A 144,179-nucleotide genomic window follows, 5' to 3' on the forward strand; every position below is an offset into this window, starting at 1 on the left:
TCTTCATTTTATTTTGGTGTGAAAGGCTTTGCCCCAAACACAGCAACAAACAACCTACATAAGGTTCAACTGACAGTATTACAAAAAAGTTAATTATATTGTGTTCCATCTAATATTATTTTATAATAAAAATGTCTAAGATGACTACTACATTTAACACAACCCCATCATTTGTTTAAACGTTCAAGCTAGAAATCATTCTAGAAGATTTTGTGTCATTGTATTGTGTCATTTTGGAGCAAAACTCTTCAGTTCCAACTGTCCATGTCAGCAATGATAAAGATCCCACTTGGTGATTAGTGTTTTTCTTTTCACATGCAGTTTGTGCTTATTATATTGACCACACATGTATAATCTATATAGGCAAAAGTGAAATATACAGAGCAGTCAACAGCCATCAGCTACCATCAGGGGGCCTCCTTCACAAGTAGTGAGTCGTCATTTTTGTTTTTCCAGTAGAAAGAGTTTGTAAGTTCCATTACATTTCAGAAGGAAATATTTCACTATTCACTTCACTAAACCCTAAAACAAAACAGACATTTAGCTCTTCCATTGATTTTTGGGTAATACTTTGGGTAGGCGTTATCTACAGACATAAATAAGAAGAAGTGTTGAAGAAGTGATGCCATCAAAAAAAGTTTGAGTCAAATGTTGATGTTTCTCCTGCAACATCAACACTAAATGCCATATTGAGCGTGAGAGACAATCTTGTCTGAGTTTATGGTAGCCAGAGCCCATCTACTGGCCAACTACGGTAATGGCATGCTTCGTCACTGATGTAGCCCCAAAACAATATATAGCCTACAGTGTAGTACAGTATTATTATGTATAGTACTTAGTCATAAACACCACTGTGGATCAATCAGTGTATTTACAACATCCAGAAGTTATTTTTAGGACAGGATCATAGGTCAAGGATTTATTAGACCAAAACCTGGATAATTTAAAGCTTTTATAGATACACAGGGAAGCATTTCGATCCCCCGGGGAAAACCCAAAACCAATAAAGTCTTTTTATCCTTGTGAGCGTTTGATGTAAAAAAAAAAATGTAACTTATTATGTAACTGGAGTCTTCCTGGTTCAATAGTTTATCTGATACCTACAATCCAAAATTTACTTAATGTTTGACATAAGAAAAAGTCTCAGATAAGCTGTCAGCACTTGACTTTTAAACCTAGTTTTATGTTGTTGTTTTTTGTTTAATGTGAATAAAACATTAAAACCGTTGTGATATGACAATGTATCATATGATAAATGGAAAAACCGGCCTTCACTGTAACATCAAATATCTAAGGAATTGATAAAATAACTACGATGTGCTGACATTGAGTTAGAAATGTTTAGATGCAGGTTTTAATTAACTGATGGTACCTCCGGTATCTCTAATCAAAATTAATAATATTGATAAACTAACCATAAAAATATTAAATGACGCACTTGGAAGTGCCCCTCAGCGATAACTAGAGCATGTTAGAGAGACTTTCATTTCATGAAAGGGAGTGTCGTTCTAGGAATAGTTACTCTCCAACCATTGTACTTTGCCCTATTCTATGTTATGCAGTGTTGCACTGAATGGATTGTTCCTGAATGGGTTAAGTTGTTCGGATGTTGACATGAACAGGACAGGCAGCTGTCACATAAAGAAACATGATCTTGTGCCCTGATGGTAAAGCATCATTGCAATGCACAGCAGAGTGGGAAACACACACTCTGCTGTGAGGGTTAGTTTATGTTTTTGACTGTAGGATCCTCTTGTCGTTGCATGACACAGTACAGTCTTGTTGGAAAACAGACACCCCCCATGTCAACCAAATCCCCGGCAACAGCTGTGTGCATACAGTTTGTGTGTGTGTGTGTGTGTGTGTGTGTGTGTGTGTGTGTGTGTGTGTGTGTGTGTGTGTGTGTGTGTGTGTGTGTGTGTGTGTGTGTGTGTGTGTGTGTGTGTGTGTGTGTGTGTACCTTGGGCTATTGCCGCACTGAACATTCTTGGGGAACAGCTGTGGAATATTTGACCACTGGCTGCATCAAGATTGTTTAACAGCAGATCTCTTCATTGACAAGTTTCTCATTTGCTGAGTTGCTGATGAATGGGCGCTCATGAAGCTTTATGGATGCCTAATAGGTCCCACTCCTTTATTATAACAAAAACTCATAAACGCTGAGACAGGCAACCTATTATGACTCATTTATGATTTTAAAGCAATTATTTCAAGTTATAAGCATACTTTTCTTGAGTTATTGCTGAACTCTTTCACTCAGCTAGAAAGATGTATGATACCAAGGTCTATTCTAAGAGAGGGAACATAGTGTTACCAATCGTGATCAGTTGGCTGTGACCCAAAAGAATGCCTTTTGAGTAAATCAGGACACAGCGAACTAAAGCATCTAAGGAATGTTTACTGAGTGTGTTGAATCAGTATGGGTTGTATCTAATGGGATGTGACCATTTGAAGCTAAATATACCACTGGGGTCAGTCCTGGTACGGCATATGAGTCATTTAGAGGATTCAGCGCTATTCAACTGTATCACGCTCACAATGTGAATGTATGAGATTATGCATACCGAAACATAAGAGCATTACTCGGCCACACTCCAATGGGATTTTGGGGAAACAGATGCCAATTAGACCATGGCGACTTCCCCTCAATGTAAATTTACATGCAGGCATGAAATATCTAAATCACCACATGTTGCTGATCCCACACAGAGGATCCGCAACATGTCTGAGACTATTTTAGGTCAGCGTCTGCTTCTTAGGTACACTGAGAAAAACAGCCACAATGTATACAAATCTATCCGTTTCACAACTGATATTTGGAGTGCTTTAAGTGTTAACATCAGGAACCACATAATGCTGATACTGGTGATCAAGAACGTACAACCAAACTGTAGAGAGTACATACTTTTCACCTGGTATATGTTGTACCTGAAGTGGAAGAATTGCCCTATACCTCAGACATAATATTTACTAACACATTCCATTGTGATTTGACTTTATATTTAATCATGTACAGTATGTAAAAATACCAAAATCTCATACGATAAGATTAAGAGAGCAGACAGACAGGAAATTCATCTGTAAAAAAATGTGTCTTTGAATACTATTTAACTCCCTAAATTCACAGTGTACAGAGTTACAAACCAGCTAAATACAGTATTGTTTTATGCTATTCGGACAAATACAGATAAGGAAGCTCCCTATGGAGAGATTATTCTGCCTTTGTTGTGAGACATAAAAAAAGTAAGTATAGGCTAATGTTTGAGGATTGTTTGAGTTGAGAGGTGACAGGAAAAAAGTCTCAAAGCGGATCAAACTGGGGATGTTGCGATCACAGTATGGGCATTTTAACCACTAGGCCCCAGATTAAAACAAAATCTCATCAGTTTTCTTTTTCTTATCAATTTAATCTGATCTTTCTGATCAAATCTACAGTCACATAATGTAGATTTAAAGCAGCTAAAGTGAGCTAAACAACACAATGCCAGACAGAAAACAACAACCTAAGCAGAGTTTTTCAGACAGTGGCAAAGAGAGGGACTTATCGAGGAGAAAATGGGAGAGTTTGCTTGTTTGTTCAGGGAAGAGGAACTTCCTGTTTTGGAGCTCAAAGTTGGTTGAAGTGGATACAATGCAGTGGTAGTCTCAGACTGTCTGAGGGTCAGGGGCAAAGGAAATAAACAAAAAAGGCACCAGTTGCATGCAGAAAGTTTTTTAGCACGTAGGCGGTCTATATGGCATCATATGTTCTCAATTTGAGGGCCACCCTTCATCATCACAACTGTCCTTGGTAAAATAAAAAATAAAAACTTCTAAAATTGCTTTCATCTTCCTGCCAATGCACTTGATACAAAATTGGGATGTGCATTACATACACACATGTTGCAGCTTTGTCAGACAAATGTTAAAAAACAAGTTCTCAAACACATATTTTAAACACACACACACACACACACACATATATATATATATATATATATATATATATATATATATATATATATATATATATATATATATATATAGAGAGAGAGAGAGAGAGAGAGAGAGAGAGAGAGAGATCATGTCAGCAATAGGCCAACACGCATTTTTACTTGTCATTGTAGGAAATCCAGGTGTAAATAATGAAATTAATGATGGCTGAATTCCATTTAGCTGCTTTGATTTTCTTCCTGGTATTGTGCATGCTGGCCCACTCTCACTCTCACTGGAACACTTGAATAGAACAGAGCCATTGTTAGTGTAATTAGTAACACATGTGCATTTCCTACTATAAAAGTGTGTGCTGTGAGAAAGGCCTATTTATAAACAAAGGTACAAGCTGAATATTTGCCTACATGAGATTTACTGTGTTATTTAGAATAACTACAATTTCCAAAAGCACTCAGTCGATTGACGACAAAAAGGTGACGCTCCGAGCTTTGCTGGAAACCAGTGATTTTCATGTACGTATGGTGGCAACAGTGAAGTGGTTCACTGGAGTCTCTCCTATTCCAGCACCATGGACAGAGTTCTGCCACTGAGCAGCCTGTGGTTTCTCAGTTGACACAGTAAAGAGTGTTTATTTCTTTACCTAACATTAGTTAATCATTAATCAGCATTTGCGTGTTCATCATATAATCTTTATCTCTTTCTGTTTTACAGCATAGTATGCTATTGTTTATTGTTGCTGTTGGTGCCACTCTGCGACTAGGATGTAGAAATGCCTCAAGTTAAAATGAATCACCATATCATCAACCTCCAATGGGCGCATGTAATTTCCGATGATTGACCTTAGACTGGCCTGTTACTTCCTGCCATTTCTCCTCTCTGTTTTTTTGGACCAACATGAATGTTGAAAATGTTTCCTGTTTTGCTGTGTAGGACACAGACAACCATTGAAATCCATTGAGTTCAGTAAGAAGAGTAATGTAGAGACAAGAATGAAACAGATAGTGTGCAAGTGAACATTATGACAACAATGCCAAATCAGGGTTTTACAGAACCCCCACTAAAACTTTTAACCTACATTATTAAAGTATATTATAAAAAAAGATCAAATATAATAAAAGTAAAGGACAGGATTTTCTTTTTTTTTCAAGTCAGAACTCTGGAGAAGCGACAAAGAAGCTTTAAAGCAGAGTTCGATGAAAGACTGATACCACTGTGGGAAGCTACAGTAGCAGCTGCTAGCTTAGCATAAAGACTAGAAGCAAAGGGAAACAGCTAGCCTGGCTCCATGCAAATCAGTTTAAATACTTGTGTAAAGGTGAGATGTCACAGCTGACTGAAGTATGAGCATTGCATAACTGTGTCAGACAGTGTCCACTATTCTACTGTGGATGCAGACAGCCTATATGCGATACTGTCTGGAAGGCATACTGTGGTTGTGTTAGATCCAAAAGATGGCTTTTCTCCAGAAAAAAAAGTTGAAGAAGTATGACAGTAATGAAATGAAATGCAACCAAGCAGGAACATCTACTATAGAAATTAGAGCCACATTAACACTTGAGTCTTATCATGCATCATCGTTATTTAATCAGACTGAGAGAGCAGGTCAGTTCGCTACAGCTTTATTCATTAGATAACAGATAAATCAGCTCTCGTTTTCTTCAGCTCTAGTCCTCATCTGAATTCTTTCAGAGGCACTCATGGATGGTATGTGCAGCGCAAAACGCTGCATTCTTTCAACAGATCCTTATGATAACGCAGGCTGTGCTGCCTTTGAGTAGCAAGGGAAGTTATTATTAATGCGAGCCTTGAATTCCTGGGCCATTCATCCGTCTCAGGCCTCCTTTTGAACTCAGAAATGTGTTTGCTTGTCACAGAATAGAATCACACATGCCGCCTAAAAGTTATTTTTTTCTTCAAAGTATCCTTCACGTTTAGTTTCTTATCAGTCATTTACAAAGTGCGCCTTCATACAGCAAACAAAGAAGCTCATGAATTAGAAAATAAGACAAAAACAAGATGACATTTTCTTTTTGTTTTTTAGTCTTCATTTATTTTTATTATTAAGACTTTGACAGATATTGAGAATGATACAGGCTCAATTCTAATTGCTTTACACTTTTGCACACAATCATCTTAAATACAGAAATATAATAATATACAATATTATTATTATTAGTAGTATATAATATATATATAATAAACCTTTTTAACATCACAAAATCACTCATAACAAAAGTAATTCTACAATTGTAAAATGAAAACATTTATTTGACATTTTACAAAAGAATGAGTAAAAACATGCAATGTATGTGAGACATTCCTGAACATGTATGTACAGTATACAAATCCATTTTCCTCTGGTACATCCTTCTATATCAGTGCTGGCCTGGCCTGTCTGTATAGTGACACACAGACAACCTTACAGAGCAGACGGCCAGAGTCAAACATGACTGCAGGCACAGCGTTCTCTTAACACGATAGTAGCTCCTCTCAGTGCTGATCTTCCACATCATTTTCCATGATGTGTTTGCAGAACTCTGTCACGTTTTCCACCCTCTATTCCCGGGTACAAACAGACATCTTAGCGGCGCTTCAGGCCTTCCTGCGTCCGACAACATCTTTCAGCAGCCCTTTGTTCCCCCTATCTATCAAAGGAGTGTCATTTGTTCAGGTGCTCGCTGCTCTCTTTCTCTCACTCTCGCCGCCTCAGCTGGCACATTGTTCAGCGAGTGCTCTTCCTCTGAGAGGACTCATCTCTGTCTGAATCAGCTGAATCCTGAGCTCTCTTGGAACTGCTGGCTGCAGCTCTGAGGGCCAAAAAGTCAGTCTCATAATCAAAACTATGATCAAAATGTCAGTGACTTTGAAATCCAGGCTCACCCTGAAATTGCAGTTTATCACTTTAAATGTTTTATTGATATTGCTGCGGTTAGAGAACACCCCGCTTAAATAAAAGCATCCAACACTATTTCTTGTTTATGCTCTCAGTTACCTAAAGCATCTTATCTTTACAAGCTCACTAAATGTTTTATGTTACAAGAAAACAGTGAACCACATCAGCAGATATCATTTCTGTAAAGGTTTCAAAATGTCATGGTTTAAACATGAGGCCTTGCTGGCCTCACACGAAGCCCCCTGTCTCGGTCTGTCATTCTCTTTCTCCAATTTTTCTAGCCGATGACAGCATTTGTTTGTTATTTCTAGGAAACTAGAATTCTCAACATGGCTTTTCATTGCTTTTACACTCCCACGCACTTTACTCCTTCAGCCCTCAGAGCCAATCAGAAACAAGTATTTGTGCACCAGCCTAAGATTGTTGTGCTCCCTCAGGCCTCAGCTGTATTGTCTTGGTGCTCACACCCCCTAACAATCAGGACTTACAGAACACAGTATAAACACATTTAGGCTAATAATAGCACTGCAGTGAAATGACTCCTTGTCCTCCACAAAGGGCACTAATACATGCCTTTACTAACTAAGCAATTAGGATGGAGGCTACCAGATCTGGGTTAAAACATTCACAACTCTCCACTAATGCTTGAAGGCTGTGTGGGATGCTCGCGCCCCGACTCACCTGTGATGGCAGAAGTTGGTACAGGTTTGATCGTCACGGTTGGCACAGCTGCAGCGGCCAGTGGACCTTCTGCGTCGGGACAAAGCGCTGCCTAGCCCATAAACTATTGTTTTACTGCAGATAGAAAGGTACACTTAGTGCCAATATACATGAAATAAACATTCTGCAGACTTTGCTCTTTGATACCTTTCTGCACCACTGCCCATTTAATTATACAATGATAATGACAGTCTATGTTTATTTTGTAGATATTGGCCTCAAAGTAAGTATGCAGCATTTGTGTGTGTGTGTGTGTGTGTGTTTGTGTGTGTGTGTGTGTTAGTAGTTATAGTTTAATTCATTACCTTTTTTCCAACTTCAAATTATGTTCCTAAAGCAAAACTTTGTCAACATCTGTTTTGTCTAACAAAAGAAATGTCTCATCTAGTGGACTGAAATGCAATTGATCTTATTATTCTAGTACCAAAAGGTTAAATTATCATGTGCAATTTATATAACAAAAGATCGATACTTGGCGTCAGTGTCGATACAGTATTACCACAGAAAATAGAATGATACTATGCTGCATTGGTTTTTTACCCCACCCCTAGTGTGTGTGTGTGTGTGTGTGTGTGTGTGTGTGTCTCGTTTGTGTCCCTAGGTGGCTTGTCCTCATGCTCACCTGGGCGTGTTGATCCAGATGATATCTATGTGGCAGAAGTAGTGGCATTCAGAGTCCAACAGGTTGCTGCAGGCGCAGCGCTTGGTCCTCACTCTCTGTGCTGGGACCCAGTCACCAGCCTCCACTTCTGGCTGTTTCATCACCGGAAGACTTAAACCTAGTGCGAGACCAAGAGCCACTCAGTAACAGTGATCCAAATGCAGCATCAACTCCAAACTCTCAGTGGCCTCTGCCTTTACTCTTTTCCGCTTTAACTGTTTCTCAAAACACAAAACAGATAGAGTAGGTGTACATCACCAGTCTACTATGTATATCATTTGCAAGTGAGAACATAACAACAGCTCATCAATGATTCTTTCTTTCTGCAAAACTCATTATTCACATTGCATTTGTTAACAGTGAGCAAACTTATTATACGGCAATGTATAAATTCCTTTAATTCCTTTATGCTATGCCTGCATGAAATATGGAAAACACTGCCTACTACTACTACTTGTACTTGAGGTATCACCGTAATAAATCACAAACTGTATGTCAACATTTAGCAACTGCAAAAAAAATCTCATTGACGTGAAATTAGAAGCTTTTGTGTGATAAATGGATCATTTTATGTTTCCTGTGCTTGCCAAAACATGTATGTGCACCAACATATAGTGATGACCATTGTGAACAGTGTGATTGAGATTAAAGTGTTGCAACCCAGTATGTGAGTCTACACTGCTGACAAAAACAAAATAGCATGGCAAGTTTTTTTTCTCTCTCTTCTAGCATAACTGAGAAAGGTGAATTTCATGCATATCCCACCAAAACAATACATAATATATATATATATATATATATATATATATATATATATATATATATATATATATATATATATATATATATATATATATAAAATAGATAAAATTGTCAAAAAAGTAATTAAAAAAAGTAGACTCACCATCCTCTATGGAAGCCCAAAGAGTAATGAGAAGAAGAACGCTGGTGTGAGTAGACATAGTTGATAGCAGATGGATGAAGCTCTGCAGAGAGATTATCCATACAGTAACAGCTGTGTTTCTAACGTGCTGTTGCTGCTGCTGCTGCTTGTCTGCAGGTGTCTGAGCTCTGTCACTCTCTTATACCTCACATGATGTCATGACAAAAGCTCCACCCACGGCTGCTTGCTACAGAGCCACAGACCCCAGGGTGTTCCAACCTGTGACACATTCCAGGATTATCTGATGCTTTGTAGCCTCTCTGTGACACCGATGTCACCTGCTGAGTGACATTTATGTCTGCTGCTTGCATTTGAATGAGTCTCTTTCCTCTCCCTATACATGAGATTTGAGCAGGAGGAAGAGAGGGATGGAGGAAGAGATACGGTCAGAGGGATTACCTAATATGCTAGAGTAGAGAGATGGAGGCTGGTGGATCCTGACATGAATATGCTCTAAAAAGTGATGGAAGTGGACCGAGGCAAAGGATCCCAACAGTGATCCCTGGGAACACACGTGGGAAGCGATAAGAGAGAGATGCAATGATATGCTGGGATACAATGGAGACATTTTAAATTGGGTTTTCCCTAAACCAGTTTCTCTATTGGAACACAAATACATCAATGAAAGGTTAGTACTGATATCCAGACCCAAATATGTAAATCAAAGGAACATTTTCGTTTTCAACAATTTAACTTGTGAAACTACTAATACAAAGACTGCCACTAGTCAGTCTGACCTTTGAATGTATTCTGAAACAGTATCAACATGTATATGGATGAACAAACCTTTAAAAAAACTGTTGGACTTTCCAGGGACTATTATTTATTTATTTATTTTCTTACATTATTAAGTAAGTTACATGCAGTAACTCATAAATCTATTGCACAATTTGGACTTAATACTGAAAGTGGAAATTATCAATGTGTTTTTAATAACAATGAATCAAATGACTAGTTAAAATCAATGTGACAATCTGCAGATTCAGAAAATAATCCCCTCAGCTTCATAAGAAGTTTCAGCTCATTGTTTATCCGTCTGGTCTGCAGCGTTACAATTTTGATTTACTCTCACCGCTCTCACATACTTGTTTTTGGCCGCAGCAGACAGCTGTTTTCAGCAAAAAATCTCTAAAAACCCACTGTAAACTATCTGCTCAGCACCAAACAGCAGATACAGTTAGAGACTAGCTGGTGAACATAGTGGAGTTTTTATCAGCTAAAGAAACAGATAATTTCCTCAGGAGTTGGTGGAGACCAAAAACAGAGCTAAAAGAGAGTGAATATTGGATTTACATTCATCATACGACCAGAACTTCACCAAATGAATGACGCTATTGCTCAGTAACGGCTGGATGTGTAAATTAGCAACTGTTTGCTAACAAATTTGACACATCAATTTAAAAGGCGTTTCTGCTGTAACCAGTGGCAAAAAAAAAAAAAACAGTCATTGTAGTGACTCTCACAAAAGAAGTTACATTTGACTAAATTGATGTCTCCATGATGGGCGGTGAAGGCCCGCACACAGATAAGCGTGCAGCTCTAACTAGGAACACTGCCTACAGGCAGCATTGTTTCATGTCATGTCCCACCCACATGGTGCCCCAGTGTGCAGGTCAGCCATACAGATAGCCAAATAGCAGCCTTTACTCATGTAAATACAGTAAATGCATGTTCAGATTAGTGGCGTGAATATTATCTTCACTTCATTAATTTCCCTAAAGATGACAGATGTCACTTTTCTCATCGGCAATTAGACTAAAGAATATGAATATTAGGAGTAAATCTGGCATTATTTTTTAAATGTTTTGTCCAGTGGAGATAACACGAGCATGAAGCAGGCTGTGTGTTTGGTAAGAATATAGATTGTAAGATGGATGTGTAGCCTAAACACAGTTTCTTTTGTTCAGTAATACAAGGGCTGAAAAAATCCAGTTAATTTGTCACAAACCCTTCTATTGATAGTGTTTACTAAAAGTCTTATAATGCACTTTCCATGAAACCTGACACCTGAACATATAGAACACAGAAGAGAGCAGACTGTACTTTTCCTATGTGCACAGGGCATGTCCAGTGCACAAAAACATGTGCCAATGAAAACGTGTTGCAAAACAGAGAAGAGGACAAATTAAAGCAACACCAAAGAACCTTTCCTCTTCAGTCCCCCTACAGGTTGGAAGCGGAATTGTCCATTACCGTTCTCATTCGAACTCCAGATCCGCTACCCGATCTGGCAAACTCACGTAGTGCGGTTTTAGCAGATAGAGGGCTGCAAAGCGAATGCAGAAGTGCCGTTCACCCTATTACGAGTTGATGAACCACTGAAACGATTTTGGAAACATTATTTTAAGGTACAAAATAATCTTTGATGTTGCTTTAAAAATTAAAATGGTTTTGCTATTCAAAATACTTTCACATACTGTTTTGTGCTTACACTTTAAGCTTAAGTTCACAAATCACCTCAGTCTGTTCCTACATCTTTCTTCCAAGACTCCCAGAAGAAGACTGAGATACTATTGAGTTGTTCAGGATATTCTAGTGTCTAATGTATAATCTGCCAGACTTCCTGTGTGGAGGGAGACAACAACAACAACATTTTCCACTCACGTAAAGACTTGTGCAATTTGTGACATGGCGATGACATTGCCAAAGTGCATCACAATGGATAGATTTTTCAACACATTCTTGCACCAGAGGTTCAGTTCCCTCAGGAGCACAGATGTGTCCCTCTCCACAGGCATCACATCACATTAGGCAGTCCTGAAAAATGGATAGCCAGTATAAGTGAGAGTCAGAGAGTCTCTTTTCATTCAGCCACACCCGGATGTGTTTTGCCAGCTTTTGTCCTAGAAGCAGGTGTTTTTTTAAATTAGCAACCTTACCTCCTCAGTTAACTCCTTAAAATACAATCTCCCTCCAACCCCTCCGGCTCTGTGTGGTCAGCATGTACAGGGCTTTAAAAGAGGAAGAATGATCATTCATTTCAAACTATTTTGTATATAGGTGTCTAAAAATACAAGCGCCTCCCCATTGCCTGTTTTGTAACATTTTCTATGGAATGTCAAGACACAGCAGCAATCATGTTCTGGCTTTTTGTCAACACACTCGCTGGCTGTGCCTGAGTCAGTTTTACGCAATTCACGTCTGGCTGTGCTGTTAAACATTGTTGAATGGAAAACACTGCAAGGATAGGAGTGATACATTTATGTGAATATTGTTTTATATTCCTAGAGCTGGATGTGCCAGACTGGAGTGCTTTAAATAGTTTAGACACTTATATGATATATTGATGGAGGGTTTCATCTTCGTAGAATCAAAAGCAGCCTCTGGAAGAGATACATGTGTCCTTATATTAAAAAATGGGCATTTTCAGGAAACAGAGAATTAATCTACATTTAAACCATCCATAGTTCCTGAAGTTGATAGACAGGTTGTTCAAGTTCAAGTTGGTTCAGAGTAGATAAGAATAATTTCTTTGGAAAGGTGTGTGTCACCTCTTGACCCCAATCGAAAGTAAAAGCAATACAACCAGAATGTCAAATGACACCAATGGGTGTTGGTGATTTAGTAAGGACATCTAGTGGTACTACTAAAGGCATACATCTGTCTTGTTGCTCCCACAATAGAGAAAAGCTTAGTAGTTTAATTATGACAGTGTGAGTTTATCCTTGCTATTCAACCCTGGCCACATACTGGCAGGTGATGAAATAAAGGAAAACCTAACACCTAAAGAAATGAGTGGGGAAGCATCATACAAGCAGATGCTTTGATGGCCCTGGGGGCACAAGGGTCAGAGAATAGGTTGGTGAGTATGAGAAAAAGGATGTGAATCATATACCATGGCAGTAAGAGTCACTAAATAGAATCCCTACTAAACACCCATGGGACATTTTGGAGTGGCATGTTAGACAGTAGCGCTCTCACCCCATCATCAAAACACCAAATTGGGGAATATCTTTTGGAAGAATGCTGTACAATCAACTGGAGAATTCATGCCGCGATAAAGCAATTCGGGCAAAGAAACAGGTCATCCACCTGTAGTGGCATCTTTGTCCCAATATTCTTTTTGTTATGTCTCCACAGAGATTTGGAATGCAATTCATATTTTAAAGAAAAATCAGCATTTTAAAGGACACATTTAACATTTTGACACAAAACGTCTTGTTTTTAAGAGGAGGGAAAAAGGAAAACACAACTTTCCTAAAGGGAGAACACACATTTGAAAGGGCCGTAGCTCACCACGTTATCACATGGGGGCTGCAAAGTACAACCAAACCAAGACCATGAAATACCACAAAACTGTTCCACATACAACAAACAGCCACATGCAACCACGAGCTGCATCACAAAATAACACCAAAAGATCTATCTCAAGTAGCACAAAGTAGTTTATTCTTTGTGACTGCATACAGCCTCAGTCACACACCCAGTAACACCTTCTTGTGTTCTACCCAAAGCAAGTTAACAACCCCTCATACAGTCGTAGATGTTTATCATGTAGTTTTGATGTTTTCTTTGTCCACGTTCCAACTTCACTATTCTCTTGTTGAAAACCAATCCAAGGTGGTTAATAACCATTTGTCCTAAACCTCTCGCACTATAACAAAAAACAAAGTACAAACTCCATTTGAGCAAAAGCATGATACTGTACACATGGCACAATGGAAGAAAGGCACAACCTCAAGGGAGTCTGGTGCATTTTTTATTTCTTCAATGACTAGAAATTTTGCTGTGTGTGAAATCTGCAGGGCACTTAATCCTCAGGTACCAGCCAAACGCAATCCCTATTCTTTGCCATCAATTCAAGTCACATGAACATCATGAAAAAGACACAGATGTAACAAAAAACATCCTTTTTCCAATAAAAAAAAAGTTAAAAAAAAAAGATCATTGTCATCAAATAACAATAAATAAGGAGCACTCTTCCCTGTACAGAGATATATTCTAATCTAAAATCTTTTGTAATAAAAAATAGAACTTCAGTGCATTTCCTTTGACACGCTTCTGCTTCTCCTTCAATACCGCTACGACTCGACTCTCTCTGTTACCCTGGCTTTAACGCAATGGCCTTTAGAACAGAAACAATCAAAACACCAAATATTAACCCTCCTGAACAACACAAAAAAGCAGATATAAAATTTCACAGCCTTCTCTTTGTCTATCTGTAACTGTACATCTCGAAACACAAACCTGGACAGAAAAGGCACAAGTAACTACAATTTGCGTAATACTGGACAAAAAAAATGGAATTATTTTTGATTAAAGATTTTGGTCATTTACAAATTTATTCATATTCTTTTTACATATATTTAAACAGACATTAAGATTACCAGTATCAATAGAGATACAGGAAGGATATATTTATATTTATATATATATATATATAATTTATATATATAGGTAGACATTATTTTCACAAAGAAAAAAGTGCATTTTTATAACAAACCTGAATATTGCCAAAGAACAAACATTTAAGTTAACAATAGTATTGAAAACTGTATAAAAACGAAGCATAATAAAAAAACAAGACTAGTGTAGCAACCAATAAAGCAAAATGGGATGCATGATGCATCAAGGTGTAGACACCGTTAAGTGCCGTCTGTTCTGGCGTCTTCTTTAGCTCCTCCCTCCACCAGATCACCAACAGACGCTGGCTCCTCCCCCTCTGACTGCTGTCCAATGACATGCGAGGCTACGGGGGCTGCTAGACTGAGGGGTGCTCTTGAACTGTATCTGACGCAGTGTTTGGTGGTCTCAGTAGCAGGACTGTGGGTTTCAGCGGAGCTATGTGAGCTGCCATATTGCTTTGAGTCCGTGGTCTCCAACTTAGTTAGTGCAGTGCTGAGAACGCACCGCCCTGACTGGCTGGTTCCTGCTGTCTGGTGCTGTGACCAGTGGTCTCCAGGAGTCCTAAGCCCTTGGGTTCTGGGGGTCCCGCCCCAGTATGATTCAAATCTGGCCAGTGATGGCCCTTCCAAGGGGGGAGACGTTGGGGACGAGGGGGTGGTAGGTTGGGACCTAGGTCTGGCCTGTACCATTTGGATCCCTCCGATGGGGATCATCAGATAGGGGACCTTGGCTTGCTGGGAGTGCATGGGAAGATGGCTGAAGATGTTGTCTGCTGTTTGGTGGCCAGGATAACCCTCACAAGTGGAAAGACGGAAAGCAGGTGGAAACAAGCTGGCTTCTGGCCATGTTGACCCATCTGCTGCTGTACCCCTTTTCACCTGTAGAGGGAGCAAAGACTTCATCATTAGGCTACATTTTATGGACTTTCTCTGTCAGTACACAGGGTACTGTACACAGAGATCTTCCTAGGAGGAAAGTGCAGGAAATACATTGTGGTTGCTGTTGCGCAGTTAAAATGTCTATGCGTAGTTCTGTGCAGAAAGACTCACCGGGTTGACATGACTACCCTTTGTACCAGGGCTCTCCCACGGCAGGTATCCAGGAGTCCTGTGCAGGAGCCCGTGTGGTGAGGGAGGGGTCCGAGCTTGTGATGACCGGTAGCAGCTGGGCGAAATGGGACAAAGAGGAGAAAGGGGTCTGATGGGAGATGGTCCTCTCTCAGGGGAGGGTGAGACGTGTCTGGGCGAGGACAGCTCCGTCCTGGGGGAGAGGCTGTGGATGGGTGAGGACAGCTCCAGACGTGGGGAAAGGCTGCGGCTGGGGGAACAGCTCTCACTGCTGGGGGAGAAGGCTCTTGGGGATGCCTTCCAGCCTCGGCGGGAGAACAGCGCTCTCCTGCTGCCTGGAGATGCGACTCGTCTGCTGGGCCAAACTCCCCTTGGGGAGGGCTCCTGGCCTAGGCTGGGACTGGGGCCCGGGGGCTCAGGGTCAGGAGTGCCCTGCTGAGAGTGCCTACTACAGCTGGAATGCCCTGCTGTCGATGGGTGGGTGTCTGACGAACAAGAGGACGGTGGATCGTCATGGGATGCGGACTCCTCTTCCTCGTCATCGTCGTCGTTATCGTCATCGTCCTCAGACTCATCCACATCGGAAAACTGATGTTCCTCCTGTTCCTCTGAGCCACACACGCGTTCATCGCTTTCTGCTGTTTGCACAGACAAGGACAACACATATACATCCTTTAAATTATATCCCTTTACATACATGTTGTACTCTTTAAAACTCCTGTACTGAATGTACAAAGTGGTGACAAAAATCCTTACACTAGGGGACAGGAAAAACACAAAAGTACACTTTTCAGGAACAAGCACAAAGGGTTAGGACAGCGTACTGTATCTTTCTGACAAACATCACCCACCACCCATCAAACCAATGTTATAAATAGACTGAGGATGAAAAGACCGGATTTAATTGAATAGCACCATGTCTCTATTCACAAACTATCTCAACAGCCTTGTGAATGGAAAGACGGTTTAAATGGCGCGTCCTTGGCTGCGATGAGTGTAGTCTGTCATCAAGAAAGAGACGGAGAGGGGTGGGGGCTAGCAGAGGAAGGTTAGGGAGGAGATCGTGAGGTGGCTGGCTTTGAGGAAGACAGAAGTGTCGGAATGCGTATTGTCATACGCCGGCAACACATATTTCAGAACAAGGTATTCTTGCCAAACTGGAGCACATCAGGAGACTGTGGAATGCTCTGTATTCTTCATTTATTTATCTTCTACATTTTCATATTTCTTATACAAGCCAGAGAGAGCAGAATAGAACATGGTGTTGCATAAGCTGTCAGTGCTGAGCAGCTATAATTCTTCAGAGGCAGAAGTTCATCCAGCTGTGTACCAATATTTCTCTACAGTGGATAGGAAATATGTGAGGTGCCTCCCCATCCCCTCTTAAGTACCTGTTTCCTCGCTCTCTGGCTCGTCCAGTGATGACTCGGATACTCCCATTGCCTGGCATTTTTTCCCATGAGCCTTTGACTTCATGTGTTTAGTAAGGTTCCCTAGGAAGGAACAAGAAAAGCACATAAAAATGGTCCACGACTCACACGGAGCAAGGGAAGTGCAAATTAAAGTAGATTGCTATGATATAATGGAAAGAATAGCAACATGAATCATGTTTGTAGTGACTTAGTAAATTCTCTTCTTACCTTTGGTTTTGAAGGCAAAGTTGCAGTGTTTGCAAATGTACGGACGGAGATCGGTGTGCGTTCGGATGTGCTTTTTCAGCATACTGGGCTTCTTACAGCGGATGCCACACTCTCCACATATGTACTTGCCCCGGCCGCGACCTCTCACATAAACATACTCTTCATTGGACTTGTACCTAGGAGAGAGAGTGAGAAAGAAACAGAAAATAAATAAATAATAATAATAATAATAAAACATATGGTCACCACAAAATCACAAATTATACAATTACTTTCTATATACATGTAGATCACTGATTTCACTGTGTGGTACCATTTAGGAACTGAATGCACAAATACCTGGCTTCTTCATTGACCACCCGTGGTGAAATTTATATTTCATTTTATTTCATTTTAAATCTGTATTCATTGATTTTTTGTTGTTGGCCACTTTAGGGCAACGGAACAAGCTGGAAACACAGCATTAACATATCTTCATCTTGTAAAGTTCTTATGGTGAACTTTTTAGCAAACAGTTGCCTATTTATTTACACATCCAGCAGTTATGGAGCAACATTAGGATTCATTTGGAGTCGTGTTTCTGGCCACCTGGCAAATTTGAGTCTAATATTATTCTCCTTTTACCTTTATTTTGGTCTCCACCAACTCCTTAGAAAATATTTGGCTTTTTTAGCTAGCTGCTAACTTTGCATTTCTGACATTTGGTGCTGGGCAGGTAGCATACCGTGGTTTTATATAGCTTTTTTCCTGAAAACAGCTGCTGCTGGAAACAAGGCTGATGACGAAAAACCAAAACAAGTGTTCTGTAGAGCTGAGGGGGAGTGCACAGTTGGGTGTTAATTCTCTGTGGCTTCGTCACTACAAGCGACCCATTTCACATTACTGCCATTTGACTTGTTCTCAGACAGAAATATTGATTAGTGCAGCTTTAATAGTAATGATGAATGTGGATGTGGGTTTGTGTATGGCACAAATACATGCAAACACAAAATACACACACACACACACACACACACACACACACAAACAAGGGAAACTGAGAAACAAGGCTTTCTTTATGGAGGCGGGTTGGGGAAGCCCCACCAAAACCCCAGCAGCACTGAGTCCCTTGGCCGTTACCTCCACTACACCCTGGGCACACAAAGAATAGCAGCTATTCTGCTGCGATCGGGTGGCCCTGCCAACAACAGCAGCAGCTAAAGAGAGGGAAGGGAAGCCTGGCTATGGCCAACAACCTAAAATAGACACTATATATAAAAATCAAGCAACACATTTAGGTCTAGTCTATAAAAACACTGTTTATACGCAATCTTGTTGTTTACCAAAAGGCTTTTTGTGGACACAGTGGACCACAGACATTTTACATCTGAATGAATTGTCCTCTATGAAAAACTCCATCTGCTTTCACTACTCATGAAAAGACGTACAATGCACTCTGAATTGTAAACATCAAATGTGTGTTGACTGTGTTGTGTTAATTTGAAGATATGCACATCTACAACAACCCAGGCTGTGAATGCTCCCTGTTGTATAACAAAAGCAGCCCCAGCAAATCATAACAAATAGTTACACAACTGTGAAACAGTGGCATTATGTTGTATTCATTCAGGATCTGGTTACTGTTTACTGGCATGCATTTCTTGCCACTGCTAAAAATATCCACCCACATCTCCGGAAAATCAAGGCAGAACTTGCACTTCACACATCAAATCAGCAGCACGTCTCTCGGTAAACTCAACCGACAATCTGCCCCTGCTTGTGCTGTAGCGTTACGGCCGTCACGGCAGATTGGTAGATTGGAGAATACCACTTTCAACCAAGTGGTGTGACTGATTGATAAGACCATTGAATTTCAAAGCAGCGACAACAGAATAACACTAACATGCAATAGTGCAGGTCCTGAAACATACTTCAATCACTATTTGGCTCACAGGAATTTGCTATGACCATTTACCATTGTGGTTAAAGTGTCATGACAAATCTGCCATGTTAACCACTTACACCATGGAAATCAATCTGCATGTTTTAACAGAATCCAGGAGACAGTTCAGCTTGTGCTCACTAAGAGGGATTAAAGCTGATGTTTCACGGACCTTTGCTGCAACCAACAAGGAGCAGCTATGCTTGCTTAATTGCTAAGACATGAAGAGAAAGCTTCCTTGGTGCAATATCTGTTTCTTTAGCAGTGTGATACTAATAAACTCTAGAGACCCCTGCCCTCCTCTTTCTTAAAGGGATCTCTGAAATTGGATCAGGATGAAATCGTGCAAGTCACTGGAACGTTAACAAAGCCGCATGATGCATATTCATTAAAAAAAGTGTTGTTTGTTCTCCAGGATAAAATGAGTGGCACACACTCATGATTTCAAAGGGTTGATAAAAGGGAGATGGGGATAATGAGTCCTAACGGAGTCAGGGTACAAAACATTGTGCTGTGTTCAAGAGTGAAGAGCTGTGCTCATTTGCATGCACAGAGAAAACATAGGGGTGCAGGTACACAGAGAGAGGACACAGACGAGGTTGGGGGAGAATGAAGTGAAAATAATTCACAGGTAAGTAAAACCGGAGGAGTTGCCGAAGTGACACAGGAGGCACGAACAGAAGGAAGAGAGTTGGTGTGAAACAGAGGACGTGAACAAGGGAGAAAGCGGTAGGCTGTTAATGGATGTAAATGCTCTTTCTGAATATGTGTAATGCGTGGCTGCAAATGATAAAGACTGGTAATTAGTGCCTTATCTACTGTTAGGCAGACGACTCCTTCGCACTCAGTCTGTGTGCACATTAACACAAAACACAGCCCTTAAATGTGCATGAGATGACACACACATAAACACGCACGCATATATAAGCAAAGGCCATTCCTAAAAATCTCTTATGTCTCCTTTTATCACTAAAATATTTTACATTCCCATCAAAAGGAAAACCAGTGTGTTCTGAAATTCTCGCTAATTGGGAACATTTTACCTCGATTCACTACTTCATCTTTTACTGCTCTCCCATTTATTCTAATCTATTTCTACTGTTGCTTAAATGTGAACAGATGTGGGGAAACTTTCAGCTCTAAACACAGTAATCCTGGGAAAGATGAGAGCGTCTGCTCTGGAAAAAAATCTGACATTTATAGAAAGCACAAATATGTGAATATGTGAATGCAGTAAAGTGTAAAAATGCAGGTTTGAAGACAAACACCATCATGACAGATTACTTGCAGATGGCTTCACACTGTTCCTCTATGTCTTCTCAGTAACTTATGTAACCGTAAAAACAGGTATTAATGAGTCTCACAAAGTGAAGTTGGAGACAACCTTTTCCCCATCTTCCCCGTTATCTCTCCATTTCTAAAACACAGACCCGAATGCCAGCAGTAAGAGGAAAAAGCTTGGCTGCAGGTACAAATGAAGTCCCTGCAGGTTTCACTGGTTTCACTCCCATCTGTTACTGTAATTCTCTGTGCACTCTTGTCAGCTCTCCATAGTTGTTGTTCTGCTTTCATCAGGCATTGGTTTGTGACAAAAGAACACATTACTTGTGTTATGAGGCCTTGCAATTATTCACAAACATTGAATTTTGAATTAAAAGATGTGGACTTGTTTAAACGGTTTTACTTCAGTTTCTTTGTTAAACCATTTGCATCCAAACTGTTGTTTTAGTATTTCTGTTTTAGTGTTTCTTAGGGCTGCTCCCTCTTAGTCGATTAGTCGACTAATCGGTCGTTTTGGTCTTAGTCAACTTAGATTTCTTTAGTCGATTAGTCATGTTTTATGCTTTTTTCATGCTGAATGACTTATTTCCAAGAAACGTACGACCACATCTCTGGTAAACACAAGAATTAAAGTGCCGCTTTTGCATGACTCTTTGTGGAGAAACTCAGATTTACAGATCTGTCGATTAAATCAACTAATCGATTAGTCGATACAATTGAATGAGTGTTAGTCACTAAGAATTTCTTCAATCGAGCACAGCCCTAGTATTTCTGTCTTTCGTGTGTTAATCATGAAAGCTGAGTGACCTTGCAAAGAGCACAGGAGGACAGAGCGCATAATGTGGAGGAGATGCCGGGCATGACCCGGCAGAAAAGCTACTGACTGCATGAACCAAATAACTAACTTGACTCCCAACTCCTTTAAAAAGACACTGTCGTGAACAACCTTCAGTCACTTTCTGTACCTATGCTGAAGTGCTGTAAACTGACTCTACTTGCTGCAAGTAAACAAACTTTTAAGAGAACTCCAGTGATTTTGTCCATTCTTTGATAAATTATTATCGTAACAGCACTTCAACAGCCTCGCTCTTGTAGTTCTTACCCGCCTTCAAAGATGCGAACACGAGAGGGATCGCTCTGTTTGGAGGTGGAGGGTTCTTCCTCTTCTCCCATCTCTTTATTCTCCTCCTTGTCATGCTGCTGCTGATCCTTTACTTTAGTGAGGGTGCTGGGTGGGGTGGCATGTAGCTACACTCAAGACACACATTGACAAATTCAAAACAACTTAAAATTAAATGTTAACAGTTTTACTGTTAAAAGAGTATTCCACCCAGTTACACTCCCCAAAACCTGTAAAATCATGAGTGTCCAGTCAAGCACATTAATGGGGGTTATATGTAAAACCAACAGATTAGCTAAAAAGATAATTGTATTATATTCTATAGAAGATTAAGGTCTCTTTAACAGAGGGGCTTTAAATTATAGTACAGTAAGTGTATATTGTGATTATGTTTACCTCTGACACACGCGGGGTCATGCTACTGGCAGGGACCAATTTGCTTTTGGCGTGGGCTGTAGCCATGGCCATGGTGTACGTCTCTGAGCTGTGCTTCTGTTTGGAGCACAGCAGAGACAACGCCACCTTAGTGCTGAGGCCCGGCAAGTTGGGGTTGTGAGCACTGATGCTCCAGGTAGAATAAACTGAGCTGCAGGGGTCCCTCAGGGTAGACGGGTTGGGTTTAACATAGTTCAGGTAGCACCAGTTGACTGAGGTGGAGGTGTGGAGGCTGGGGTACGAAGGGGTGGCTGGCCTTTCAACCCCCTTTTCTACAACTTGCACCTCCTCCTTTCTTTTACTTGTCTTTTCAGTAGACTCCTCCTCTTCCTCCTTTTCCTCTCTAGTATGTTTCCTTGGTATTTGCTCCTGCTTGCCCTCCGCTTTCACAGTCGTCACCTCTCCCCCCTCTGGCTGATTCTTCTCCCCCTCTTCCAGTTTTCTCCCAGTGGCTTTACTTTCTTCTTCCTGTCTTACCTTCTGTTCTATATCCTCCTCTTTCTCTCCTGTCTTATGATGCTCCCCTTCCTCCTCCTCTTTTACCCTTTTCTGGTGACGCTGGGCCTCTGTGCTGAGCTCCAGACTGGCTGCAGGAGAAAGCATGCGTTTACTTCCTCCAGCCCCCAGTGGACCGTATCCCTCCCCAGATCCTGAGGCCAGCTCCGTGGGTAGAGACAGGGGAAGGAGGCTATTGATGTCTGGGGAGGGGACCTTCAAGTAGGACCTTTGCAGCTTGTCCCGCTCCACCTGGCCCATGATGACCATAGCTGTGCAAGAAATGGGTTCCTGTGAGCGAGTGGAGGCCAGGATCTGGGACAGGGTGGTATACATTGCACTGGCATAGGTAGGAATATGGGTCTGGACCCGCACTGGCACCACAAGGGACACTACTGGTGTAAGCTGTGCCAGGCATGTGGCAATGACAGGCCGTGGGTGGTGGTAAGAGATTCTTACAAGGGACTGATATGTAAGGGCAGAAGACATGGAAGAGATGGAGGGTCTGCTCTCTGTAGTGGGAGGGGAAGGAACATGCGCAGTAAGTCTTGGAGGAAAAGGCAAGTACAGAGCCTGACTAGCTCTAGTCGTAGAAGAGAACTGGAGAGGAACTAGAGCAGGAAGCTGATGTATTGGTATACCGAAACGTTCTGCCATGTGGATCTGCGCTGGGTGTATCTGTATAGGTGAAGGTACTGTCTGTGAATGTAAGAAGGTTCTATGGATGGTTTGGGTGGACAGTACTTCAGAGATTGCTGTGGTGACGGGGAGTAGCTGGGATAGTGATCCTGGGGAAAACGTTTGCTGCAAAGGGAGCACATCCTGAGAGGGTGGAAATACTTGTGGCTGTAACAGCTGCAAGGCTTTCCCTGTGGCTTCCAGGCTGAATCGGGAGCTTGCCTCTGTTGAGTAGAGAGGAGGATGGATGGAGCGGGAAGGCCCAGGCTTTGGACTCTGTGCTCTGGACAGCTGACTCATGTTGCCGCCCTCCTCCTGTTCAGGTTCACCTAAGGTGGCATGCTTCACAAGGAGACACTTTCTCCTTTCTTTCCAGGAGGATGCAGACTGCTGAGGGGTCAGTGACCCATAGTCAAATGACTTACTTCTGGTCTCTGAGACCTGCTCTGTTTGTTGGGGGCTGGCTGGGGTCTGCTCTGAGGCTGAGCGCCTCATCTCCTTGTGGCTTTGGTGGTAGGAAGGGAATGGCACCATTAACATCTGGGAGCTTTGGCTACTGGGGGCCCAGACAGCAGGCTCTGATCTTGCTGTGTCCTCAAAAGAAGCAGAAAGGCTTGAAGTGTGGGAGATGTTGCTCTCTTGACTGGGGCTGCGAGGCAGAGACACAGACTCAAAGCTCGACTCTCCAGAGGACTGGGCAGCTTCTGCCAGGCGGAGTCTCTTCTTCTTTGGTGGCAGCTTCTCTGCAGGAAGCTGGGCCAGACTCTGGCTACGCTGAGGCCACTGGAATTCCTCCACTCTCTCTGCCTCCTAGGACAGATAAATTGTTTATTTATCTAACAGAACATGTAAGATGAAGCGATATTGAATGCTCACCTGCTCATAATGTTTCTTAGGATGTTGAAATTAAAAAACACCCTTAAATCAATGCATGTTTCACATTTACTTGAGGGAGATGAAATTGTGTAAAATGTACAAAAACATATAGCCAAATACTACTTTAAACCTACATTGTGTAATTGTTTCAGTTGATTTTTAGCAAAAAAAACTTTGTTCTTTCACAAATATGTGCTCATTCATGTGTAATTACTTCCACCAACCAATCAAAGTATTCTCGTAAGCGTAGAATCTGACCTTTAGAATCATTCAGAATACATACTAGCGAGTCCCTCGAATGACAGCAGCCATGTAGCGCCTCCATCTTTAAAATACATTAGCCAAAGAGTGACTTACCTCCACCTTTCACGCTTTTAAACTCAGTGGCACCATGACGAATGCCAGGGGGAGATTACTCGCCAGGGAAGCGAAAAAGAGAATTAAAGTGCCCATATTATGAAAAAAATCTTTTCTGGGATTTGGGGTGTTATTTTGTGTCTCTGGTGCTTCCACATGCATACAAACTTGAAAAAAAAAACATCCATGCTGTTTTGAGTGAGATACGGGTTTCTGAATGTATCCTGCCTTCAATCTCCAGGTGAGCTGTTCAAAATCTGCAGGGTTTTCTATGTCAGTAGCCGAGACGAGGAAAGCGCTAGCATGCTAGCTCGTTCTCAATGGCAAAACACTGCTACAACACACACTAGTTCACCATAATCTACAAAAGAACTACTTACATGTCCCTGTTCTGCAGGTATTCCACGCAAAGTTAGAAGTGCAGTCATTTAGAAGAAGTCTCCCAGCTAATCCTGCCTTGTACTAACTGAAGTTGTAGAAACAAACAGCTAGCTGATGTGATCCTTACCTAGCTACTGCGCATGTGCGCCTCCCAACAAAGATGGGATAGAAGTGCGATGCCTCACTCGGTAGCTAAAACAGAGACCTGAACACACAGGGTGAAAAGAGGATCTGCAGCAATGTGCAGTACAACAAAAATATGGTGTTTTTTGAAAATTAAACCATGTAAACCTATTCTGGTACAACCTCAAAATACAATTATGAACCTGAAATGAGCATAATATGCGCACTTTAAAACGACAACGCGACAGGCAAAGCAACAAGACCAATTGGAGTGGCTAGAACAGCTGCGTGTAAACAATGGAGATATTAAGAGCTAATTTCGGGTTTGGCCACCGTAGGAGTTGAAATGCGCTCGGAATGGGAAGGGCTAGAAAGTAATATTCAGTTGGTTGTCATATACAATTTCACCACTAGATGGGAGAAATTCTTACACAATGTAGCTTTAAATAATCACGTACCTTTGATGAGGATGCCGTCACTGGCAGCGACACAGATGGCATGTCAGCATCAGGCTCCACAGTAACAAGGATCTCTGGCACTTGGATATTTGGCTGGCGGATGAGGCGAGATGTCGAGGGTGATGGTTTTGGCTCGTGTTGTTGTGTTTGCTGACCCTCTCTGAGGTCTGGTTCCTGACTCTCCATGGATATACTCTCCTGCTTCTCAAAAGAGCTTGTGTGTTGGATGACAGACACACCCTTCCTGTCCTGCTGCTGTTGTTTTGGCTCAGTCTGTAAAGAAACACCTAGAAACAAACAAAAGAAAGAAAAAGAAGAAGCTAGCTATTAATATATTTTCCTTAGTTATTCAGGTTTGTCAGATGTTAAAAGAAGATAAAAAGGTATGACAGATAAGAAACATATTGCTAATGTTTTTTATAATCTGATCTGCCGCTGCAGGTAAAACATAAACAAACCTGAGTGGGCCTGGCTGTGCTCTGGTCTGCTTGGCACAGGAATGAGGTTTGCAGAGCTGCCTGACATGGCTACAGATCCAGGGCTGGGAGGATCCTCTTCCAGACTTTCCTCTTTTCTCCTCTTCCTCACCGCCATGGCCAGTGCTCGAAATTTATAGTGCATCATCATCTGGGGGCGATCCTTACTGCATGTTTTACTTGCATCCCCGCTCTCTTGGTCCAGGGTTTGCTGTCCTGTGCAGATACCTTTGTGAGCCTCGTAACCATCACTGTTTTGGAAGTGGGCCCCGCATGCTTCACATTCAAACAGGCTCTGACTCTTTTGCTGTTGTTGCTGCTGTGGCTGCCTGGCTTGTTCAGCACCTCTGGCTGAGGAGGAGGAAGTGGGGCCTGCCTCCTCCAGCATTAGCTCAGCTCCCAGTGGAACTTCTATGGCAGGCTGGCGCCTAAGCATACGCTGGGCATGACCAACCCTCATCTCTGCTACCAACGCTTGCTGCTCATCGAATGACTGGCAGAGACGGTAACCTCTGGGAGACATGGTGCCAGAGGTGGAGGGCTCTCCTTGGCTGGTAGAGGATGGCATTGAGTGGCTTCTAAGAAGAGGCACCGCTGACAGCTCCTGGGCACCTGATGGATCTGCCTCAGGATTGTGGAGTTGCTTCAAACCACTAGGGCCAGGGGCTTCTCCTTTGGGATCGAATGTGTAGGGATCTTTAGGAGTGGTAAATTTGGGTGACTCCATGCTGCTCTTCCTGGACAGAGAGGAGCGCCTGGGCTTCACACTGTCAATCTCACTGGTGTCCACTACCGCTTCATTGATAGTGATGAGCTTGGTAATGTGTTCTATTACTTGGGTTTTGGGTACAGTGAAAGGAATGTTCTTCTCCTCTGTTCCTGAGGATGAGGAAAGTGAAGAATGAGGCTGCTGCTGATGGGGACTGCGCTGCTGCCCTCCCATCCTTCCATATTTCCCTAGAATAATTTCTGCGTAGGTTTTGGCACTGGCACTGGGAGGGCTAACTTGGGACAGGTCAGTGCTGCCTGACCCTGAGAAGTATCCAGACTCTGTGCTGCCCTTACTGCCAGGGCCTAGAGAGGAAGATGAGGTGGAGAGAGAGGAAGGAGGGTCATCTGGAGAAGCCAACGGGCCACGTTTCCTTTCACTAAGCCTCAGTGCCAGCCTTTGCTTGACAGCCTGGGAGTCTTCCGGCTTCTGGCTCTCCTCTGAGCCTCCCAACGGCTCCTTACCACCTTTTCTTTGCTGGCCCAACATCACCTTAGCGGAGGATTTTCTGTGTTGGCCCGTCTCTTCTTCAGACTCAGTGCTTTCTCCCTCTGTGTGTTCCTCAGGGTCTTCTCCAACACCACTGCCCTCTGGTCCACTCAAACTAGGCTCATCACGACTGGACGCCAGGCCTGCTTTAATGCGATGGGCATGGGACTTGCGGTGCTTGTACAGGTTGCTCTTGGTCTTAAAAGAAAAGCCACAGGGGGCACAAGGGTAGGGTCTTTCTCCTGTATGAGAGCGGATGTGTTTCTGAAGAACACTTGGCTTGGCACATGGACGGCCACAGTAAGTGCACACATATTTCCCTGGTTTTGGGGGTTTCTTCTCCCCTTTTCTGGGTGAGCTGACCCCTTCTAGGCCATCTTGGCTCGACTGAGATGGGACCCCATGACCATGCTCACCCCGGGTGGAGGACGTAGATGGAAGGGATGAGGTTGATGAGGAAGCTGGAGAGAAGAAGCTGCCTCCCGAGGGACCTGGGGTGTCTGAATGCTGCCATGCTACCGCTTGCTGCTGCTGTAACCGAAGCAGAAGGTCAGTGCGTTTGGGTTGGCGACTTTGCAGGCGGCCCAAGGCTCTGTGTACAGGGCGAGGATTAGGAGGCTGCTGGGGCTGCTGAGGTGGACAAGATCCCAGAGAGGATTCAGCTGTCACATGCTGCTGCTCTTGCCTTCCAGAGCGCTCCCCATCAGCCGGACGGCTGGGCTCAGCCTCCATAGAGTGGGGAGGAGGCCTCACAGACACACAAGGAGGGGCTCTGGGAGCCTCATGGGGCTAACCGCATGGCAGCAGAGAGGTCAGATGCAGGGGAACATCGACAGACTGAGTTGTAAATCACAACGAAGGGCCTTTTTCAGTGTGGGCCAAGAGTTATTCAAGAGGACCAAATGAGGCATCATTAAAAGATGCCCTGGAGCTGCATGGTTGCAGGTAAACATGGATCATCTCTCCGTACAAAGCAGTTCTGCTTCTGTCCAGCCTCAGCCATTCTAACAGCCCTCCCAAGGTCTTCTCTGCATCTTCTGGGTTGGTTGTCAAGAGTGTTAGCCGTTTAGCTTCTGAATAGGTCTAAAGAAAGACAGAAAAAGACAAGGAAGGACTGAGTTACAAAAATATAAGCATATTATTAGATTTTGTCGCAAAAAGCTACAGCATGACAAAGTGCTGTTCCCTATTTCTTCTCTTCACTTGTGATAAACAGCACAGCAAAACACAGGAGGACCTTGTGAAGATGACTTAGGCTTCTTGACATCCTAAGGTGTTTCCCAAAACCCTGCCATGCAGTCTGAAAAATTGAGTTATGTTGGTAGAGCAGAAGGCCAAATCATCACTGTCCTATTATCAAACTCACTATTAAAAATCTCCCCCACATATCATACTATGACAAATAGGGTTACATTTCCGGGTGTAGTGTTGAGTGGGGTTAATGTTGTAGTGAGAATATTAGCAATGTATTTGCATCATCACACATGTTATTGCTCTCATCTGTCCTTGCTTCAACACTTAATAAGCAGAACGTGTGCAGTGATTCAGGAGACAAAGGCACACCTACTGTGAATCTATTAAATGTGAGGTCAATATGTACTGTTATTGGCATGGTGGCGATCTGAGCACACAGACATCTCGCATGTGCATGTTTAAACACGTCCTTAAAATTTAGACTCCTTTTGATTTGAGACTTCTACTCAAAACAGACACATCGGATTCATATCTGACCCACGACCGGCCCGCTCTGCAGGAGTCAGAGCAGCTCAGAGCCAGATGGGCACCATCCACAGCACAGGCACCAACAGAAGAGACCACAGTGTCAGGGCAAGGAGTCAAAACAAATGTTGGAAATATAGCCTATGCTTATCTGATCTGGCACTAAAGCTGAAGGGGGTAAATGGAAGGGGTGCTGTTTTCCAGTGGATAAAGGGACTCAGCAGCAACTGGGTTTCAGTCTAGGCCCATCACACTCTGCGGTTACACTGCCACCAGGGTGCAGTGTTTATGAGGGGCCAAGAGTGGCTGCTTGTTATGAAGCCTGTTGTGAAAGGGTACTGTGAAAACTGTTATCAAGATAGATCTATTGTAATATTTCCCACTCACACACTACTGGAGAGCTGTGTTTATGAGGACCAATATAGCTGATCATCGAGACTTGCGGGTACGAGGAAATCGCCTCTTTTATCAAGATGTATGTTCTGTAATATTCCCCACTTACTACAAATCCTGCACTCTGTCTCAACTCGAGACACGGGATTCTTGTATCGCAGCCAATCAAAACACATTCTGGGAATTAGATGGGGACAATCATAACATTTTCACTGAGCAGCCGTGCCCAACTGGAGACAGTTCCAGCACAGGCTCATCCAGAGTATCAATCACCGCTCAAGACATTGACACTACTTGCGACCCCCCCCCTGATTCTGTCAGACTCGGCAGATCAGCGCTTACTGAAGGAGGACGCCGTGTGTGTTCACCTTACAGCTGTAGATCTCTTTGATGGTGTAGACAGAGTGCACCACCTCTTACAGCAAAGGCATACCAGGAGAGAAGATATCAAGGGATTGGAACTGATACAGAGCACCTCTGAAAGGAGATAAGCGATAGAAAATGTATTATGTTCTATAATATTAGAGCTATGCATATGAAGTAGGAGTTAGAAAGAGTGCACAATGACGTGAGAAGAGTTGGGGAAGAGAGAAAATAATCAGGGATCCAGTGGCTAAATAAACAGGCCCAGCAGAAGACTGCAGCTCAAGGTGCAAGTGGTGGCAAAGCAGCACTGACAGATTTTTTTTTAATGAGCCACACTTTTGCTCTCTCCATATGTCTAAAAAAACACACTGCGAAGTCAGCCTTCATTAGAGCTAGTTTACAGTGGGATAAAGAGAGAAAGAGAATCAGTCTTCCTCTTGACAGATTATCGGCTCCATCTCCACGTTCCCCCACATGTGCTGAGCGCCGATCGTCTGTTTAGTGTGCGTTTCTCCAAGCAGACCAATGCTTTGATTACAGCAGACTTTTACCATCAACACACAGCAATTAGGCAGCATAACTTCTAAATACATTATATTTCACTTTTCTGTGTTTTCATTTGCTGTCATCTGCTTGCTTTCTTCAGCTGTACAGGAAGACTTTTGTATCTGGTGGCAGCCTTGAACTGTTGAGCCAGAGAGACACTCTAGAATTACATGTAGATGAGCTAGATCAGGAGGGAATGGAGTTTGCAAAGGTGTTATACATCAGATCCTGACTGAAGAGAGTTCCATTTTAGATAGAAAAAATAGATGACAATAAAAAAGTAAGAGAGAGAGAGAGAGGGCAACCAAGTTAGTAAAGATGGGTAAAAAGTGAATGGGGCTGGAAGTGAAGTAGAAGGTTGATGCTGTGCATGGAACATAGCAGGATTGAGTAGGAAAGCACAAAGAGCAAGACAAATTGTCTTCCTCAAGCCCCCTGTAATAAAGGTCTTTGCTCATGTAGTCGGTTATCAGAGTGTAAGTTTAATGATCTTTGGCATAGCTGTTGATGCAGCCCTTAAACAGGGCGATTAGAAGGTTTTAAGGTTGGGGAGAGCATTGCTTACATTATTCATGGCAGTCTAGACTGCCAGCTCTGAGCGGGGAAACACACAGTCAGGGGCTTGCCAGAAAGAAGGAAAGCCAGAGTCTAGCCTACATCAAGCCAAAACACACACACACACACACACACACACACACACACACACACACACACACACACACACACACACACACAAACACACACACACACACACACACACACACACACACACACACTACAGAGCACATACAGTGTACAGTACTATTCACCCAAGAGCCACTAACACACAGCAGCCCTGAATCTACTCTGACACATCTTACCAGCCAATCAGCTGCAGTGCCCTGAGGTGACCTACCCTTAGTCGATCCTCCTGCTGTTAGACGAGGGGTTTTCCTTTCTCATCATCCTCATTCCACAGAGATGACTTGTTATCAACGGCGCCTATTACATGCAGCACTATGGGCTTATACAGTACAGACACTAATAGAAATCCGTTGACAATGATAAGACCTCAAGTAAAGCACACAGGTTATGTAAATTTGTCTAGCCTTATTGATGAGGGTGGGGTAACGGCGTTCTTTACTCTGCTCTATTTTTAGGCTGAGGTAGGAGCAGGAAGCCACTGATGCAGCTGTTAAACAGTTTTATGTTGTTTTGATTCGAGGTGTCAGATCAAAACCACAAAGCTAATATTAGTAGCAGTTTGCAACGACAAACCGTGAACACTGGAGCATTTCACCCCCCCTGGTTTTTCCACCTCCAGTCTGGCATGACATATTGTATGATGCTGCACAGAGTAGTCTGGTGGCGTATGCCAAGATTTGTTGTGTGAACTAGTTTCTGGTGTCTGTGCCTAAAATGTGATTAACGACCGGTCCACAGAGAACACAAGAGAATGAGTGAGGAAAGTGTGTGTGTGTGTGTGTGTGAGTGTGTGTACATGCAAAGGGGCTTTGTCAGCAGAAACAGGCACTGATGCAGGTACCTGAGACGTACACATATGCTGTCACACACACTGCCTCCTTCCATCATCTCTGCTGTGTCTAATAAGTCCAGCAGTTCTACTTCTAATACTGTAAATCCCATATAACAAAGATTTAGCTCAACTCCTGCTCAATACGTAGCGAAGGAGCTCTGCAGCAGTTTTACAGTTAAAACTTCATTATCATGCAGAGGAGAGTATGGCCGGGCAGAGTTTGTGTTCATTTCCTCATCAATACCCAGACGCATTTATGCAGCTGGTAATGACGGATACAAATATGGGCTAAACATTAAATTACCTGGTGCCCTGAGAACAGATAAAACCTCTTAAGTGCTTTCTAAAAAATCTGCTGTCATACCCCTCCAAACAAAACACACACACATACACCTCTCTCTCTCTCTCTTCCCATTCCCTCTTACTGGCGGTAGCCTGGTGCAGGTTCCCATGGAAACCAGCCTACTCTGAGCAATGGCAGATGGAGAGGGAGCTGGAGGTCTAAATTTATCTCCCAGCATCCTTTCTGACTAAAGACGCACACTGGCAGCAGGAAGTGAGGAGGGGAAATGCTTGGCCTCGGCGTGCACTGGCCAGCTGGCATGACCCTTGACATCTAACCCCCTTTGAGTGATGACGGGTTGACATGACAGCAGATACACACATACAGTAACGTCTGCAGCAGTTTAAACCGCAAGGGTCATGATCTCAATGAAGCAATACAACATGTGATACTGCAGGAGGCTCTGCAGCATACCCTATGTACTATTTAATGTGTATAAGGCAAATGGAAAGTTAAACCACAGTCCACCGACACCAAAAACAGAGCTGTCGATCAAACCACAAATCCTAGACGGTCACACTCACCATTTACAAAACCCCAGGAAGAAACCGTTTGGTTTGATAGTAAATTACTGGAAAAGAAAGAAACCCAGACAGAACCAGACGCCAGATAGGGCGTAAAGCCTCAGAGGCCAACACTCACACTCACCCGGGGATATCACTGCTGTCAGTTAAAGCCTCTCGCTAAGGAGGACGCCGCCTGAAAAAACAACACATACCAGAGCTCTCACTCACTCTCTCAGCTCTGTGCGGGATGCAGCGGGATCGTTGCACCTTTGAGGCGAGAGGGTGTAGAGAAGGATTTCACAGGGCTTTGATAAGACTGGCAGTTCACAACCGTCGCAGTGTTCACTTTGATTAAACACAAGCCAGTGAACTGCAGGTCAATACCGGCCTTCAAACAAACATGAGTGGCAACAGCAGAGCCGGGTAATGCACACCTCGAAGGCAGAAGATTGCGCTGAGAGTTTTAATAATACCTCTGGCAGCAGAAAAAAATCTGGTCCTTTTGGTGACATAATCAGCTGTAAAAGCAAACTGACCACAACTTGGACTAAATTGCAGGTTACCGGGTTTTCCATCATTTTATTTGCGGTCAAGACATTCTCGGATGGAAATCATCTTTTCATAGTCACTTAGTTCGTCAATTTAAATTATACAGTCCAACATTTGTCTGAGAGGGCTTTACCTCTGTTCGAAGAGGAGCTCTATCCTTAGCCCCTGGATTCGGATAAGGAACAAATTCCACAAAATTCCCTGAAATTCAGGAGAAGAAAAAAGAGAAACCTCAGGCAAGATCGACAGATTAGGGATCCCTCTTCCAGAACAGGCAGTGAGTAGGAATCTTGTACCACAAGGGATACTCTTTCCAACTTTAAATAAGTCTGTGAATTTGAATCATTGTATCATAATGTCCATACAATTCAGTGACACTCTTTGACATGCGAAAAACAACTCAGGTAAGTTGTCCTTAAACTGAGTTTTTGACATTCAAAAACTTTAACTTACAAAATACTCCTCAGGGTGCTAAGGTGCTAGATTATAAGGTACCAAATGACAAATTTGAAATAAAAAACGATCAAATGTAAACACCCTTGGAACAGCTGCAATAACTTAATAACTCATTTGCCAGATAGCTGACAAGTAAAGTAATGAAAGAGAGAGGGGAGACTGGGGAGAGAGCGGAAGACAGAGATGGATTTAAATAAGATAGGAATACAGAGTGAGAAAGACAGAGAGTGAGAGGTGGGCAGAGAGAGAGAGAGAGAGAGAGAGAGAGAGAGAGAGAGAGAGAGAGAGAGAGAGAGAGAGAGAGAGACAGTTTAGATTACCTGACAGAGCAGTCTGGTCTTCCCCCTTAGAGACGCTTCACAGGCACTGTGAGACAAGCAGGGAGAGCCAAAGAGTGAGAGCGGATATGACTGTTTGAGTGGGTGTGTTGCAGAGAGAGAGAGAGAGAGAGACAGAGAGAGAGAGAGAGAGAGAGAGAGAGAGAGAGAGAGAGAGAGAGGCTGGGGGTGAGGCAAAAAAGAGTGATGGAGAGAGGGAGAAGGAACGACAGTAAATGAATGTTTCTACTGTACAAATGTAAAGGGAGGAGTAGCAAGATGCGGTAGCAAGAAGAAACTAAAAGCGACTCATATTCTCATAGCATGAGTAACCTCTCCACAAAAATCAGACCATCCTCTGTGAAACCACAGCGATGGCAAATGTCACATTTCGTATTGCAACCAAACGAACCAAGAAAACAAAAAAAAACAGGTTCAGGACAGGAGCTGCTGTTGAACTCGCACACAATCAGCTGCTGGTGGCGTCACACCGGATAGGATTACAAACAGGTCCTACATGGGTTTTCCCATCACACAGAACCCTGAGGGCTACTCCTTGCAGTTATCGCTTTCTTATCAGCAAAGTTATCTTATTGTAGTGGCGGGTGAAGAAAAAAGCAGCAGGGACAAACCGCCTGTCTACAAGAACAAGTTTCATTTACGTTAATCTTCCACTCCCAGCCACTGTGCTGCATCTGTAAATGAATTCCAGAGAGGGATCCATTCAAGCAAGCCCCCGCATTACGCAGAACTTGGGCTAGGCCTATCAGCGGTGCAACACAAGAGAGAGAGAGAGAAAGAGAGAATAAAGAATGAATGGAGGTCCTGCTGTTCTATAGAGCTTTGCCTCACTGGCAGAGCACAGGAAGTGTGAGTCACACGCTCTAAAATAAACACACTCACACAGCAACGAGCCGGCGCACAGAACAAGTGGATGGCTGGGCTGCTGATCAGAAGTCAGGCAGAGGGAATATGGATCCACAGGCCAGCAACACGTGGTGGTCTGGTGGGACTCGCAGCCAGATGACGGGATGTTTCTCTCCTACTCTAATTGATCAATTATATTTATTTTATTTCAGTTTGTATTTTCAACCTCATCTAACCATACACCTGCTCATTTGCTTTCTTTATCAATTCGCCCCTCTGCTCTTCTCCTGTGCTGTTGTTCACATGTCCCCCCTATTCTTTTTCCACTGCTCTGTGTTTCCGCTCTGATTTCATTTGGTCCCAGTCAATAGGAGTGCTGTTCAGGACTTGGTGATTACCCCTGGCTCTGTGCGGCTGCTTGCTGACTGCTGTAGGGGACTGTGCTGAACTGATGCTGGGCTCCTCTCACAGGCTGCTGGCTTTGCGGGCCGAAGCACTGTATTGTGTCTGCCTGAATGTGCTCATTGTCATCCTTTACAGCACACACCTTCTATACTGTACTTCCCTGCGAGGGACCTTCACCCATCCGTCATCCCTTTGTCCTCTGTTCTTCAGACTGAGCGGTTCTGACGGGAAGGTTGGGGGCAGAGGCCCGGGAACAAAACTGCCACTGTGGCGATGATTGACAGGAAAGTTGCTCTACACAGACGCAACGATTAGCGAAGCCGGGGACCGGGCTACAGACACACACAGTCTGGTTAGGAACTAGAGAGAGCTGGCAGGCATTAAGTTGAACAGCCGTGCAAGTGCCAACAGAGAAGATAATCATTTTGAAGACTGGGATCAAAATGGGAAGTGCAACGATCATGAAGGTGTGAAAGCAAGCTTTCGTGATGCAAATGGTACCCATATGCTACCCACTGGACCCAAGCATGTCAGGCTCGCATTATGTAAAGCTGTTCTCATTTTCACCTAATGGAAACAAGGTCTCCCCTGTGGTATCTACATGTCATAATTTCACATATATGACACCTGCCTATACAATATAATGCAGAGGCAAGCAACACCTAAAATGTACACATCATGCTTTATAAGAAACTCCATGTTGTTTTGGAGCAGCCACAGACTATAATTTAGACCAAATGAATGGTTTGCGGATTTACATATACAGATGACATATTTTTGGACTTTCACCCTATAAACTGCAGACACAGGCAGTAAAACAGGCAAATATGGGAGTATGCAGAGAGGGTGCTCTCTGTTCTGAGGGCAGATTATTTCAGATGTGTGGTCTTCCAGTAAACTGACCCCTGTCTGTGCATAAGACTGTGGTATTATGATAGAAACAAAACCTATTTCAAGAGGGAGCCCACCTAGTTTATAAAAGCCACTATTGCTCAGTATTGCTCTACCTGTTTGCATTTATTTAAAAAATAAAAAAAAAGTGGGCTGAGTCTTCTGGAAACAGCATGCCAAAACACTAAATCCAAGTCATTACTTGGTTAAATGTAGCTGTATCATCACTTCATTCTCTCTTTTAGATATTTGGATTAGGCATTCAAATATACATATGTATTTTCACACAAACATACACAGGCATAATACAGCTAGTGGAGAGCGGTCTTAGACATGCAACCAACCGGCCTGCTAATGCAGTTGAGCATGCTAATCTTTTGTTAATGCCAATCGATATGTATCCTCAGCAGATGTGATATCTGATCCTGTAAAACACTGAAAGACTGACCACCCTCTGTTTCACTCAGCATATCTCTTTCTTTTTTTAGCTTGATGGGTTTCTCTGCCTCTCCTTTCTCTATTTATCTCTATTTCTCCGAGACACAGAAATGTACAATCCCCTCTTTGCAGCCACTCTCCCCTCATTTAGTTCTCAATTTCAGCCTTGCAACACACTCTCATTATATTTTCCTTTTCCATGGTGCTGAAGCATTAATAAGCGTCACTGTCTTTATATGCAGCAAAGTAAACTTCATGTATATTATGCGGAAGGCTACCAGGAAATCATGTCTCCAGGGTTGCTGTGGGTAGTCATTATGGAAAGTAGCCTGGCCCTGAGTAAAGTCCCTGATTGGTAAGTGATACCATATATAGAGCTGATATATCATTAGCAATTTGCGACGGCAGTGTAAACCCAACTATTTATACAGTATTAGTGTTTTCTGAGTCTTAAGCATTAGTTTTGATTCGCTGCCTCAAAGGCAAAATGGTCTTCTGACATGAAACAAACACATTAGGGACAGCAGCAGTGAACAAACAGACTCCGGGGCCTCATAGGGAGTTACTGTAACAGAGTTGAAACAGATACACAGTGTCTGTCAAAGAAACCTCATCTGCCTTTGAGCTCGACACCAAACATCACAACGCAGCACGAGTGGTGTGCAAATGAAGTAAAAGAGTGACAAAGCATGGGGTGGGAGGTGGAGGGAGCAGGAGCAGATAAATATAGAAAGAGGAACTGACATTTTCAAAAGCTGTCCTCCCTGCACCCACAAGTTTCAGTGATGCGTGGACGTCAAGATCACAGTGCAAATTCTCCCACGCAGCTTACTGTACCCGTCGTTCACAGTCGGCTGCGTTGTATTTGCTCTCTTAAGTCATGGTGCAACTGAAAAGAATGGGCTGTGCCTGTGATGGGGCGATCTGCAGTTAAGGTGATTGGAGAGGGAACAAATATGAAGCTCAACCTCAACCTTTTTTTGGTAGGTTAAGGTTAAACATGTTTTGTTATTATCCAATGCAAACATCATATAATGTGTATTTTTCTGAACTACAGAATTAGAAATCTTCCTCTACTGTACATGCCGGTAAGCTGTGCATGTGTGCCGTCATTCTTCATTTGAAGACAGCAGTCATTTCAGTGCAGTCATTTTTGTTTTCACTGAAGTTATCTATTTCTCTATGAAGTCACCCATGTGGATTCCTCTCCAGTGATGGGAAACCCTGTGCTAGTTCCTCTTTCTGCAGCTGCTGTACTGCATCCTGTGTGAAGCTGCAGCAGGTACAGCAAGCACTGCTGTTAACACTGTGCATGACCCGGCGCCGTGCCTTATCTGCACATCTCGGTAACCTGTAACTATGTGCATTCGAGCTGTTAAGTTGGAGCTGCTGGTGCTTTCAGCGCTGCCTGCACAAACACAGACACGGGGAAGAGTCAACAGGTGGAAGCTCAGCCTGAGTGTGTTCAAACACGAGGACCGGGCCGCAGAATGTATCAACACGGCCTCCGTCCCTGCCGATCTCTAGGCCTGGCAGAGGGACGCCCTTCTGATCAGGGAGTTTACTCAAAGCCAGGCCAGTCCAAGTAATTGCTACCCACAGTGACAAACAACTCCATTCAACCTAAGTGTCGGTTTACAGTTTACTTTCCCTCCTCCGCTGCTTGCCCCTGTAGCCCATTCTGCCCGGTGCCACGCTGCATTAGTGGCCTGTCAACAGAGGCTCTCCTGGTGCATCAATGCCTTGTCATCTGCCCTTCAAGCCCAATGCACATATACAAATGCAATGTGCCATAACCCGTCTGTTTATGTGTTTGTTTCTCTGAGAGTGGAGGTGTGTGTTTGGGAGAGAGAGGGAAAGAGTGCGAGACAGAGAATAACAAGATAGAGGAGAAACCAGTGTGTGCAAATGCGTAGGACAGAGACAGAGACAGAGAAAGAGCTCTTGAACATGGTCATTTCGTCTTCTCAATACATGGCTCCGACCTACAGTAGTGACTCTATCTGCCAACTGAGAAAGGCTGTCAAATGTGTACGCGGTGTGCAGCCTCCATATCTTGAGACTGCAGCTCCAGGGCTGAGTGAGACAGCTTATCAATCATACACGACAATCAAGTGCAGCTAAAACAGTCTCTTAGCAAATCTGTGTGTGTTTGTGTGAATGTGTGGAACTGATATGCTGAATGTACAGAATACAAGTTAACTATAAACTACACTGAAGGTTGCTTACTGCATGCATATCATGTAGGTTTTTGTGTTTCTCTAAAATAATTGTGGACATCAATACAAAAAAGGGATCTGGTTCTTGATTTTTTTGGTTGCTGTACTTTCATATCTGATCCTCCCAACCCCCTGATGTTCCCAATATTTCTTCTAAATATACCCTTAAAGGGTTGGCTCTACTGCACCAGAACATATTTTCTAACTCTTTAGTGGTGTCTGTCTGGTCCTGCAAATATTTTTGGCTTAATTTTGAGATATCCATCTAAGTCCATCAATATTAACATTATTATCTCTTTACAAAAACAAGGACCTGGAAAATACCTTAGAAGCACCTACTAGAAAATAAACAGTCCCTATGAATACTACTGTGTTTAATGAATTATCCATATAATGAAATTGTTCTTTTTGAAAGAGAAAAGTTGCTGTAGATTCTTTTTCTAAAAGCAACCTTTCAATGCTGTGAGCCCCACAACAAAACGTACCTCCATTGTATTGGTGGAGGTGGAAATCTCTGAGACAGATATCTCAAAACCAAAATACTAGCAAAACTTTGTTCATGGAAAGACACCAACACATTCAGCATTATTTGGGTGAACAAACCCTTTAAGTAGCTTCAAAGTTACATACAAGTGCATTTCTACAGTTTGCGGGTGTCACATATGTATTCTTCGAGCTTGTTTCTCACTGAACATGTTAAATCATCATGTTGCTTTCACTGCATTAATTGTATCTTCACAGTAACAGCTGTCAACAGCAGAGTGCTAAAGATACAGAGCCTTACTGTACTGTAAACACAAGGTTGAGAAGGATTAAGGTGTCGACATGAGTGTCAATACCTGCACGCTGCTTAGTAACAAAGCGGCAGGGACAAAAAAACATACACTGGGGTTCAATTTCTTTACTGTTCCTGTAAAAAGAAGTTATTTGCTATGGAAAAAAAAGCTCCAATACTAAAAAAAATTAGGGGACACCTTCATAAGTAAGTCAAACATGGCCCTCCCTATTGAAAAAACCAACTGGCCCACTTTGCGTTAGCAGACAGACAGAAATGTGTCACTGGCTGTACTCATTGTTGCTGGGAGGTGCAGTCTAGTCTGGGGGGGGGGGGAGGGAGACCCCCCCCGGGTTCTCGGTTGCACAGGAAGCCCAACCACCCCCCCCCACAAAAAACCTCTCTGAAAACACACCGCTTCTGAATAAGTTCAAATACAGTACATGACATACACATCATGGATGAACACTTTTTTTCTCTCCCCCTGTCCAACCAGACCGTTCAAATTGCTCTGGAAGATAAGCGAGCCCCGAAGGTCACACGATCCGCGTTAGGGGAATTAGCAGGGCATTACTTTAGCTGTCATCACCTCATAAAGATCTGGTAAGAGGAGGAGAAACCTGACTCGCCACCTCTTTCTCTCTTCCCCCCCTCTCTCCCCACCAACCTGCTCGTCCTCAGAGCTGCATCCTCCTGCCTGTGTGAACCGGATCATTTGAATACAAAGCAGAGAAACAAAGACATCCTTAAAATAGAGATGCTGTGGCTTTCAAAGAAGCACACTGCAGAGACACAGCCAGAAAACAGAGAGAGATAGAAAGAGACAGCGAGATGAGCAGGCTTATGGCAAGAAAGTGAGACACTGTATCGATGTAGGATAGGTGGCTGGATACATTGATTTCCTGTTAGTTCTTGCCCGGTTACGTACGGCTGACTTGTCATCCAATACAGGTTGAAGCGCTGTCTCTGAACATGCCCTTAGCCAGGCTTCACTGGCTTTTCTGTATGGATACACACACACTGGCTCATTATGTTACCTCAGAGAATGTTTCCCCACTGAGGATATTTACTGTAAGAGCTTTCTGTCATGCCAGGTTACAGGTACAACATTTTCTCACCGAAGAACTGCAGATTGGGTGTCAAGCAGTTGCATGATAAAGCAAATCACTTCAATTATCAGTACTGATTGGGTACTACCTGTTTAAACCTGCTGTAAAACAAGCAATATACAGTAATTGACAGCTGGAACCACATGCCTATTATAGTAATTTAATATTACGCTAACCTGAAATGACCTCATTTTACCACAATCTTATAGAGGCATTTATGAGCTGCTTACCATCCAGGATTATCTTCTCTTAAAAGAAACTTTAAAAAAGGGGATGGGATTTCAATAGTTTCCATGCTTTGAATTGACTGCCTCTGTGGTCAGCGTGGTCCAGTTCACCCTGCTCCAGATGATTCAGCTGTGCACCTCTTTTATGTTTCTCTTTCAAAAGCCAACACAATTCTCCAAATTGGAGAAAGAATTGGAGAGGACTTTGACAGGAATGTGACGTATACATATATGAAAAGTATTATTATTACTTTCCATTTTAACCACAAACCTTTCAAACACACTGCACAGTTGTACAGCTTGCGGTTTAATGGGAGTAACTCTATTTCTATACAGTATCATGTAGTCATGTGTTCAAACTGATATATTGCTTTGCTGATTTGCCCGCCAACTGAGGATAACTGAATCCACACTGATGTTCGCCAAAGTAATAATATTTTGAGGTCGGAGCACAATTTTATTTCAAGCCATTAAAAAAATAAATATGTGGACGCGAATAAAACAAAAAAGTGTTTCATGTTTCTTGATTTCCTCCAGGTTAAAATTCCTCTATATTCCCTTCACAATAAACAGTCTTGTCTCTGAAACACTGACTTTACGTTCACACTGTAAGTGATAATCAACAAGTCACTAGAAGTTGATTCATTTCCTAGAGAGCTGGAGTGAAGTGAAAGCTGGATGACATGCATGTTTAACAAGCTTGTCAGCTGACATTTTGTGGTCAGCAGCTGTAGATTCAGACAGGTTCAGTTAGGCAGTTTCTCCTGACAGGCACAATCAAAGTTTCCATGACGAAAACAGTTGAATCCAAATAAATGATTGAAACTTATTTAACTCTTTTTCATTAAATGTGTAATTATTAAGAGTTAATTAGTGGCTTTAATCATGCTATTTTAACTTAAATATGATGAAGCCTTATAAAAAGGAATAAACATTAAACAGTATGATTTCCCTTTTTAAAGTCATTACATTGATGGAATTTTCAAATTCCATGAGTAAAGAGATGAATAAATCAAACAGCTACAGCTACTTCAGCAAAGCCTAAAGCTGACAGACTAACAGCATAACTTTCTGGAAGAATAGAAATGTGTTTATAGTACATTTAAATAGCAGATGAGACAATCATAAGCCTTAACCCACAAAACTTAAACAAATGGCAAGATGTGCCCTCCAGTGAGAGTGGAAATCTAATCTAAAGACAAATCTAATCTGGGGACGGCAAGTAGGATAACTTTCATCGTTGAAGCAGTCTGACTACAAATTGAACAAATTTCAAACAGTGCATACCATCAAAGTTAACCGGCATCTGAACAAATGCAACAAAGTGAAGGAGGTACAGTGAAGAGTGAGCTTACCAGCTGAAGTGTATCAGGACTGTTTCAGATTCAGTGAGAACCCTCCTGGGTTTTACACACAAATGCACACGCTACCAAATACACAAACTGTCACAAACACAACAAAATCACATTAGGCAGGTCTTGGCAGACCTGGTATTGTCAGCCCACAGTGTTCACTCTGCTCATTGTTGTTTTGGCAAGACTCAACAGGCATTTGGTTGGAAGAGATGCCATTTCACTTGGCTGTAAGAAGGATGATTGACAGGTCTGGCCTTCCCTCAGACATCAACATAAGTCTCAGTTTGAGGTTCAGTTGGTGTCGTTGGTTTCTATAATATAATATGGATGATATGAGAAAAACGCTACAAACTTGCTAGCGTTGAGTCGCTACAACAGAAAGTATGTTACTAGATCAATGCTAAATAAAGTCAATGAATGTTACGAGTAGCAATATTTAGTGACCAAGAAGTATAATGAGTTACTGAAGTATTATTATTTCCATACAGCCTCCAAGAGGCTGTAATCATGTAAAGCAGTTCTTTAAGCTAAACGCTAATGTCAGCATGCTAACATGCGCACAGTGTAAAATGCTAACATGGTAATATTTAGCGGGTAATATTGACCATGTTCCCCATCTTAGTTTAGCCTGTTAGCATGTTAACATTTGCTAATTAGAAGTAAATACAAAGTCCAGCTATTGGTAATAAACCAAAGTATTGGACAAATTGAAGTTTTGACCTGAACGAGGCGCTAGATGAAAAGTCATCCGCAGCAAATTTTAGGGCAATTCATCCCATACAGTAGTTGTCAAGATAGTTCACTCAAAATTAAACATGTCAACCTCATGGTGGCACTAGATGAAAAGTCAAGGGATCACTAAAGTCAGTAGGTTTTATCATTTTGGAACAAGTCTCAAAATATCATGGCAATCCACCCAATAGATATATTTTAGTATGGCCTTAAGTCGTGGACCAACTGAAAGAACCACGTTGCCATCCACAGAGCCAGCCCGCTAGCATGAAATTACTGACATTAGATAGAGGATAGAAATAAATACACATAATAAATATCACCCTCAGACTAAAGGCCTAGTCTAGAGGGATAACATTTTTGAAAATCTTTATAAAGACTTGTTTGATGACACAGACTAGAGTAGTAAAGACTTGGCAGAATACAACGAAACACAATGTTCACCATGAAAAACTGCACTGAGGATAATCTGATAACACTGTAGTTACACAGAAAAGCAATAAACAGTGCATTACACAGCTTGATGGAATGAAACACTGATACTCTCTGCAAAGCAAACTACATCTTCTGAGTTATTGCAGCTGCACTTGAGCAACAAAAGAAGTGTGAAAATGTCACCCTCTTCCCAATCCTTCCAGCCACTCCAAAGCCATCGAGTGTGCCATCCAACCTATGACTTGTGTATCTGTAATGCTGATAACAACATGACCAATCATGCAAGCCAAAACACACAACCATGACCAATGAAAGAAAGACTGTTGTAGGCTTAGCAACAGGGACAGCTCGTTCTCACATGACCGGAGACACCATCCATCTCACAGGCGGACAAAGAAACATTATGCTTTTACGCTGATAAAAAAAACTCCCAGGGATTTTAGCTCAAGAAGTTAACTCAAAATTTACAATCTTGTTACACCGCTTGTCATAAATACAATTTTGAAATTGTGTAATCGCACAGAGCATATTTCTTTTCTTTTTTACACCTGCAACAATGTATGTGTGTCTCATCTCTTTTCGCTCAGCGACAAATTGATTTCTCCACTCTACACCCTCCACTCCCCCTCCTCTCTCTCCAAAACTCTCACTAGGGTTTCTCCTGAGCTCTCTCTTCTGTGTAATTTAGGCACTCCCACAGTAATGGACACCCTACTCAGGGGCAGAGAGTGGGAACCCAGCCCCGCTGCTCCAGCTACTGTGCTCTCAAAGACTCCTGATCAGCTTATCAGATAGCTACATACACACTACTCCAGCTTTAGTAGTGAGACGAAGAAAGAGAAAGGGAGTCCTGGAGAACAAGGAAGAAGAGGAGTCGAGGGAGCTGAACCTCAGCTGGTCACATGCTTTCAAGCCGTGCAGCTCCTGGTCTCCTTGTGGGCGCGGGTGTCAGAGTGAAATATGTCGTTCACCCTGGGGCCAGAGATGCACCAGAAGCACCAGGTGCCCAACCTCCTTCTCCCTCCCCCTAGCTTCTTCACTGGCCCGGCAAGCTGTCAATCAGATGACTTCGGGGCAAGACAGGGTCTCTAAGAGGGCGAGCGCAGTGCCATTAAGCATATTACAGTTGCAGAGTGTTGATGAAAAGTCAAAGTCTGCAGTGACTAAGCTGGGGTTGCTCCCTAGAACTGTGCTGACGGTGCAAAGCAGGGAAGAAAGGGGAGGAGGTGGGGGACTACCTGGGTGCAAACACTGGGACTGCTGACTGTTTGAGGTTGTTGAGGACGAGGATTACATAATAGAAATCACTGTAACATCGCCAACGTAGGAAGAGCTTCCTACAGCATTCTCTGTCCTTTTCCTCAAAACATATGCCACCAAGCATTTCAAAGTCAAAGCTTTTGTCTAAGTTATGGCTGTAAATCCTTATTCATATAAAATGTATAATATCCAATTAATTTAACTTTACTGTTATGTGCCTCCTGTCCAGTATGTGCCAGAATATGCTGCAGATCCAAGATAAGAGGGTACAGTATAGAAAATGGATTGATGGATATGCGGGACTTTAATGTGTTAGCCTCAACTATTTGCCTTCATTTCGCTTTTTTCCTCAGCTTCCCCCACAAGCCATCCCTCCTTGCTCCCCCCGAAAAGTGTTGAGAACCTTGGCTTTAGCATCCAGCAGCAGAGGATACACATGTAGCCCTGTGACGAGCGGCACTCGTTTTTTTTCCACATCTGTTTATTTTCACAATTACCCCGGTGCGAATCTGTGTCCGTAGCTCTGTGTGACAGACCATCTACAATATCAAACAAACCGTTTTCCAAGCCTTCCATTCACAAGTTCCTTTAACAGAGCGATTCATGCTGAGCAGCACCATCACCTGACCATTAGTCTTCATCTGTTAATCCACCGTGATAGAGTGACAAATGTGACACGGGATTACTTCACTGAGGCTGCAGTGCATTGTGGAGCTTGATCCTGCCTGAGGTGATTCACCTGCTGTCATGCCTTTAATTTGACTATGAGGCTGATGGATGAACTCTGTCTCATCAAGGATTATTAGGGTTTTGAGACAGACATCTAAATAAGCAAATACAGGTTAATCTTAGACTAACATTAAGATCAGTAGTACAGTAGACTGCGGTTGCTCAGCTGGACCTATGCTTAGCGATTTCGCTGCATTTTGAGATCTCAGCAATTACACGAGTGGGTATAATGTTATCATAAATTATAGAATCAATGACCAGAGCTACAAAAATGAAACAAAGTTGTAACAAATTGCAGTTTTCTGTTTACTAATAATCATATGTACTTAATATATTTTTGCTGACTGTTTTTGAATGCTATGCAGTTTAAAATGTTTGGATCTATTATACAGCTGGTTTCTGTTCACCTCTGACCAAAATACCAAAATGAATTACCAAGTTTAAAATGAATGCAGACTTGATATTCACAACGATGAATGACACAACTCAAGCATGTTTCAACACTCTGCTAACATATCATATTGTAAATGCTGAGAATAGTTACCAATATTAACATTTCTAAAACAGAGCAGCATGCTTAGCAGAATGGTTAGTTGTAATGTAAAGTATAAGTGATTTGTAGTAAATGAGCTAAACATGGAAAAAGTACTGAAACAATCCTTTAATTGAGCCTCTGTTTATTTGTATCTGCCGGGACAGTACAGTATGTTCACTTGATGCGACATACAGTAGAGCCAATAGGGCTGCAACAACGATTATTTTTAGTGTTGATTAATCTGACGATGATTCGTTTGGTCTATGAAATGTCAAAAACGTAACATAACATGTCTGACCAAAAGTCCTATTATTTATATGGCAAAGAGAAGCAACAAATCCTGCCATTTGAGAAGCTTGAAACAGGGAATATGTAGCATCCCTTTTGCTTGAAAAAAGACTTAAACAATCCCAATGAATTTTCAAAATACTAATTATTTGTCTGTCGATTGACTGATTGATTAATCGACTAATTGTTTCAGCTCTAGACTCAAGTTACTCACAGACTAATTTGATTCAAAAGATCACAAGAATAAGCCTTTGGCATTGGCTGACTGCATTATATTCCCTGTCTTTACTCTCTTCCTGTCACTGTTGCTGTCTCGATAAGAAAATGTATTATCAAATGGGGAAACCCCCACATGTTTGCTGAATTTAATTAGCCATGTGCCATGTTTCTCAGAATCATTCCCCAATCCCCAGTAGTATTTAGCCATAGAACCAGTGTGCTTTGCAAAGTTTAGGCCTACACTTTCTTTTTCTGATTGGTTTCACAAAATCAAACTGCTTTTTCCCCCATCTTATACAGGATAATAGCCGGCTATAAAAGACCCTTCCACCACTTTGGCACAGTACAAATGTACCGTAGTGTAGAGAGATAGGTTTGGCAGTGCTAGACTAGAATATGACAGGCAATCTGATTTTATTGAAGTACAGTGGTAGCCTGTGTTCTGTCTAGACCAAGCTAGGAAAGTTGTCTGTAGGAATGCTCATGCAAATATTGTCCTTCAATTAGGTGAAACAGACGCCCTCGCTTAGGTGCTGCAATATGGAAGCATCAGCAAAAACCTCGTACACATAAACAGTCACAGAATATACATAGACATGCAGAGACATACCTACACAGTGTACACAAACACGTCTTGTGTAAATACACTTTTTTTTGCAGTGTGACATCAAATGGAAGACAACTGCGAAACCTGTACCCTTTTAAAGTTAGTTTTAACCTCAAACAGGATGTCAGCACAGCATCAGTAGCTTCGCAAAACCTCAACAAAAATGAAAAATCTTACCCCATTGCAACACACACAATCCAAAATCTGTAGAGTTGTGTGCCCTTTAATGGGGTGAGGAGAAAATGACCTTCCCAAGTGATGGCAGTGGACCACAATGCTGCATAATTAACACCATCTAAAATCAGGTGTTCTTTATATGACCTTACCTGACAATTTCAGCGCACAGTTTGCCTACAGGGACTATGTGGTAAATAACAAATGCACATGCGTGTGTGCCACTGCACAGCACACATACAGGCCAACTTGTTTCATATATTTCATATGTTAGATTATGGATCTTGGCATAGAGTATCAAAAGGAGCATGCCTCAGAGCTCCCTGCAAGCCAACACATCTCATTGCATGAAGGCACGCCAGGTACGAGAGCGTTCCTCAAGGCTGAACATGGCACAACGCAGACTGACAGCACTGTGAGAGAGACAAAACACATCTGGATTCTACTGAAGGCTGTTCCATAGATTTCACAGAGCTTTATAAAGAGTGCTGCTAAAGGAGGGGGTCCAGGGGTTAGTTCAACCGCTCTGCTTCAGTGACAGTGACATGGCCAGGGAGGATTGTGCTGGAGCATCGCCTGCTGCCTTGATTTGCTCGGCAGATCCGCAGCTGAGTTGGAAGGATTTTCCTCCCAAAGACCTCCCCCTCCTCCCTTACAGAGCAGAAATCCCCTCCAATCCTCACTCGCACTTACTGCAGGGACGCTGTACACACTGAGACAAAGGACTCCAGAGGAGGAGGAAAGGAGAGAAAAAGTAACAACAGAGGAGGAGAGCGAATGTAAAGAGAGGAGAGGAAAAGAAACAAGAGGAGAAGAGAGGAGAGAAAAGGACAGCAGGGGAAAAGAAATGAGAGGAGAGAAGCAGAAGAAACGAGAAGAGAAACAAGAGCAGAAGAGAGGAGAGAAAAGGAGAGGACTGGAAAAGAAACAAGAAGAAAGGAGACAGACAAAAGGATATAGGAGAGGAAAAGGAACTAGAGGAGAGGAGAGGAGAGGAGAGGAGAGGAGGAGGAGAGGAGAGGAGAGGAGAGGAGAGGAGAGGAGAGGAGAGGACTCTAAAGAGGTAAAATAAAAAATGAAGCCAGTATAGGACATAAAGAAAAGTTTACTTTACTGTCTCTCTTCTTCTCCTTCATCCTCTCAGACACACACATATATACACTCACCTAAAGGATTATTAGGAACACCCTACTAATACCGTGTTTCACCCCCTTTCGCCTTCAGAACTGCCTTAATTCTTCGTGGCATTGATTCAACAAGGTGCTGGAAGCATTCTCTAGAAATGTTGGCCCATATTGATAGGATAGCATCTTACAGTTGATGGAGATTTATGGGATGTACATCCAGGGCACGAAGCTCCCTTTCCACCACATCCCAAAGATGTTCTATTGGGTTGAGATCTGGTGACTGTGGGGGCCATTTTAGTACAGTGGACTCATTGTCATGTTCAAGGAACCAATTTGAAATGATTCAAGCTTTGTGACATGGTGCATTATCCTGCTGGAAGTAGCCATCAGAGGATGGGTACATGGTGGTCATAAAGGGATGGACATGGTCAGAAACAATGCTCAGGTAGGCTGTGGCATTTAAACGATGCCCAATTGGAACTAAGGGGCCTAAAGTGTGCCAAGAAAACATCCCCCACACGATTACAGCACCACCACCAGCCTGCCCAGTGGTAACAAGGCATAACGGATCCATGTTCTCTTTCTGTGTACGCCAAATTCTGACTATACCATCTGAATGTCTCAACAGAAATCGAGACTCATCAGACCAGGCAACATTTTTCCAGTCTTCAACTGTCCAATTTTGGGGAGCTCGTGCAAATTGTAGCCTTATTTTCCTATTTTTAGTGGAGATGAGTGGTACCCGGTGGGGTCTTCTGCTGGTGTAGCCCATCCACCTCTAGGTTGTTTGTGTTGTGGCTTCACAAATGCTTTGCTGCATACCTCGGTTGTAACAAGTGGTTATTTGAGTCAAAGTTGATCTTCTATCAGCTGGAATCAGTCGGCCCATTCTCCTCTGACCTCTAGCATCAACAAGGCATTTTCGCCCAGAGGACTGCCGAAAACTGGATGTTTTTCCTTTTACAGACTATTCTTTGTAATCCCTAGAAATGGTTGTGCGTGAAAATCCCAGTAATTGAGCAGAATGGGAAATACTCAGACCAGCCCGTCAGGCACCAACAACCATGCCATGCTCAAAGTTGCTTAGATCACCTTTCTTTCCCATTCTGACATTCAGTTTGGATTTCAGGATATTGTCTAGACCTGGACGAAACCCATAAATGCATTGAAGCAGCTGCCATGTGATTGGTTGATTAGATAATTGCATTAACGAGAAATCTTACAGGTGTTCCTAATAATCCTTTAGGTGAGTGTATATATATATTATATCAATATGGCATCTGATAAGCAACAGCAGCCAAAGAGAAACACATTTTGAAGGAAGTGAAGCAGAGATTAACCACAAATTATCTTTGGAGGTGTAAGTGCTTCTCATAGTGAGACCCAATTGGGGTAAAAAAAAAAGGGGAGAAAAGTGGGAAAAAAAAAAAAAAAAAAAAAGAGTTTATTAAAAAAAAAAAAAAAGGGTTTTAAAAAAAGACACCGCGGGGGGGGTGTGGGGTGGGGGGGGGGGGGGGGGGGGGGGGGGGGGGCCATGGGTATCATGGGACCCAGAGAGAGATTTGGAAGAGGCTGAGATATCTAGTTGTGAAATATGATTCCTCGCCTGCATCAACGATCAATGCGCACACTGGGGCATGCATCTATAGCTAATCCGTCAAGGCAACACAGAACCCTTACTAGAGAGCTACATGCATGACCTCCTGAGGGCGAGGTTTAATTTCTTCATTCAAATATAAATATCCAGTAATTGAGAAGCTACTACGTGTGTTATCACTTCTCCGGGCAGTCCCAAGCAGTCCCAAGAGGCTTGTGTAACGCTTGGGCCCTCCAAAGCGTTACACAAGCCTTACCAATGAGATCCTGGCCGAGGCCTTCACAGACATACCTGTAGTAAGCAGCGCAGAAGCTTACAATCACTATTGCACAACACTGGCCACTGTGGAAAGTGAACACCTGCACAAAAATGCCCTCAATGTTGATACAAGAAGAAAACTGATTAGGCCTATAAGATATACAGAAGAGAACAATAGAAAATGCAAATCTAGTCAGAGTGACACATTATGGCCAAGTAAAAAGTTGAAGTGATGTAATAAACGTGTGGCCTATTTTGAGGGCAGGATTACCCCTTGACATTCCAGTTTGCTACCAACTGTGCCAAAGTAGCTAATGATTAACTCTTATGAAGAGGAGTGTTTGAATGAGAAACCTCTCTGCTGTGCGTCCTCTCCCTGTCAAAACCTGTGCCGCCTGTACATCACCGTCCACATATATCATTACATGACCTGGGCCAGGCAGGCACACAAACACACCTATACAGTCCAGACTATTGCTCTCTGGCAAACACAAGGAAATTCTATCTGCATTTAAAGGGGCAGCCAACACAATGACCTGGGCAAGAGGTTGAGTCGAGGCCAGACACTGACAGACATCTGCACCACCGAACACACACACACACACACACACACACACACACACACACACACACACACACACACACTGACCAAATGACAAAAAAGCAAAACCACTGATTACAGGGACCACAGGACTAAAAAACATCTATTCAGAATACATTAAAATGCAACTGATTGCATGCAATAAAAATATTAGGCTAGTAGGGCATTTGTGAAGTTGCCAGACTGGCACTCCTGGCCTCCATTTTGCATTGTGTGTGTGTGTGTGTGTGTGTGTGTGTGTGTGTGTGTGTGTGTGTGTGTGTGTGTGTGTGTGTGTGTGTGTGTGTGCATGTGTTTGTACAAGTGTGTATCTAAAAGTCTTGTTCCTGGTTCACTCCGGTCTCCCAGCACTACAGTGGGTCTATTCTTCTTGGGTGCTTCAGAGAACAGAATTAATGACCATCAGCAGGGACGTGAAAAGGTTGTGTCCACCAGCCACCAGGATTTTACAACCTTCACTCGGTGTGTGTGTGTGTGTGTGTGTGTGTGTGTCTGTGTGTGTTTATTTTTTCTTGTAGGAGACTGATAATGCCATCTTTCTTGCATGCTCACGCAGAGAAAACAAAACTTTAAACATGCTTACACATGCCATTTAATACTTTGTGTAATCTGTAGGGTTGGGTATCGTTTGGTTTTTTCCCGATACTGGTGCTAAAACAATACTTTTAAAACGGTGCCGGTGCCGGTGCCGGTGCCTGAACCGAAATACATTTAATAATATATTTATAATGTATATAATATAAAATATAAAAAAGGAGCACAAAACGACAGTTGCCGACATTAAAGAATGGATTGTTTATTGCTAAGGCCATATGGTCAAAATTAAATGATTGATTAATAATGTAATAACAATAACTTACAATGACTTATTTCACCAGTAAATTGCTGGTAAACGACAAAAACAAGTACCAGATGGGAAAAAGGTATTTTACAATAACTTTGAATGCCCCACAAGTCTGGCGAGTTTCAAGTAAACGCACCGTCTGTGATGTTTTTCCAACAACAGCAGCTGCAGTGCGGACTGTTACGTCCCGGTGTTGGAATCCTCTACAGGGAAATACAGTCACACTTTACACCGCTTAACATAAACTGTCAGCATTTTAACCATTGTGTTTAATCCAGCTACTAGCTAATGGTAACGTAGCGTCCCGTGCAGCGTTGCTTCTGAAAAAACATAAAGTCAGGCCATAAACGGTACTAATGAGACCGAAAATTCGGTCTCGTTAGTACCGTTTATGGCGTTTCGGTACCCAACCCTAGTAATCTGTCAAGCCAATAGTCATGCGTGAAGCAGAACAGTCTGCAAACTGACACACTTGTTCACTTTTTCTTCAGGGTCACACTATCCGTGTAACACCTAAGAATTTCACATCAAGGGTTCAGACTAAACTGTCACTTTTACTTGTGAAAAAAAAAATACTATAGATCATTGCCTGATCCTTTGCTCCAGTGTGGCCGTGGTTATCAGACTTTGTTATCTGCATGAGGTGTGTCTGAAGGTCTGAGCGGGAACTCCACGCGTCCGCCTCGCTGCCGATGGCATCTCATGCATTTAGATCAACACGTCGCCACCTGCATGGCTGACTCAGTGTGAGAGATGGAGAAGTGGAGTGGGTATGCAACGTGAGTGAAAGTAGGGATTCTGTATGAGGTGTTGAGTGCTTCTGTGTTAATTGGCAGAAAACTGCCTTTTTCCATGTAGTGTGTTGCTTGTGCCAGGAAGAGACACACACACACAAACCTGCCTGACTAACTTACTGAGGTCTTCACTAATCAGTGTTAGTGCTGAGAGAGATGTTTGGCTTTTATTGAACCTGAACAATCTCATTGCACATCTACAGCTATACGATTCTGAATACCAGAGCTTTTTGTAATGAATTGGCACTGCTAAGTATGAACACAGGTTGTACAGCTATACAGATACTCACATTCACTTCCAGCTTCAAAAAGTAGTAATTATTCTTTACAAGCCACCTTCTAAGATTTCAGCCAAGTTACAATGGTATAAAAACATCAAAGTAGCGCTGACTAGCTTTCATCCCCGTCCATATTTAAACCATAAATGGCAGTAATCCCCAAAGCCCAGATTCTTTTCAATGAATAAAATGCTTCACAATGTCAAACAATCTTGGAAATGTGCAAGGAAATGGAGCAACGCTCTCCTTGGGTGCCTGCTGAGCTAGCACCTTTCTTCAGCAAGCACCACAAGTGATCTTGATACAAGCCATAGTGGAGTACTGTAAGGCTACCACTTTGTGCTGATTCAATAAGAAATAATTGCATATTGGCCTCTCTCCACTCATCTACCTTCACCACCATGGTCTGACACTTTACTGTATTTCTGTGCTGTTACAGTAGAGAGCCAGAGCTCGGGGAAGGACACTGCAGCATTGCTGCTATTGTTATTGTTTACCATCCACATTCCTTTGGACTGGATGTGGAGTTGCATTGAGGAGATATTGAACCTCCACTGATATAAAACTGCATTTCTCAGCAGCACCCGGCTTTAGGGCAGACATCTGCGTAATGACTGTGGTCTTGATCTGCAGAAAGCATCACTCTTCAAGTGCTATACTTTCCTCACTTCCTGTCAAACTGGCATTAGAGACACAAAAAGTTAAATGACTTTGCTTCATGACAAACTTCTTAGTTTCCTGATTTCTTCACCTGATGTAATATCTACAGTATATGTGATATGTAATATATGTTATATCAATATACTCACAGTCATGCTTAGGGACTCAAGCTACTGACAGTTAAGAGCAGTTGATAATTAGATAGATGGATCGACAGATAAATAGATAGATAGATAGATAGATAGATAGATAGATAGATAGATAGATAGATAGATAGATAGATAGATAGATAGATAGATGAAAGGTTAAAACTACTGCTAAATACTCAATGTGACTTCCATACTCTGTTGGGCATGTAGCTACAGCAGATGGGGAATGGGTTGTGAGGACACTTTTAGCATAATAAACATGTCAGACAATACTCACACAGTCACTCATTGTGCCTGGATGCAAAAGTCATACTGCAATATTATTGCCATTATACGTAACTATGACTGTAAAGGTGAACACTGTGTGGGAAGTCTGACTATAAAAAGTCAAAATAAGAGAGGGACTTAACGTTGGTTAACTTCACACATCTATCATATTACAGCTGAGTACAAAAGCATGATGTCATCCCTTCAAAAATTGGCAAATGTAGGTCTATAGCCCATTACAAATAAAGTAGGCCTACAAAGTTTAAAGGCCTGATTCGGGAATCTGTGTGACAGTCCGCACTGTTGCTCTCCTCAACCGGTATATGCTATTAAGGACAAACGGGTTGAATGAAGGTATGATGCATACGCTGTCAGCTGTGTGCGCAGCGCCTCCGCCGCTACTTCACACACACACACACACACACACACACACACACACACACACACACACACACACACACACACACACACACACACACACACACACACACACACACACACACACACACACTAGTTTAGAGTCTCCAAAATCCCTCTGAACTGACTGCTGCTGCTGTGGTCCGCTGCATGCATAACACATTACGAGGCAACTCAACTTCATGACACACTCTTACTGTAAAACAAGGGTAAGATCCTCCGCGCAACTTCACGCCATATCACTCCTCAACTTGACAACCGCAGCAACACAACGGAAACTAAGCAATAAACAGGCAATAATATTACGGTTAATATTTACCAGCTTGCTACAGTACGGGCGCTGCAGCCATTTATCCCGTAGCGAAAGGGCCAGAAGTCTGCATTTCCTGGAATGCGATGCTGGATAGAGCTGCTCTCCGTGCCCGTGTTTCTGGGAAGGGAGAGCCGGATGGGCTCGGGGTGCTTCCCACTGTTGTGTCAGACCGGACAGCGATGCCACATTCAGCTGATCGCCACAGCAAAACAACATCTCGCCCTACGCAAAACACACTCGGCGGCTCCGCACCACCCCGCACGGCAGATCCGATGGGCGCCGCCCCCCTCTCAGCCTCCACCAGTGGGCTGGCACGTCGAGCCCGCTGCGTGAATAATCATTAGGTGGCAGAGGCAGCCATTGGTTGAAAGGAGCCGTTTCCTGGTTACTGCTATTCATTCTAACCATAGACTTTAACAGTCTATGATTCTAACTAACCAGGCAACCTCATGCTCTGAGCTGGTTTACTTCAGATTTCTTTCTGATTCTGCAGCAATATTTCATCCCCACCGACTCATACTGCCACATAAACGATCCTGCTACACCACAATAATGAATAGCCTACCTAAAGAGATGCTGACATTGCATCACACACAAGAGATAGGCTATTTAATGGAGGTCAGGATCTGGGGCCACAAATCAATGAACTGCTCCTGGATGACTGTGTGAACCGTTGAAGGGTCACAGGTGGTGTTTTGCAAACAGCTGAGTGAACTTCCTTCTGATCTGATGACTCTTTTAGTGACTGACCTGATCTCTTCATACCTGAGGGACAGAAGAGTCGGGGAGTGATGCCAGTCAGATCCAGTAAAGGCCACAGAGAGAAGCAGTCCTGGTAAATGTGCTGCATGCATTGGTATCCTTGAGATCAAATGGTGCTCTAAAGGCCAGTGGACATCAGAGCTGAAAGGTGGTGGGGATTGGCATCCGATCACTGTCACGGTGCACAGGTAATAAATAATAATTAGAAATAAAAGTCATAGAAGGACAATAGTGATATGTTTCATGATGTCTAGTGGAGGGGGAATTGTTGTAGAATACAGTTATTGTACAGTTAGCCCCACTCTTTTCTGTCTCATATTTTCAGAGCTGTCTACATCCAGCACGCTAACTCTTTGTTCCCGGTGTTGAGAGCAGCTCCGCAGCAAAGAGGAAAGGGAAGGAAAGTAGAGGAAAGGTGGGAGGGAGGGAAGGTGGGGAGAGGTGTCTAAAAAAGAGGAGAGGAGAACAAAGAAAGACAGTAGAGGGAAGTGAGAGACAGAGCAGGAGACGATCGGAGGGAGTGCAGGGACTTGCTGTGGTGTGAGTTCTCCGTACTGCTACAATATGACTCTGACAGGCTTATGTAACCAGACTGGCCTGGCATTTGGCTCACAGCAGACGCCGGCTGCACTGACTGTTATATAACTGCATTAGCTGCTCCTCTGAGCTGAGGGGGAGCATGCGCACAGGAGAGCCCTACACACACTTAAACACACTCAGACTTTCCAGCTTAGTGACTGCATTGCACTGTGGCCAGAGTAAGAGAATGGAAGCGATCGAACAAAATGAGAGTAAAACGCTGAAAGTGCAACAATTTATTAGAAACAAGCAGATCTATTAGTTCCCACATTTTGCTTGCTGGAGAAAAACTACACAATGAGTGTGACGGGCATCAGCATCTTCACTTCCCTTCATCCAGCAACAGGTTTCCCATCCTGATAAGCCTAATCGGGGTTTAATGTTGGGTAAATGTTTCCAGTGCACATGCAGTATGCCAGCAGGGCTCAAACTCAATTAGCTCCCCTGCATGCAGCACATCATTTAATGGGCATGGATCCCACTCTTAAAACCCAATTACACCTTAGACAGGCATTTCCAGTCATTCTGTCAAAGAGGTGGTCAGGGATGCACACTCACAAAACAATGCTTATCCAAATCAACATCAGGAACCAAGCTAAAACAGTGCAATTATCTGTGTGTTTCACCGTAGAAAGTGACCTTCTTTTTAACAAGTGAATGCAAAATGCAGCTTAAAGCTGACATTTGCAGACTAATGTGGGAAAAGGGAAGCAAAGATTAAGGTCAGGGATGACACTGCAAGCGATAGCCATTGTTTCAGTCAATCTGCAATTAAAAATCCCAGGATGTCTAACCAAGTATGGCTGCAGAGCTACACTAAGTGGTTCATAATCAGCACATTACAGCCTCTGATCTCTTATTACAGAGACAAATTGCATCTGATGATAACAGAGGAAATGAAGGTGGGATTTATGACACTGGAGCCAATGGCCAAAGACAGAGAGCGTCTTAAATCTGTCCTAGGAGGAAAAAAACGAGTTCACATTTGTACACCTGATGATAACAGGGGAAATAAAAGTGAGGTTTATGACACTTAGCTAATTTGTTCTCAGATGCTGTTGGCTGTGTTCAGAGGCTGTTAAATTTCAGATGGAACTAATGGAAGAGTATAGTGCAAAGAGTTCTTTAGTCTTGTGAAACTCTGTCTGGTGCTTCTATAAATGCTTCAATCACTGACAGAGAAATGAAAAAGCAAGAGGTGAGTTTACAAGAGTGAGGGCAGTTCTTTAAAGAGTAAAGCGTGATTGTGTTATGATTGGCCAGAGCAATAAAAACTAAAACAATTAAGATCAACACGCCAGAGATTTGGTCTGTTTCTGTTAGAGGAGGGACATCATCGGTTTACAACAGTGTCTGTGCATTTGACGATGATGATCGCGCAAGACTCGACAGACCTGTTCGTCTGACCCATGAGGTGAAGCCATGTGTCAGGCCAGTGTGCAGTGCACTGCTACAAAGAGATGCACGCCAGAACTTCCACTCTGCAAAATATTCATGCAACGTGCAGTGTTCCAGCTTCAGGACAAGTCCAGTGCAGGAACTCTGAGACGGACAGCGAGCTTACACAAAAAAATTTACTACTTTCAGCGCTGAAACAAGAGTGTTTTCATGACGTTTGTTGCTTTAGTTTTTGCACATTTGCGCCAATGCTTTTTTTTTTTTTCTCAATCTCCAGCCAAATTGCAAATACAATTCTTTAGTTGTCGGGAGAGTCTTCGTTTCCTCCACTACATGCAAAGGAAATGAGAATTCATTCTCGCAACTTAACTGTGACACAATCCATTAACTCAGGATTGTCAGGATAGGCTGAGCGAGGGGGGTGGCGCTGTGGGAGGGTGGAAGTCGACAGGAGGTAGTGTGTCCTGAACAGTTCCAGAAAGTGCCAACTGGTGTGAGTGACTGTAGCAGCCAAAACCAACAGGCCTTGTCTGCCAGCCAGGCGAGAAGGAAATAACACAGCAGAGGCTGCAAGCAATGGCACACACTCCTCTGTCTCTGTACCAGAACAAGGGTCACGTCAGACACATTTACTGATGCAATTTACAGTAAGGCAAGAGGGGCAAAAATCTGGTCAGAGTTATAATTATTTAATGGATACACATATATTTAAATTTGGACCTCTGTCACAGGAAGCTAACTGGCAGAGAAAACACTCCGTTAAGGGGCAAGAAATTAAAGGCTGGTGTGTGTGTGTCTGTGTGTGTGTGTGTGAGAGTTAAGGAGTGAGAGAGAATCCATCAGACATAAAGTATGTGCAGAAGCACAGGGTATGATTTGCTTGTTCTGAAATGTCATTTAGACATGATGCTTCACCCAGAGTACAGAACATGATGTGATGTGTCTGTCAGCCCCTCCTTTGTACCCAGCTCTGATACACACTATCGGCACCCTGGTGACACATTAGAGATAGGGAGATGTTACGTAACATCCATGGGGCACCTGAATCCCCCTAAATGTTCATGTTTGTATCATGTTTATTACCTTACCAGGTATTATTGGACCAAAGTAAATCAAAGGTAATCAAGTGTGTTTATCAAATATTTTCTCCATCTATAAAGCGTACTGATGAGGATAATTTTACTTATGTATCTGACATTTTTCATGGGGCACAAATGCAAGGCTTCTATTGAGGCTCCATCAAGACAAAGAGTGAGTTATAGCATTTCCATCTTTATTAAAAAGTGTGTATACATTAATTACAATATTAATTCATGTCATAGGCCTATGCCTTATTTGCATGTAATTACTGACTCAGCACAATGCAAGGCAAGGCGTAATAAGCATACGTCAGCATTAGTGTTAATTTTTTTTTAAACGAAGACTACAAAAAGGCACTTAATAGTGTTTCAAAATATTACATGTTATGACCTGTTCTGCCTAAATAATACAGTAGTGCGATAATGGTGAAATGAACAAACATTTGACATGTTTGAAGAAAATTAATTTAAAAAAATAAAAAGATTCACAACACTTTAAAAAACTCCATTCATAATACTCATATGCCGCCAGAGAAACTCATGCGTGGGAACTGAAATGTTTGAAAAGGAAATAACAGCCAAACGATAACTGTTCCAGGATTGTACCAACAATTTTTCACAAGTACAAAACATACTAGACTTATTTTAAGTTATTCCATTCCTATTGAAATTGAGGTAACTACTGCATAATGCATAAAATGATTGTACAACCATCACAACCATCAACATACTATGAAATCAATACCATTAAACAGCAATTGATCATTTCTGAAATGCAGTTATTGTTTCTTACACTGTAACAATTGAAAAATTCCTTTTTCCCCCCCTCAACTCAATAACACGCTCTCCAACATTCTGGAAATAATGGCATTTGTGATATTGAAGGGTTCACGCCATCACCTCCTGAAGCGTACCACTGCACATCGCATGATGCTGACTGCTATTGATCAATACATGTCTCCCTGCTGCAAACAGACTGCTATACAGGTACAGGCCAGGTACAGCTTGTGGCTGTACAAGGCCAACAGTCAGACATGGAAAGTAGCACCAGAGACAAATTACTCTATGTTGGAGTAGAAGAGGAAGAGCTGCGATTAGACTTTTGGTCTATTAAAACTCTCTGGCATAAGGAGTAATGATGTGGAATTTGCATACAGCCCTGCAGCAAAAGGGAAGCCCTGTTATGATCTGTAGGGCGTGTCATATTAGTCTTATCTAACTCTCACACTCAACTCACTCTGGGGCTCAGAAGGAGGGTTCCCCTCGTTGCCCCCAGCACTTAAAGAGACCAGCTAATCAGGGATTCCAGACCTGGGCAATCAGAGAAGTCAGATCTCACAGGCCCTTAAAAGGGAATCAGTTTCTGAAATGTCTGAGGTATTGAGAAAGTGCCTTGTTGTTGATTCTTTGTGATAGGTCAGACTGCATGTGGAAGGTAGGACGCTGCCAAAGAAGGTGAGTCATTGGCAAAGAAAATAACTTCAAATATCTGTAGTGACTGCCACACTAAATAATCGTACTGAGAGAAGTAAAACAACACATCACAATAACAGCAGAGGCAATTACTTGAAAGAGGAATACAAAAAAAAATGTCCTTTATAACATCCTTACAGTTCTTCATAGCATAGCATCCTTCACACTGCCTAATACACTGGGCAAGAAAACAAAACAACCAAATACAGCTAGAAGACAAGGCGTACTCAGTTGAAATCCCTGTCAGGGAAGATGAGAGGGGCGATGAGGGTCCAGAGGTAGAGCCCCAGGCCCAGCCAGCTGGAGCTCATCTTCACCCACACAGCTGGCATACTGCTCTGCATGGCCTGGGTAGTAGTGTCTGGCCTGAGAAAGGGCACACAGGGAAAAGTACAAGTTAGTCAAATCAACTCAACGTAACACGAGTACTGACAAAAACAGCACTGTAGGGGAGCAGCGATTACATTTTTTTTTCTTTTCCTAAACGGAGCTGATTGAGAAAGTGGCATTCAAACTGTGTTAAAGGAAGGGCTAACTTTCAAGTGAAGTAATGTGCCCTCTGGTGGACGTACTGGAGGCCTACAATGCCTGTGCAACAACTGCTGAAAGCTACAGATTTCAGAACATTTGGGCATCTCAGAAGCATCAAACAGATGTGTGTTTGTCTCAAAATTGATAATTTTGTCATTGACATATTGGAAGAATTGTGTGTTTAAATATATATGCACTTTTTTCCTTGTAAAAACAATGTGTAGACTAATACAAAAGTAATCCCTCTCAATCGTCACTTGTGACCCACTAGAAGTGTGTGGCGATGTTTGTATCTGCAGAGACTCTGCCCTCTGCCTGTATTTTCTCTTTTGTTTATTTTAGTGAGTGCGGGACGTTAGTCGGCGTCAACAAAGAGCCTTAGGGCCCATGTGAGCTTGTAACGCCCAGCGTAATAACAGTTTGCAGGCTGTGCAGCGCAACATTTCCAACCGCCGCATGGCCCATTGCATCTCATATCGATGCACAAGTCTAGCTGACACAGACAGGAAAACAGACAGGATGAAGCTCTGCATTCCCTCATAATCCAACAATGCGGCACCTTCCCGCGGATGTGTTTATTTGTGCTTTAGAACATAACCGCCGTGCAACAATCCGAAATGCTCGTTTTATTCCTCCGATTCACTGCTTTGTACAGCGCTCCCTGAGTGGCCAACTTTGAACCCTACATATATACTCATATCACTACTTATTCTACCTTTAAATGCTGTCAGTTTGGTAATAAAAAGGCTTATTTGCATTTGTTTCTGTGTGACACACTGTATCTACCCATATGTTTATATTTCATATTTTCACAGGAAAACTTCTTTAAGCAAATTCAACCGCAATCTTATCTGTTCATCACCAGTGATCCTCCAGTTACAAGACCACAAAACTTTTTTCACAGCAGACATTTAAAAAAAAGCAAATTTTGTCAACGATGGAACATTTCAATTAAGTGTCCTGATAAGCATGCACATTACCAGGACCCTGGAACCAGCTGAACTAAGTGGAATGCAGTCATTTTTTCATATTATTATACATAGCTGTGCACATAAGGTCTGCTGTAAAAAGAGCTAGTCTCTAACCTTTAAGTCTCTTGCATTACATGTTTAACTCTGTAGGCGAGAGAGACTTACTGGTACCAGTTGGTGAGAGTCATCATGATGTACAGAGAGGCCAGACAGAGGTGGAAGTGGAAAAAGGAGTAGCTGTAAGAGACTTTCTCCTCCTCATTGTCCACGGCTCTGCGTATGCCGCCCTCTCCCACCACACCCTCTCCACCTGAACCTCCGCCCTCCTCTGTCTGCATCAGCTTGTTTACCTGGGTGTTACTGGACGAACGGATACTAGAGAAGAGACAGAGAGAGAGACAGTTTTACAAAAATATAAATAATACAAAACTGAACATAAAACTGAATTTGGGATGGTTTTAAACCCACCTGGCATAGAGAGTGCAGAAGAGGAAAATTATCAAACCAACAATGCCCTGAGCGTCCCACCACTGCACCTGTCCTGGGGCACCGTCAGCAGATGGTTCAGTAGTGGTGACGTTTGACACTAGACTCAACAGGCTGGGGTTACACTTGCGATCTAAGACATCGGAGCAAACACACATTAGACAAGACGATTGATTAGTTTGATGAAATACAAACTACCCAAAGCCTTTTTTCCCCCCCTATACCATGACATATCAACTTGTGCAGCTAGAACATACTACAGCACTGTGGAGATTCTGGCAATGCGAGACTACAACATAATTGAACCGCAAAAGAGATAGTTCTCCAGAACGACACATATTATGAGCATTTTTTAAAAGAAAGGTTGAATTAAATTATATGTGGGTTGTCGAGATGCATTTTGGAAATGGATCTCAAATGCCTACGTATGCTTAAAACTAACCCTACAGTTACCGAAAGCTTGCCAGTTGTTGCCGTTCACTTGGGAAAGGCAGATCACAAGACATGAGACAGGGAAGGTGTGCTAACTATTAGGAAAAAGCAGCTCTTTGTTCTTATAGCATGCCAGGGAAACTCACCAGTATGATCAAAATGCTGCAGCAGATAATCAGCAGATTTGTGTATTAAAAACAAACAAACGAGTATAATCACAACTGAGCATGTAACAAAAAGCTACCGAAAAGAGTTGCAACTGTATTTCAAGAGGAGACTCACTTGGATTGTTGGTCATTGCAGACCAAGTGACATACATGGTGTAGAGGGAGATGAGTGAAGCCTGGAGCAAACCAGAGTGTGGCTGAGCTTCCTATAACAAACAGGACAAACATACCCTAAATGTGTTTTCAAATGTATCTGCATTAGTATGGATGGACATGGCTTTAGACTGGTCCACACGGTACCTGTATCTTGGGCAAGATCGAGACAACAGAGATGATGATGCACAAGATAAGGTTGAGGCTGATGAAGACCTTGTGCTCTGTGCAGTCGTCAGGCTGTGTGTAGTAAACGTAGAAAAGCACCACAGCGGTGATAGCCAGAGCGTAGTGGAGGACGGTGAAAGACAGCAGGCCTGGAAATTACATGGACATACGTACATTTACACAAATGGATTAAAACAACAATATAATATAAAAGTGTGCTACTGACTTAGACAGCAGAGCAGATCTCTCTTATCTATTCAAATATTATGTCAAGTGTATAATTTATCATTTGACAAACATATAGAATATCATGGCAAGAAACACCTCTTTTAAGTGAATGCTGTACCTGCAAACCAGCATTTGTTGTCACCATTTTCAGCATTTTCTACCCACACCTTGTTCCAGGAATGGGCAAAGTCGATGAGAAGAATAAGTTGGATTAGGATGAAGATGAAGGATCCCACTACTCCGAAATAAAACCACACTGTGAATTGGAAAGGAAACACAGCTGATACAGCTTCCTAGATATTTCTTCTACTGTATGCCTGAGCTACTGATAAATCACAAAGTCAGTGTCTGCTCCAGAAAGAGATACAATTTACTGTTTATAGTAATTCAACAGGTCATGTAAGTACCAGTATGAAAGGTTCCATCAGGGATGAAGAAAGCACCCACTGTTATCCCAATCAGGATCAGAAATTTAAAGAACCAGAACCTGAAAATCCACAAACTCGCCATCAGTACAGCAGACAGACATAAGTAGCACATCCCAACATCCCTCAACACATGTATTCCATAGAAACCCAATAAAGCACTTACCCATTTTGAATAGCTGCACGTGGGTCTTTGCTGCTACGGACATGAATCATGATGGCGAAGAACAGAAAGAAGAAGCAAGTCATGGCGAAGCACATGCGATACACAGACTTGTAGCCCACAATGACATCACAATTAACCTGGTTTTCATAACCAGGTATAGCACTTCCTCCTTGGCAAAATCCGGGGATCTGCAAAACAGCAGAAGGTCAGAAGACGTGTAATTAAGCTTATCCAGAAAGTATTTACTAGAGAGAATATCAATACTTCATCTGAAGTAACAGCATGTAGCGACACATTTTAATGCAATACAACCCTGAACGCTGTCAAGCAATCACATTAAAAGGAACAGTGATCTTACTTTACGGAGGTGTGTCTCCATCCCAGGAAGGATCATGATGACCGACACCAATGTCCCTAGCAGCAAAAAGAAGGAGAAAACCAGCCGTGTGATGGTGGAGTTATTGGAGGAGGGACAGCAGCCACACAGAAGGCATGGTGCTGAGCCACACAGACAGGAGGCCTGTAATAGAGGATGACAAAGGAGTGGGAGGAAATCAGGAGTTAAAGCTTTGGGCAGGATCACTTTTCAAAATCAGATATAAGTCAAATGAATGTAGGCAACTGCTTTTGGCAGAATACCAAGTTTTGTTACATTAGAGGAAATACTGGGCTGGTAAAACACACACACACACACACACACACACACACACACACACACACACACACACACACATCTGACTTAGCTAGCTAGCTATCTAGCTAGCTAGTATCCCAGTTTGTCAAGAAAATCTAGCTGGGGCGTAACTGCCCCTTGGTTTTTGTGATGTCCACAGTTAGCTAGCTAGTCCAAAAATACTCTTTATTTCACTTAAACATATTGACAGTGACTTAGCTAGCTAGCTAGCCTATTTAAGTTTTTAAGTGTTGTATCGGCCAGACCAGGAGCTGTTGTCCTAGAAGAGAACTGGCCATAGCATATGACCTAGTTACATTTGTAGGTGTCAATACCTCGGTCTCTAGCTAGCTAGCTAGCAAACTAACCTATCTTGGTTAAATGTTAACTTTAGTGAAAATGGCCTGTTCTCAGCGGTTCTGACACTTCCTCGATCCCCCAATGGCTGTGTTCATTCGCTACGTTATCTTGCTAAGCTAGCTAAGTTCCTTGAAATTTGAAGCGTTATGTTATATACTGTCTATGGTTATGTCTAGTACAGCTAGCTAGCTAACAGTTAGTATTTGACGTAAAGTCATTAACGTTAATAAGCGCGGACAGTGGTAGACTGTCACGTACTAGCTAGCTAGTGCTTAACGTAACGTTAATTCCTTGGCTAACGTTAGGACAACGAGAGTGAGATAACGCCTTCCGTTAGTATCTAAGATAATATAGCTACGTATTGAAATTAGATACTTACACAGCTGGCTAAAGAGCACAATGCCAGACAAGCCCCCATCTTCACATTAAAATGTTGAAATAATTGGTGGTGTACGGTAGCCTTTTGCTTATACACCAAAACAAACAGTTGGGAGTTGTTCCTTCTTCTCGTTCTTCTTTTCGGCAGCTTGCATACTTACTGTTGCACAATACTGCCATCTTCTGGAGTTAGTTAGCTAGCTCCTATGGTGTCCAGCATGCCAGCTTTCCCTCCTCTTCAGTCCTGTTCTTATTAGAAGGTTGAACAAGCACCTTGTGTCTTGTCCACTTCCACCACACTCCAGTATGTTCTTTACTTCTGCTCCTGTTATCCCAAATCTTTCTCATTTTGGAAATGTGCAACGTTCTACAGTTTCTGCTACCTTACAATGATCACAAAAACCAGGTGGATGCTTCCCCATAATGTGATGTGTGCTGTTTAGGTTACTGCCTGTCCAATTCTCACTCTCCTTGTTACTTGCTCTTTGTTTTGTTCATCTACTTCTTAACATAGCCTACCTATTCCTTTTTGGATTGAGTGTAAATGTCTCCCTTTTGTTGTGTTAGTCCAATGATTTTGCTACTGCTGATTTACCTTTCTCCGCACGCGTTTCCCTCTTTTGATAATTTAATATTGAATTATTTTTTTGACTGCCTATTTTGCCAACCTGTATGCTCTCTCATTTTTAACGATACCTGAATGCGCTGGGACCCAAATGAACATTATATTCCCCCTGTCTAACTATTCTCAAATTTGTAAAGACGTCATAAAAAAGATCCTGATGACCTCTAGCTAACAGTACCTGACTTTTTGCTTGCAAAGGCCGACACAGAATCACTAAGCTGCTACGTTTCTGCAAATAACCTGTTTACTCCATTCTATTGCCATCAACATAGCAAACAACTCAATTGTACATTCAAGAAATCAGATGTTCTTTTGCTAAATCCCACTTTAAAGCTAGTCACAGCAACTATACCTGTTGCTTCTGTTAGTGGGTCTTTTGATCCATCCGTACAAATGTGAACACAGTCTTTATACTTATTGTCACTATAATATTCTTATTCTTGTGTGTAAATGCAAGTAATTCCTGCTTTTCAAAATAAAAGTATTCACGATTACCTCAAATTACAAGCTTTATAAAGACCTAGTATGCTGGGCCCTCCAAGAGATGTGAGGAGGATGAAAACTAAAATGATGCTACACTTTTAGGAATGATTAAACATCCTTGTGTTATTAATGTGTTAAACATTGTTGTATGTCTTGTGCCACTGTTTATTTCTGCCAATCCAAAATAGTACTGTGTCTGCAGAGCCCAGCGGATAACAGGACAGAAAAGGTGGGGACTTTGAAACCTACCCTCTGTCCTCTTGCTCAGCATCTCAGAACCTGAGTGTTTTTGGATAGCAAGAAAGAGTCTGTCAGGTGCGGACAGAAGCTTCTTCAAAGACCCTGCTGTTCGTATTGCACCAGCACAGCAGGGATTTCAACAGTGATTGGGTTATTAATAGACCCTTTAATATCTAATCTGGAACAAGAAATATGTCAGTGCCAGACACTCAATTCATTATCTAGCAAGTTGGTTTTGTCTCCACAGTCCACACTACACTTTTCTTATTATTCAGACACAGCTGAGTGGTTCTTGAAAAGAAAAGTATATCAAAACTTTTCACTTTACTGCACCCAAAGTACTAATACGTAAGAGTATTTTTTTGTCCTGCCAGCTCAAGTAGTATGACTTAAAAGACAAATGTATGTTGCTGACACTTTTGCCTTCCACATTATGTGGATTACAGACATACAGTGTGCATTTTAAAATTGTGCAATGTTGATTCCTCTATCCAACACGAGTTTGCATCATTCAGCCACCATTTTAATTTACCTCCATTCAATTTAATGAGCTCCTTAAACTACATTTTACATTTCAACAGATTAATCAACAGTCAATAATAATTTTACAGTACAATTTAAATACGGTGCTTAGTGTAGGCCTGACAAACAAGCCATAGCCTACTGTAAATGTTTAGAACATTTACACCTACAACCTTTTCACTACTAGGCCTGCACAGGAGAAGCAACAGACACTGAGCAAGTATAAACAGGGAACATTTTGGGACACTTTGGTCTCTGTGTGATTTAATGTAGCCTGCCCCAACATGCTACCTTGTAACCTATAGACTGTTAATATTAAAGTCTGTGCTTGTAACACACTGGCTAACTATTAGCTGCCTTGGGAAAGTTTCCCCTTGCTGAAGCTCCAGGAAGTAGGTTAAGGTAAGCCAATCAGAGGCAGAGTAGGACGGGACATTTCTTCGCCATCCTAGGAAAGGCAAGTTCTCCATCCAGCTAGAATCCATCAGAATCCATGCCATATACAGATTACAGAAAATGATTAAACAAATAAATTGTAACTGTTGCCATAACTACACATTAGCCTACACTACGATAAAGTCGATGTAACCTCTTTCCTGCCTACAGTCCAGCACATTACATGCAACGAGGGACGTTGCCTGCCAGACCGACCCACCGAGACATGCTGGTACACAATTGTCTTTGCAGACTCTTAGGCCTCACTACAGAACTACAGGTTTGTAGCCTGACATATTGCCATCATTTTTGATAAAGTTTAACTTGAGCAGTTAGCCTGAAGTAGCTACGCGCTAATGTAACATTGCTATGTGTATTGTGTCTAGTTTCATAAATAAAAAAAAATACCAATCTGTTACAGATGTCCAGGCTAATGTGTCTTGCAAAGACTCTGGTGTTGGCACATCCACAACAATAAAGAGACCGTCGAAGAGACCTCGTTTGGCCATTGAGGAGGAGGAGAAAGAGGAAGATTTATTTGAGGGCATCTATCCAATAGTGGATTCAGAAAAGCTGGATCCAGCCGGTGACCCTGCAGAGTCGGTCACAGCTTTAACAGAGTCTACAGACATGCCGTGAGTTACTCAAATATCCAAATATAAGTGTGTGTGTAATAGTTGCCAGTTTATTATCTGGAACAAATTCAGTCTAATTCAGCAGTCCTGCAATTAAAAACTATTGGAGGTTATAATGTTCAGTTATTGTTGAAACTTTATTTTAGGTGTTGATTCAACTTTACGATCACATTGAAGGATGAAGTATGTGGTGCTGCTGAATTGTACTGTATTACACTGATTGAGGTGTTTCTGTTATTTTGTCCACTCCATTAATATCAATAAGAGCTGGCTAAATAACAAACACCTCTCTGTATAATGCAATATGGTTCAAGATCTCCAAAAACTACCAATATTACCTTAATGGTAAGATTTAGCTAGGTGTGTGTGTATAGATGGATAGATAGATAATGTAGATAGATGGATGGATTGCCGTAGAGAGCCTAAGTCATGTCATAGCTCATAACATGTTGCTCTATTTTTTTCCATTACAGTGGTGAAGCAGCCAGTCCCACCCATAAGATCAAGAAATACATAGTGTACGAGACTTGCATTATGGAGCTGTTTGAGGTGTGTCCTGTGTGCCAGCGGGCATGTGATGTTCGAACCCGAAGGATTGGTACATTCCTATCAGTGGAACAGCTGTGCCCCCATTGTCAGTACTCCCGACACTGGAATAGCCAAACTTGAAAAGGTGAATGAAGAACACTCCTGAGTCGTTGAATATAGCATGTAATGTTGTTGAATCCGTGGCAGCTGATTCGGATGAAATTATAGGAAATTCTACTGCATAAACCTTTTTTTGTAATTTTTTTTTTTTAATCAATCCTCAGATCTTCAAAGCAATGCAAATGCAGATTTTCCAGTATGATACCTTTTGTCGGCATGCAAAAATGTTCATCGAGCCAGCTGTTGTGAACAAGTGGAAAACGTCACAGGATGTGATTCTACAGCGGCTCAGTGAAGAGGACAAAGTGATAGTTGGTGGTGACATGAAGGCTGTGTCACCAGGTACTTCCATAGTAATGAGATTGTGAAGTTTGGACAGGTTTTTGATTCTGTATCAAGGATGCCATTAAAAACAAATGCCACACACTACAATCAATAAGTAGCATAATAACCATACAATGAGTAATGCAAAGATTGTAACAATGCATTCACAGGGCACTCTGCTAAGTTTGGTAACTACACTATGATGGACCTCAAGACCAACACTGTCGTTGATATCCAGTTGGTTCAGGTGAGTAGGATGAAAATCAATTTTAACAAGCGTAAGGGTTAAAATTGGTGCCATTATTAGGAATTAATGGACAACGTGGAGGCCAGAACCGTCTGACGCGCAGTGGACGGTTGCCTCTGCCAGATAGAATATTTTTCTTTTAATGTAGTGCATTAATTAGGAACAGTAAACAGACAGTTTCAACGGAACTACTTAGTAAGTGTCCTATATCACTTTTTATACCGTGGTCTGGGTGAATACTCAATTCTGACTGGCTGCAGGGTGTCCATAAAAAAAGTGTCGGGTGTAAACCCTTACGTAATAGACACCCTGCATCCAATCAAAATTCGAGAATTCAACCAGATCATGGTATACATTTTTATTTATATATATATATATATATATATATATATAGTTATTTATTTATTTTTTTGGAAAGAGCAATGGGGTAGGTGGAGGCTACAACATGGAAAAAGAAGGTCTGAAGAGGAGCCTGACATTGTTGGAGGCACGTGGTGTGACTCTGGATTGCATTGTCACCAACCGCAACCGTCATCCACAAATACAGAAATTCCTGAGGGAAAGCAACATCACCCATTTTTATAACGTCTCGCACATCGAGAAAGGTATATTCCCTTATGTTCATGTGCAAATGAGAGGGGAAACGCACAAAAGCATGTGTTGACTGTATGGGTGAGCAGTGTTACCTGTCTAATACACACACAGCTGTTGTTAAATCCAATGCATTGGGCACATATGCACAATATTCTTTATGATTGCACATATTGTATGAGTAACATGGGAAGCATGTTGCATACTTACAGTTGCAGTGTGAGACATGTAGACATTGTATGTAAACATAAACGACTAATTAACACATTGATTTTGATATGCGGCACTGCAACAAATCCCTCAGCTTGAAGTCCTACTTTTGGTTAATTTATTAAAAGTAAATGTATTTAATCTGCATTTATAGACATTTCAAAACAACTGGAGGCATTCGCCAAGATGAAGGATGGTGAAAAACTAATGAAGTGGATGCAGAGTATCCAAAACCACATATACTGGACTGCAGCATCATCGACCACTGGACCTGAGAGAGTGGCGAAATGGACCTCCATCCTGAACCACGTGCTGGATATCCACACACATGAGGACCCGGTTTTCCCCAGGTGCCTCCATCCCCAGCGCCAAACCAGGGACAAAAAGAAATGGATGGAAGCAGGTGTGTTGGTCATATACAGACCAAAACTTTATCACAACTCTTCTTTTAATTACTAATAACAAATATTCTATAAAAGATTTGTAATTTTGCCTACTCATTTAATTCATAAAATAATATGTAAAAAATCATGTAAAATAAACATTGTTTTCCTCCTTTTTTAGGAACTCCTGCCTTCTACAAGCTAGAGAAGGTGATGACAAATAAGAGGATCTTGAAGGATGTCTCCCACCCCCAGACTTCATCTTTGGAGGATTTCCATCGGGCCATTCAACGTTTTGCTCCTAAAAGCATTGAGTTTCCATTTCTTGGATTGCTGTGCAGGTATATTAAACTTGAGTTACTCAGAACTTGTGAAAATGTATGCAGTCCCTGCCATATTATTTACATTTTAGATTTTCTCTTTACTGCATTTCAAGACTCTACCTGGCTGGCCTTTATTACAATGAAAATGCTGACCAGATGGCAGAATGCAGTGCAAAACCAGTGAAGACAAAGCCAACGTTCCGTAAGTGTTCCATTTATTATCACGTTATTTTTCACCCAAAAACCTATGTAATGTACATGTTGTATTTACTATTTCACTTTAGTTTTGTGACACTTTTAACACACAATAGAAACAGAAAAAATAAACAAATAAACCTGAGAGAAAATATAAATTCTTTAAAAGTGTAACGTCATGAGAAAATTTAAACAACCCTTTTCAGTCCTTGTTTTGTGACCCACCTAAAAAAATAAAGTACATAAACCCAATCTTTGTGTTTGTGGAATATTGCACAGGATATGTGGATGACTTGATGGACCTCATCTTTGAGAAAGTCTTTGTGGACCCGTCACCTTACCTGGATGAGGTTTTGAAGATTTCCATCCCAGAGGACCTGTGTGCACAAAATGATCCGCCAGATACGGAGGTCATCGTCAGTTTCCATGTTCAATGAAGCGGCAGTCTGACCCATACTGAGCTGCTTTGGGATCAGAAACTCCCTGTGGATATGAAGAACCAGGCTGGACAATATATTCAGTGATGTAAACATCTATCTATAGGTTCAGTGAATCCTTGAGACTCCCCTTTTCTATTTTTTTTTTTATGCATGAGTTATCATGTTATTATCATGTTGTGACAAAACAGTACAACACTGCATAGTGCAACTACTGATGAATGTGATAACACTACATACTTTGCATTGTCTGTAAAATGCCTCATGTGAGTTCATGTTAAATATGCAGATTATGTGAGTTCATGTTTAATGTTAAACAAAATGCTCTAAAACACATATGTTCTGAATTCGGGATATTATTCAACTATAACTTGGGGAAGTTAATTGTGTTGTGACCATTGTAATTTAAAGCCCACCGAAGTAATGTAAAGCAGGACAGCATACAATCATACATTTTATTTTCATGAACAACATTGGTTGTAATACAGTTTGATTACACTATACTATTTTTTAAATAATAAAAACATTCTGTATATTGGGCTTTAATAAGGGGATTTAAGGCAAAACTATTGGTTGGTTTTGCAATACTCATGTAATCATGCAGCTGTTATACATCGAGGCACAGTGAAAAGCTCATTTTGCTCTACCTTTTAAACTAATACTTACCAGCCAGGTTCCTTTTAATGTACCATTTACTGAATTGCAGATCTATAATCACACATTGGGCTAATGTGGATGTCTTAATTTACGGTTACGTGACGTTAGGTAATCTTGTCAGGATTGTTTTGCTCTCACTGCCACGAGGTTGCCTGCCAGCTTTGTGTCTGTTTTTCTTTACTGTCTATGGTTTTTTTTCTGGCCTGGTGTTCCTTCCTGGCGCTTACAGTTCCAACGACTTCTGTGATTGGTGGATTTGGGCCAATGAATGCAAAGAGCTCTGGTGACGGTTGGGGTTAGGAGGTTTTTGCGCGAAGGTGCAGATGTTGGCGGTCTGAACAGAGAAGAAGTCAAGAAGAAGGTCTGCTCTTCAACCTGAGAGGCACTAGACGGTGAGAACAATGCGAATGTTTAACAAGGCTTTCAGACCATTCAAAGAAAGAGTTAAAGGTCAATTTGGACACTGTTATCAGCATTATGAAGTCTGAAGGTATTTTCTTTTTACAATTTCAAAGGTAGTAATTAGCGGACTTTTTTTTGCAATGGCCGGTGTGCAGTAACGTTAAATCAAACGTTAATGTCAAATTCAAAAGGATTTTAAAATGAATTCAAACGCTGTAACGTTACCAGAGGGATAATTTGTTCCAACTTCTTACCATACACTAACGTTATAAGCCGATTAATTAATGTACAATAACGTTACACTAAGTTTGGCTGACTGTGTAACGTTATATCTGTTTTGAGTCGACATTATCATGTAATTATATAAGTTTAGCTAGTTAGCTAGCTAACTTTATTGGTCTAGTCAGTAACTGATTTTTTCCTCCTCTTTATCGTCACTATAATATGTTATTACTTAGTGGCTTTGATCGCCTTAGTATTTTAAGTGTGTATGTTTAATAAGATAATGCACAGCATTTATATTGCCCCGCCCCCGCCATTTTTATAAAAACATGTTGCAGAAATGTATGTGTGCACTCTCCAGCAGTGGGCCCCACAATCATCAGTTTTTACCCCACATGTGATTAACTCACATCATGGTCTTGCCATGCTGGAGACCCTTCCACTGTGTGACTATCACTTGCTAATATTGTACTTAAAGTTTAAACATCAGTGAGGTGGAGAACTTCTTCTGCCTGACAAGTCATGTCATGCAACTGGTAACCTGACAGATTATAAAACGATATTCAATTCAATTTTATTTATAGTATCAAATTGAAATCACTGAGAGAAGATGACTAATTGCATCCATGTGTCACCAAATTAAACAACATAAGTATGCCAGAAACAATGTGTGTTTTGGTACTATCAGCCAAAGCAGCAGGGAAACTGTTTTTATAAAAAAAAAGGCAGTGAATTTAACCAAAAGTGAAATTAAAGCTGAGCCAGTTGAATAATTAGACACGTAATGCTTGATAATAATCTTGTTATTCATGTTTTCTTCTAGTTGTATCAAAGAAGCAAGAATTTCTGCTGAAATGGAAATCTGTGGAGGTAAGTGTAAACTATGCAAATTGTTATGTAGATGAGTGTCCTTGGTATTAGGGCTGCACAATTAATCAAATTTTAATCACGATCACGATTTTGGCTTCCCACGATCAAATTTGCGTGATCGAGCGATATTTAAAATGCGTCATTCCCTTCATAGAACAGTTTTTGCAAAGCCAATCTAGCGCTCCATAAACCACTGTCTGATCACATGTCTCCATGAGCCAATCAGAGCTGTTCCCTGCCTGCTCCGCGCAACTTAGTTTCTAGATGTAGACAATCACAGAGGACAGAGTAACGTGAGGAAAATTCCACAACAGGTAGCAGTCGGTCATCATAAACTGGTCACAATGTTTACCAGTTTACCAGTAAACGCAACGTTTTGTCCCATCTGTGTTGTTTTTCAGACAACAGCAGTGACCAGTGCTAGTTTGTGTCTTTTAGCTCATAGCTTTAGCAGCAGACTGTTGGACGTCCCGCTGTTGGAATCCTACAGTGAAATACAGACACACTACACTGTTTAGCAGTCAGCATTTTAGCCGTGCTTAATCCAGTTACTACTGTCGCTAACGGTAGGCTAACGTTAGCTGCTGTGTAACGTGTTATAAGTGTTTACTAGCGTGACATTCAGCGATGTTTATGTTGCCTCTAACGTGGGTTTTGGAGCATCAGAGCGCAACGCAGACATGTAAGTGGCAGTGTATGAGCCACAGAAATCCGCGTAGCCATTTCGTCTGGTAGATACCAGGCACCACATGCGCCGTTAACGTGAACAGAAAATTGCGTTGCCTGTATCTTTCACGGCAAACATGCATGTGTGGAAAGCGGTCGCACAACAGCTGAAATGGCATACTCCTTCACAGTATCCTTCAATAAAGGAGGAATGTAGCACAATATGGATGTATTAGTAGGAATGTAGCACAATATGGATGTAAAAGCAGTTATAATTATATAATTATGTGACAATAAAATTAGTTTTGGCTAAAATCAACAAATAATCGTGATAATTAATCGTGATCTCAATATTGATCAAAATAATCGTGATTATCATTTGGGCCATAATCGTGCAGCCCTACTTGGTATGCAATAGTACATTAAAAAAAGGTAAATTAAAAACCTTTTTACACCTTAATTTTAATGTAAGACTGAAGACTAAAACAAAAAATGTTAGTATAACCGCTAAACCAAGAAAGCTTCTCACCAGAAGTCAACTACAGTCATGGAGAGGGTCACAGTAGCTTAAAGGTCCCATGACATGGTGCTCTTTGGATGCTTTTCTATAGACCTTAGTGGTCCCCTAATACTGTATCTGAAGTCTCTTTCCCGAAATTCAGCCTTGGTGCAGAATTACAGCCACTAGAGCCAGTCCCACAATGAGCTTTCCTTAGTATGTGCCATTTCTGTGTCTGTAGCTATTGAGGAGGAGAGAGGGAGGGGCAAGGTGGAGGGTGGGGGTGTGGCCTTGACCAACTGCCACTTTGCTCATTTGAAAGCCATGATGTCTCTCTCTCATGGGTGGGCCAAATTCTCAGAGAAAGGGGAGGTAACCTTGCTTGTTATGCTTGTTATGACCTCAAAAGGAGCAAGATTCCAGAACGGCTCATCTGAGCTTTCATTTTCTCAAAGGCAGAGCAGGATACCCAGGGCTCGGTTTACACCTATCACCATTTCAAGCCAATTGGGGACCTTAGGCAGGCTGGGGGAATGCATATTAATGTTAAAAAACCTCATAAAGTGACATTTTCATGCCATGGGACCTTTAATTGAAGGAGTGAATGTAGATATAACATAACGTTTCCTCTTAGTAACATTTGCTAAGGTAAGTTACCTTTTGTCAGTCTTGTTTCTATATAGTTTGAGTGCAATTTTATCTGCAGTTGATTTTGACCAATGAGGTCGAGGAAGTGCTCGAAACTTCGCAAAAATAGAGCCAGGGCGAGCAGTTTTTTTAAACAAGCAACACGCTGCTTAGCCTGTTCGCTAACGCACGGAGCAGGCTAGGACATCCTTATTGAGAAACACAATCTGACATTCGCTCCTGCAGTTAGGAAGATGTGCAAAACACCGCTACTACAATACAGTACATAAAAACAGTCTTTGTTTTGCCACATCTTGTTTTGATTTCCCCCTCATTGGAAACGCAGAATGCTGCCACACAGCTGGGATTATTGTTCTCCTCTGACCTCTCCGACAAAGCAGTGACCCCTAAAAAGGCAGAAGGAGGCTGGCTCGGCCTCCTTTAATTACCCTCCGTCAGACAATGAATCTCAATGGAAGCATTATCTATGGATGGAAGTGAAGTATAGTAGATCAATTGGTTGATCCAAAGAATTACTTGACAAAGTTATCTGTTAATTGTTTGTTATTCATTAACTAAAACTATCTGAAATTGGTAGGGCTGGGTATGAATTTGATACTTTTCATCGACCAAATTACCTCCTTAGTATTAAGTATCAAAAAATGGCTTGTCATTCAATACCTCATCTCATCAGCGTCCGTGAGCCAAAAAGCATGCAGCATGCTTCTTACCAAGATTTAATAATGCTGCTGATTGGCTGTCTAACGTTACACGTTGTAGAGGCACGCAGGAAAAAAGCTCTACGTTACGCACAGAGGCGGGGATCACGTAGTAGGACCGGAAAAAAAATAAAAAGATTATTGCTGTAATGTGTAATGTTGTAATTTATTTTTGTTGAAATAGATTTTTACAAAATTGATATGGAAAAAAGTTATCGTCCAGGAACTGGTATCGAAGTTGCGGTATTGGTACTGGTATCGATATGTTTTGAACAATACCCAACCCTACATATTGGTATTGAACTAAAATATTGCTGTGTTGTGACCATGACCTCTGACCTCACATCATCACACATCTGCAGACATCCAAGTGAAGGAGCTGAACAAGCGTACTTCTGGTCAAGCATTTGAGGTCATCCTGAGCCCCTCAACCCCAGATGCCAAGAGTGAATTTCCGTTAACCCCGCTCAAGAAAAAGGAAACATCACTGGATGAGATTAAAAGGAAACTGGAAGCGGCAGAAGAGAGACGCAAGGTATTGTCAGAAATAACATATTACTAACACAAGTGAGCAAACTACCACTGTGAATACCACTGACTCAGCTGTAAAGCCTTGCACATGAGTTTAGGATTCAGGTTTTTTTTACTGCAAATGTTCTCTTTTGTCGTTATGTCAGAGCTACGAGGCTGAGGTGCTGAAACACTTGGCTGAGAAACGAGAGCACGAGAAGGAAGTCATCCAGAAGGCCATAGAAGAAGAATGCAACTTTAGCAAGCTGGCGAAAGAGAAACTCAATCAAAAGATGGAGGCAAACAAAGAGAACCGCACTGCAAGGATGGCAGCTCTCAATGAGAAATTCAAGGAGAAGGTAAGCTCCTAACTGCACATGGAACTATATCATGTTTAATGTTAAAATGATGAAAACTACAGTGTTGTGATGCTTCTGCTTTTAAACACTTAACAGGACAAGAAGCTTGAGGAAGTGAGGAAGAACAAGGAGACAATGAAAGAAGTGGAGAATTAATTTGTTCATGATCTGGAAAGATAAGCTTTATTTTTTAAACTGGCATTTTCATGGTATTGTTTGTTGTGTTCGTTCTGATTGTGCTGTTAAATAAAAAGTTGGTTACACAATGTTAGATTGGGTGTGGATATAGTACAGTCTGATTTCTCTTCGCTTGTCTTGTAGATTTCTTATCGGCAGCTGATTAGACTAGTTTTTTGGTACAAGCTATATTTTTTCATTAAGAGGCATTCTGTTGTAATAAATTGGTCCTTATACTTCATACTGTTAAAATGCATCATACAATACTGTTCTGTACTGTTGGTAACGTTGCATGTGTGAATATACTGTACGATACCAAGTTTCAACCATTAAAGTCTATATTCACAATTTAATCTTTTTCTGTCGCGATGTGTGTCGGGTGTTGAACACATTTGTGCCTCATGAATCTTGAAGATCAAATGATTTTTTTCCTGTATCACAAGTTGGACATTTACATAACTGGAATCAAAGGAGGGCTACAGAGCATAGTATCCTATCCTAACACTTTGACACTGCTGACACCTAGTGGCAGTCAGGTAATCTTAGTGATACTTTTGTGTTAAAAGCAGTACTTCTCAAGGGGTCCGAAGATAAATCTGAGAGGTCATCAGTTAAAAGAAAGAAAAGAAATACATTGTGAAATAATGATAGGCCTATACATTTGAGAAGGAAACAAAATCACAGGTTAAACTGCTCACAACTCATGTCCTACAGTGAAGCCATAGGCCAAAAAGGGTACAATTATGGATTTTTTAAAGTGAAGTGAGATGTGCTTGATTATCTTTACCGTACCTTCTTTGTGTCTATTTGTACAGATATAGCCGCACTCAATACACAGAATTAGTAATGACGTGCTTTTCGCATTATATGGATTACTCCATCTTCCTTCACAACCCAAGTAGCTTCTAATTATTAATCACACAAAAACATTTTTTATAAGAAAGACGTTTTTTAAGAGACAATGTTTGAATGAAAGGTGCTGCCGGACTCCATTGCCGTTGTCATGTTTGGCGTTGACAGTTGAGCTAAGCTTTCATTTGGACAAAAAGGGCTGAAAATCATAGTACATCATAAAAAAAGAAAAGAATGTATTCTATCTCTGTGCTGGCAGTATCATAAACAATGTAGCCCAAGCCAACAAAACAGTGCATACTGATTCTTGTGAAGTACTAAATAATTGTAATGTAAAAAGAAAAAATCTTTAAATAAACCAGGGAAAAGATCACTCGTTAGTTTACCTGCTCATAACATTCATACATATGAAACTAATAAGTGGGTCACAAGTAGACATTACTTGTGAGCAGTGATACAATAATGCACAAGAAGCTAAATGGACCCAGTACTGACTGTTACAAGTTGTCAGAGTTATTACATTGTCACATATTCTTGGACTGAACATATCTCCGGAGGGTCTTAAATGCGCAGATGACATGGTGGCCCAAACTCAAGAATTCTTTAGCTCGTTTACAGCTAGATACATTAATCTGTCGCACGTGTTGAGTACACACAATGATTTGAGTCTTTGGGGATTAACAAGAGATGACATTTTGCAAATACTCTATGAATGAATCCTTAACCCAGTTCATTCCACAGACGCCATGGACTTCAGACAGATGTGAGGCACCTGCATGCCACATGAACTGCAAAGTTTTGTGTAAGTCAGAAATCTTGGTAATAAAGGTGTCTTTACACTTGCTTGCATCTTGCACAGACTTGCAGTCAGTGTCCAGCCTGCCACCCATGTTGTAAATGTCTCTCAGTGACTACTCAGTGCCAAGTGGCATTTGTTCATTGTTGAGTACACAGCCGTTGTGTGTGTGGGTGTAGGTGCTCAGCGATTTTTCTAAAAGCTGCACAACCTGTTTGATTACTGTCATTTCTAGACTGTAAAGTAAGTTGGATATTAGAAAAATATGTATTTAATTAGCTAATACATTTGACTAGGCACTAATATGATATTGTCTGTTTATATTGTCATTATGGTCTCAGGATTTAGATGTGGTTGAACTCCAGCGTCATTTAAAAGATACTGATAATTGAGCTAGGCTCATTAAGTGCAATGTAAAATGCTCGGAAATGTTTGGACATAGATAGTAAGTCACACACAGCTGCACTCATGGATCAGTGTTTTTCCTCAGCTAACATCAATAAGAAATACAAATTGACCAACTGACAAAAGATTGTTTTACAAGTTTCTTGGCGATTGAATACTTTGTGCTCACAGTATAACAATGTTCGTAGAAGCGTATCCTATAATCTACACATACAGTAGTTGGATGTGGAGGTTGGACTGAGTCTGTATTGCTATGCACACACACAAACACAAACACACAGTTCTGCACAATCCCGTCTTTGTCATGTGTTGGGAAGAAACTGCTGGACTCGTCAGCCCAGAAAGCTGCTTGTCCCATAGTGCGGTGTTCCTTTAGCAACAACACAGGAGACAATGGCTGGCTCGACTCCAAGATCTCTTTCTTAGCCTGTGCTGGATTTTTGGAATCTTGCTCATGATCATGACTTTTCCTGGCTTCACCCAGGTATTATCGGCATCAATTTAGCTCTATTCCATAATAAGAATCATGCTCTGAGCTTTCATTGAAACTCGCTCTCTGAAGTTGGCCCTGCCTCAGGTTAAGACCGATCATCCTAGAGGGGATGAATGCATTTATACGGTCTATGATAAATACCCAGGAGGCCAAAACATATTCAATGTTATCGTAGACGTACCCTGAATCCATCTCTCTTGGTGGGAATATACACTACAGGGTGGTTTGAATCAGGGAACAATGCAGATCTTTCAAGAAACACTGAGTCTAACAAAGGAAACTTTGTAACTGAACGCTACACAAGGGAAAGGCAGAGGCCATAAAACTGATTTGACCACACAAGTTAAGCATGCATGCTTGTTTTGATAACTAAATGAGATCCAGTCGGTCATCACTGTAATTTGGATGTTAACTTAGAAGCCAAAACACTGACAGAGCAAAGTTGTTGAACATGATAGCATGCTTCTTTGTTTCAATACCAAGCATGAGGTACTATCTGACCCTTATTTGAGTATAGGGACTTTCAATTTGTATAGTTCATTTAAGTCAATAAGTAAGTGTTCAATTCACAATTCATTTTCTACAGGCTTTACATCCCAGTTACTTCTCAAGGGTTTTTGTATAAATGATGCAGGTAAAGGAATACTTATATGCAACATTTGGAATCCCCTTCAACCTTTGAAATCCATTTGACATTTTTGTTTTCATAGACACACTGTCATCTATGCAGGTGAGACATGCAATGGTGGAATGTAACTAAGTAGCCTACATTTGTGCTACAAGTGCTGTACTTAGGCACACTTTTGACATGGGCTACTTTACTTGAGTATTTCTATTTAATGCTACTCTATACTTCTACTCCACATTTCAGGGGAAAATATTGTATTCTTTATTCCACTACTTTTATTTGACACTTTGTTGACACTCAGTTACTATTTACATTACAAAATGTTTGATTTTCTTATATGATATGATTCAGTACTATAGTAGTACTAATAGTACTCTTACATGTATTTGTCAATGATAAAAACAGAACAATATAATGTTCTGTAATATGCCATTTTGCATTATGAGTAGGTAGCCTACTACTTTTACTTACATTGAGTATATTTTGCTGATCATACATTTTGAATTCAGGACTTTTACTTCTATTTAGGCGTTTCAGACTTTGTTATTTCTACTTTAAGTAAAGGATCTGAGTACTTCTTCCACATGGACATATGTGCAAAGATGGAAGCAGGAATGTGTCATGTTTGAGTCTAGAATAACACCTAATGGCATTAATCGATTCAAGAAAAAGCAGCAGGCCTATATAAAGTAAACTTATTTAAATATGTATTCAAAAATAAGGCTATCGTATAGTAGGCTATTAATATAGTTGAGTATGACTAGAAACATTACATGACTTCTAAAAAGGTCGGCTATAGCTATACATGTTTGATAATTCAAGTCAACTATAAGATAACCAACGGGTCCTTATCGTAGACTGTATATAAAGCGGTCTTATTGTACATCCATGATATAAAGAGGTCCTATATGAGAGAAATGCCTCATGGGAGTGCCATACATTCAGATGACAGTGGAAGAATTCCAGTGAAGAGCGGGGGTGGGCTGATCGGCCACGCGGCAGCTGCCATTGGTCAAAACAATGTGCGCGACCGCAGGAAAGAGCAGCACCGCGTTTTCTGATTGGCTAGAAGACCCGCTCGTCAAGCAGCCATGTATCCTCCCAGCAGCTACGCGGTGAGAGCCGCCAGGCGCTGCTCCCGTCACGGTCATCCTTTCTCCGTTCACCCCTTCAAACAATGTTATCCAAACCATTCTTCGACTGCTAAACTCAAGGATTTGGATTGATTCTACCAGCTACAGGTATGTCCGCTTTATTAGTTTGATTAATTTCATTTCTAAAAACCATGCATTTTTTTTCCCGGTGAAATGTTAAAGTGGCATGGCGTGAAATACGTTCAGATTTTCCTCGAACGCCAGTCCGTTTTCATGAATGTGCGGCGATATTTTCTTAATTCAACACTAAACAGCACACGGCACCGGTTTGTGATGCACACGGCGAATCGAAGCAGCCCTCCAGGCTCGGAGGAAAGGTGAATTCAAATTAATTTCCGACACTGGATCTCAAATTTCAACAGACATGTCTATCAGGTGCGGATTTGTTTGTGGGAATTCGCTGCAACAGGCCCATATAGGCCTGGGCTTTAATACATACAATATGAAACATCCTTCGTTATTATTGTCGAGCATTTGTCTTCACCCATAAATATTTGAAAGGATGGCAACCCTTGCTAGAAGCGGAGGGTGTGGACGTCAAAACTGGTTATGTTACGTAATCTCTTCCCATTCCATCCACGCCTTTCCTCCTGAATCTCGGCCTGTGTTCATCCCACACAGCGTGATCTCTGTAAAGGCTACTGTCTCTGCCTTCCCAACATCTCTGGGAAGTGTAGTGCTTGAACCCAGAAAGATCTGAAGTGGGCACAATCCAATCAATATGTGCAGGCTAACTGATTTTAACCCTGGTCCCAGTATATGTGCATACTGCTCTCATATTGGTTATAGCCCTGAAGACAATCAGTAGCCTACAGCGTGTACAGTTCATATTACTAAACAGAAAATTATATTTGTACAACATTATATTTGTACAACAAACACAATTTTCTGTTTCCAAATCATCCACAGGTCAGGTCCGAGTCATTTTGCAGTTCATTTTGCAGTGCTATGATAATTTTGCAACTCTTTGAGTGAAAATGGTGTTGGAAGCACAAGTCGGACCTTTTGTCAACTGTCTTCTACCATTTATAATATGATAAATTCAACATATCTTGTTGTGTTTCTTAAAAGGAATTAGCCATTAAAAAAAAAAAAAAAAAGAATATATATATATATATATATATATATATATATATATATATATATATATATATTGGGCCTATACATTTTTATAGCATTACCACCCACTCTCTTTTGTATTAAGAAATGTTTTCAAATCCTTCCTAAACCTCTTAAACATAGACGCTGTTTGAAATATTGACTCTGTGTTGAGTGCTACAGTCTTCAGGAAGTAATTTCCCATTTGAAATCAGATCATAGGCAGAATTTATGACTATAAGGGCAGCTAAGGTCAGAGCTTTATTGCACCTGAGTGTCCTGTAGTGTGCAACAGTCTTTCAAAGAGATGCATCATGTTGTAAAGCAGCTAAAGGCTTGGGGACACAATCAGAGACACAGACGGTCAGTCGAAAAAAACAGAAACGAAGCACCACAACTACTGTCACCTCAATATCGACCCCTGCTCCCAGTCACACATGACCACATGCATCAAATGCCCCTGCACATTTCAGGGAAAGGCTGTATGTGTGAAAGGGGGTTACTGTGAAAGGTATATCCTACAATTTGAGAAGAATCCATGATGTATGAATAATCAAAACATCAGGGTAATTCACTCATTCAAATGAAAACAGTCAAAGATTCACTTATCAGCATTTTTGGTTATTAACAATGGACCAAAATGACTCCTGTGAATGGGGTCGCCGTCAGTGTCAAACAAACAGGATTATCACTCAACACGGCAATTAATCTCTATAAGAGCCTTTTTAGTCTATGGTTTATTGTTCTGGTTTTCTGGCCCATACCTCCACTCTCATCAAGCTTTCCAGCTTTTCAGCAATAAGCCCACTGTACACCACCTGCCCAGCACCAACCATCCAACCAAAAGACATACGGTTTCTAACCACAGCCATAACAACTTAAAAAGGTGGTGATGTCGGGCATCCCGTTCCCATCCATTTGACCAGAAGTTTTTATTAAGCTTGATTTAGGGTTGCAACTAATGATTATTTTTTATGATCAGTTAATGTATTGATTACGTTTTTGGATTAATCATTTGGTCTATAAAATGTAAGAAAACTGCACAAATGCCTGCTACAATTTCCCAGAGCCACAGGTGACTCCTTCAAATTATGTTTTGTTTGAACAACCGTACAAAGCAAAAGATATTCCGTTTAGAACTTACAAAATCCGGAATCCGACGTTTTTTGCGTGATAATTGAGTAAATGATTCATTGACTGTTTATTATTTCCATTTTTATTTCTGTTCATTGACCAAACTACTAATGCACTCCTCTTTGCTTTGTGATAGTATTGCAGGAACACACACACACACACACACACACACACACACACACACACACACACACACACACACACACACACACACACACACACACACACACACACAGTAACTACAAGTGCAGATGCACACAAACAGACCTGGAGACGACAGTAGCTCAAAGCCAGACAGATAGAGACTAACTGACTGTTCGCTCATTGTTTCCACCCCTCTGGCTTCCAGTTTGCCATGGCGACGGTGGTGATGGAGCAGATCGGTCGCCTGTTTATCAACGCGCAGCAGCTGCGTCAGATCCCTCAGCTGCTGGAGTCGGCCTTCCCCACGCTGCCTTGCACTGTGAAGATATCCGACGTTCCCTGGGTTTTCCGCGAGCGTCATATCCTCACCGGCTACAGACAGCCAGACCAAAGCTGGCGCTACTACTTCCTCACCCTCTTCCAAAGGCACAATGAGTCCCTCAATGTGTGGACCCACCTGCTGGCCGCCCTCATCATCTTGGTGAAGTGGCAGGAGATCTCGGAGACGGTGGATTTTTTGCGAGACCCTCACGCCCAGCCCCTCTTCATTGTCCTCCTGGCAGCCTTCACCTACCTCTCCTTCAGCGCTCTCGCTCATCTGCTCTCTGCCAAGTCCGAGCTCTCCTTCTACAGCTTCTACTTCCTCGACTATGTTGGGGTGGCTGTCTACCAGTATGGCAGTGCCCTGGCACACTACTACTACGCCATAGAGAAAGAGTGGCACACTAGAGTGCAAGGGCTCTTTTACCTATCTAAGCTTTTGTCCTACCAGAGGGGGGCCCGCCGGCCCCCCCCCCGGGGGGGGGTGGGGCGGGGGGGGGGGGCCGCCGGCCCCCCCCCGGGGTGGGCGGGGGGGGGGGGGTTGGTGGGGGGTTGGGGTCGGGGCGGGGGGGGGGGGGCCCCCGCTCCCCCGCCGGGGGGGGGGGGGGTCAGACCCAGTTGTGACGTACCATTTCTACCACATGGTCTTTTTTCTTATCAGCGCCTATTTCTTCTGCTGCCCTCACCCAGAGAGTTTGTTCCCTGGGAGGTGTGACTTCATCGGGCAGGGCCACCAGATCTTTCACATATTCGTTGTGGTGTGCACCCTGATGCAGATCGAAGCGCTGAAAATAGACTTCACAGAGCGCCGTCCCTTCTACGAGCGCCTTCACGGCGATCTCGCGCACGATGCCGTTGCACTCTTCATCTTCACTGCCTGCTGCAGTGCTCTCACTGCTTTTTATGTGCGCAATCGTGTCCGTGCCTCTCTGCACGAGAAGGAGGAGTAAGAGTTGACATGAGTGTGTGTTAAAAAAATAAATAAAAAGTCATTTATTTTACTCTGTAGTGACCATTCATTTAAAAATAATGTTTTTGTCAATGAAAGTTATCAGTTTGTGATAGTGACTTATTTCTTCTTAATGTGATCTGCCAAACTACAGTGATCTTAAAAAAAAAAAAAAAAAAGTGATTAAGGGTGTGTTTTTGTTACTTACAATGAAGAAAAGGGAAGCTCATCATTTGTCTGTAGCACTACAGGTAGTACTTAAACACGGCAAAGACTCTGCTTTTTTTCTTAGTCTGGTTTTAGTCATTGTCTAAAAGAATGTGGTTTTACTTCACCCTACACGAAATACGCTCTCTGTCAAGGTGAGCAGAAAAATGAGTTTCTTAAGATGCCTTTTACCCAATTGTATTTAGAATAATCTGTCTTAATCAAATTGTAGCATTTCAAATCATGCAATCATTTGTTTTTGTTTTTACAATTTACAGTCTCATGACACTTTGTATATTTCAGTCAGATACCAATTCAAGTTAAGTTGCTGGTCTTGATATCGTTTCTGACACTTGATTCTGCCCCTCTCTTTAGGGTGTCAAGGCATTTACACTGTGCCAAACTAATGTTTGAACATATTCTGGGAAGGTTAAGAACCCAATTTGAAAACCAAATATTGTACCTCCTTATTTAAAAAGGAGTTTTTTTTGGAGGGGGGTGTTAACATTCTGGTGAATTATGTTGAAAATGAGGCTGGCACTCATTATTGGTAGAGCTATGGATGGAAGATTACGGATGTCTCTTTGTTGATGCATCTGTTCAGAGCATGTTTTGTGTCCGTTGTCCGGCTGCCTATCAGACTTTAAATGGCTATGAATACATAATTTTCATACTGCTGCACTGTTACACCGAAGAGTCCCGAACCCCATTTTTCTTTTTCTTAGTTTGATGACTTTTGTTATAAAAAATATCACAGATATGGCTCACTGATGTTGCTTAGATTTTTTTTTTTTACCTCACAAAGTCTTTAAATGTCAGAAATGATCCATATTCATTATAGCACTCTCTCTTTATGATGGTGTTTAATGTGCCAATGAATCTGTTATTGCTTCAGTGACGGTACTACTGAGAGATGAATTCAGAGACAGACTGTCAGAAGTTGATTAAAAATGATGTCTTGACCTGACTGCGAATATTGTACCGGTGAGACTGAACCTCAACACCCCTAAATATGAACCTTTCAACTGTGGACTTACTGACCTGGTCTCATCATGCACTGCCTGAAATCCTCACTGTATATACTGTAGCTGACAACACTGGCTATGTTTACATGCATGGAGCAAGGTGTCTGTGCTGTTAATGTGGTTATTCTGGTTTGGTGTTGACTCTTGGAAATGTCATAAATTCCAATTAGGCCTAACCTGGAGGAACCTGTTCAAGACCCCTCCCTTGTTGTGCATGGTTATGAATCGGTTGAGGCTCTCACGCACAATGCTAATTTTGTACATGTAATACTTCATCAAAAGTCTTCGTTAAAGGCTAATGAGATCCAATTGTCCAATGAGGCATGTGAGTCTCACCAGCCCTGTTTGTGGCCGTTAAATGAGCCAAAAAATATAAATAATTTATTGCACATGTATTGGAGTAAACCTGGATTTGTTCAATCAGGAAGATAGTACACAGAAAGTATTTTTTGCTGAATAGACTGTATGTCGCAACATGGATACTCTGTCACAGATTATCTAAGTTGCATGCCAATTAAACCTGACTAAGATCTTAACTGGAATATGGCCAGCACTCTTTACTGTATAAGTGAATTTGTGTGTAAACGTAGCCTCTGATGCCACCCAAGGTTTACCTTCATCCCTTTTATGAAAGCAGGGTGAAAAGGACCAGGATGTCTTCTGCCTCTTAAAAAAAAAAAAAAAAAAAAAATATGTGTGACTGGCTGTACTTATATTCTGTTGTATTTAAGAAAATAAAGTGTTACGGTAACTTCAAATTCTCCTTTTTTATTTTCCACAGGGACCATGTGAGCAAATAAAACCATAATGATTTGACTCTCATTAGCAACTGCAAACCTAATTTCAAAATTTGACCACTGCTGGATGTTTAAAGTTTAAATGGCACTGAATTCATAGCATTGACATCTTTTTTTTTTTTAAGATTTGTTTGGTGGCATTTTAGAGAGAGAGAGAGAGAGAGAGAGAGAGAGAGAGAACATATTTTAAGGTGAAAAAAATCTGTATGAATTTATGTGGTTTGAAATGACCTGTAAAAAAGGTATACAAAATTTTAAGATTTAAAGCTACATTGGGTAAAGAATATGACAACCCCCCATTCTGAGCGTGTTCTAACTCTTGCGGTGGCCGAACCCGAAATTAGCTCTTAGTATCTCCATCGTTTACACGCAGCTGTTCTAGCTGTCTGTGTTACAACTGCATGACGTGAGTTGTCTGCCAGGGAAATCACGACTTTATGCACAACCATGCTATAGTTAGCCAAGCAACTATGAAACTTCAAATTTACACAAATAGGCAGAATTACCTTTTGAGAAGAACGCAGGCTACTTCGGTGTCCCTTTTTAAAATCCTTGCTCCTTTTATGAGCTCTTTCCATCTTGGAAAAGCCACTCCAATATTAACTTTGGTCTTGTCGCTTTGCCTGTCACGTCATTTTAATTCTCTTTTTAACTTCCTTGGCGACTCCGTTACATGTCCTAGAGAATAGGTGTGATTCTCCACTTTCAACAGGCTTTCAAATCTGCCGGCAGTCGCGAGTAATCTTCTCCCCCCTCCCTGGCATTTGGCACGGTGCCACGGAGTGTTAAAGCGCAAAAGGCAGAGGTATGTCCCTCTTTGGCTAATGTATTTTAAAGATGGAGGTGCTACGTGGCAGCTGTCATGGATTCTGAATGGCAGATTCTACGCATACGAGAATACGTTGATTAGTTGTTGGAAGTAATTACACATGAATGCGTACATGTTTGTGAAAGAATAAAGGGGTTTCAACTCAAAAAATTACACAATGTAGGTTTAAGTATTCTGGTGGTGGTTTTACAAGCAGGTTTTCAGTGTCTTGTAGGATTTTAATTATTATGGCCTTTCTTTGCTTCCATAGATCGCAAATAGCTTCACTGTGATTGTATTTCACATTTGTTCATTCAGGTCCATGCAGCAAATGAATTGACATTTAAAATCTTGGTGAGACTGAGGGTTTATGAAGGCTAATTTTAAGCGTATGTCATTGTAAATCTTACATTTTAAGTTTTACTTCCCAACACACAAAAGACTCGTCAAGATACAAGATTGGTTTATGTCTTAACTGGAGAACGTAGATCTTGTTGGCCTGTCTTTTCACTTTGCAGACAATACAACTGTTCTGAATGCAGATATATATTTTTTTTAACCTGTACCCTCACCAGTAATGTTATATGGTCACCAAAATGTACAACAGGCAGTTAATTTTATTCTCATACCCAGCTGACAGAGTAATGGCCCTGGGAAGGTTATGAGGTGGAAAATATAAATAATAGACAGTAAAGGCAGGTCTACTCTAAAATCGACCTGTTTTTCAGACATGTCTTATATTAGTCTTTTAATCATTCTTTTTAAACCACCAGAGGGCAGCCTTGTTGTTCGGTAGGACACTTGCAGTTTGACCGCAAAGAAAAACCTATAGCATATTGAGAGGATTGTCTCATCTCAGTTAAAACTGACTCTGAAGAGGTATTTTAAGGTAAAAAAAGTATTCTATAAAACACAAAAGATGTACAGTATTTATATTGTTTTGTCTGAAGGGTTTTGCTAGAGTAACTGACTGCTGTTAATTACAAGAGCCTTAATAACGAAGAAGCCGTTAGTCACATAAAGATATTATAGAGACATTTTTGGTAAAGTCATCCTTCTGATTGTTGAACAAAAACAACCTGTTTATAACATCCTGTAAATCTGTAAGGAAATGGCTTCAGATGTCTAATAAGTTCAACAGTAGCAGTAATGAGCATACATTATTCATTGAATTACAGTGGATAAACAAATGGTAATATTTAAATTAGATGGCTTATATGTTTCAAACTTGACCCTGTTGGCCTGTTTACTGCTGCACGTAGAAACATGTATTATGTATCTGGTTTGTAAAATGCAAACCAGATGGCTATTCTTCTCTGTACGGTTGAACATAAGTCAAATATAGATAAGCACTTTTTTTTTTTTTTTCTTGGGCAAAGAACCCCAAATTGTATCTAGAAAGAATAAAAATGTAGCATAATTTGGAGTTCTTCTGGGCGTGCTCAATAACTAATTTATTTTAATCCCATTAAAAAAAAAAAAAAAAAAAAAATGTTTACAAGAATGAATCTTTCCATTAGGGGGCACAAATGATCTGCAGCCCAAATATATATATATATAAACTGTATCACAGCACTTTAAATTGAACTTGCAGGTAAATCAAGACAGTTCTTCTTTATAAATGCATGCCATTGATAGTGATGCCCTGCTGTTGTAACATGTCAGAATATTCATTACAAGCCTTCTGTGGCCTGAATTACTAAACAACATGCCATTTCCTTTGTTGAATTAAACCTTCAGTGAAAATGAACAAAAGTTAATCATTGTTGTAAACATTTGCTTAATAGACTAAGAATAATATTACATGATTAAATCTAATGTTATTCATGCAGATGGTCCTCTAGGAACAATAGTTAGTGCGGCATCCTGCTCACGCTGCAGCCTTGTGGGTGGCACGCATATTGTTTATGTATGCACAGCGCATGCATGTTCTGTATTTGTGGATGGGGTGGCTTGGGTGTTAATGCTTACTTTTTATTTACATGTATTTAATTTTTTTGTTCCTACATTAGTCTAAGAGTGTGTGTGTGTGTGTGTGTGTGTGTGTGTGTTTACATAGAATTGTTCCGTTTGTTGATATTTGTCAGGAGCATTCATATAAGGTAACCGTCTCATCAAGCTTTGCCTTCTGCCTCTCTCACTCACTCACTCGCACGCACGCACGCAAGCACGCACGCACGCACGCACGCACGCACGCACGCACGCACGCCGCACGCACAGGCACACACACGTGAGTTAGTGGAAGCACCAAATACAATATCTCTTATGTGCATTTTCCCGTGATTGAGAAGAATCATTGAAATTAAAGGCAGAAATGGGGTCCTGATGTACCTATACCCTGGATGTGATTAATTTGCGGTATTACACTCTCAGACGGTCCTAAATCAAATGGCAGAGATAGTGATGATTGCCTTACAGCCTGCTTCCTGTCCTCTAACTATCAATTGCTTCCCCAGACTCCATCAATTTTCATATGCCTCATTCTTGAGCAGCTCACCGTCCCTCCGCTCTCAGCTTCGCTCCTCTCCCTCTGTCTTGGTCACTCTCTCTACAAGTTGTGCTGCAAAGCTATTGCTCCTCCCCACTTTTTATTTTATTTTATTTAAACGCTTCATTTGCCTTTTACGATTTGTATCAAGGTTGCTGTGGTAATATTGGGTGGCCTTGGTCCCTATCGTGTTTTGTAATTAAAGGGTTGACTTGCTAGAGGGAACAGCTTTGTTCAGAGTTATTACATCACCTCCCCTTTTTGCCAGGTGACAGACAGCCAACTTCTGTTTCCATTTATCATTTTTTTTCTGTTTGATGAACCTCTTCTGTGCTGCCAGGTATTTTGTTTCCACATCCTTTGTTATTGTGGCATTTTCATATGGTCTCTGGCTTTTGTTATTACGTCTAGAAAAGCTTTGGGACAATCACTGTGTTATGAGGGATGTAATCACATGAGGAACTGAACAAAGCTGTATCAGACTGTAAATAAGAAATTAATCAAAATGGAAAATGTAATACCTGTCCTCCAGTCCCTGTAATGTACCCATAACTAATAATGTTACAGAGTCGGTGCATGTGAATGTATAAACAAAAGGACTTACATATTTCTTCCCCAAAAACCTAATTTTCTACGTGATACAGTAGATGTAATTCTCATTACAACAATGGTCTATTTGAAGTGTATTGAAAAGACTGAAATGTTTTAGTTCTTTAGCTCTAAAATGTTTATTTGGTTGACTAAACAAAAGCCAGATGCTGTCTAGTGTCTATACACCCGATTCACCTAACATCATGTAGGGTTTTGAAAAAAACTGTTACTCTGGTGACGACTTAAAAAGATAGTTTTGGAAAATGTGTTTTCTTCGCAAGAGTTTGATGATTTGTGGTCGATACCACTCTCATACCTGTCCAGTAAATATGAAGCTGAAGCCAGAGATAGTTGACTTAGCTTAGCTTAGCATAGCATAAAGACTGGAAACGGAGGTGAACAGCTTGACTGGTTCTTATGTAAACAAAATACACCCAACAGCATCTCTAAAGCTCACAAATCAACACATTACATATGATTTGTTTAATTTGTACAAAAACCGAAGTGTAAAATAACACCTGCATTGTTTATGTTGGGCAAGAAGTCACAGTCAAGAAATAGTGCATAACCTGCAACTTTTCTTTTTTACACTCTGATTTTTGTACAGATTAAACAGTCCAAACGCTTATAGCACGAGGTGCTCATAGGCAGAATTTTTTTAAACTTTGGACAGAGCCAAGCTAGCTTTCCCCCTGTTTCCAGTCTCTGTGCTAAGCTAACAGTTTCCAAGCTCTAGTTTTACATTTAACAGACAGATATAAGTGGTTTCGGATTTTTCAAACATTCCATGGCAGCTTCACAACTTTTTTAAAATTTTCTTCTTCTTCTAATTTACAGATTTGCATTTCTAAGCAAAGAAACCTGACCTTTTGTAGTTTTTGGATGTCTATAATTGGGTTGAAATTAGAAACACGTTGTATGTTATAGGCTATTCAATACTTGTCACTCAACTCTCTGCTAGCTTTCTGCATTGTGTTGATTGCCATTGTTTTCCGGAGTCGCATTTAGCAACTAAAATGGGTAGGCCTACTTAACAGTGTTTGGTTTATTCTGCCTGTCCCACAGCAGTGTTTCTGTTTCAGTCATCATACTGTGTATTGTTAAGCAGATGAACACACTGCAATAGACCGATAACGGCTAAAAGAAACAGAAGCATGTAATATAGATAACAGGATAGATGAATCAGACATTTTGTGAGGCTCCAGCATATCAGTAGTTAAGTTAATGAGGCACTGGCTCATTGTATAGTCTGTTAATTAATGCTACTTACAAAGTATCATGAGATAATCAGCGTCCGTCTTTATAATCTCACAAACATTGCATTGTCCTTGCTGGCATTGATATATACTGTAGCTCTACAAACGTAATAGATTCAGTCTGTTCCAACAGAGACACTTCTTACCTCCTCTTCATCTTTGCTGTAGCCTCGATGCTACTTGTTTCACCAATCAGCTCGCCGTTGATCGGGCCTATTCATCATGAGCTGGTTGTAGAGATACTGGCGGAGGTGAGGAGGAAGCACGTATGCCCTATCTGAAGGGCTCTCTCTCTCTCGCCAAAGTCTGTAGCCGCTCAAGGATAATGAATTCCCTCCTTCTGCCCCTTAACCTCTCTGTATACAGCAGGGTTACAGACTCCCAACACATTAGACAACCACAAAGTGGGAAACTTTAAGCAGCTTGGACATTGTGTTTTACTCCCAGCAGGCTTGTGGTAGTGCAGCTTGGGGGGTAGATATACATGTTTTGTGGATGTTGTTGTTTGAATAACCTTTTGCTCACTTCAAGTGGAGACATGCCAGCCAGTACTCCATTCTTCTGCAGCACTATTTCTTCACAATAATAACCTAAACCTTTTTCTGTCTTTTAAAGATTATTTTTGGGCATTTCCGCCTTTAATGGATAGGAAAGCTGAGATATGAAAGGGGAGAGAGCGGGGGGGGGAAGACCATGCAGGAAACAGTCACAGGTCGGACTCGAACCCTGGACCTTCTGCGTCGAGGAATAAACTTCTACATATGTGCGCCCGCCCCACCAACTGAGCGAACCGGCCATGCTAAACCTTTCTTTTAAATGTCTTTTGAAAGCTATAGTATGAACCGATCAATACTGTGTTCACACAGGAAAATAATAGGCTCGTTCGAGATGAGCCAGGTGTGCGCAGAATCTATCACCGGCGATCGCCGCCCAATGCATGCCGTTTAGATTTGTGTCTGACTTGATGCCGACTTGCTCTGACGTCATGCACACGTGGGCAACGATAATCTCATGAGATCAAGGCGGCCGCAGTTTTTAAGAGCCAGGCGCCGCAGTTGCTCTCCACCGACTGCAAGACCCAGGCGGAGATACTCTGTCATGATTAAAACAACTGGAGACTGTTTACAAGCTGATATATGGGTCTGATAACATTTTATTAAATTGGAATCGGACCACAGTGTTTCTGTGACTTCCTGTTCAGCCTGAAGGCTGCTGGAAACGGCTGGAAACTGTCCGACTTGACAGCGGATTTTTGTCACCGCCCCCGGCTGCTGCCGCCTGCTCTCGTCCGCTTTACAGGCGAGGCGCAGTTCATCTCGAACGAGCCTATTGGTACTCGCTTGAGTTTTGAGTGTGTCGATGTAACTCTCCCACAGTGCATTACACAAAAGAAGCAGCTGATGCTGCTCATAACTGGGGAAAAAAGGAATATTTTGTTTATTGTAGGAAACAATGAAAAAGATGTCTGTAGGGTACATATGCAACTGGTTAGCTTAGCATAAAGACTGGAAGCGGCTAGTCTGTCTCTTTACAAAGGTAACAAAATCTGCCTCCCAGCAACCCTAAAACTCACTAATTAACACATTACACCTTGTTTGTGTCTGCATGTGCAAAACCGTAGTGTAAAAACATGTTGTGGTTTTACGGTAACATTAACTTTCTGGAGTCTCTGCTGGTTGCCTGGTAACTGTTTAGTGCTAAAAATCAGGCACATAAACCCCCTGTAAAAAACAACAACTGTCCTTTGTGCACATATTTTAAATTTATTTTACACTCAACACAATTCACTCATTTATGAGCATTAGAGGTGCTGGTAGATGGATTTTGTTACCCTTGGTGAGAGACCAAGGGTAACATCGTAGTGCTAAGCTAAGCTACGCTAAGCTAACCACCTGCTGTCTCTAGCGTCAATTTACCCTACAGAGAGAGATCAATCTTCTCATCTAACTCTCAGCAAGGAAGTGAATAAGAATAAGAATTTCCAAAATGTAAAACAAAAAAATATCTGTTACGCTTTTGGTAGGCTATACATTTTGTTTTTTTGGAAGTACCATTCTAAAGTTACAGCTTGATGGACATGGCACAAGTATTGTATAATTTCTTGTTCGTATAAAACAGTTAAGTACATTGATTTCTTGTGTCCTATCTAACAGTATACTGATTATATTGCACATACTGTATACAGTCAGTATGTAGTACGGAATTGGGACAGAGGATTTGCATAATCTATATGGCTGATTCAAATATTGAAAAAAATATAGTATTGATGGTTATGTGCTTGTCAAAATGTCAAGCCCCTGATCCTCTTACCCAGTGTATCTTTTCCTTTATTCACTTATTCACATTGTGCCTCACAGAAGAGTCTTTATGTTCCAATTCTGAAAATCCATCACCTGGTGAAGAGTCCCCTCCTCCTCCTCCTCCTCCGCCACAGTATGAGTTTTCTCAAAAGACTCCAGATGGCTCGGGATCCTTTTGTTGAGACCTATCTATATACTTCCTCTGCTCATCTCTGTTCCTTGATACACACTATTCAATTACCCATGCACCTGCAGCGCTGGTTTCGATTTTCAGACAGAAGTGTTTGAACAAGCTTTTCATGCTCGTTGCTATAGAAAAGGAGAAGCCAATTTTAGTCTCCTTACAGTCACCAGTTTTAATATCTTTACAATATTCAGTATTGGAAGTCAACGTTAAAGAGTTGTTTTTTGATGGAGCGATTAAAATAACTTCTTTCTCCAAGTGAATGATGAAAGTCCTTAGCAATATAGAACAATGCTCTTACAGTAGATATACAGAGTTATCTATTTTCCGTTTTCAGTTGTAACTGAGTGTAATTCTTGGATTACGCAATTGGATAGGCTGTTATTGTTGTGTGACTTTTTCAGGGATTACATCCGCATTGAGGATTAGTACAGAAATTGTTAAATTGAATTTTGGGGAGGTACAGTGATGATAAAGAGAAATGGTGCTACTATATATGGTATATTGGCTCAACGTTGCTGAATAGACTTGCTCTTCTTCAAAGAGCAAAAGACCTGAGAGCCGTTTGAAACTGGCAACCCTCTCTGATCCCTTTTCTACAGTCTAAAACGGCTTATGCAGCAACAGTTGAGCATCCGGTGGGAGGCTGATTTTGTGTGAGACGTGCACCAAATGTGGAGGAAAGGCTGTCGCAGCAAAATAAAAAAAGTACGGGTAATTGTGTGTGTAGTGGCTACAATAATGATATAAAAAGTAATGATGATAACAAGTGAAGCTCATCACCAAACAGATTTTTTTTTTTTTATGATCAACTTTTTATTAGCACCTTCAGACATACAAAACAAATTCCACAATGTGTGACAAGTAATATCAGATGATGCACAGAACAGAGAAACACAAATTGAACAACAACAAAAATATATATATATATATATAGATCTCTATATGGTCTGATGAAGGATTTACGGTGTAAACGCATCGTTTTTAAAAAAAATATTTATTTTAGTTTTCATAAAAGGGTCACACATTCAATAGCCAGTTAACTTTGTTGTTTGTCAGCTATACAAAAAGATTATCAAGAGTTCAAAGAAGGGTCGGTAGTGATAAACAAAAAGGTTTGCACCTAATAAGAACATTTGGTAAATATTCACTGGCCAATATTGTCCATATGTCTTAATTGGATGCCAAACTTATATAATACTATAGCCTATACTATTTTAATACTAAAAATAATACTTCAACTCTTTCAAGCGTAAGACATTGCTTAGTTCTCTAAGCCACACCTCAAAGATGTTCAGAGTCCTTTTTCCACTTTTGCAGTATAGCTGAATAATGAAACCACCTGTGATTGGCATTTATAGGCCTTATTCAATGTGCCGCCCAAAATGCCTATCAGTAGATCTGACTCCATTGTGGCAGCATAAGCCTCTGACAAAAATGTAAACATATTCTTTCAAAATGTCTTTTCTTTAACCTCTGGATCGTTTTCTTTTTTTAGGGAAATAAACACATTGAATCTCTGATAAAGCCTTTGTATGCTACCTGCCCAGCACAGAGACAAAGTTAGACTAGATGTTAAACATAGTGGAGCATTAAGCAGTTAAAGAGCCAGCTATTTCCCACAGGAGAACAAATCAGAGCTTAAGGAGAATGAATATTGGACTTGCATAGCCAGAAACGTGACTTGAAATAATTGGTAATTTTATGGAAACTACATATGCTAGCCACCCTCAGGCAGGACAGCAGGGGGTGAGTCATTTTGTAGTAATTGCCTATCATTTATCTGCAGCCACTTACCTTCACCATATTCATATTGCAATCCAGGGTAATTTTGTAGCAATTACAAAGCCTTACTTGAGGCTTTTTTGTTTATTTTTTACCACTGCGATATGAAGTCATTACTTGTCTCAAGAGAAAAATCAGTATCAGAGAGTTAAATGTGATCTCTCTCTGAAATAAACATAAACAGTCAGTGAGGGGGAGCCACAGGTGGCATTGTACACATCCATATTGGCTTCTTCATTCAAAACAATAACTGGCCCACAATAATCCAAACCTCTGAGTCCCTGTGTGCATGTATCACATCCTTTTTCTTATCTGTTGAGGATGTGTGTTGGGAGTATTAACAAAAGGACTGTGAAGATATATAAAAAAAATAAAAGAACCCCCCCTGTGCCCATCAATCTGAAACAATGCATATAATGTGATGAGTGTATCTTGACAAAATCTAAATAGAAGTGTCTGAGGAAAAACAAGGAATAGGTGGAGGCAATCGCTGTGGCGTGGAGCTCCCGGCTCTGTGAATCGACACAGGCTGATAGATGGCACTCGGGCTGACAGTGCCGGCACAGTAACTAAATCACAAAGAGGAGGGTCAGGGCTGATAAAAACTCTGGGACTGTCACACTGTTTCTGATTAAGGTTCTCCTCCAGCCTCTCCAATGAGAAGGAGCAGTACTTTTAAACTTGGTTAGAGAGAGTTTTAGAAATGCTGGAGGGAGGTGAAGAACTTCCTTCTCATCCCAATTATCCTGATAGTTCTGCGGGAGTACGGCAGTGTCTAGCCTGATGCAGGGCTGAACTGGGACAAAAAGATCCTCCCTGTCATTTTTGGCCCAGGCGGCCCACACCCACCGTGATTGGTCAGACACATTCCCTGCAGACAGTCCTCTTAAAATATGCTCGTATTCTATGATATGAGTTGCCTAGTGTTCTGCGTTCATGTGATAGTTTTGGATCCTTTAACAGGGGTCTCAAGACTTATCTGTTGATCTTACACTTAAATAATTAATTCATTCTTAGAGTTATGATTTTTTATATATATACTTTTATTGTATTTAAATGTTATTTATATTTCATATTGTATTGCCATTATGGTTATTATTACTATTTTGCTTAATATTGGCTTAGCAACTTTTAAAAACAGTTTACTGTTAATTTTACCTATTGTAAGATTCATATATAGTATAGGATCGTGAAACAAGGACAGAATAGGCTAGCTAAACACTACAATAGTTAAAATGGTACTGGCATTCCACAAAGCACCTTTGGCTTTGCAAATGCTACTGAATAACATTAGCTAATTAAGCAATTCAAGGAACACTGATGCTTGTATCAACACTAATTTTATGTGTAAGTGTAAGCTTAAGCAGTTAGGTTAACTGACAGCCACTAACTTAACTACAGCCAAACTGCTTGTTGTTGTTATGACGTGAGACGCGCACACACACACACACACACACACACACACACACACACACACACACACACACACACACACACACACACACACACACACACACACACACACACACACACACACACACACACACACAAACAAACAAACAAACAAACAAACAGCCTCCCTTCCTGAGAGTCCCTGTTAATTTGCCTAGGCCTATTCCTTACCACATCGTCAACTACTCTCTCTTCCATAATTTCCTCACTCACTCCCATGGCCGTGTCATGGTCACTCTACTCCTCCTCGGCTTCTTCCCTGTCATGATGTTGTTTCTGCTTCTTTGTATAGCCAGCCACCTCTCCTCCTTCCTATACTCTACAGGAGGTAATGCTGATGTTGAAGCAGCTACTACAGCCCCAAACACGTCAGAAATGTCACATTTTGAGGCATCCGCCTGTATATTCTTAATCTTTTTCTCTGCACCTCACTTGCGCTTTGGTAGTCGTTTGTCCATTTTAACGTGGAAACTTCCAGCATAAGCATAACTATTACAGCTCGTGTCTCAGGGCTGGAATCCCACTATGGCCACGCCAAGACCCGCCCTTCAATAGCATTTATTGGCCAGGCGTCCATGCTTATGCAAGATAACGTAACCCCATTTGTTCAGATCCTATCCCCTGACCAATCAGCTAACCTAACCTTAACCACTTGAGGTCAAATGCCTAACCCCAACCAATGGAGCTGCTTCGTAGGGCGGGTCTTGGCGTGGCCATAGTGGGATTCGTACAACCCGGTCTCACGCCAGGTCGTGTAATAGTCACGTTATTTTGATTCATAATTTCGTGTACAGGTTACGATTTTTACGTTTTTTTCGTGTATATGCAACGACTTTTGAACGTGTACAGGTCACGCTTTTCGAACCTGCTCTGGGGGACGCGACTACGGGGAAATGAGGCGCCACACGCCGCAAAAACAGCGGCCGGGCCGCTACTCGCGATCGAGAAATGCGGCGCCACGCGCGGGCAAAAAAACGGCACGGGCCGCCACTTTCGCGATCGCGGAAACGGAGCGCCACACGCCCGGCAAAACAACGGCACGGGCCGCCACTCGCGATCGGGGACGAGGCGCACACGCCGGCCAAAAAAAACGGCACGGGCCGCCACTCGCGATCGGGAAATGCGCGCGCCCGCGGGGCCAAAACAACGGCACGGGCCGCCACTCCGCGGCGCCCCACTCGGCGGAACCGGCGAGTAAAACGCCACAATAAAACGCCACAATAACGAGACGGTTGGGGTTAGGAAAAAAAAAGAACGGGGTAAGGAAACGTCAACGCGGGACAAAGGTACTGCTACACGCGGGGCGCGATCCCCGCTCTCCGGCGTGAAAGTCCTGTGTTTTATGACCCATCCACCACCACGACCAACCTCCCCTAAGCGGACTTTCGCCTTATCAACTACTCGCTACTCGCTTTCGTTATGGAATCACGAAATATGCTTCCCATTAAAATGCATTGCTTTCAATTTCGTAATCGCCACACGAAAAAAACGGCATTTACGTAACCTGTCCACGACTTAATAGATTACAATAACGTGACTATAACGACCTGGCATGAGACTGGGCTGGATTCGTAATTTCGCGGCCGGGAGTGGGGTAGCGGGTTCCTGGATTTGATTGGGTCAGGCCAGTGCCAATAAAGAAAATTAACCAATGGGCTGCTGTCAGTTCTTTATGGGCTGGCGCCCCCCCCCAAAAGTGCGTTGGCCCACCGGGACAATGCCCAGTATGCCAGATGGCCAGTCCCGCCCTGTCCCGATGGGCATTTAATGTGTCTCCCATACAATCTGTGTTAATCTTGTTAATTTTGTGCTTAATTTGTAAGCTTTAATTTGGACAGTTATCTAAAGCAGCAGTTTTATGCAGTTCATGTTTTTTAGACATAACTTTTAGGAGCCCCTGCTGCCGAGGGACTAATTATTAATTAGACATGATAAAAATATGCCAGAAACATTCATTCATATTTGTTTTTGGGGGGGCTGTGGAAAACAAAATGTTGTACTTGCTGAAACATTAGCTTATTGAGGCCTGGCTGCATTCTATTTCCAGTCAATTTGAAGATTAATTATAGTGCTATTAAGAATGTATTGCAGCACTTTAAAGTCCAAAATAAATCAGGCTGTAGATTTTTATGAAAGATTGATGATATGCTCACTTGAAATAAACGCCTATGCAATGAAGGTAACAGTGGTTTGCATTTTGGTGGAAACTCAAGAGTCCTCTAAAAGAATATGCCCTTGAAAGGGACCACGATGTATTTCAAGCTGTGTGAAGAGCTACTCTTTGTGGTTTAATGCAGCACACACACCCACGTGCACTTGTGAGTCATCTCCCTCCGCTACAGTTGACAGTTGGTTCAACAACTTATATGGAACTTGCAGCTGCACTTATATATATACATCACATACGTGTATGCATTGCTATATATGGTGCTGCCCCTATTGCCAAACAACAAACACGTGACTAACCCAGTGGTAGCCACTACATGAGGAAAAACACAAAAGGCAGAGGGAAAGTAACAACACACCATACCACAGTACAAACATATAGCAAACCACCCCATAAAGCCAACAGAAATAAACACTCCACACCACCGGCTACCACATGTCGAACACCAGCCCACAAGGCATGACAGGCAACACACAGAGCTGAAGCGAAGGCAACAAACCAAACACCCACAAGGACAACAAGCCCCCAAACACCCATAAGGAATAAGCCCAGCCCACCCCCTAACGTAATAGCACAAAACAACCCACGTGAAGGACCAAACACACCCAACGACCAGCCCCAGACGAAAGCCACATAAAAATAACAACAACATACATACACATACACACATACACATACGCTGCATGCATGCACAACACACATACACAGACACATACATACACAACACACACAGACACAGACAGACACAGAGACAGAGCAGACAGACACACAAACACAGGCAGCAGACAGACACATGTATATAACAGACAGACAGGAGAGACAGGAGACAGGGACAGTAGACATATATGGAGACAGACAGCAGACAGACATATGTAAAAGCACAGAAAATAGGAGAAAAGAGCTGAATATATATGCAGTATAGAGACATGGAGTATACGTAAGCATATATGTATGGAGAGTATGTATTATGTATATAGTAGTGAGAGAGGAAAGGAGGAGATAGGAGACAAAGAGAGAGGAAAGAGAAGAAAGGAGAGGAGAGAGATAAAAGAAAGAGGAAAGAGAAAAAGAGAGAGAAAGGAGAGGAGAGAGAAGAGGAAAGAGAGAAGGGGGGGAGAGAGAAAGAGGGGGAGAGAGAGAAAGGGAGAGAGAGAGGGAAGAAGAAGAAAAGAGAGGGGAGGGGGAAAAAGAGAATAAAGGGGGGGTATAGTATAGTATATATGTGGTATTAGTAGCAGTTACATACAGTATTACATACATGCATATTAATACAAGTTATTACAGGAGTATATTATATAAATATAAGTGCATACATACATAACACACAGCATATGCTATACATACGCATATGGTATATATTACATACAACGGCTACCGCGTGCGTGCGCAACACATATACCAGTACGTACTACATACTCAGAGCATATTACATGCATATGCATATTACGAACCCATATAAGCATAGTATTACAGTATATGTGTACATACATACAACATATCATATGCATATACATACGTATACATTATTACTAGGCGATAGCAACATGAATACGGAAGCATATACTATATATAGTACAACGTATATAGCAGCATTATGCTATATACAATATTATTATATATATATGTGTTATATTATTATAGATTATTATTAATACACAGGTAGCATATATATTACACGCTGCATATGTGCATATATATATACAACGATATGAACACATTATTACATATACACATATACATACATATATATGCGTGATACATATATTTATTAATATACAACTCGTGTAGCAACAAGCAGCAGTACGTAGTACATACGTATTATATACATATATAGGCATATAGTGTGTATAGATATAATAGTACATAGCGAGGGTGTACAGCAGTGATACGGTGATACATAGTGTATATGGGCAATATAAACTAAATATAGGGGGCATAAACTAACTAACATGGGCGTGGATATTAGGAATAGTAACAATAGTAAATAAACAAAACAATACAATAATATGGAGGGCAAAAAAAGGGTATAGTATACATATAGTGTATACGTAGCATAATACTGCATATTACTAATACATGTAGTGTATAGGATATATTATTATTATACATAACCACATATAATAGTATATCACATTAGTTTATATGATATACTATTATATTAATATATAAGGCTACTATACTGTATATAGAGGTATAGTGATATACCGATAGCAGAAAAAAGGGTATATGTAGCATATTATAATATTATATATACAACACAAATGTAAATACAAGATAGTAAAGTGCATAATATTATATACAACATATAATCATACGTGCATATTATGTGTGTAATAATATATATTAACATATTATTATATACGTGCGTGTATACCATGCATATTACGATGGATGAGAGGTAGTATAATGAAACAACCCAAGGAGTAGATAATACCTTCAGAAGGATACCCGCCTATACAACCTCGCTTCCTACATTATCCCGCTCATACAAGGTTTTCATTTCACCAAACAAATCATAAATTGACCAACAACTTGACAAAATATAGATTTAAATGGGAGTTTATTGATTTAAATACGCATTGTATTGGTTCCACTAGAGAAAATAGTCCGTGGCCCCCACGGTTGGAACCTGCCATCCACAGCAACCAAAACTCTGTAATGCAACCCTCCTCTATTAGCTACTCAACACCAACCCACGGGCGTGGTAGTAAGGCGTATATTTTATGGGGTGCCGCCGGTGGACAAATGACCCAGCTGCTGTTTTAATCACTGCAGGAATTGACACAACATTAGCTGAAGCGCGCGAAGCGTGAGCTAGCGGGCTATCGGCTGCTCTAATTTACAGTAAACTGAACATTTCTGTTCGGTGAAGTGAGACACGGTGAATGGCTTCTTTGGGAATATTTATGTGGACGTTATGTCCTCATTCATCTCGTTTCCTTTTGCAGAGCCGGCTGTATGTTGACACACCTGTAAGTTAACGTTAAACAAGTTGCAATGTAAGCTAATCTGAATAGCTTGTTGTCCCTAACGGGCTGTTACTGCGTAGCTACCCTCATATAGACGGTATAGAAAGATACTAGCTTACAGACGTCATCAGATCTGCTGTCATTGCTTGGAGGACAGAAGTTGCTCCACGCTTCCCCACTTTTTGCCACAGCTGATAGGCTAAATTATCCGGACTTCTTTCAGCGGATTGATTGATAGCTGTCCTCCAGAGTGAACAGAACTGCGTCCATGGCAACGCTCTGCTTTTGCATGGCAACGGTGTGTTATCCTTAGCAGCGGTCTGTTATCAAGAAATAACAGACCGCATTCTACATTAGAATTCAAGCAAGCCATGTAATAAATATATATATATGTGTGTGTCTGTGTGTGTATGTGTGTATATATATATATATACATACATATATATACACATATACACACACATACATATATATATGTGCGATAGTTGGTTCTATAGTCCAAAGATGACCAAGCCAGTCTACTGCAGCTGTATACAAATCCAACATTCAGTAACTGCACAGCCCATGCTTTAGCTTGGTTGTTAGCTCACCTGTTACTGGAAATTCAAAAAGCTATTTTCATAGAAATTACACATTTCTATGTTACATTTACAATTCTTAACTCAATTTTAGCAAAATATGTTAATGTGTTTGCCTTTTTAGGACTTGTTGTTTTTTAGGGCAATATTCTACTGTTCTACTATTTTTAAGTTATTAATGATAGTTACCTGAATATACCGCATTTAAGATTCAATCATCTGTGGAAAAATGTGGACATTTCAGCAGCATTAGAATACAACAGTGAAAAACGAGCGCTGTCAACTCCAGTGCATGTTAGAATGAGAATAAGTGTGTGGACTACTTTATTTTCAGGATCTACAAATGTTTTGGAACTGATTGAGGACAACACGAAAGAGTTTAACCATTAAAATGTTGAGTGTGAGACAGTATGAGCTTTTTAAAAGAGATGCTTGGCAGCAAGGACCCTACTGTGACAGATGGCTGAGGGAGGTAAGGGAATAAAGGAGAGCAACAGATCAGACCTGACTCGGGATTGAAGGATTGGAGGAAGAGAGTTTTTGGAACTTGGGATAAAAACATGGGCGATAAGAGGAGGGATTGCAGGATTGACTCCAAACATGAATCATATAACTTTAATACAAGTTTGGAATGTCCTGAGAAGCAAAAGTCGTTCTGGCGTTTTCAACAAGTTTCCACAAACATGGGTCACTTCATTAAGACACTTTTAAGTACATAGTTGTGCTGCATTTAGTTCTCACATTGAGAGCCTTGTGGTGTTGCTTCACACCTTGAACCCAGGTCATTCTTATTTGCATGCAATTACGAGTTGCTTTAGTTGTGCAAACAACATGGCTGCTTGATATTGCATAAGCTTACAGACGGCTCGCTGCAAATATGATTGGTAGACCTGGCAACACAGAGCTCTTTGCCGCCTTAATTAACCCTGATCAAGCTTGCATTCTGTTCTGATTAGTATAAATGGCATTGCTATGGAGAATCCTGCAAGTACAAATGATTCTGTGATAGCTTCATGATGCGTGGGAAATTGGGCCATAGTAATGCATAGTTATTAGTGTGCAGGCCCCAGAGAAAATGTCAGAAAAATAGAGGGAAAACATATGAACATGCCACTTTGATGGTAATGCTTGCATGAATACATCAATACTTGAATTGTGTTATTTATAACAAATTGTGGAATGATACTTGGTTAACCACAAAGTTCGGAACATCTTGTAACAGAGTGAAGTTCAGTAACTCCCACTGATTTGAAATAATTTCCCCCCACAGATTTCTTAGTTTCGGGGGGCGTTCTCTCTCATTCTTGGCATGGTACTCCTGACCCATGAGCCAGGCTTAATGAGTTTAATGCTTCATCTGTTTCTCAAGATTCAACACTTGCAACCATCTGTTGTGCTCGAGTACAACCCACCCGCAAGTCCAAGCCTCGCCACCTGGTTTTTAAGCCATGTCTTCTTAAGCCTCTCCACCATCCTCTTACCCTCTCGGACCTCCTGAGGGAGTCTGTGTTTTTAGACTCCAGGTTGGGGAATAGAAAGTGTCCAATCTTTCTAGTTCATTGGGTATTCAATCTTGTCTTTTTTTCCCTCTCTCTCCCTCTTGGATGATCTCTGAAGCCTCTCCAAGCTTTATCTTTCAGATAGGAGCAACTATCTGCATCATCTTCCTCCCTCTGTAAATTGTTTTTCCACACCTCCGCTGACTTGTTGTAAGCCATCAGTATGATTTAGTGAGTGATGCTTCGCCGATTCTAGTCCCTCTGTAGTGAATCAGCAGGAGACTAACAAGGAGGGCAGCAATTTGAATATCTCTCTTTCCTTACTAAAATATAAGGTGCTGTTCTAGTTTTAAGAGGAAGAAATTAAGTATGGCAAGTGCAACAAGTTTTAAAACTGCACTGTACTTTACAAAAGAATGTAAGTATAACCACTTATTAGGAAAATACCAGTGTATTTAAAGGGTAATTACGTTTTCTTTCAACCTGGACCCTATTTTCCTATGTTTTTGTGTCTAAGTGACTGATGGGAACAGCAATCTTGTGAAATTGGTAATTGAACAATTTTGTTCACTAAAAGTGCTGTTTTTGCAGGCTCGGATTGTTATTCTAAGTGTCTGACAGCATTATGGAAAGGATCCCTACAGAGATAGGCCTTTTTAAAACCTATTTAAGACGTTTTTGTTTAACCAGAAACAGCTCTGAGATCGCTAGTGCTAAACCCACCAGACATTTAAAATAACAACACTTTTAGCATGTATAGAGCAAACATATTTTCACATGTAAATCTGTAAACTATGTGTTTATTTTAACCAAAACTAGAGTTGTGATGGTTATAAAAGTGGAAAGATGACCCAAAACGGCTTTTTATAGTTTTATTTTGTTTCTGTTCCCCTTGAATCAGAGGTGTCAAGTACAAATACTTCGTTACCTTACTTAAGTAGAAATTTGGGGTATCTATACTTTACTGGAGTTATTATTTTACAGCAGACGTTTTACTTCTACCTCCCTATTTTCACGCAATTATCTGTACTTTCTGCTCCTTACATTTTAAAAATAGCCTCATTACTCTTATTTCAGTTTGGCTTGTTTTCATTCCGGCTTATCATCGTTCAAAAAAATACACACAAAAAAAACCTATCCAGATAAATTGCGCCATCCAGTGAATTTGACTGTGGTTGGATGAGAAGTATAAACATACCATTCCGACACCCTATTGGTTTGTACGCGATCCATCGCACCTGCACAGACCCGGTGCTAATACGGCACTGGTGCCTTAAAGGAACGCCGACTTATTGGGAATTTAGCTTATTCACCGTAACCCCCAGAGTAAGACAAGTCGATACATACCCTTCTCATCTCCGTGCGTGCTGTAAAGCTGTCTGACGGCTCCAGCGGCATCAGCCCATAACAGAACAGGCAGGTGAATGGTTCCAGTAATCCTACTGCTCCGAATAAGTGACAAAATAACGCCAACATGTTCCTATTTACATGTTGTGATTTGTAGAGTCACAGCGTGTACAAAAAACAACGTAACATGAGACACAGCCATCTTCTAACCGTAAACAAACCGGGAACTATATTCTCAGGCGGAAGAATATAGTACTTGGGCGGCGTGATATGCTCGCAGCAAGCCTGTCTGAGAATATAGTTCCTGGTTTGTTTAGGGATAGAAGACGGCTGTGTCTCATGTTACGTTGTTTTTTGTACACGGTGTGACTCTACAAATCACAACATGTAAATAGGAACATGTTGGCGTGCTTTTATCACTTTTGTCACAATTCGGAGCAGTAGGCTAGTTGGAACCAGTTACCTGCAGGATCTGTGCTAGGCTAAGCTAATGCTGGAGCCGTCGACAGCTTTACAGCACGCACTGAGATGAGAAGGGTATGTATCGACTTGTCTTACTCTGGTGGTTACGGTGAATAAGCTAAATTCCCAATAAGTCGGCGTGTTCCTTTAACAACCGTTATCTACCGGACCGAATAGCAACGTGGATTTCGGTGCCTTATTAGGTGCCGCACGGGACATCGCCGCACGGGACGCTAGTTAACACTACACTCGACAGCAGGTAACGTTAGCTTACCGTTAGCTAGCAGCTGGAGTAAACATGGTTAAAATGCTGACAGCTAAACGGTGTAAAAGTGTCTGTATTTCACTGGAGAGGATTGTAACACCAGACTGTAGCTGCCGTTGTCTGAAAAACACAAACTCAGCCTGAAATAAGTTATTGTTATTACATTTTTAATAAATAATTTAATTTTGACCCTGTGGCCTTAGCAATACACAAGCCGTTTTTTAATGTCGCCTTGTGCTCCTTTTTCTTTTTTTAAGATCAACTTTTTATTGTTTTATATTTTTGAACAGATAAATACAATTGAACAAGGTGCTTCCTTTTTTTGTGGAGGTGGGGTAGTGAACTATAGGCCCCTGTGGGGCGGGCTAAGCTTTTGTCCTTAATGGCATTTTACATTTAATTACATTACTTTTACTTTTATACTTTAAGTAGTTTTGAAACCAGTACTTTAACACTTTTACTTGAATAAAAAGCTTGAGTTGATACTTCAACTTCTACAGAAGTCTTTTCAAACCCTAGTATCTATACTTCTACTTGAGTCATAAATGTGAATACTTTTGACACCTCTGCCTTGAATGAAGTGTATTTTACGATTCTAAAATTACTGTTTATTTACATGCGTTAGGCTTTAGCAAGTGTAATTTCGCAGATGTTTTTATGTTTAAAAAAGGATCTTACTCTTTAACAGAAAGGTCGACCTCCTTAGAAATCCTTTCCATAATGTTGTCAGACACGTACAATAATAATCTGTCATTGCCTGTCAGTGGCAAAACAAGCAATTTTGTGAACGTAAATGGAAGGTACACAATTGCCACAATACTTGCATTGTAGCTTTTTCACTGACTGCCGACAGCAGCAGTCTTGCTTAATACTGGACCAATTTCAAAGATTGTTGTTCACGTCCGTCACTTAGATACAAAAACATAGGAAAATAGGGTCCAGGTTGAAAAAAAAATGAAGTTACCCTTTAATCTGGACCAAAGACACTAACCTTGATGCACTTGAACAATTACAAATGGCTTGTACATGTAAATCACCGAGCTGTTCATTGTAGAGGCAAGTTGTTATATATGGATGCTAATTTGTCCTATTTGTCATTTCAATCATGTTATGAACAAGGTCAAACCTGGGTTCAGTCATCAGAAAGGGAGTGCAGTATTTTCGTTTTTCTCCCATCTACGGTTGTGTTTGCCACCTTGTATATTACTTAATGAATGTGCATTAAAAAGGATGGTTTAGATGTTACACGGAAGCATCATGAAGAAAAGTAAACAGCTTGTTGTACACTAATCTCAGCTCCACAACAGAGCACATGGAGTGCACTCCGATATAAGTCCAACTGTATATACATCTGCTTTAGTGGGAACTGAAATACATGCAGTGTAGGGGAAAGATATTTGAGGAGGCACTGGCTTTGATGTGAATGCAAATATTGTTTCTGTATAGGAGCTCTATTATTTGAATAATGCAATAATATGCTGTTCAACCCAAAGAGGGCATATGAACTCATCATGAGAGAAGTGCCAGGGCAACTTGTGTTGAAATCTTAATACAGGATCCCTTAAATGCATGATCCACATAGATAGACAGCAACAATAGACAACGTTTAAATCTATTATTAATGTTGGAGAGAGATGCAGTAACAGGCCGAGAGATGTTTTGGATGGGAGTTACTGTTTTGTTGGAGGTCAAGAGTTTCTGTGGAAAGGAGCCTTGCAAGCGTGAGATGCTCTTTCTTTAAACAGTGCAAATGACAACAACTACTGGATGGATTTCCATGAAATTTGGTGCAGACATCCATGATGCCAAGAGAATGAATGATAATTATTAAACCAATAATTTTGTGATGCCCTGACTTTTCCTCTAGCGTCACACTTAGGATGGCATTTGTGGTTTTAAATGAAATGTCCCAAAATCTCAGACCTAGAAAACGACCGAATAGGTTGATTGTGCAAGGAGCTTATAACAACCCATATTTAGTTTTTATTTTATTTTATTTTTTGTTAGGCAGTGACCTCTAGTGACCATAGTAATTATAGTGGGAGCAAAAATGGAAGTAAAGGGACAAAATATAAGAGCACCAACTCCACATCAGGAGGCAAATTGGGCGTGACGGATGGCTCAAACAAACACAGGGCTTTCACTCAGGAGACTGGGGTTTGTGTCCTGGTTGAAACCCAAAGTTGGTCACAGTCACTTTTTTAAATTAACCGACTTTTTTGGACCTATGTCTGTGATGTAGGTACGTCCATGATGTCATTACGTCCACATTTTAGTAGTTTTATGTGACTTTTTTTTTTCTTTTTAAACCAATCCCTGATGTTTTCCTAACCCTTACTTAGTCTGTTTCACAATATTAATGTTTAAAAGGTTTAAAACTGCGATAGTAATGCTAAATAAAACAGTCATGTGATTAAAACTGCCACCACGGTCACGTGTTGCGAATCACAAAGTTAAATAGAACTCTCATATATGTCGTTTTGGGAGTCATTGACAATCAACGTATTTTGTCGTTTAGGTATAAGGACGTGTTGCAAAAAAAATCGGATGGATTTTTTGTGCACACGGTCACGTCCCCCTCACAATAAATAGAAATAATTCTAAGAGGTCAATTTTTTTATTTGTCCAATACTTCAGTTTATGCCCAAATCCCTGCAAAACTAATGACACTCCCATTAGCCTCAGTCGTATTACTAGTGCTAATTAGCGAATGTTGGCATGCAAACATGCTAAACTAAGATGGTGAACATGGTAAACATCAAACCTGCTTAACATCAGGATGTTAGCACTGCAAGGCTACTAGCATGGCTGAATTTAGACTTAGACTAGACTTTAGACTTTTCAGGTACACTTCAACATCTAGAAAGTCTTGTACGGCCGCAGGAAAAGAAAATCTGCTTCAGTTTTCATCTTGCTCACATATTTATGTACAAAGAAACTCAAGGTTCACATACTATTTTTTTCTCCAGAGATGTCAACCATATTCTGCATCTGTGACTTGTTTTGCTATCCACATCTTTACCTCATGCTGGAGTGCAGAGGGCAGTCACGTACACCTGGCTTTAAATAGTTCATAACAGCATGGTGTTCTTTTGCATCTAAATGGAGTTCTGCCACTGCGGTTATATTGAGACTAACTTTGCTCCTCTCTGTTTTTATATTTTCCCTTTCAAAGCCCTCATTTTGTTCTTTCATAATTACTCCCGACAACAACTTGCATACATTAGCATAATTTCTTTGCAAAGCATTTATGTGCCTCTTGTTAGCGTTCTGCAGCACTGCGATAGCAATGCAGAGGTCAATCTTTTCCCAGAAGTGGTCTGTGTCCCACCTGCTATAGTCTGAGCTAGAGTCTGATTCATTTGTGTTGAATTGAGTATAGCTTCATTTGGAAGATTTAAAGAATAAGTCTGATACTATTTCATCCTTTCATCCTATTATTATCAACAAATCCTATGAGAAGACCAAAACCCACAAATTATCCTATTAACAAGCACTCTCTGTGTATCCAAGCTTGATACAGCTCATACTCCATACCATAGATATACACTGTTGTCTGACAGAGACAAACATTTGCATTGAGCGGCACATTCCTTAATTTCAGTGCATACAGTAAGTGCAGTGTATTCCTTTCAGCCCACCAAACTAGAAAAGCAGTGTATACATGGAATTGAATCCCTGAGCATGCCCAGTGACTTGTGCACAACACAGACCTATGGGAGAAAGGCCTTCATACACACAACCTCAAACAAGGACGTTTAATTAAATTCCAAATATTATCCAGACTCCACCATTCTAAAGTAAAACCACACAAAACCTGTTCAGATGTTTCTCCCATATGTCACAGATGCCAGTTCTCAGAAGCTATCATTTCTTCATGCGTGTTAAAATTCCCCCCTTTTGGTCCTGCATTTTAAGTCATGACCTCTAATCCAGAACCAGATCCTTTACTTATCATCCTTGGCCCAATGGCGAACCTTAATATTTATTTCCTTTTCCCTCAAACAACAATTCTTAAATATTAAAAAGTGACTACTGTCTCAAACATTAAATGTGACTGGACGATTTTAATCAACACCTCAACTTTAGAGAAAATGCTTTTGAAAAAAAAACTTATATTCTATCAAAAATAATTTCATAGAATTTGGCAAACCCTTAAGCATAAACCATTAACCATCTTGAAATTAGAAGGTAATCTTCATTTCACACCTTTTTCAGATTTCAAATAGTATCATGCAGATGTGAAAAATAGTGAGGGAATTTGTTTGGGTTAAGGTGACATTATCTACACCCTCCTCAGTTTATTTTGTTGTTTTAACTGTTCCTATGTTTTTCACTAACTAACTGAATGTCATTTGGCTTAATAATTGTCAAACTGAGTCTTAGCTGAATCGTTATCTGTATTTGATGAACCAAACTGCTCCATTAAAGAAAATGTTTGGATACCATAGTTCTGTGGCACAATTACATCAGGCTGTGCCCAGTAGGCTATCTGGAGACAATGTTTTGGTCTTCTTCAGGGGATTTGTTGAAAAAAAAAAAAAGTGACAGGCATTATTATTTCAATAGTACTTTCCAGCAATACAGTACTAAATGAGCTGAAAATGTTTCTCAAAACCATATTGCATCTGAGGTTCAGTTTCTTAAGCTGATCTTACTATTCTAAGATGCAGTGATCACATGACCAGAAATGTGAACCAGTTTTGGTTCAAATAGGGAGGGTGTTCCATTATATCCAAATCTCTCCACATAACTTGTGGAACGAGGACAATGGAAACTTTGTGACCGACTTATTGAGTCTGTCTTTGGCCAAAAAAAAGAAAAACATGGTAAAAAGAAAAGAAGCCCAAGCATACTTAGCGAAGAGAGATATTAGAAGCCATTTCTGTCCACATGACGCTCCAGTTTCTTAATGTCACTTGTTTACGCTTTTATGACAAAATTTAAAGCTTTAATGCGTAACTTTTTGATATTAATGAACGTCCGTTACATTCATGCCATTGCCAAATGAGTTGATACAAAGCTAATTAAGACTATTAATTCTCTCTGTATTTCTTAGTATGACTATGTTTAGAAACTGGTGTTGTCCGGCGACTTTTGCGCGCAGAAACTCGAGTGAAGATAATTACCTCTTCTGAAGAGTACATCATGTTCTTTTAATCCTCCGTAGCCCCCTGGCTACTAGCAACTGCGTTGGGGAGGGGTGGGGGCAGTATGCATTTACGGAAGGCTTGTATCATGTGGACGCGCCAACAATGTTGTTGTCATTACTTAAAATTCCTCATGGGGGCAACAAACTACACACTATAGTGGTTTAATTGAACTAATTCTATTTATTTCTATATATATTTCTATTATTTTCTATATATATAAATATAGATATATATATATATAGATATATCTATATATATATATATATATATATATATATATATATAGATATATATATACACAATACTGAAATCATTTAGAAATCTTAGCTCTACTATGTATCTCTGAGTTGCAGGATTTATTTTTTGAAAAGCCAGTTGGTATGTCAGTTCAAAATGCCATTAAATGTTTACAAATTCTTCAGATTACTGGGACAAAAGGTTTCATTTCTTTTAATATCAACCAGGAGTTATTTCAGGTGGTGGTTCAGACACAAATGACCGAAGCACTACTCATTACACACAGCATGGAAGCAATTTGAGCTCAGTTGGTGGCAAAAGAATGATGGAGAGAGAGAAAGATAAGGGATCGGGAAGAAGGTCATGTGTTGTGGAAATTGGGAAGAAAATGAAGAGGTGAAAGTAGCGAGGCCGATTCACAGAAATGTTGAGAGATGGTTTTATATTTACATTGTGTTTAAGAAAATGTTTCATGTGTGTGCACAGAATGTACAGTATAGCCAGCTGGCAGAGACTAAATGTGCACAGACTCTGTTGAAGTCAGAAAAATCAAAGAGGAGCAGCAAAAAATATTTTCACAGTAAACTGTATCTCACATCAACCCCAGACTAACAGCAGTCACCCCCACCTCAGTGACTCAGTAAAAAAAGCAACCCAATTTTGGGACAAAATACCTCCATTAGCAGGTGTTTACTTTTATTTTAGGACCATATGTTACATTCCTCCCAGGTAGTTAAGCATTCTTTGAGCCATAATGGCGTGCATCCGTTGACGGAATGCTTAAACATCCTGGTATGTGACATTTAACAGATTTAAAGACAAAACAAACGTGACCTTTGGGAGGATTATTACATTTAGAGGCAGACGAGTTGAAGTTATGCCAGGCCTTTCTTCACACATTGATTTTTGGTTATTACACTGTCAGTGAGGGCTCATCTTGTTTACTGCTCTTGATGAATCCCATTTGTGCCATTGTTTTCTCGGGCTATGTAGTACACTCAGGTTATTTGGTTTCTATAGAAAAAATATTTTTTATGAGCGACAGTCTGGGCTGTTGGCCTGCTCTCGTGGTTCCATATTATGCGTCACATTTGTAGCCATGTACGCTAGCAGTGTAAACATGTCTGGCAGTTGGTCAGTCTGCCAATTTAGTGCAATCTGAAATACTTATAACTATTTAAATGGATTGCGAATCTTGTACAGACATGCATTGTCCCCAGAGGATGAACCCTACTGACTTTGGTGATCCTCTGATCTTTCCTCTACCGCCACTATGAGGTTGACATTTAAGTTTTTTGTGAACATGGATGGATTTTCATGACATTTTGTACAAACATTGATGGGATGAATTGTAGTTTGGTAATCCCTTACCTTTCAATATTCTCAACATTTTAATTTGCTAAGTACTTTGTTATATGACCAGATACCTGTAAAATAAATAAAATTTCTCTCAGCCTCAGTTGTACTTTGTGTTGAGTGCTAATTAGGAAATGTTAGCATGCTAATGCGCTAAAGCAAGATGGTGAACATTGTAAACATTATAGCTGCTCAATATCAGCATGTTAGCATTGTCATTGTGAGCATCTTAGCATGCTTATACTAGCATTTACTAAGATAAAAAGAATAACCGCTAGCTTGACTTTTAAGATTGTTACATACAAAGCTATTCCGTCAGCCCTTCCCATGTGGATTCACACCATTTCAAAGATTAATTCACGTGGCCTTTGTGAACATGTTACCATGCTGATGTTAGCATTGAGCTCAAAGCACCGCTGTGCCAAAGTAGGCCTACAGCCTCACACACTGGCATGGCTGTAGACCACTTATATAGTTACCTCCTACAGTGTGCTGTGAAACTTTGTTCAGAACTTAATAGACTTTTCTTGAAATAGTCAAGAAGACAAAAGGTTGAGCACAGGCTCCACTGTGCCAGGCTGTGGGAAAATTCATGTTCTACCAACCTTGCTTTCAGCTCTGTTCCCTTCAGAAAGCACTCATTATGACAAACAGCTTGGGCTGCAGTGCAGAAGAGGACACGTTTTTTCTAATTCACTGTGAAAAGGAACTTAAAGCAAGTTGACATCAGCACACTGTACTCTGTTGCATCATTCAGCAGCTAAAAGCTGACTGCTTTTGCAAAGCATTTATCTTGTTAGCTTTGGCTTCAGCATACTGTGCTTTGAAGGGGATTGCTGTGAAAGGCTTCATTTAGGGGTGGATGTCCCTTTCCTCCTCAAAAGTTTAATTACCTCAAACTTAATAGCCTCGCTGCCCATTCCACATGTCACTGTTGCCCGGGTGAGCTCAGTAAATAACATTTTGTGCAACCCTCCATCTCCTGGAATCCACTGTGTTTGACCATAAAAAACGTTAACCTTTAAAAAAAGACATTTGTCAAGGATAAAAATGTCCAGTGGAAAATTAAATATGGTCACCTGTTCATGCAGGTAAAAATATTATCTTTGTTTAATCAGGATGCAAAAACATTGACTATATGTTAAAGAACAAAGAACAAATAAAACATGTTTTCTGAGACTCCTCAAAAGGGTTTCAGAAAAGATGCAAAGCGAATCATTATTTGTTGACAGCTCTTTCCAGGCAGCAGATGTAGGGTATTACAAGGATCATTTTACCCTCCAGATGGTTTTTGCTTGGACAAATCCTTTATTATATGTTTTAAAACTTGGTACCTCCATTCGCACCATCATCACATCCACCCATCAACACGTTTGAATTATGTTTACAATGCTTTTAACAAAACCTTAGTTCCTCAATTAAGTTTGCAGAAGGGATGCACCGATTGGGCCGATAGGGGTGTTTAAAATAACAATTTTGCTGATTGCCGATGTGTTGTTGTTGTTGTTTATTTATTCAGTTTTTGTTGTTATTTATTCCCTTTTTGTGGCAGGTAAACAAATACATCTTCATTATAAAAATATAACTGAACTGTCATTCAGCATTTCACTATATTTCAATCATACAAATGTATGAAACAACCTTAAATATAACAACCAAATTAAAAAAGATTAATTTCTTGAAATGAGAAGAATGTTTCAATACTTAGCCCAACAAAAACATTCTTTTTGTGAAACAGAAAACAAAGTTCTTGTTGTTGGTCTTTGTAGCTGCTGTTGTCTGAGTCCAACCGCAAATAACACAACATTTAGCTAGAGCAAAATTGATGGGACACAACAGATAAACATCGGCCAGTGCCATTGGTGAATGCATCTTATTTGCCAATAGGCTGATGGCAGTCAACAAGGTGAAATTAGCCGATACCGATGTTTGGCAATATAATCGCTACATAGTAGTTAGGCTTGTCGTATTTGAAAGATGTCTGAAAAAAGAAAGATCCTGCAGGTGTTTTCTGGCACACACCACAGTAAAGATATAAAACACTGTTATTTAGAGATATCATGATGTTACTTCATTTTTACTTAAAAGAAAATACAGCATTTTTTAAAACATGCACTCACATGTACATCTGAGCTGTTAGCTACAAGGTGCTGCATAAGCACAAAAGATAAATGTGAATTTGAAATAATTGCATGCGCTGCAGCTTCTGTATCCTACCCAGCTGTTGAGTGCAGGTAATCCAATAATGCTCGCACACATTCCTCCTCAGTGAGTCTTGTTTCATGTGGAAAACCACAAGTCGACAGATTGTATATCACCAAACATCCACACAAACATTTTTATAAGTCTGGGGTCGGACTCGGGTCTGTATTTGCATAATGAAATCCTTTGTTTATTATTAACTTGCGCATTCATTTCACCAAGGACCATTAAACAAGCACAAAGTAGTTAAAATGTGGAAGCTATGGTGCGGAATATAAAATTAAAATGCAAATGTGGCTCATCGTGATATCTAGTTCTCCGTGGACCAATATAACACCAGCCAAACAGGTAGTGTGTACTTGAGCTGTGGTGTTTCTCCACGGCGACAGGCAGGGAACCGAGGACCCAGAGGAACGGAGCCAAAGCAAGATGCGGATGATGACACTTGATTTCCTTTCATGAACGAGACTCGGGTGGGTACTGAAGAGTGTGTGAAGGGAGGTGTGGGAGATGGGGCGAGGAGGGGGCAGTATTAACATGTGGTACATCAGATCAGCACTACTCTGCCATTATTAACTTACATAGATTTTTTTTGAACAGCTACTTGTGAACTCGTTGTGAACACAGACAAACAGGCTAAATGAAAGGTCAGGTCACTGAGGATTTGCTTGTTCACTGCATACATATTTATCAGATTGTGTGTGTGTGTGTTTGTACATCCTTCACCGCGTGTTTATGCACACAGACAAGGATTTGGTTTATCCTCTTACTCTTCATGTGCGATGTGCCTGTCACCTACCTGCTCTGCCCATTCATTGTGACTCAGGCGACGAATGTTATAAATTAGTAACTCTATTGGCTATTTCAAGAGTGGGATGCTAAATCTGAATTTGTGGTAGAATTATCTTTCCCCCCACTATAAAGTGATGTACTGTTGTTTCTGGGCAAGTTGCCAAGACAACGTGACTGGAGTTGTGTGATGCAAGCTTACATAACCCCAAATCTGTGTCTGAGCTGTGTCACTACCATGTAACCCCAAGAAGCAAGACCTGAGCCAAAATTAAAGTACAGCCCATATTATATTTTTCCTGTAATGTTATGGAAGTCTCACTTCATATTGATGAGTTTTTTTAAGAGACATATTGAATTTCCACAAGATCAAAATACTGTACTGCTACATGTATTTAATAGGTTGATATAAAGTACATTCTGATAAGGCCAAAAGTGAAAAAATATTCTTACTCTTTTTGGATGAAACTGAATACTTGAATGGATACAGAGAATCGTAGTAAACTTGCATACCCCAATGACTTGATCTTTGCCCTCAGGCTGGAAACATGTTCATTTCTGCTGTGAAGTTGGGGTTTTTTAACATGGGAGTCTATAGGGATTGCCTTGCTTTGAACTAGCCTCAAGTTTCCATTCAAATAACTGCAATTCAGCCCTGGACCTGCCGTTTGAGCATAGCCTATACCACAGACATCATGTTCAGCATCTTACTGATATGATTACTAATTACTTAAAAAAAAAAAATACTTTACCTGACATGAGCTAACGTTAGCTTAATTTGTATCAGGAGAGTCACTTAACTTTATGCTAGTTTAAAATGAGGATTAGCATTACCTCTTGTGATATTAAATTCAACACGGTAACCGTAAAATATAGTCAAAAACTTTTTTCATCTGTGAAATGTTATTCAATGTTGCTTAGTTTTGGCATTTCTTTCTCATTTAAACATCCAAAAAGTTTACTATTTACCTGTACCAAGATGACAGCGGCTCAGACACATCTCACAAGTCAGATGCGGTATCTATTAGGTTTTTAGTTAGTATTGCTGAGGCTGATGAGATGTCATTATTTGTTATAAAAATAAAAATAAAAATAACAGATTATCATTTTGACCTGATGATGGTGCTAGATAAAAAGTTACTACAATTAATCCTGAAGGGGACATAAAAGTCTGCAATATTTAATAGCAGTCCCTTCACTAGTTGTCGAGACATTTAACTCAAAACTATGAATATTAACCTCATGGTGGCGCTAGATAAAAAGTCAGGGGTTGACTAGTCTATATCCACGACATTCCACTTCCGGGATTGTTCAGGTGCTGCCGGAATTTTGGCCGGATGTCTTTCATTTCGGCCGGATGTCCATTACCTTCCGCTTCCTTTGTGTTGGCATTTTAAACTCCGGTCAATTTATGAGGACTATGGTTAACTGCTCCTCAGATCTCTGCAGGGTAAATCCAGACAGCTAGCTAGACTATCTGTCCAATCTGAGTTTTCTGTTGCACGACTAAAACAACCTTTGAACGTACACGTTCCACCAAAACAAGTTCCTTCCCGAGGCTATTTTGCAGTGGCACCGTTGCTTCATGCGGCACTTAGCGCCGCCCAAGACAATTGTGATTGGTTTAAAGAAATGGCAATAAACCAGAGCATGTTTTTATCCCATCCCGGAACGCTGTGAGGACTCGCCAGACTCTCCTCTGCAGCGCTGTGGAGGAAGGTCTGACAATGCAAGACTAGGGGACGACCAAAGTCGTCAGCCGTGAATGTCTGTATACATTTTAATGGCAATCTATCAAATAGTTGTTGAGATAATTTAAATCTTGGCCAAAAACGTTGGCTGATCAACCATGATTGCCATCCCTAGAACCAGTTTAGACTAGCCTGGCGAGAAATGTTGACAGCTGGTGCCTTGTGAATGACCCTTTTTCCCCCTTTTCTAAGACCATCCATTCTCTGTCTATGGTACACAAATCTGTTTCTTATCACTGAGTCCATGTGCTGGCTCTTCTTCGATGTGCCATGTGTTTGAGGAGGGTTGTATGGTTCTGCCAACAGATGTGTACACTCACTGCACTTCACTGCAATGTTGCTCTGCTGATGTTTAAGTATGCGGTCCTTAGTGTGTTGCCAGGTTTGTAAAATACCAGAATGTTGTGGTTTGCACAAATCCTCTTCCACTTTTCAAAGACAGCTGCCACATATTGGATGTTTGAATTGCAACAAAGGCCCTCTCATGGTAACCACCGGTTCTCAAAGCCTGTTGGAAGTGCTTCTGTTCCCTTGGGGCCCGTTTCAGGAAGGAGGTTTAACAACCTCTGAGTCTAACCCTGAACTCTGAGTTGATTTACCCTGAGATGGGAAACTCAGAGTTTTTGGTTCCAGAACAGCTAATTTGAGTTAGTTCAATCAAACCAGAGTAGGTTCACTCAGAGTTAAGCGCGTGCACCACCACTATTAAAAAGGCAGCATGAATGGAGCCATGATACTAAGAGTCACCATGGTAACAACCACAAACAAACTGATCTGAAATACTCATGCACACATAAAGCAAGTTTGAACATATATTTCGTTAAAAATTATAATTAATTTATTTCAAAGGGTTTACATCATACATCAACTCCTTTTTAATGGCTTTCACTGGTTTGTGTCCAGGGAACACTACAAAAACGTTTAAAACACGTTTCAGAGCGATCGAGTTGCACTCTTCGGCGCTTTGCTACAGCGGTTTTACTAATATCACCAATGTTGTAGATCACTGCCGTTTGCAAAAAAAAACGTAATGCGACACAAAGAATCTGCTCAGATGTAGAGCATGTCCACGATGGGGGACGTTAGTGATATGAGGACGGATAAGGTTATGTAGGCTACATAACGGATAGACTGGGAAGAAAAACGATACCGCTCAAATAGGTAGGCTAGTATCTGGAAATGAAAATGCATCTATAGTCGGGGCCTCAATATCATCTCCCAGCGTATGTTTAACTCCCTGTGAAGTAATACAGCTTCTTCATCAACAGGATCGTCGGCAAAAGGAAATGCCATGTTTTGAGGAAAAAAAAAAGTTTTATAGTCTGCCTAACACGGTTAATAAACCAGCCCTGTTTTTTTTATTCATGCAGATAACAAACTGCGCTAAAATGCGCCTGATACAGACTGAATGCATGAATGAGAAACTTAAAGAGCGCTGTGTCAGAGGGAGGAGAATGAGAGAAACTCAAGGTTTATTGAAGAAAACTTGCTAGGGTCACAGGCTCAGTTACCATAGTAACTGACTCTGAGGTTAAGGTACCTCTCTTTCTGAAACGGGCTGGAGTTACCCCTCTCTCTCAGGTTTGATGAACCTCCCTTTCTGAAACCGAAAACCCAAAGTTTCCCTCATCTCAGGGTTAACAGACTCAGTTACTCAGACCCCCCGGTGTTAGCCAAAGTGTTTGTTGATATTTTCTGTGCTCAGTGGAGCAAGGTTCAAACCCCAGCCAATTTATGCTCAAGTGGATTGTGAGAATCAAACAAGAGTTACTGGGTTGTGTAGGTGGTCTTTCTGTACGCTTCAACTTCAAGGCTCCCTCTTTCCTGAGGAAAGATGGTATAGTCCACGAATGCCAAATCCCCCTTTGTGAAAATCATTTTGAATGAAAGTGACCAGCTGGCAGGTTTTGATTGTTTGTACCCAAGTACCATCCACATAATTGAGTGGTGTGGGGCTTCCCACACCTGTATGTATGCAGTGCCATAATCTCCTCTTCTTCTGCTGAGTCCATAGCACAGCCAATACACAAGGCACTTCTGCATCTACTGTAATTGAAGGTATTGCCACTGACAATTTGCTGGAACAGAGCCCTCTTCTTTTACATTTTTGAGAGAAAACATGTATATTCGCAGGGGTGAATGTGTGATTCAGCCTCTATAGTGATAGTTAAAAATGATAATCTGTCTGCAGGATCTGGTAGGAATTGTCTTTAGTTTTTTTTTATGTTTTGTATTCAGTAAAAAGCCTTTTCTCCAACAACGCAGTTCCTCTCCCCTTGTGGTATTTTTTGGATCCTCCTCTCCTGTGTTTGACGGGTGGTTTGAGTTGAATTATGTCTCCGTTTCAGAGTTGTTCCACCTCTGTGTCAGGGGTGTTGTTTTTCTAAATGTCTGACTCCTCTGGCTGTGGTCAGTTCTCTTTTAGTAATGTCTTATCAAAGCTGCTCCTGCCACAGGTAGTATTCATTTTAGACCTTCCTTACTTGTCCAGGACATTGAGACAAACACTCATTTCCTCAGTGTGGTGAGCAAGGGGAGGGCATATTACTGACCTGAGACAGTGACAGCATGCTTAATCAAGGGCAAAGAGCAGGAAAAAATAAAGAGTAGAACTCCACGGTTTTGACTTGGACTCTGTGTTGTTGTGGACAACCGGCTCAGGACAACTAATTATCTTGGAAATAAATCCTAAGTATGAACTACTGCCAATAGTCTCATAGTGTATATATTATTATATTATATATTATACAATATGAAACATACAGCTTGTGTGTAAGATGGTACCACTGACTCTCAACAGTGAGGATCATGTGTGGTAAAGCCAAAAGATCAGAGGAGGAATTTAAATTCCATTTCCAAAGGGATTTTCACTGTGCAAATGCAACTCCTTCAACATTCCCCCCCTCCACATTGTCATCTCCCCTCAAGCCCGACGAATCTGTTTCAAAATCCTCCCAAACATTGGACTCACAGTCCCTGGCACTGTTGCCATGGAGGCCTCCTCAATATCAAGTTTCCCCTCCTCCTAATATGGTTAAAGGCTGTATGAACAGCACATTTCATTATGGCCCCCCAAACCAGATTAAAGCTGTTTTGCCCTGGAACAACTGAGGGCCTAAACCAGCTGTCATAGTTCTTTTAGAGGGCAGGGCTGTTTGGATGTTCTGAGATGATACTACTTCTTTATTGCACGTTTCATCTTTATCCAGTCTTTGTAAGCAGGGACACATATTTTCATGAAATTACACTCACTGATATCCCTTCAGTCCTGAATATTATCACTTTATTTTTAGTTCTGCTTTATATGAGCTAACAACATTGTTACTCATAATAAGTTGAATAACAACATGTACAGTACAGGCCAAAAGTCTGGACACACCTTCTCATTCAATGCGTTTCCTTTATTACTATTTACATTGTAGATTCTCACTGAAGGCATCAAAACTATGAATGAACACATATGGAATTATGTACTTAACAAAAAAGTGTGAAATAACTGAAAACATGTCTTATATTTTAGATTCCTCAAAGTAGCCACCCTTTGCTTTTTTGATAGCGCTGCAAACCCTTGGTGTTCTCTCAATGAGCTTCATGAGGTAGTCACCTGAAATGGTTTTCACTTCACAGGTGTGCCTTGTCAGGGTTAATTAGTGGAATTTTTTCCCTTATTAATGGGGTTGGGACCATCAGTTGTGTTGTGCAGAAGTCAGGTTGATACACAGCCGACAGCCCTATTGGACAACTGTTAGAATTCATATTATGGCAAGAACCAATCAGCTAAGTAAAGAGAAACGAGTGGCCATCATTACTTTAACAAATGAAGGTCAGTCAGTCCGGAAAATTGCGAAAACTATGAATGTGTCCCCAAGTGCAGTCGCAAAAACCATCAAGCGCTACAACAAAACTGGCTCACATGAGGACTGCCCCAGGAAAGGAAGACCAAGAGTCACCTCTGCTGCTGAGGATAAGTTCATCCGAGTCACCAGCCTCAGAAATCGCAAGTTAACAGCAGCTCAGATTAGAGACCAGATGAATGCCACACAGAGTTCTAGCAGCAGACACATCTCTAGAACAACTGTTAAGAGGAGACTGCGCGAATCAGGCCTTCATGGTCAAGTAGCTGCTAGGAAACCACTGCTAAGGAGAGGCAACAAGCAGAAGAGATTTGTTTGGGCCAAGAAACACAAGGAATGGACATTAGACCAGTGGAAATCTGTGCTTTGGTCTGATGAGTCCAAATTTGAGATCTTTGGTTCCAACCGCCGTGTCTTTGTGCGACGCAGAAAAGGTGAACGGATGGATTCTACATGCCTGGTTCCCATCGTGAAGCATGGAGGAGGAGGTGTGATGGTGTGGGGGTGCTTTGCTGGTGACACTGTTGGGGATTTATTCAAAATTGAAGGCATACTGAACCAGCATGGCTACCACAGCATCCTGCAGCGACATGCCATCCCATTCGGTTTGCGTTTAGTTGGACCATCATTTATTTTTCAACAGGACAATGACCCCAAACACACCTCCAGGCTGTGTAAGGGCTATTTGACCAAGAAGGAGAGTGATGGAGTGCTGCACCAGATGACCTGGCCTCCACAGTCACCGGACCTGAACCCAATCAAGATGGTTTGGGGTGAGCTGGACCGCAGAGTGAAGGCAAAAGGGCCAACAAGTGCTAAGCATCTCTGGGAAATCCTTCAAGACTGTTGGAAAACCAGTTCAGGTGACTACCTCTTGAAGTTCATCAAGAGAATGCCAAGAGTGTGCAAAGCAGTAATCAGAGCAAAGGGTGGCTACTTTGAGGAATCTAAAATATAAGACATGTTTTCAGTTATTTCACACTTTTTTGTTAAGTACATAATTCCACATGTGTTCATTCATAGTTTTGATGCAGTTGATTCAGTGAGAATCTACAATGTAAATAGTCATGAAAAGAGATTGCATTGAATGAGAAGGTGTGTCCAAACTTTTGGGGGGCTATTATCATCAGCGTGAACCATTTCAAACCCTCCATCTCCTCCCGTCATGCCTAATGTCCTCCTCTTGCTCCCTCTCCCTGTTACTGAGGAGCTTTGCCTTAGCTAGCACTAACAAACATCAAGCTCACAGAAACAAAAGCTTAACTGTCAAACACTGCCAAAATGAGCTCCCACACACTAAACAATGTCTTATAGACTGTGTGTGCTGCACACTGCTGTACAGCCAGAAGATGCTATGCACAGGGCTGGCATTCCAGTAGGCGGATAAAGTAGCTACAATGTACCTTAGTAGGCGGCTCTTATGGAATTCAAATGATTCTTACCTCGCAGATTAAGGAGGGAGCTGATAATTCCAGTTTAGAGACGTTCAGATTAAGCCCCTTCCCGCTCTCTCTCCCCCTGTGGCTGTTTGCATTTTAGTGGGCGCTGGAGCCTGTAGAAAAACACAGGGTGAAGACGAGAGCTCAACTGCCATAACAGGACTCCTACTAGGTGTGACATTTACAGTGGAAGACTTCTTGCATGTGGAAAAAACTTAATCATGATCCTCTATTGTGTTCAGTTTTTTCCATAGCTGCTTTAATATCTTGGTTTACAGCACCACAGCTGAAGGAGATCGCTCCTACCACTGGCCACAGTACCTCTGATTTGATATTCTTTGAGTCTGCAGAGAATTGCTAATCGATAAGCCTATCAAGCCTCTTATCTTTCAAGGGCACAGGCATCTCAAATAGACCACGTTTCATACCCGCATCTTCCATTTTTCATCACTGTGATTTTAATAGCATTTTTTTAAATTTAAAGAAGGTGAAGTTCACAGGACACAGCGTGCCACGTAGATAATCTGTATTCCTGTAATATCCCTGACTGCCAGTGTAGATAGTTATCAAACATTTTGATACTTGGGAATGAGACACTGAAACCCGACAAATGAACCAGGGTCATTTATATTTTATTTAGATTTTAATGACTCGTGAGCTAAGGGATCCTCTTCTGAACGTTTTGATGAATATTCCATGTCAGTGGATACATCATTTTTCCCAGTAATGATTTTACCGTGGCTCCCACGAGGGAATTTTTTTTCTCTTCTCCAAATCACGGCTGAGTAATATCACCTGCTGAGATAGCTTGCACACCAAAAGGATTTTTTGGTGAGATATAGATTGATGTGAAGAGGTGTGGATTTGCAAAGTACACAGAAAGCCTCTCTCTTTAGATATTTCTCTTTCATCAAGCAGCAGGGGGCGCTAGTAGGCCAGAAACAGAGTTGGGGAAGTTGGTTTCTTGTGAACTCAGAGCAGCAGCTGAGGGTTTTCTCTTCAAATATGGTGTATGAGCTCTTCAACAACACAAACACAGCTCACTTTTTTCTGCTGCTAAGTGTGCACAATGTACACAAAATACTAAAAGGAAAAGAAAGAAAAAAAAATCTATTCCACCACATTCTCTTTGGCTTTGACAGAAAGGTGTGAGCTGGAGCGACATGCCAGTATGCCCACCTCTCTGTACACTCATCAAATGTTGTGTCACACTTTTTAAAATAGCTTGCTTCATGTTGCACAAGGAATAACCCAAATAATAGGCCACCGCTCTGCCTGGCTGTCACGAAACTGGGAATTCAGCAGCTGAACAATAAAGCTGAACAGTCCATTTCAGTGTGATCTCAAAAATAAGCCACTGCCTGGAAGTATAAAAAACTTCTTAACTTTGCCAGCAAAGATAAACACCTGATTCAATGGGTGGCTTTGCATAGTATATTGTTAAGCTTGTCTTTTTAAAGGTTAGTGCAATAGCTCTCATTAAAGTGCTTCAGTACTAACGCACCTCTAATGACAAGGAGCTCACTGTTATCTCCCATGCAAGGAGTTGTGTTCATGAAATTGTGCTGTCTGTCTCTACATGTACACTACATAGTTCGTCTCACACACAAGTGTCAAAGTTTATCATTCTTTTCGCTTTCTCAAAGTCTTTCCTTGGGAACTTGAATGACTATAAATTATGTGTAGCCCTAATGTGTTTTTAATGTTTAGGGCAATCTGAGCCTTAAAGGAGTCTTTAAGGGATATTTGAATGCTGTTATTCACAAGTTGGTCAAATGTGGCAAGTTCAAAGAAAGGTTTTGGTAGTGCCTCTTCTAATGTTAATTGGTCCCTGTGAAGGTATCCCTTTAAAAAAACATTGAATTGTTGGAAAGACAGCTCATGCACTGAAAATTTTATAATCCATTATCATTGATGGAGGCTGCACAGAAGGCTAAAAATGTTGTATGGAAATATCACAAAGTATTAAAATGTAACAGGTTGGGTTGTAGAGTTAAACTACACAGAACAACAATAACATAATATGTTATACCTGTAGTCCAGTGACACTTGCCATCTGAGAATATCTCAAAGGGGTACTCCTGGAATTTACTGTAATATTGCACCTCCATGATGTTGTGAGAATCCCAAGTGGGCTTTTAGTCTCTATTATGGGTCAAGCTAAAAAAATGATCCTACATTTCCCATAATGCAAATGTGTTGACTCTTTAATTAGCCCCACTGACTCCTAAATGGCTGCTTTTTTGAAAACCAACGCTTCACATATTTTAAAAGAAGGTTTTGGTTCTTTCTTTCTATTTTTATTTTAGAGGATGTAAAATTCAACAAAATAACTCAAAAATAAAACAGCAGTTGTTGAAAACATATCTAACAAAATTAAAAAAGAGAAAGATAGAGATAACATGATTAATTTAATTAGCAAATGAACTAATTTAATCTTACCATTTTAATATAAAAATTTTGTTTACAATAACTCAGTACAATTATAGAGCTTCTTCACTTATCACTCCCATAGTTACATAATTACAGTTAAATACAGTACATACTTAACACAGCTATACATAGAACCTTAATTGTCTTGAAGACAGAGCAATAAATAAGCATATATACATTTGCATATATTAATACACATTCCATACATACATGTACATACATACATATATACATATATACATGCACATACACACACCTGCACACACCTGGTGATCAAAGCTCTTCTTCATCCCTGTATTTAGTGAGGATCATATCTTCATAATTTTTTTAAACTGGATAATTCAAGTTTGTAGATTTAATTTCCCCCTAAAATTATAGCGCCCTCTTTTTCATAGAACATTTCCTGAATATTTCCTGTTAGTAGATTATATCTAGCTAGGGTTATTTTTTTCAAGGGCAATACACAGCTGTGTTTACAGGCTACTAATCCTTAGAATCAATAAACTGAACTTCATGTGTAAAGTGGGGTGCCTGTTTAACATATAATTATGCTATTTGTGATGATGCACACTATGAAGAAACTCATGAATCTGTGTAAAGATATTAGGGCTGTTGGAACGAATTCCAGAAGTCAAATATAATTCTAATAGTAAAAAACAATCTGTAGGCTACTACTTGAATACTGAAATTACTATTCAAATGTGTTGGCGAATCTCACCCTTCTCGCCTTGGCCTACCTGCATGTGAAAACTAAATGGTTTTGTCACATCACGTGTGATAATGAACAATGAAGTTAGTGGGAGTTAGCAAGGCATTGTGAGATCTTAGGGCATGGAGCTACAGTATAGATATTGATTAACAGGAGTGACAGGCTGGGTTAGGGTTAGGAAATACTGTTTTAACATACATTTAAAAACAGGTTGCTTATAAACTATTAAAATAGTAGTGACAGCCAGCACCATCTTAATTATCAATGCCGTTAGCATGGTGGCTAACACTATTGTTATTCTGTTTATGACATTTTGGCTGTTCTTTCTAACATGCTGTCATTGTGCTGACCAAACAACATTAGCCTTTACAACAGAGCCACTTCACTATTTGTGTTAGATAATGTTTCATTACAGGGTTCTGTGTTGATTTGGGTTTGCTGCTGTGTGCAGAAATGGAATGTGCCATGACGTAGGTTTACCTTCGAGGCTAATGTTTGAAGTCCTTCTAGTGGACAGAACGTAAAACAACAACCACATGCTGGTAGTGGCACTGGCAATGCATAAGCCTGAGTAGTGTAGTAAATATTAATACAGTAATAGGCTGTATTTGGGCATTAAGTATTCAAATATAATTTGAATATTAAAAGTGTGTGGCAGGGTATGTATCATCAATTTGTTTTGGTTGTGGTGTTTAAAATCACATTGTGTGAATGCACTCAGGGCTTTGGCCATCTGGATCTTAAGCACCACCATGCTCCTTAGTGGCTTTGGTTTCCATTGCTGAACCCTGAGCAGCTATTGACATCTGAGAATGGCAGCTTTATGAGCCAGTAAGTTTCTTCCTTTCTTCTCATGGAGGTAAAGAGAAACGAATAGATATAATGAGATGTGCTTCATTAAAAAGGGGGCTAATGGCTGCTCTTTAACACTGAGCCTGGGCTGCCTCTGCAGACATCAGTGCTCTGCACTGATTGCCACTGCAGCCTCAGCATCACTTAACTTCACATTAAATCGGCCTGTGCTCTGTCTGCTTTGAGCTGGGGCAGGAAGGAGAAGCCAGTCAGCAGATTAATGAAGGCAAAAGGACCTATTCTCTTTGCCTTCTTTAGTGAGAAGAAATGAGAGACATTTTAACGTCTGGAGAATGAGCTCAAGGAGGCTTTTGTGGAGGGAATGGATAAAGCAAAAGGGAAGGAATTACTTTAATCCCAGAACCTCATGACTTCATGATTTCTTCTAGTTGCTCTTTTACTCTATGCTATTATAGCTTTGTTGAACATTTCTTTATATGTCAGGAAAACTCACCCACATTATGTCATTAAGTTAGGATTTATATTATTATATATGTGACGTATGCCTATTTCCCCCATGGACAGTTGTACTGAGTGCATCAGCATATGTCACTGTAAATTGTACACATGAAGCCTCCATTTTAGAGGAAACGGGCTCATAAAATGCTAACATGCCCGGAATTTTAACTTCAACTCAGGTTCAAATCAAACTTCTTAACTGAGGGCAACAAAATGAGAAATTAGTCTTGGAATCAATTTAAAGACTTCTCAGTCAAAATGAAGTTAATGCATAACTTGTTCTTTGAAAAGATGGCAATATGTATTCTGAGAATTTCTCCACAGTACCCAGACCGTTATTCAAGCACTAACAGAACAAAAGGAATGAATACCAATCTACTTTTCTTATCAATGATTATTTTCTCACACACCTTGTGGTAGATTTGACAGGAATGGAGAAACTTGCTGGATGATAGCATAAATCCTTCCAGAGACTATTGTCTGTCTTATTCACACAGATAGCCGTAGTCTCAATATTGCTTAGTGGGTTTTAGGTTTTTATCAGCAGTTTGAACATTGGTCTATTCACTGTGTGTGTGTGTGTGTTTTAGCATGAGGTCATGATCTGTCTTAGATAGTGGTGTTTTACTGTTGAGCACCAAACACACAGTGAACAGTTCTAAAGATGTACTTTCTTTCCTAGGGTTAACATTTTGCTTCAAGCCAACTAGCGACCTTTCTGAATGCCCTTGAGCATGAAAGCAGGCCTAACAATCCCCTCTATCACACATTTGTGTTTAATCCCATTGTAAAGGACAGAAGCGTTATTGCCGTGCACACCTCCTGTATTGACTAGTGGCCCCCCAATGGGAGATGCTGGGGAACCATTGTTCAGCCACTCATCCGGTGAATATTAATGTCAAAGACATCACTGGAACAAGGTCAGAAAGCATATGTTTGGCAATACAAAGGAAGAGGAGCTATGACATATTAATCACGTGTCATTGTGACAAATGAAAAAAAAATCCCTTTTTATCAAAAGCGGATGTTGAAAGTAATTGTATTCAAATGAACTTGTCATCTGTGGCTTAGGAGATCATCATTATAGCTTGTTCCTGCTTCACATGGTTTCCCTGCTGTGAAATTCCCAAACCCTCTTCCTTACAGGCAAATGATACTAATGCTCCAAAGATACTAGCATAAAGTCACTCTTAAGTGGGGGGATAAAAAACACTCCTGCGATGCACTTTTTGTGATCTGTAGATCTGTTGAATCCTTTTAATACGGTTGATGATAATATTTTGTTAGGTAAGCTTTAGGTTTTCACTGGTTTTGATGACTCTACTGACACCTTCAAATCATATCTAATGGTTTCAAATCTCCGGACAGTTGATAAAGGTGTCCAACAAAGATCAATGTTAGGCACACTGTTATTTACCGTATACATACATCATATTTATTTTTCAACTGAACATAATGTCAATGTTTATGCTAATGATACCATATTGTATGCAATCGGCTCTGCTGTAAACCAGGCTTTCACCAGATTAGACAAAAGTGTTTGTTATAAAGGTTATCTCTAGCATCAGAATCAGAAATGTCGATCACACAGGTACACACAGAATAAAAACAATACATGTAGCAAAGAAAATAAAAAATACACTACCGGTCAAAAGTTTGGGGTCACTTAGAAATTTCCATTCCACTCCATTATAGACAGAATACCAGCTGAGATAAATTGCATTGTTTTTTTAATCAGGGCAGCAGTTTTCAGATTACCTTATGTGCTTACATTATTGCAAAAGGGTTCTCGACTGTTGTAGAAAGAAGTGGCTGATCTTTAATTTAAAATATATATATATGTGTGTGTGTGCGTGTGTGTGTGTATATATATATATATATATACTGTATATATATATATATATATATATATATATGTGTGTATATGTATATGTATATATATGTATGTATGTCTATGTATGTATATGTGTGTGTGTATATATGTGTGTATATGTGTGTGTGTATGTATATATATGTGTGTGTGTGTGTGTGTATGTATATATATACCGTATTTTCTGGACTATAAGTCGCTCTGGAGCATAAGTCGCATCACTCAAAAAATGCATCATGAAGAGGAAAAAAACATATATAAGTCGCACCAGACTGTAAGTTGCATTTATTTAGATATTTTTTTATTTTTTTTAACTGTCAACTACACAATAGCACACAGAACAACAGGCTGAATACAGTAGGTGTCCGGTATGTTAACGTAACACATTAACAGTTATTGAACTATACAATAGCACACAGAACAAATAGCTACCAGGGCGTGGAGCATGGATGTATTAAAAGGCGTGGAGACGTAACTGCACCGTTGACAAGCCCCTCCCGACTCGTTCCTCCAACTCTGGCCATCTTGCTTTCAGCCCGCGATTAGCCGATTAGGTTTCTTTGTTTTCTTCATTGCAGTAAGAGTAACCTTTTCACCAGTCCCTCACAAGTTTCTCCCTCATTTCAAACTCTCTTTCTGCTGCTCGATTACCGTTTGCGCCGGCATATTTTACTACCTGCAGTTTATCTCTTTTCTTTCTCAGTTGTCTTTAGGAGCAGCATTCTAGTTGTCACAAGCCTAGAACTCCCTCTCGCGGCTGTAGACGGTAATGTTTTCAGTATGAATTAACATTTAAAAACATGTTAAATTATATATATATATATATATATATATATATATATATATATATATATATATATATATATATATATATATATATATTGGCAGATATAACAGCTGAACACACTCATGGCATTCTTTCTACAATGGAAATCAAATATTCATCAGAAAGTTCTTCCCAACTCTGTTGCAGAAGTTCCCATAAATGTGTGGCACTTGTAGGTTGCTTTGCTTTCACTTTTCTGTCCAGTTCATCCCAAACCAGCTCAATGGGGTTTAAGTCTGGTGACTGTGCTGGCTACTCCATGTTTTTAAGCTTACCATCTTGTTCTTTTTTGCTAAGGTAGGCCTAGTTCTGGCATAGCTTGGACTTATGTTTTGGGTCATTATCTTGCTGTACGATGAACCCCTGACCAACTAGGCACATACCAGAGGGTACTGCATGGTGCTGCAAAATGCTGTGGTAGCCATTTTGCCTTTCACTCTGTACAAATCACCGACCCTGGATCCAGCAAAACAGCCCCAGACCATCATGCTTCCTCCTCCATGTTTGACAGTTGATGTCACACACTGAGAAACCATCCTTTCGCCTACTCAACGGCTTACAAAAATCCTGAAAAAAGATTTAAATTTTGTAAAATTATTTTTCAGTTTTGGGTAACCTTCCTTTTCTTTTTTTTAACCTCAGGCAGTTCACCAGTTACCTTTTGTACCATTTCAAGCTATTCTTTGGAAATATTGGGGTGTTCTAAAACTTTTGACCAGTAGTGTCTGTGTATATATGCCCACTGTAAATATAACACTTTCTGAAGCGCCGGTAACTGTGTGCTTTAGCAGGTAAAACTGGCTTAGCATTCACAGGATTTGAGGAGTCTGTGTCTGAGTAAGGTGCTCTGATGTGGTCAACAATGATGTTGTTGACATAAGGAAAATGCACAAAGAAGCACACAGACACAAACAAACATGCAGATACCCCTACAGCTGTGGGTACACAAGTGATATGGAACTGTCAGAGAGAGAGAGAGAGAGAGAGAGAGAGAGAGAGAGAGAGAGAGAGAGAGAGAGAGAAGGCCACTGCCTGTGGGGATCTGTTTTTCTGTTTGCAGTTGAACAGTCTTTCCATGCAATCTTTTTTTACATTATTCCGACAATTGTTATCAAGCATGTCCTAGGGCAACACATTGGGTTGGTTAACAACCCAATATAGGGCATAGTATACACACTGACCGCACAATGCTTTTGCTTTAACAATGCTGCAACAATGAATATGGTAACAGCTCCCTTTCTGGTAACAACAAAAAAACACTTGTTCAACTGAAAACAAGCAATTCCTCAGTATGGCGTGTGTGTGTGTGTGTGTGTGTGTGTGTGTGTGTGTGTGTGTGTGTGTGTGTGTGTGTGTGTGTGTGTGTGTGTGTGTGTGTGTGTGTGTGTGTGTGTGTGTGTGTGTGAGAGTGGTCCAAGCGGTGTGATAATCTGCCCTGTGGCAAAAAAAAGCAATCTTTACACAGCTTCCCCAAGCAACATGTCCATAGTTTGTACGACCTCCTGACCCTACTGTACCAACAAGAACATTAATATCAATTTGCGTCACTTCATTACAATCTGCCATTATTTAACATCAGATTCTTTATGTTCCCTTTGCTATGAGCCAAGGATTAAAGCTCTAACGACCACTCCCTGCTCTCATTAGAAAGCTTGCCCAGATACACTTTTCATCTGAGCTTGTCACACACTCAGACTCGCCTGTCAGCCAAATGAAGATAGAGGCTGTGTTTTTTTTGCTTCAGTATTTGGGTTGTTTTTTTGTGTATGCACACTGTTTTGATTCTCTTAATCATAGACTTCAATCTGTTTCTCGCAAATCGATTGAAGTCAATGTTTGTGTGTGGAAGCGTGAGTGAACTGATGCATTTCTTTAATAAAATCAGGTGCACCGAGAAGCCATGTTGATGCAAATAATTGGTGACATGACAATTTAGCAGTTATGTCCTCTTTCTCAGGACATATGAAATAAGCTATACATGTTCAGTTTAATAGGGAAATGGCTACTGTATATGGTAATTAAGTCAATACAGTATACGATGCGACTCAGTGCAGTGGTAAAAATGGACAAAATGACAAAAGTACAATCACAATAAACTCGTGGACGCTGCAGTTTTGTTGCTAAAATTCTTTCCTTTTGTCATGTTTTCAAATGGCTTCATATTTTTCAGGCCTAAGCATAACAAACTCAAAAACAAACATCCCTCGGAGGCGTCAGCTGTGCGGTTTTCTCCAGATAATGATCAGAGTTTTTAAGCTAGTGACTCTGCAAGTGCTGAGTTACACTGTCCAAGTGTCTTCTTGTGTTTGTGCATACAAAGGAAAATGTGTGTATTTATGGCTTCTCCTCTGACACGGTTTTTAATAATTTAGTGATTGCCATATGTAAATTATTCCATGGAACCCGCTCTTCTCAACAGGATGAACAATTTGATAGATGAAGCTGCTACAGGCATTTTAAGATGAACAACAATTTCAATGCAAGAACAATAAGCAGAGGTGTTAAAATATTCAACATAGCCCGCAAACAGTCTTTGGCTCTCCCTGGATTATTGCACTGAAATATGCAGTTGATATTGGCAAGGGAGCACCTTCATAATGCTTACTCTAAGTACTTGGATGTCATGTTTTTGCATTAAATGCTAATATTGTTTACAACTACTATTGTGTATTCATATGTTTTACTATACTTAAAGAACATTTATAGGTGGGTAAAATGGGGACATAGAGTATACATATATATCACATATCCCCACAAACTTCCCAACACAAAAGGGTGTATTAGCTATCTATTTTGCTTTGCTGGGTTTTGTAATGAATCACAATTCAGAGACCTCTGACTTGAATCAATACAAAGCGCCATGCCAGCACTATCTCTGCCTTATTACAATATGGTTAGAGCCATTGGAAATGAGTTCCTTGCAAGCGTCCCAATAGTTCTTTAAAAATGCATAGGATTAAGAGGGAATGGTGTGCTGAACATTCAAGCTCATCCAAGTGAGTAAAAGGACAGAAGGGATAGGAGATTTGACAGTTTCCACAGACGGTGCTTTCTGAATACTTGGTGCCCTCACTTTCTTTCTTATAGATGTAGACCTACTGTCAGTTCTGTACGGGATGTTGGTGGTTTGGTGGTAATGGTCGGTGGGGAGGTGGAAAGGTCATTTTTTAATGCTATCAGAATAGACCAGAATATACATTCTCAATTTGACCACGTGTGGGCTGAAATGTACTGCGATACATGTAGAAATGGAAATTAATGCTTTTGACCTGATTAAGGGCATTGAAACATTAGAGCAGGGTGGATGTTCTCATTTTCCACCTTGTATGAAAGGAATTTAAATTCAGCTAAATCTGTTTACAAGAGAGAAAAAAAAAGATTTTCAAGCTGTCAGTACACTTTACTTGGCCAGTGGCTTAGATAGCACAGCTACTCATTATGAAAGCAAAATCCCCGGTGGATTCATGTCAGTGATGTGAAAATGCTCAAATGTGCTTCCTGTGTTATCTGCTGTACCAGCTGACACCCAGCACATAAAATATGGCCATGTATCCATTCAGAATCAGGGCTTTTTTTAAGAAAAAAACAGAAATGCGTGTACACATCTATACCACTTGATAGTCAGAGACTACACATGTGAGTGACTTGGAAAAAAAAACAGAGGCTTTCAGTTCAGGGCAGAGCAACAGATGAATATATTTACTTTTGTTTGTTGGTCATATTGGGTTATTTCTAGGGTGTACCCAAAAGATTTGCACATAGTAACTGTACACACACACACACACACACACACACACACACACACACACACACACACACACACACACACACACACACACACACACACACACACACACACACACACACACACACAGCCATGCTCGCGGCATCAGTGACCCATGAACTGTTGTTTTTATTTACCTTCCAGGTTTAAGGCCAGGGAAATATACTGTATCTACCTAACTCATTTATTCAGTTGGTATTCCCTCTGTAAATAATCTTGACATTTTCCTAAAGGTTAGAGAGCAGTGAAGCCCTAACCAGGTTTTTAAGACTCTCTGCCCACTAGTGTCCATCTGTCTTGCAAAAGAGATCCACAAATCTGACAAAAAAAAACGCCTCTCAAAAAAGAGGCCCATTAGAAATTCAATTTTATTCACACTTTCTATTCACCTCTCTTCTGCAGCCACAGAATATATTAAGGCTAGAGCATGTATTTTGATATGCAAAGCTACACAGTTAATGTCACATGTAAAGATACAATTTAATATAATAATGAATAATGACTTTGTGATGGTAATGCTTGAAGTGGCAGAAAGATTGTAATCTGGGTCATTGGAAGCAAGAACATTCTTATATCACCACCTGGATGGAGGGATCTTGAAAAAGATAACGGTTTATGATGATAACAGATTTCTCAGCACCATATTAAATCACTTATTGGAATATGCAGATGTTGCAAAATTCTCATACTTGCACTTATTTCTCTGACATTTGTTAAATTATTTTGTATAGATAACCAACCACCATGTAAAATGTTAGGTTGACTAAGCTCATATGTTTCACTCTTTTCCAGTTATAGCATGCTTCTTGTTTCCACTTTCACTCCACAGAGCTGTGCAGTTCCACCAGTTCATCCGTCTTTGACCCCAAACTCCCCCACTGTGAAGAAGGGGCCTGTTCAGTAGTAGCAGTGGGTGAAGGAAGATAGAGCATTATTGGTTCAATATCCAAAGATCATTGGTTATTTTCAGGATTTATTCCAGCAACCTTTTTGGCAACAATTGTGTATCTCCAGTATAAATATAAGTATTTTCATTTAGTATTTAGGCATCAGGCTTAAACACATGAACACCAAAGGCAGTTAATTCATACAATTAATACAAAATTAAAAAAAACCATTATTGTTGAAACAAAGAGCCTCATTATCAAGAGAAATAAAAGACTGAGCAGATGACTTTAACCAGTGCAACAGAAGGACAATGACTCAGTACAGTGATAATAAATATTGAAATTAGGATACAATAAGAAATAAATGGTTCTGGGCAAAATAGTACAACAGATGGAATGATAAACAGATTAGACTGATGGAATAAGATAGGAGATGGCACAAGGATAAAACCAGTGAAATATCTAATGAAAGAAGAGCCAAAGACTACAATACATAGGCCAGATGACTGGATATGTGTTTAATATGTACTGAATGAATATTTATAGCTACTCAATTCTATTTTCTTCTCCACAGCAAACATTAGATTTAAACTCTTTGCTCAGAAACTCAGAATAAAATACAAAACATTCCAAGTTCCAACCTAAATTAGACAAATTCACATAGTGAGTTATAATTTTGAAGAGCCAAACTGAGGCAGTTTGTTAGTCTGACATCCTCGATTTACTGTAGGTTCAAGCAGAAAGGCAGGGTTTGAAACCGAGACTAAGAGAGTAATATAATCCTTAAAAAAACATCTTTCAGCTCTTATCAGCACAACTCTACAAATCAAAGTCTTTCAGTTTCCTCCACTATTTCTGCACTCAGGTTATATTTAATTTCCCCTAAAGTGCAAGAAGTAACTTGTGTCCCAGAGTGAATACAAAACAGAAATAGCTGTACTGAGAAATGCTCGCTCTCGTAAAGTAGGTTTGGTTTTGTGAAGCAAAGTTTGGCTCCTTTTTGGGATTCAGTTCTCTGTGCTTCGGTGAAAAGAGTAAGCAATGTTCCAAACTGCTTTTATTTGCTGGCTTCAGGTGTGTGTGTGTGTGTGTGTGTGTGTGTGTGTGTGTGTGTGTGTGTGTGTGTGTGTGTGTGTGTGTGTGTGTGTTTGAGCGAGAACCTCAAATATTTCACTTTCATTCATTAGAAACCATTTGGTGACTGTTGTGCAGCCAAGCAGCCTATTATAATTTCCATTGCACTGGCCTCTAGTGGTGGGATCAGACAACCCCCTCACTGCTTTTGTGTGTGTGTGTGTGTGTGTGTGTGTGTGTGTGTGTGTGTGTGTGTGTGTGTGTGTGTGTGTGTGTGTGTGTGTGTGTGTGTGTGTGTGCTTAACAAGCTTAAGCGTGAAAAACAGCTCACAGGTGGAGGCAAGTGCACTGAACTGAAGTTAAAACTAGTGAATTATTTGGCAGGTGAGCATCATCACTAATATCTCTGTGCAAACAGCAGAGGAAGATGGGAAGTTTTTAACTCAGAGGCTTACATATCCTGAAACAGATCAAATAAAGATAAATAATATAAATAAAAACCTATAAGACAAATGTATCCTTTAAATATAGTTTTAGTCAGTGGTGGAATATAACTAAGTAGGCTTCATTTACTCAACTACTGTACTTAAGTCCAATTTCCAATATACTTGTACTTACTTGATAATTTCCATTTCATGCAGCTTTATATTTCTAATTGCACTCTTTACTCCTACTACATTTGTCTGACAGCTGGAGTTGCTATTCAGATTACAAGTTGTCATGGCCTTAACCATGTGTCTCCAAATTTGGTGATTTGGATTTAGACTTTTTCTGATAAACTAATGGATAAAGTGTTCCTTTATGGGTTGAAAAAAAATCTGCTACTTCTTAAAGTGACTATATGTAACTTTTTAGTGTTTCTGAAACTCTGTAATTTTTCATATAATGATCTTAAATGACCTGTAACAGGAAACGAGACTAACAGTGAAAAGAACGCTATTTTACGTACTTTTTTTTGTAGTTTTTATGAGTGCCATTGTTCAGGTTTGATTTTTCCTGCATAGTCACAGAATGATTTACAGCAGGTAGACGGCAGTAACACATTCTGATGGTTCCAAGATTTCTTTGTAACACCGGAAAGCCAGGAAAAAGGTAGCAGGAGATTTCTTTATATAGGCTAGGCCTGATTGTATTTTAGAAGTTATCTGTTGTAGTTATGTCTCATACTGCGGCAAGACCATCACAGAAAAGAAGGACATTAAACGAAGATCAACTAAAAGCTAAAAGGGAAAGTGAAAGACGACAGGATGACTAATTGTTGTTGTTGTGAAACAATCCGATCACAGTTGATTTGTGGTTATCATCTACTGGCTTGACCCCTGTGAGTTGATTCTGAAAGTAGTGGCGAGCTCAGAGAACAAAGCAACACGATGCAGAGTTCAGTTCACAGTGTTCTAAAGGTTTAATGAGACACACAAGGATATTTTCTAACAAACAATTTCTAAACAATTTAGTAGAATGTAGTAAGATACAAAAGAGTCAGGATGGGCAGAAGGATTGTTGGATTGGATTCACACAGATAGGAAAACAGTATTGCAATTTAGGATACAAATAAAATGGATGAGAACGACTTTCTTCAGAGTTCTCAGAATGGAATGTGAAATGTAACATTATTCACAACAGCTATGTTTACAAAATGGTGTAGTTCGGCGACTTTCGCGCGCAGAAGCTTGAGTGAAGGTAATTACCTCTTGTAAAGAGTCCATCGTGTCCTCCTTGGCTACTAACAACTGCGTGGAGTGGGGGTGGTGTGCGATCACAGAAGGCTTGTGTCATGTAGATGCAACGACAGTGTTGTTGTCATTACTTAGAATTCCTCCTGGGGAGACAGAAAACTATGCACTATAACTTTAAGGCAGCATGGAGTTATATAATGAAAACTGGGGCCATATCCTTGACAGGGGACACATTGTATGTCATGCCTCCATTATCTCCTTTTGTTTTTTGTGCAGCTCCTCCCTGCTCTTACCTGAAATCCACAAATTAGCTGATAAGTGCGGAGACATTGTGAGCTCCAGATTCTGGCAGAATGACAGCATTAGCAGCTGTCGTTATCTTTAAGTTCAATAAAGCATTGACAAGAGGTTTTCCAAGAGTTATCTAGGGAGAGGCAGCGGAGCACAACAGGGGACATCAAGGATGACAATATTCGTCCCAGCTTTTCATTAAGATCTCTGCTGCAAAGCTATGCTTTGCATGGAATATCAGCTGCCTCCCTCTCGTCCTATCATGCACTGAAGCGTGCACCTCCCACTGCTTTTAGATTAACTTTGTATTCCCTCTTTCACCGTTGAAGCAAGGCATTCATATCATCCCACCTGGCATGTCGTTAACTCCTTCAGCTGATAAATGCAATTCACAGCTTCCAGTCTTCCTAATTCAGCAATGCTGCACAAGCTACGCCAAGTGAATAAATTAGATTCAGTGTCACAGAGTGGTACGAGAAGAAAACCTTAACGCAAAGGTTTGAGGAACAGACCTCGATCAGGGCTCATCTCAGCTTGGATCCTAATCATTCTGTTTTGTTTCAAAGAAATTTGGGTTTCACAGAGATTTCTATTATTCTGTACTCTTTGTTTTTAAACTACCTGTAGAGAGAGGTAGACCTCTTGATGAAACAAAAACACAGTTTTAGCTACATGACTCATATATTGGTCTCTTCTGCTGTACTTAGAAGGAACCCTTACATCATCTAAAATATACGGAAATGACTAGCTTGGATAACGAGGACCAGAAAGAATCATCACATAACATAAATGTGGAAAAATTAAAGAGACAAAAAAAGAAACCCTTTACCTAATGGAATCAAAGACATAGGATGCAATTACTTTAATGCCATGTTTCATGTCTAAAAATGCCAATCTACAGTTGTAATAGAAAAAGTATTCCTCATGATCCTGAGACGTAATCCACAGGTGTGACTGCTGGAATCTTTGACGTTGTTCTGCATCCTCTGGAATCACTGGGTCATTCAATATTGATCTGTATGACACCACGGTAATGGAAGATATCCATCTACAGTATGTGATTCTCTATTAACTGTCATTTTCAATTAAAAGTGTGCCACTGAACATTACGAATCCCTCTCCTTATTTATGCTCAAATCCTTCTGCCTTTTCATCACCTTAAGGACGTGGATGATTCTCGTCTATTAACACTTAACGTGCAAACTATTAGAGGGCTTTTACATTAAAACCTCCTGCTTGCCGAGATGAAGGAGGGACGATTCTTAATGCTCCGTCATTTGTTCAACTGGGTAGAGTCCTCTGTCACCGATAATTAGACCTTAGAGAGCCGTATAAAGACCTGCAGGAGGGGATGATTGAACAGATTGCCAGGACCCCTGAAAGTGTTTATGTGACACCAGAGGGCTGTGTGTGTGTGTGCGTGTGTGTGTGCGTGTGCAGACAGACAGACTGGCAGACAGGAAAAGCGGGAAGAGAGGAATCCATTATCCAATATGAATCTCCATTTTTCTACCGCCAGCCTTCTGTCCGTATTCCACTCCAATGAATATCCCACTGATAAAACAATTAGACTGAGAGACAAAACACTGGTTTCAAAGGCATTACTCATGCTTGGCAGTAACATATTTTCCACTGTTTCACTGCATATTTCATATAGACCAAGTCTTTAATTATGTACTTACACAGTTCACATAAAGCATTTGTATGATATTATTACACAAAACTAAACTGGTCTGTAACTACGTATACTATCAGAGGAGACAAAATTGTGAGAGATTGTATACAAACCTCTGTTGTCTCAGCATGATTGCTCTGGCCAATGGAAGCCTATCAGTCTTCCAGAGCTGGGACTTTAGGCCCATTTCCTCCTAATGACAGCTGCTAGAGACTCTTCCAGGCAGACCGGCCCCCCATGACACAGGATGTGATGCGAGACTCCTGCTACATTAGTGGACAGGTCTTATTTGTCTCAGAAAAGGGCATCAGAAATGGCTGAGCCAGTGATATATCCAGACTCCTTCTCCCTGCTGGATGTCCTTTCACTTGTCAGCTGGAGATATGGCAAACATCAGATTGCGATTAGCACTAAACGTACAGCTGCTTTTTTTGATCAAAGATGTCTACTGCATAGTACAGAAGAACAGATTGTTGAAAGCATTTTATCCAAGTAAAAACTAAGTAACTTAAATTATATATAGTGTAAATTATTTTATATTAAATGCAAGACAGCAATAGTGTTTTCAAGCTCAAACTGTAAATATGAACTGCTTTATGATCCAGACAGAAACACTTTCCTGTAAAAAAGCAATTATCTCACTGAATAACTGCCATATATTACCATATAAAGAGGAAAATTAAAGTAAGACCTATGCTGGGCAAAAAAACAGCGTGAGGCCAATAGTTTGTGATCTTGATCACGACAGCATTAAAGTGCATGTAAACAGGCTGCTGTGGGAGCACAATGGGAAACAACGGAAAAGTAATTTCATTTTCTGTCTCTTCTACTAGTAGTGCCACCGCAGCTCTGAGTGCCCCCTGGCACATTGATTCAGAGATGAAGAGGGAGCCTCAGCAGCAGCATGATCCTAAACGCGATGACACAGGACTCTGTGGCTGATGCTTTGGACAGGTGCATGCTGGGTGATTTATGTGTGCGTCCTTTCGCAGGTCCCCAGGAGCAAATATTGACTGTTTATTTCTCCAAGCTCAAGGCAACAGGGAGGCAGCAATTTCTTTATTTTGGTACCTTGGATACATTGAGCCCCTCAAGATGCAAACGCATCTGACAGAGAGCAATTCTTTCCAACCTGCCCATCCCCCCACCTCCAAAAATGGAGAGGCAACTTAATAGCGGACATTATCGATTTGTCATTCCTCTTCTCAGACATCAATACACAACAGGGACATTACAATCACATAGGAGCTTTCCGATTGCTTCTCCATTCAGGTCCCCGCCAGGAGAGGCTACCTGCTGTTGAACAATGATGGAAACCCACCAATATTCCTGTATGTTAAAGACCCTATATAGATCCATATATCTCCCACCTATAGGTTTGTGCATTAAATGACTACTTGAGGGACATTGAGGGAGAAACGGGGGTTGGGAGGTACTGAATCCATTCCACCCCAATTCAGTATTTTTCTGTATGTTACCAGTATTGACAAATATATGTACATTAAATTCAAGTTCTGTATGACAGCATGTCTGACACAAGGGCGTGGTCAAGGTAAAGTAGAAATGTAAAATAGAACCTAATTGAAAATAACTCCTTGAATTGCCCTTCAAGAATATAATATTTACTCAAGAATCTAACATGCTGAACACACCATGTTCAATCCGGAGGGGCCTGTTTTTCCCTCTTTAATTTGCCCTTTACTGGGAAATGGACTGCACAGGTTTTTCTCAGCAAACTTCGCTCCTGGGGGAAATTGTGTTTAGCGTTATCGGTGGGAGATACACGGGCTCAGTCAGCCAGAACAAACAATTATTGTACACAGGGCAGAGCTGGCATGTCCGAATGGAACAGGCCCACATGCTTATATTACTAAATCCAAAGTTAATAGAATGAGGATTATACATTACTGAAAAATGAGCTGCTCCTTGTTAAATATTATATATTAATATTTCACATCTTTTCATTCTCTTTCACACCTGTATGAGTCATCTTTTCTTTGTGCTTCAACATCTATTACATTTTTTGGGGATTTATCGACATTCAGTGGGAGAAATACTGTAAGTTAAGAGAAACTAAATAATTGAACACAGCAGTGTATTTCTCCTCTGGCTCTGAGAACGTGTGAGTCGTACAGTACTTGCTGCACTGGGGTGAAAAAGACAGAGGCAAACTGTGGATGGCATTGAAAAAGAAAAGCCAGACTTGCATTGTTCATTCAGTGGGCTGCCTATTTTGATTTAGCAAATGGCTGCATTATGTTGTTTTGGTACAAATCTTTCCATTAATCCATATACTTGCACAGAACAAAATCCTTTTCATAATCATGGTAGAGGAAAATGCATCAAATTGCACTTTGATATACACCACAGAAATATTGTTTTCTTGGCAACAAGGCTTGATTTATTTTTCTTCTTTCATGCAGCTTTGTTTTGGTTAGCACTCATGTTAATCAGCAGAGACGCAACTGACTATATAATGCTCTTGATAATTAATATTCTTTAGTGTAGTCCATGTAGACAAGGCAGTGTTCTGAAACTCTGGTGTTTTCGTTGTTTCATGATTAACCAGGAGTGCCCATTAGAAAGCAGAGAATCGTCTCAAGGCCAAACTGAGGTTAAACACCATCTGTGTGTGACGCTGTCATGACACATGAACCCTAACCCTAATTCTAACCCTAACCAACCATAACTTACTAACAGAAGCGTTATGTCATAAACGTTTATGACTTGTTTATAAAGTTTATGGCACGTTCATGACAGTGTCATGTCACTCTTATGTAGATACCTTCAAGTAAAGTGTAACCGACTATTTAGTATTTTCAAGAACCTTGGAAAGGTTTTGGCTTGGCCGAAATAATGAACTGTTACGTTCTGTGGTTTAGATATGAGGATGGAAAACCTTCTTGTGGGTCGTATTTCCTGTCACCTCTAGGGATTATAATTTCTGAAATGTTCTTGTGGGTCATATTAGAGGGTAGGAATATGATCTGTATTGTTGTATGGTTTGGAGGACTTTATGTCAAAGCCATAACTCAGGAACAGAAGGGGAGATTGTAACTATATACAGTATCTCACAAAAGTGAGTACACCCCTCACATTTTAGTAAATATTTCATTATATCTTTTAATGGGACAACACTGAAGAAATGACACTTTGCTACAATGTAAAGTATTAAGTTTACAGCTTGTATAACAGTGTAAATGTGCAGTCCCCTCAAAATAACTCAACATACAGCCATTAATGTCTAAACCGCTGGCAACAAAAGTCAGTACACCCCTATGTTAAATTCCCATAGAGGCAGGCAGATTTTTATTTTTAAAGGCCAGTTATTTCATGGATCCAGGATACTATGCATCCCAATTAGTTCCCTTGGCCTTTGGAATTAAAATAGCCCCACATCACATCATCACATGCCCTTCACCATACCTAGAGATTGGCATGGGGTACTTTCCATAAAATCATCTCTCAATGCAAATCAAACTAGCTATTAGGCTAACTGACATAAAACCATGCCAATCTATAGGTATGGTGAAGGGTATGTGATGATGTGGGGCTATTTTAATTCCAAAGGCTGATCGGATACTGAATTGGTGACACTAATCTTGGGTGCCTACCTTGAAACTGTGGTGATTGTGTAGATCTTCTGTGCTGCCGTGTTGAAAGTGTGTGTTAAGCATCCACGTTTCAGAATGTTTCCCTCCTCTATCCTTAGACCCTCAACTGGGATGAGGAACAACTCCCAGGCTTTGATCTGGTTTTTCATCGTTCTCTCTGCAATGAGCTGCCAATCTGCCACAGCTGGTTGTTAAGAGGGTGAGAAGGGTTATCCGCGATGGCTTTGATTTGTTTCCCTTGTCCTCCTCTCCACCACTGCCGCCACACTGTCAAGTTCCAACCCAAATTACCTTGCTGGCCTTCCTTAACAGCTTG

At 40.9% G+C, this 144,179-nt stretch overlaps 6 protein-coding genes across 10 annotated transcripts; 3 read left to right on the forward strand and 3 right to left on the reverse strand.

Moving 5' to 3' along the window:
• Positions 1-6,102: 6,102 nt before the first annotated feature.
• LOC120561629 (endothelin-2) lies at positions 6,103-12,374 on the reverse strand. The gene is made up of 6 exons (XM_039804792.1): positions 12,030-12,374; positions 11,755-11,907; positions 9,112-9,652; positions 8,169-8,325; positions 7,508-7,621; positions 6,103-6,740 (listed from the first exon to the last, which is right to left on the reverse strand). The coding sequence occupies exons 3-6, from the start codon at positions 9,167-9,169 to the stop codon at positions 6,656-6,658; spliced, it is 414 nt and encodes a 137-aa protein (XP_039660726.1). The 5' UTR covers positions 9,170-9,652; positions 11,755-11,907; positions 12,030-12,374; the 3' UTR covers positions 6,103-6,655.
• Positions 12,375-14,567: 2,193 nt separating this feature from the next.
• LOC120561602 (transcription factor HIVEP3) lies at positions 14,568-54,596 on the reverse strand. 5 transcript variants are annotated; one of them, XM_039804746.1, is made up of 10 exons: positions 54,350-54,596; positions 33,777-33,822; positions 25,787-28,145; positions 25,329-25,615; positions 21,922-23,943; positions 21,508-21,653; positions 17,204-17,379; positions 16,955-17,056; positions 15,546-16,201; positions 14,736-15,374 (listed from the first exon to the last, which is right to left on the reverse strand). In XM_039804746.1, exons 3-10 carry the CDS (start codon positions 27,792-27,794, stop codon positions 14,736-14,738), a joined length of 6,036 nt encoding a protein of 2,011 aa, XP_039660680.1. In that variant the 5' UTR covers positions 27,795-28,145; positions 33,777-33,822; positions 54,350-54,596. The 5 variants fall into 5 exon arrangements, with proteins under 5 accessions (XP_039660683.1, XP_039660682.1, XP_039660680.1 ...); XM_039804749.1 differs by lacking the exon at positions 33,777-33,822 and having other exon boundaries at positions 14,568-15,374; positions 15,546-16,198; XM_039804745.1 differs by lacking the exon at positions 33,777-33,822.
• Positions 54,597-58,334: 3,738 nt separating this feature from the next.
• Positions 58,335-64,930, reverse strand: serinc2l (serine incorporator 2, like). Its single transcript, XM_039804750.1, has 10 exons — positions 64,774-64,930; positions 63,720-63,881; positions 63,362-63,549; positions 63,178-63,257; positions 62,889-63,026; positions 62,522-62,691; positions 62,337-62,427; positions 61,605-61,755; positions 61,302-61,511; positions 58,335-60,000 (listed from the first exon to the last, which is right to left on the reverse strand). The coding sequence occupies exons 1-10, from the start codon at positions 64,810-64,812 to the stop codon at positions 59,862-59,864; spliced, it is 1,368 nt and encodes a 455-aa protein (XP_039660684.1). The 5' UTR covers positions 64,813-64,930; the 3' UTR covers positions 58,335-59,861.
• A 5,006-nt stretch (positions 64,931-69,936) lies between these two features.
• Positions 69,937-71,485, forward strand: LOC120561605. Its single transcript, XM_039804751.1, has 4 exons — positions 69,937-70,135; positions 70,297-70,456; positions 70,552-70,640; positions 70,913-71,485. The coding sequence occupies exons 1-4, from the start codon at positions 69,940-69,942 to the stop codon at positions 71,068-71,070; spliced, it is 603 nt and encodes a 200-aa protein (XP_039660685.1). The 5' UTR covers positions 69,937-69,939; the 3' UTR covers positions 71,071-71,485.
• A 505-nt stretch (positions 71,486-71,990) lies between these two features.
• stmn1b (stathmin 1b) lies at positions 71,991-77,131 on the forward strand. The gene is made up of 5 exons (XM_039804753.1): positions 71,991-72,119; positions 73,175-73,221; positions 76,095-76,267; positions 76,410-76,601; positions 76,698-77,131. Exons 2-5 carry the CDS (start codon positions 73,206-73,208, stop codon positions 76,755-76,757), a joined length of 441 nt encoding a protein of 146 aa, XP_039660687.1. The 5' UTR covers positions 71,991-72,119; positions 73,175-73,205; the 3' UTR covers positions 76,758-77,131.
• Positions 77,132-81,034: 3,903 nt separating this feature from the next.
• paqr7b (progestin and adipoQ receptor family member VII, b) lies at positions 81,035-85,160 on the forward strand. Its single transcript, XM_039804754.1, has 3 exons — positions 81,035-81,193; positions 83,688-84,249; positions 84,356-85,160. Exons 2-3 carry the CDS (start codon positions 83,694-83,696, stop codon positions 84,751-84,753), a joined length of 954 nt encoding a protein of 317 aa, XP_039660688.1. The 5' UTR covers positions 81,035-81,193; positions 83,688-83,693; the 3' UTR covers positions 84,754-85,160.
• Positions 85,161-144,179: the final 59,019 nt, after the last annotated feature.

This window comes from Perca fluviatilis, chromosome 7, assembly GCF_010015445.1.
Source record: "Perca fluviatilis chromosome 7, GENO_Pfluv_1.0, whole genome shotgun sequence".
In the NCBI taxonomy this organism is placed as follows: domain Eukaryota; kingdom Metazoa; phylum Chordata; class Actinopteri; order Perciformes; family Percidae; genus Perca; species Perca fluviatilis.

Excerpts from the sequence above, each read along its gene's own strand:
- LOC120561629 (XM_039804792.1), bottom strand. The coding sequence starts at position 9,169 with ATGTCTACTCACACCAGCGTTCTTCTTCTCATTACTCTTTGGGCTTCC. Across the intron at positions 8,326-9,111 it reads TTGGGCTTCCATAGAGGATG|GTTTAAGTCTTCCGGTGATG; the intron begins GTGAGTCTACTT and ends GTCTCGCACTAG. Across the intron at positions 6,741-7,507 it reads ACCAACTTCTGCCATCACAG|AGCTGCAGCCAGCAGTTCCA; the intron begins GTGAGTCGGGGC and ends TTTGGCCCTCAG.
- LOC120561602 (XM_039804748.1), bottom strand. The coding sequence starts at position 27,794 with ATGGAGGCTGAGCCCAGCCGTCCGGCTGATGGGGAGCGCTCTGGAAGG. Across the intron at positions 25,616-25,786 it reads GCACAGCCAGGCCCACTCAG|GTGTTTCTTTACAGACTGAG; the intron begins GTTTGTTTATGT and ends GTTTGTTTCTAG. Across the intron at positions 15,375-15,545 it reads AGGGTAGTCATGTCAACCCG|GTGAAAAGGGGTACAGCAGC; the intron begins GTGAGTCTTTCT and ends CTCCCTCTACAG.
- serinc2l (XM_039804750.1), bottom strand. The coding sequence starts at position 64,812 with ATGGGGGCTTGTCTGGCATTGTGCTCTTTAGCCAGCTGT. Across the intron at positions 62,692-62,888 it reads CAACAAATGCTGGTTTGCAG|GCCTGCTGTCTTTCACCGTC; the intron begins GTACAGCATTCA and ends TGTAATTTCCAG. Across the intron at positions 61,512-61,604 it reads TTCTGCACTCTCTATGCCAG|TATCCGTTCGTCCAGTAACA; the intron begins GTGGGTTTAAAA and ends TCTCTTCTCTAG.
- LOC120561605 (XM_039804751.1), top strand. The coding sequence starts at position 69,940 with ATGAAGTGGATGCAGAGTATCCAAAACCACATATACTGGACTGCAGCA. Across the intron at positions 70,457-70,551 it reads TTTCTTGGATTGCTGTGCAG|ACTCTACCTGGCTGGCCTTT; the intron begins GTATATTAAACT and ends CTGCATTTCAAG. Across the intron at positions 70,641-70,912 it reads GAAGACAAAGCCAACGTTCC|GATATGTGGATGACTTGATG; the intron begins GTAAGTGTTCCA and ends AATATTGCACAG.
- stmn1b (XM_039804753.1), top strand. Across the intron at positions 76,268-76,409 it reads CGGCAGAAGAGAGACGCAAG|AGCTACGAGGCTGAGGTGCT; the intron begins GTATTGTCAGAA and ends TCGTTATGTCAG. Across the intron at positions 76,602-76,697 it reads ATGAGAAATTCAAGGAGAAG|GACAAGAAGCTTGAGGAAGT; the intron begins GTAAGCTCCTAA and ends AACACTTAACAG.
- paqr7b (XM_039804754.1), top strand. The coding sequence starts at position 83,694 with ATGGCGACGGTGGTGATGGAGCAGATCGGTCGCCTGTTTATCAACGCG. Across the intron at positions 84,250-84,355 it reads CCTATCTAAGCTTTTGTCCT|TTGGGGTCGGGGCGGGGGGG; the intron begins ACCAGAGGGGGG and ends GTTGGTGGGGGG.